This window comes from Trichosurus vulpecula, chromosome 6 (assembly GCF_011100635.1).
Source record: "Trichosurus vulpecula isolate mTriVul1 chromosome 6, mTriVul1.pri, whole genome shotgun sequence".
NCBI classification, from domain to species: Eukaryota; Metazoa; Chordata; class Mammalia; order Diprotodontia; family Phalangeridae; genus Trichosurus; species Trichosurus vulpecula.
In genome coordinates this window covers 184,264,105-184,369,407 of record NC_050578.1, presented here as the reverse complement: position 1 = coordinate 184,369,407, position 105,303 = coordinate 184,264,105, and the positions used below count along the sequence as shown (strand labels likewise).

The following is a 105,303-nucleotide window of genomic DNA, read 5'->3' as shown; positions in this document are numbered from 1 at the left end:
CTTAAGATATGTCAGTATAGTTTTATTTGTCTTCAATCTTAAACAAATGTGTTTAGGTTACAGATACTGAGATAAGACCAAAGACAAAGTATCCAAGTTAACTTTTCATCCTTCAGAGAACTCAAAACAGCAATTTATACTTGGTTCTGAGTTATATATTACATCAATATACTTTGATTTAAGGAGATGGCTCATAATTCCCTCCATATATCTGCTTTTCTCTGTAGGTTTTGAGTACAATTTAAAGAAAACCTCTCTGAAATTCTAAATGTTATATATTGTTAGTATTTAGTGATTGCCTGAACTAATGTTTATGCATATGTTTTGTGTTATGTGTACTTATCACTCATAAATGTTTTGGTTTGTGTGTCTCTGTCAATATGTCCATCTTAGAAAATAAAGACCACAAAAACAAAAATTTTGGTTTTTTCTGAATCTAAGTCCCATTCCACTTAAGAATTTGATAACAGTAATGATGATAATGTAGAAAAGGAAGAGGAAGTAGTAGGAGAAGAAAGAGGATGAGGAGCAGGAAGAGGAAAGAGGAGGAATTTCTAGCTTTTACTGGGCAGTATATGCTCCTCCAGGATTTAGGACAGTCTCTGGCACATAATAGGCACTTAAATGTTTAATGACTGATTATATGTTCACTACACAGCACCTTTCTTTCAAACGTTTCAAGTACCATATGTATACTTATATCACCTTTGTGTGACTCAATGCAGGGTGTGCCTGTGGACAAACCCAATGTTCCATGATGCTTAGGGCCAAGACAGACCCTCATTCATTGGGGAAAAGTCTCTAGAATGCATCTCTCAGAAGGCTGTATGTGAGTCCTACATGCCAATCAACCTTTACTCTGATAGGGAAGAAGCTAATTCAGGTGAAATCAAGAGATTTTGTTTTCATTTGGAACTTGGAATTCCAGGTTTATCACTTATTACACAACCCAAATGAGCTGTGGTGAATCAGATCAACCATATCTTTTAATTCTATCTAAATGAGTCACACATTATCATTTTTGTCATTATCATCATGGTTACCAACAAGTATCTATTGACTATTTATAGACATGGTCAGGGTCTATAAGACTTGGCCCAATCATTCCCCAGTTTGTTTTTTTGTAATATAGAACAAATTTTATTTAACCTGGCCAAAAAGAAAAACCAAAACCTCATAAACATAGAAGGGTTTTAAAGTCCTTTCATTTCCTAGTTTTAAAGAGAAAATTAGGAGCCCAAGAGTTGAATTTAACTTCTAGAATAGCCTTTGCTTTCAGGTGACTGAAGCTGATAATTCATGGCTCTTTGAAGCATCTAATGTTTTTGATAGTCTGTCCACTTAGCAGCTTCTTACCAGATTAATGACCTGATGAATCACAATGACCATCAGTGCGGATATTTATGTATTTGGAAGGAGTACATGGGATGAAGATCTCTATGTTCTCTTTGAGAGCCAAAGGTCAGCTGTCTCCACTGACTTTTTTCTCACCATATTTCTCTATTACTGGTCATGGGGCTTTCTTGGCGGATGTTCTAATCAATCACGAGAATCTTGATCTTAACTTTATAGTCATAACCACATAAGACTCTACTAAGAACTTCCTGTTTATATGTATATATAATAAACCTTAAACTGCACTAAGACTTTGGGGAAAGTGTGCATGTGTGTGTGTGTGTGTGTGTGTGTGAGATAGACAGACAGACAGAAAGATGAAGACAATATGTATGCTATCTGTATGCGTACACCCACAATGTGTGAAGCACTGGGGGAATCAAATCAATGTGCCAGGCATAGTACCAAGCACTGAGGATACAAATAAAATCTAGTCCAGGGGTGGGGAACCTTCGGCCTCAAGGTCACATGTGGCCTTCTAGGTCCTTGAGTGCAGCCTTTTGACTGAGTCCAAGTTTTACAGAACCAATCTGTTTATTAAGGGGATTTGTTCTGTGAAGTTTGGATTCAGTCAAAGGGCCACACTTGAGGACCTAGAGGGCTGCATGTGGCCTCCAGGCCACAGGTTCCATGTCCCTGACATAATCTCTTCCCTCAAGGATTTTATAATCTACTTGGGGAAATGATACAAAAAGATAACCAAACAACATAGTAATTAATACAATAAGTGCCAAATAAGTAGTATAAGTTATAACTACAATATGTTATTAAAAGATGGCTAGGATTCAGGTAAAGATGAAAGGGGGTGGGGGGAGCAGGTGAACGGAAGCAACATTTATTAAATGCTTACTATGTGCGGAACACTTCACTAGCATTTACTAGCTGTGCGTCCCTAGGCAAGTCACTTAACTCTGTTTGCCTCAGTTTCCTCATCTGTAAAATGAAATGGAGAGGAAAATTGCAAACCACTCCAGTATCTTTGCCAAGAAAACCCAGAGTCAGACATACTGAAACGACTAAACAACAAAAGCAGCAATATGTGCTGAGTGCTTTACAAGTATTACCTTATGTGATTCTCACTACAACCCTGTGAGGTAGGTGTTTTTTAATATCCCCATTTTACAGTTGAGGAAACTGAGGCATACAGAAGTTAAGTGATTTGCCAGGGACTCACAGCTAGAAAGTATCTGATGCTGGAGTTGAACTCAGGTTTTCTAGGTTCTAGGCCCAGCACTCCTATCCACCTAGGAGGGGAAAACAGGTATGAGGTGAGGAGGCAGGAAAGTACAAATATTTTTTTGATACTTCAGTGATCACAGATTTAGAGCTAAAAAAGATGTTAGAGGACACCTAACCCCCTTATTTTACACATGAAGAAAGAAGGGTTCATAGTTTGAATGACTCGCCTAAGGTCACATGGGTAGTAAACTCCAAGATTAAAACTATCAGGTCTTTTGATGCAAATTCTGTGCTCTTCCCAGCACACCACATGGCTTTGTCATTACATCAGTGTGGATACTCTCTCCACTAATGCAGATTGCAACTCCTCTGTGACTTGGTAGAGAGTCTTCCAGAGTTGCTGGGGTCAAACATTTCATCTCTCTGCAGCCAACCGGGCAATAAACGTCTCTGACCTTAGTTATATTGATTCTGAGATGGCTTATGTACTGTAAGAAATGGGAGGAGGAGTTTGTTTCCACAGAACTAAGGTGTACTTCCTCCTCCCCCACCCCAGCTTTAGCAGAAACCAGGCCTCAGGGTCCGTCAGGTGAGCATGCTTTTTGAGAAGGCAGTCAGGGGAATTAGAGGGGCCAAACCAGGTTGAACCAGTTCAAGCTTATCTAGGGTCTGGTCTTGGTCAAGAATCCAGGCCTACTGATTTACATAATTTGCATATGTTAAAGAGGGAAAGTAGGGGAAGTAAAAGAATGTAGTTAATCCTAAACTAAGACAAGGAAAATCTAATTAACTTCACTTTTGCTTCTGTATCCTTATTATCCTACCTATATAAACTGTATAACCTAGGAAAACTATGTAAAAAATAAAGATTGTAAACTAACCATAACTCTACCAGGAGTGGAGGGAATGGTTACTCCTGCTCCTGCAGCTGTATCAGTGTGTGTGTTCCAGTGAACACTACACCTGATCTCTCGAGGGGCGTAATAAAATGCCTTCCTCTGCCCACTCTAGTCCTGAGTTCTTTGGGTGAGAATGGGCGAATCACATGGATTTTCCTAAGGTTAAGGAAAGCAATGAGCAGCGGAAGCTTATCTTGGGCTTACTTGCTGATCCTGCCTTGGGGAGTCCTGTGATCCCCACTGCAGTGTTAAGAGGGTGACCCCTTGGGATTTCCCTGGGGAACTCTGAGGGGACATCACTTGGGACTTCTGACCTTGTCTCGGGAGCCTTGTGATCTTACTGCTGTCCTAAGGGGCCATCACTTGGGTCCTCCTTAGGGTCTGACCCGTAGGAGGCCCTGTGATCCCCACAGATTAAGGGGAGCTACCACTTGGTCTTCCTCTGGAAGTCCTGTGGTCTGCACAGCCTTCCCTAGGGATTATCACAGGGTTCTTCCTCAGGACTTTGGCCCTGCCTAGGAAGTCCAGTGATCTCCAAAACCACGTTTCTCACATCTACAAAACACTGGGCCCCTATTTGAAGCCTTTCTGTATTCCCAGGACCTGACACAGCCTATGTTGTACTGACACAGAACCTAGGGTTCTTTACTTAGTCACTTCCACACCTTGATGAGGACCTGGAGTAGATCTTTAATGGAAGAAGATAAATCAGTTTGCTTAGAACAGAAGGATGTGGTGAGGAAGTAGAGGAAGATGAGGATACTGTTGGAGGGTTCTAAATGTCAGAATAAGGAATTCAGACTTCATCTTTAAATAAGGATGATAATATAGTTAAATAAAATAATGATTATATTCATCAGAAATCAGGTCCTTATTAAAATACTGTACTAAGTTCTCCATATGTTATTTGAGGATACATCAAAGATTACATAATTCACAGGGTTTAGAACAATTTACAGACAACAAACAAGTATGGAGTACCATAATCATGTTAGGTCAAGGTTTGAGATGGGTAAAAACGTTCCTGAGGGATACAAAATTTACAAAAATTTGGAAACCATGGAAGAAAAAACGCTTTTGAAGGGCTAAGAAGGAGGACAGACAGGATAAAATTTTTAGAAAAATTGAAATATATGCAGTACTTATTTTTAAGGGTCCAATACAGATCTACTTTTACTTTGTTAATTTTGTATTATAATAATGCATTATGTATAATTTAACTTGCTCATAAAATTATCATGTCTGATATATTAAACTTCAAATGTATCTCATTGCAACAATAAATCACAAGTTTTCTAATTTAATTTTATTTTCAATTTACTCAAAATTTCAATATTGGTTACAAATGAAACTATAAACAGCTGAATTTTAAAGAATCTAACATCTTTCCCCCATTGTTTCCAGTTTGTTGGTAATAGTCAGAAACTTGTGAATGGAGGAAAACATCGACAACTAGAAAATTATTGTATGTGAGGATTCAATGTCCTCCACAGTATCAAGCACGTATAGAAAACATTCATTTCCAAGAAAGACACAAGGTAGGGAGAGGCAAAATCCCTTCACTGGATATAACTTTTGCCACATGAAACTTCTGTTAGATCATCTATATTTGGAGATGCCTGTTTCGGTATTTGGAAATCATATTTTGGGTGATGTTTTCCTCTAAATAATTTGCACTGTGGAAATACTTCCTATGCTAAATGTTGGCCATACCATTTTCTACTGGGGGAAGAAAATTAAAGTGTAGTCTAGTAGTTAGACTATAAACAGTATGCTACAACAGGTCTAATCAGAGACATAACTAGGAATTATTTTCCCTGGGGTAAAAACAGTTTAGGGCGGGGATGGCCAGAGGCAGTGGCAAAGAGTACAATCCAATCATAAGTATTGCTGCACTAGGTGAGGAGGTAGTCTGGCTTTCATCCATCCCTATGGACTCTAGGATGGATAGGGGTAAGGGGATGGGCAAGTAGACCCAGGTTAGAAGGGCATCACGGCAATAGAATGTTAGTGTGGATTGGTAGAAGATTGCAAGGTGAAGTGAGGGGATAGCATTTTTATTCAATTGTTTTCAGTCATGTTCTACTCTTTGTGACCCTATTTGGGGTTTTCTTGGCAAAGATACTAGAGTCTTTTGTCATTTCCTTCTCCAGCTCATTTCACACTTGAGGAAATGGAGGCAAACAAGGTTAAGTGACTTGTCTAGTGTCACACAGTTAGTAAGTGTCTGAGGACAGATTTGAACTCAGGAAGATGAGTCTTCCTGACTCCAGACCCAGTGCTCTATCTACAATGCCACCTAGCTATTGTAACTTCCCAATGTTCATAAAAGTAGTCACTAGCAGAAGCAGAATTCAAGCCCAAATCCACTTACCTCCAATCTAGTGTTCTTTCCACTACAACATATACACAACAATAGAGGAAGCTATTTTAAAGCAGGACATGATTGATCAGTTGCCAAGTGAATGGTCCAGGCAATAAGTTCTATGTGAATTGAAAGGAGGGAGGAATGACAGTGGGCTAAGCTGGTCTGAAAAGTTTTCACAGAGGAGGAAAAATCCCAATTCATTCTTGAAGAATGAATGGCAGTGTCTGCTAAAGGCAAACATTCATCTTACTCTTGCATGCATCACAAGAGAGTTTCAGAAATTATTTGGGGAGAGTAAAGTCTGGGTAGTAATATATGAACACCTTATCTTTAACACTTCATCCATCATTTTAAAAAGTCTGAGACTACTGCTCTAAAACAGCTTTAGAGCCAATAAAAGGCCATTTTTAGAGCCCGTGTGCAATAGGCTTCTCGGCTTTGAATTAAGCGGCTGAAGTTCAACCTGAATAAGGTAGACTGATGCTCATTAGTAAAGTTGCCAGTTCTCTAGGCACTAATTCTATGAGGCTCCATTAGCATTTGTTCCACACTCAAGTTCAGTGGCTTAAAAAAATGGGTAGAGGCAAGTGGACGAATAGAGTCACTGGAGGGTAATTCACTGAAGCACATGAAGCCTTTACTCTCTGCACTGCAAAGATTTAGTACTAAAAAGCTGCAATGAGGTCTCTTGTTCCTAAAATTCATTACTGCAATAAAATACACCACAGCATTTTCATAAGCTATTAAAACAAACATTTAAAAGTAAAGCACATTTGATATCTAGAACGCATACAAGATTATATTTTTCCATGTGTTTGCTAACCAAGAAAATTTAGTCATTTGCAATTGGTCTCCCTGTCACTGAATCAAATTAGCATATGATCTAGAGCCCTAAAACAATACATTATTATTTCTCCAGTCTTATAATTTATAAATTATGTAGGCTTATATAACAACATGAAATACATATTCTCCTTCTCCCAGTTGTTCTGTCACTGTATCAAATGTTGATTTAGTATTAGTCAAAAGATACAGGGTCAGCACCAATTTTCATGTTAGTAAAAGTCAAGTGCACTGGGGTTCATGATATATCTTTGGGGGTAAGAGGTAGTCTGGAGGTGTGGCAAGAACCTAACAGTGAGAGACAAAGAAAGCAGACTAAGAGCATCCAAGAAAAGATGAAGTCCTGGAGAGAGATCAGCTGAAGTGTAGGTAATATAGGTGATGTAAGAAGAGCAATTGTTTTTTGTGAACTTTGGGGGACACCAGTGTGTTGGGTTAAATTATTTCAGTCTTTGAGGAAACGGGAATAAAATCCCTACTTGTTTTATATTTCCATTGATAACAGAAAGGAGACATTAGTTAATGATTATATAGGAATGTGGACAGAATACCCCAAAAGTGGGAACATTCTTGATTAAGGGCTCTTAAATACAGAGAGTGTGGCAATTTGGGGCAGGTGTGGAATTACAGGACAAAGATCACCAACTCCACTCTCACTCTCCTGTATTACTAAAGTATTACTAAATTCTGTCTCTTTGGTGCTAGCTGCCAAGGACATGATGAAAACTAAAAAGTACTTATTAACCTCAACCAAAATATCAAGTGGCTATGGGGGAGCCCCATCTGAGAAGGAAACAGAATAGTGAAAATGTCAGGCTTGACTTGAGGGATTCTTTCTATACTGGCTAAGTGCAACTGTTAGTCTAACTCACAGAAGGGCTAAAAGAGTCCTGGGGCTATGGGCTGGCTTACAAAAACACCATAAGGCTCCCTAGGAGCAGGAAACTTCATAGTAGTTATGACTCAGCCAAGAACCACTGGAATAGAGTAATGTGGTAAGGCCTGTGCTTTAGGAAAATCACTTTAGCAGCTATGTGAAGGATAGCCTGGAGAGGGCAAATGAGCCTGGGAGGGCCAATTAGGAAGTCACTGAAATAGTCTAGGTGTGTGATAATGAAGGACTCTCTTAAGATGATAGCTATGTTACAAGCTCAAACTTATCAGATTGGCTAACATGACAGAAAAGGAAAATGATAGATGCTGGAGGAGATGTGGAAAAGTAGACATTAATGCACTATTAGTGGAGTTGCAAACTGTTCCAACCATTCCAGGGAACAATTTGAACCTATGCTCAAAGGGCTATGAAACCATGCACACCCTTTGACCCAGCAATATTACTACTAGATCCGTATCCCAAAGAGACTGAAGAAAAAGAGAAAGGATATATATATATATACAAAAGATGTTTATACAAGCTATTTTTGTGGTGGCAAAAAATTGGAAATTGGGGAGATGCTTATCAGTTGGGGAATGGCTAAACAAGTTGGGGTATATGATTGTGCTGGAATACTATTGTGCTACAAGAAATGATCACTTTTTTTTTTTCAGAAAAACCTGGGAAGACTTATGTGAACCGATGCAAAATAAAATGAGCAGAACCAGGAGAACATTGTACATAGTAATAGCAATATTGTAACAATGATCAACTGTGAAAGACTTAACTATTCTAATGAAGACAGTGATTCAAGACAAGTCCAAAAAGGCTATGATGAAAAATGCTATTTACCTTCAGAGAAAGAATTGAAGAACTCTGAATGCAGCTTGATGCTCATTTTTTTCACTTTTTCCAGCTTTTTTTTTTTTTTGCAATGTGGCTAATATGGAAATATGCTTTGCATGACTTCACATGTATAATGGCTATCATATTGCTCAATGGGAGGCAGAGGGGCAGGAGAAAAAAGAGATATTTGGAACTCAAAATTTTAAAATGAATGTTAAAAAAAAGAAAAAATAACAATAGCTATGTGAAAAGTAAGGTAACAAATGTGAGAGATATTGTAGACGTAAAAATGTTAAGATTTGGCATGTGAATAAGAGTAAGGAGTTGAAGATGATGTCTGGATTAGAAACTGGGAGATTGCATGAATGGTGGTGGCCTTGAGAGAAATTAAGAAAGTCAGTAGAAAGATGGGGAAATACTTGGGGGCATAATTCTGTATTGGACATGTTGAGTTTGAAATGTCTCCATGACATCCAGCTCCAAATGTCCAATAAATGAGTTGAGACTTTAATGAGAGAATCTTTCTTTAAAACTAGGGTTACCCAGAATTCAGGAGTCTCTGAATCCAGGTACCCAAGTAGGTTCAAGGTTCCAGAAAGTCCAGGAGACTCTTTGCCTTAGGTTAGGAGACAGTGGGGAAGGATGTTTAGAAAGTACTAGAAGGTAAAAGCCCTGGGGCCAAGGCTTCCTTGTACTTGTTCCAAGAAGGAATTTGTTTCTTCCAGGAAACTGACAAATATCATCAAAGTCTTAAGGCCTCAGGCAAAAACTTTAATACAGAGCAGAAGTCCAGGATTTGACTTAGATCAAGGGTTCTTAATCTCTTTGTGCCCTGAACTCCTCTGGCAGGCTGGTGAAGCCTATGAACCCCTTCTCTGAATAATGTATTTATTTCAAAAAATTTATAATTGAAGGAATTTCAATTAAAGTTTAGTGAAAATGAAGAAGAATTTTTTCCTATCAAAGTTTAAGGACCCTTTGAAATCCTTCCACAGGCTCATGGACCCCAGATTAAGAACCTGAAGATGAAATATGTCAAGATAAATATTAACAATATTTCTATTTTGTCCAATTATGAATTTAAATGCTCTCTAAAATGCTTTTTTTTCTTTTTTTTAAACTAGAGCTATGATTTCACCAATACTGAGCCCATACAAAGAAATAACTCTGCAAAAAGCAGATCAGCATATTCTCTGCAACATACAGATGTAGAGATGTTCATGGTAAATGTTGTTATTTTTTATTTTGATTTTACTAAAATAGAGTTTAGCTAGATTTAAGGGTCGAATAACTGCTAACTCCCAGGCTGTGACTTACTGAGAGAAGCTGTGCTCTTCGAGTGAACCATATTTCTATTAGCATGTCAAGCCATTCCGGTGAAGCTTTAAACTGAAGGAGATTAACTGGTACTTCCCAGACCTTGATTTTCTATGGGGTTTTTTCACAAAGGGCACCTCAGGTCTAGCAGAAGGTAGGATCTGGAGGGAAATAGCAACCTTCTGTGTTTGTTTTGGGAGTGGAAACCATATATCCTGGTTCTCTGCCTTCACCAGTCCATCCAACTGAAAGTCCTTTAATCTTCATATTTTTTTAAAGCAAAAAAGTTTTCATCTGTTTTTCTTCTCAGCAGTACTTTCAGACTATGAACTATGGACAGCTAGGGAAAGAAGGTGGAAAATGGAAAAAAAAAAAGGAACCTGGATAATTCAATCAAATAAATGTTTTTGCCTCAAATATCCAGATGAGTGGGGAAATTTGTATATAATAAAGTATGACTTTCCTCTCTGTCTAGAAGAGTGCTTCTCAAAGTGCAGTCCAGGGATGTTTATAATATGACTGTCAATTTTATTTCTGGCATGAATTAATAATTTGTTCATGATATTTAATAAAAACCAGACATTGCCTCACTGGTGTCTCATCAAAGGTAGTGCTGTTTCATCCATTAATTCAAGTGGCAGTTTTTCATGGTCGAAACTGGGACAAATGATCTGAAAGGTCTTTTACCTCACAGTACTCAGACTAGAAAAGTTCAAAAACCATTGCTCTAGGTGGTACAAGTGACATGCCCATCCCAGAACAGAAAACCTTTCCAGAATATCCTCTCTACCGCATACATATCTGTCTATAAAAAAGATTAAATCTCTTAGAGCCAGAAGAAATGCATTCATTTATTCACTCAATAACTCTATTAAATCTAAAAATGTGGTAGTTGCATGGTGGAGATATAAAAGCAATTAAGACTGCCTTTTTGGAGTCATGACACATTATGGCCATGAGTGTTCCCCACATGTGATCTTTTCCATGAGTGTGAGAGAGTGTGTCCCAGATTTATGGAGGAGGGGAATGTTTTATTACTTCTTTCTTTACTATGGTAAAGAATACCTTTTGTTCTGAGCTAATTTTATCCTCTGATGATTATTAAAGGTAAACACATCGATGGGAATTCATGGTTTTGGAGAGGATGTGGACCTACAAAGAACCTTGAACATGGGACAGCTCCAGCTGATGAACCCACTCTGTAAGTTGGGGGTTGGGGGAGGCTGCCCATAGATATTACACATTGCATACCCCTAAATACTACATGCCCTGGGGTAATATATATACCATAACTCTAGTACAAACTGATTAATGCATAATAGTGAGCAAAAAAAGATCACTTCTGATTAACAAAATAGCTTTATGCAAGAGGGGATACTTGAGCTGGCCCTTGAAAGTCAGGCAGGATTTCAAAAAGCAAAGGTGGGGCAAAAGAGGACAGACATAAGGCTTTTGAAAATGTAAGTCAGGTGGTTCAAGAGAGAGTTTAGGCCTGGAAATACAGATTTGGGAATAAGCTACAGTGAAATAACAGTTGAAGCTACAAGAATGAATGAAATTTGTCAATGGAGGGAATTTAGGCAGAGGAAAATAGAGAAAAGGAGAGGAGGGAACAAAGGAAAGGGGGAAAGAGTAAAGGAGAGAGAAGGAAGGCGAAAACCAGAAGGATGAATAGGACTTAGCTACCGGTCACCTATTTCCTCTCTAACCACAGTAAAAAGCCCTGTTGTGATTGGGCAACAGTACTAGCTTTTACCAAAGCAAAGGATTCTGGTTCTTTTTAAACTGTTGTGAGTAGACCTCCTATGGGCAGGTAATACTACTTTGTAATGGTGCTGGGAAGGAAACGATCTTCTTAAATGCCTAAACCCTAAAAACTTTACCCAAGCCTCCTTTATCTCACAGCTATTGGGCATTATTCCTGCTCAACCCTATTTCTTGGCTTTCATTTGGAAATTGCAGATATCTGAACACATAGAAAAGTGAGCTCTATGGCAACCTATTTTGATAAAATCTGCAAGCTATGGAATAAGAGAGGCATAGAAATCTCTAAACAAAACAAACAGGCAATTATTCAGGTAATTGAGGTGTGAATGTGAACAAATTTTTTACCCAAAATGATCCAGGTGAAAGAAATCGGGTAAAAATTTCAGTAAGAGTCAGAAGCAACATCCACAGTACTGATCAGATATCTTGGACTAAGAACACGGTGGTTCTCCAACTATTTTGTCTTAGGGACCCTTTACACTCTCAAAAAATTACTGAGGAAGGGCAGCCCTGGAGTCAGGAGGACATGAGTTCAAATTTGGCCTTAGACACTTGACACACTTACTAGTTGTGTGACCTTGGGCAAATCACTTAACCCCAATTTCCCTGCCCTCCCCCCTCAAAAAAAAAGATTTAAAAAAAATTATTGAGGACCCCTCCCATAAGAACTCTTGTTTACATAGGTTAAATCTAGTGATATTTACCATATTAGAAATTAAAATGTTGTAGTACTATAAAAATCGTTTTGTCCCTGTGGGCCCCCTGAAAGACTCTGGGATCCCTAGGGGTCCCAAAACCACCCTTTGAGAACTGCTGGCCTAATGAATAGAGAGCTGGACTAGAAGTGAGGAAGACATAGTTTCAGATTTTCTCTTTGACAGGAGCAACATGACTCTGGGCAAGTTATTTGATTTCACTAAGCTTCAGTTGTCTCATTGTTAAAATGGGTACAATTCCTATGGAATCTACCTCACAGGGTAGTGATGAAACTCAAATGAAATAATACACATAAAGTGCTGGGTAAATGTTGGCCCTTGTTGCTGATGATACCTGGTAAAAGGTGTAGCCCCCATAAGACATATTTATGTCCCGGAAGAGTGGCTGATGATTGTGTAGGTATTTGATAATGATGATAGATGAATTTTATGGATGTTTAAAAACCTGTTTTAATTTTCGATTTTACTATTTCCTCACAATATATATTAACAGCCCTGAGTATCACCCTTCTTCTCTCCTTCCTTCCTCTTCCCTCCTGGCATTTATTGAAACTGCATAACTTACATAAGATTTACTTCTCAAATCTTTGTACTGACTAATGGCAAGCTTCTGGGATGATTTTTTAAAATAATTATTGTTTTCTGAAAAATTCATGTAATATAGTATGTGACAGATTACCCTAGTCATATATTTTGATTCACAATGACTAGATACAAATATAAGACAGAGAAGACATCGTATATATTACTAATCAGGGAAGAAAAAGACCTCTCTAATCAATGTCTTGCAAAACCATTAACCAAAGTCCTAAATTGTAGCACATATAATTGAAAAATGAAAATGATCCATCTACCCATGACAGGATGATCGCCATTCCATAAAAATTCTTTTAATGCATGTGTGGGAGGAAAGGACCAACTGTACTCTCCTATAATTGGCTCAATAACGGTCTCTAAAACCGAAGGAAAGAACAAAGGTAGCCAACCTGACCAGGGGTAGGGGCCAGAATTTACCAATATCACTGATAAAACAGGATACTCCCTGCCCACTCCCAATTTTAACACCATTTTCATTTCTCATAGTGAATTAGAACTGACATGTTTACAATATCTGTATTCATCTCTATGTAAAATCTATTTTGTTTTACATATGTGAATAAAATCCAAAAAATCCTCAAGATACCTTAGAAATATTCAAGATACTCATACCCCAAACTGCTCTCAACCTGCAAACTATGACGACCTAATCCATGGAAAGAGCTTGAATTCTGTTATGTGGTACCCAGCAACCTTTCTTCCTGTGGACAAACTACTTCTAAATTTTCTTAAGTTAATTGCTCCCCAGGGTTCAAAGTAAGGAAGGGACAGTCAAGTACTACAAGATGTGAGTGAGGCAGGATGCTGAGACATTGACACAATAGGAAAAGATGAAGAGGAAGGCACATCACAGTGACATCTCACTTGAAGATCCAACAGGTAAAAGCTTTAAGATCTAGTAGCAGACTACTATCTACTATTGGAGATGCCTGTCCTACTCATGATAGAATTGACCAAATGTCTATATAAATTTTATTGCGATGCAAATGTTTTCCCTATTGATAATTGGGTAGAGTACCCTTTTTTTGTTTCTAAATTGTCATCTTATTTTCAACCTTTCAAAAGACATGATATAATTTCAATCATAGCATCAGTACAATTTTAATGATGTTTTCCTTAACAATGGCTTCAAGGTCCATGCAGGAAATCTTAAATTTCATGCAACCCTAAGAAATCAGGTTGCCCACCCATGTAAAATACCTTTCTTCCTTCCAGACCCATTACATTGGTTTTTCTTCCCAAAAAAAGTTTTATTGGTTCCCTATGTTTTTTGTTTTTACTTTATTTTCATTCTGAACTTAAACATTAAAGGAAATGGGTACTTTTACACAGATACACACACATACATTATATGTGTGTGTGTGTGTGTATATATGTATACATATACATATATACATATATATATATATATATATATATTAGAACAGGATTTTTAAACTACATTCATTTCATGTTACCACTACCTTATCCCCTGAATTTTTTTTCTGAAATACAGAATAGTGAAGCAAAACTGACCAATAAAGCAACTACTTCATAACAGAGTATGCCACATGCCACACCTGAAGTCCCTCACCTCTCTCCTGAGAGGAGGACAGTTTATTTTATCATTTATTCTCCAGGGCAAGGCTTTTTAACTTGGGGTCCATAAACTTGTCAGGTTTTTTAAAATACTTGTATTTCAATATAATTGGTTTCCTTGGCAATTCTATATATTTGATTTTATGCATTTAAGGGTATTATTCTGGGCTCTCAGCTCTTCTTCCAAGCTTAGTGTCAGGATCTCCTGCTGTAGCCACATCCCTGAGACATGATGGTGAAGGTTGGAATCAACGGATTTGGCCGTATTGGTCACCAGGTAATCAGGGTTGCATTCACCTCAGACAGAGCCATCAATGACCCCTTCATTGACCTCGGCTACATGACTTATATGTTCCAATATGATTCTACCTATGGCAAGTACAAAGACACTGTCAAGGATGAGAAGGGAAAGCTAGTGATCAATGGAAAATCTATTACCATCTTCTAGGAACATGATCCCACCAATATTAAATGGAGAAATGCTAGAGTCAAGTATGCCATAGAGTCCATTGGTATCATTACTACCATGAAAAAGGCCAGGGTTCACTTGAAGGATGGGGCTAAATGGGTTATTATCTCTTCCCCTTCTGCTGATGCCCCTATTCTTGTGATGGAAGTGAATCATGAGAAATACAATAATATTCTTGAGACTGTCAGTAATGCTTCCCATACTACTAATTGCTTATTTGCTCTGTTAAGGTCATTCATGACAGCTTTGGTATTGTGGAAGGAGTCACCACCACAGTCAATGCCATCACTACTACCCAGAAGAGGGTAAATGGCCCCTCTTACAAGTGGTAACATGATGGGCATGGCACTGCCCAAAATATTGTCCCTGCTTCCACTGGTGCTGCCAATAGGCAAAGTCATACCTGAGCTGAATGGGAAGCTCATAGGCATGGCCTTCCATGTTCCTACTCCCAATGTATCTGTTGTGGATCTGACCTGCCACCTGAGAAACCTACCAAATATGATGATATCAAGAAAATGGTGAAGCAAGAACCAGAGGGACCCTTGGGCTACAAAGAGGACCACTTTGTGTCCTGTGACCTTAACAGCATCACCCACTTTTCTACCTTTGAAGCTGGCACTGGTATTGTCCTCAGTGACCATTTTGTCAATCTCACTTCCTGATACATCAATGAAAATAGTTATAGCAACTGTGATCTCATAGTCTACATGGCCTCCAAGAAGTAAAGCAGAAAGCTACGGATCTTCATCCCCAGCCCAAAAGAGGAGTTCCACCACTGGGGAGCCCATATCTCTAATCTATTTCCCTATACTGGGGAATCCCATGTCCCATTCACAGTCCTTGCCTCAAAGTACCCCTGAAGTAGGAGGGAGAAGCATAAAGTCCTATGTTGTGTACCATCAATAAAGTCACCATACTTAGTGGGGGGAATAACAAAATAAAACAAAACCAAAAAAAGAACATCATTCTGAACCGGAGCCCATACGCTACACTAGCCTGCCAAAGGAATCCATGACACAAAAAAGGTTAGGAATATCTACTCTAGAACAACTCTGCTCAGCACAATTAACCCATTACATGGTATTAAACTATTATACTTTGGTTGTGGCAGATTACTCCAACTATACCTTCAAGTACTAGGGAAAGAGAGTTCAAGACTGCATGGTTTACAATTAATGGGAACTTTTGTGCATATTCTAAAGAGGCCTTATCTTAGATGATTATAAGCATGAAGATAAGATTAAAGCTCTAAGTTTGTCTATTTTGGCAATCTGATATCAAAGAAAACAACATGAGGTAAATGCAACCTCACTATGCTCCACAGCCCCAAGGTGCTAGAACAAAAGACTGAACACATTTCTTCTGTTTTAAAAGAATTTAGCAGTCTGCCCCAGTCTGATTCAAGGAAGGTCTGGAAGTTGAGTTGGTTTATGGGCTGATCCAATGTAAGAAAAGCCTCAGCTAATATGACAAAAAAGGAAAATGCTGGATGTTGGAGGAGATATGGGAAAAGTGAGACACTAATGCACTGTTGGTAGAGTTGTGAACTGGTCCAACCATTCTGGAGAGCAATTTGGAGCTATGCCCAAAGGGCTATAAAACTGTGCATACCCTTTGATCCAGCAATACCACTGCAAGGTCTATATCCCAAGGACATCCAAAAGAGGGGAAAAGACCTGTTTGTACAAAAATTTGTGGCAGCTCTTTTCATGGTGGCTAAGAATTGGAAATCAAAGGGATGCCCATCAATTGCAGAATGCCTAAACAAACTGTGGGATATGATTGTAATGGAATATTATTGTGCAATAAGAAATGACAAACAAAATGATTTCAGAAAAACCTGAAAAGACTTACATGCACTGATACATAGTGAAGTGAACAGAACCAGGGGGAACACTGTACAGAGTAACAACAATACTGTTCAATGAGGAATTGTGAATGGTTTAACTATTCTCAGCAATAAAATCCCAAAGGACTAATGATGAAGCGTACCATCTGCCTCCAGAGAAAGAATTGATATTGTTTGAATACAGACTAAAGCAAGCTATTTTTCACTCTCTTTCATTTTTTTCTTTTATTCAAATCTTCTTGTACAAAATGACTAATATGGAAATGTTTTACATAATTGCAACAACAAAAAAAGCCTAGAGATCAAACCATTTTAATGTAAAATACCAAGACCAAATGGGATCTGCGAAGGAGTAGATTCAGACTTATCAAACAATCAGTGATTTAGAGCTGCTGCAAGGGTCTTTTCAAAGCCATCTATTCCAGTCCTCTTATTTTACATACAAGGAACTGATACTTGGAAAGTTTCAGTGACTTGCCCAGGGTCACAAAGATAGTAAGAAGTCAAATCAGAATTTGAATCCAAGTCCTCTGACTCCAAATCTAGCATCCTTTCCATGTACCACACTGTTAGATCTAGATTCTACCTTGTTTCCTTAAGGTTCTCCTCAAGCAGGAGCCATGGAGACAGGAGTAGACTTATGGACCAAGACTGGAGAAGTGGGATCACACTGACCAGCCATTGGGGATTAAAGAATTGGGGACTATTCTTTGGGGAATTTGCCCTATACAATTCAGTGCCTAGTTGGATACTGCTGCATTCCTAGCTTCCATATTTCTCTTGTGCTTGCTGGATAGTAAACAAGAATCACTATTAATAATAATTTTCTACTGCATGTCCAGGACAATCCATCCAAAGAAAATTGGAACTTCTTCTTTACTGGAGTCCAGTCCCATCAATTTGATGCTCATTTTATACAAAGGCCATTGAGCAGAATTAATGTACCCAAACAAATAGAGTTTGTCCTTGTAACTGATTCAGGGTATGACAGGAAACAAAAGGGCTGCCTTAATGGCCTCCTCTGGGAAATTTATTTTCAGAACATTGAGTTATTTTCTCCTGGCCTATGAGACTAGATTAAAATCTTGAAAAAAATAAACTTAGTTGTCTGTTCCCATAGAAATCACTTTTCTATGTAGCTCCATTTAAATTCTCTTGTAGTTGTTTAAGTCAAACAGTGTTATGATCTCAGGGCTATTCAGCTTGTTTCTATTTCCTTATACCTAGGAACCCCCTCTTAGCATGTGTTCCATACTCCCTAAAGGAAAATGGAGTTCAAGAGCTGTAAAGTGCCAAAAATCAGGGGACCCAAGAGCTTTGTGGAATATCACTACTGCCTTGCTTTGTGATATTTCAGACAATTATGCTTGTATTCTCTTTTCCTGTAAAAGATAAAATAAACCAGATCTGGAAGATCCTGGCCTTAGTCTAGCAGGCTTCCCTACTCAGTCAGCCTGAATGCTAGCTACCTCACAGTGGATTTATCCTGCCTATCTGGTATGGACTGATACCCCGTGTACCCAAAGTGGCCTAAATGTAAATCTGGGATCTTCAGTAAATGTCTCATAAGGTATACCTTTACCTGTTGTTAACTGTGGGAATACATAGGTCTTCCTCAAAAAGTCTTACAGTAACATCCTTTGGGAAGCACAGAGCTACAACTAGGTCAAAATACTTATTAGCTATATGACAATGGGCAAATTGCTTAACCTCACTACACCTCAGTTTCCTTGTTTGGAAAATGAGGCTAACAATCATTTCACTCCCAATTTCATAGGGTTGCTGTGAGGCAAATGCTTCCTAAGTTTATGCTGCTATATATAAAGAGGTAAGGATGATGATAAGGTGATGATGAGCATGATCGTGATAAAGATAACATTGGGATGAATGAAGATGTCATCTTAAGTTTTTGAGGGCCTTAATGTACAGAATATAGATAGAGATGCCAGGATTTTGTCTGAGAAGGGACTTTTGACACCGTCTAGTCTAACCTCCTTATTTTACTGATGGATAAACTGAGACACAGAGGAGGAAGGAAGGAAGGAAGGAAGGAAAAGAGGGAGGAAGGAAGGAAACTAGCCTTGATTAAGCATGTACTATATTATGCCAGGCACTGTGCGAAGCACTTTACAAATATTATCTCATTTTATCCTCACAACAACTCTGGGAAGTAGATGATATTACTATCCACATTTTACAGTTGAGGAAACTAAGGCAGACAGAGGTTAAGTGACTTATCCAGTATCACACAGTAAGTATCTGAGGCCAGATATGAACTCCATAGCACTCCCTAGTAGTGAGAAAGGTAAAGTCACTTGCCCTAAGATCATATGGCTACTTAGTGACTTTTCTAAGGTGACACCAGTGATAAGTAGCAGAGCTAAAAGAAGAAATCATAGAAGAGGAAGAAGACAAGGTAAACATACATAGTACCAGGATGCCTTAGAAACAAGATGGCAGGATGAACTTAGGCCCCAGCCCCCAAAATGAGGCTTGGTGGAATCTTCATCACCCACTACCTGGGGGATCTCTGAGGACCCCTTGGGTCAGCTAAACTTCTCTCCATTTCTCCCCTTCTTTGGATTACTGTCAGGGACAGTTTCAGAATAAGGTGGAAGAAAAAGAGGAAGAGATTTGTAGCCAGGGTGATTGCAGAAAGGAACAGGTGGGATAGATTATCCTTACCCCAATCATTTTTGTTTTGGTTCAGGGGTTTTTTTTCCCTTCTCACTTAAACATTGGTTATGCTTTTCATTTTTAAATAAGAATTAAAAATTATTAAATGTACAAAGTTTTATGAACAACTACCTTTTTTTTTGTTTTTGCCAGAAGAAGGCATTTCTGGTTGGACAATGTCAATGGGGAGTAGGATTTAACACACAAAATTCTTCTTTACGTGAAATATTTTGGCCAATTATCTAAATAATAAGCCAAGGAATAGTCACATTTTATTTTTCAAGGTTCTAGAAACCAGTATGTTGTTATAGTTTCACGCACATTGAAAACTATTTAATAACATATAAACTTCTTGTTGCTGTTCGGTTGTTTCACTCACGTGCGACTTCTTGTGACCCCATTTGGGATTTTCTTGGCAAAGATACTGGAGTGGTTTGCCACTTCCTTCTCCAGATCATTTTACAGATGAGGAAACTGAGGTAAACAGGGTTAAGTGACTTACCCGGGATCACATAGCTAGTACACATCTGGGGCCAGGTTTGAACATAGGTTCAAACTCCAGGCCTGGAGCTCTGTTCACTGCGCCACCTACCTGCTAACGTATAAACTAACCTTTCACTAATTAGAAAATCCTAGAAAGAGCAGTAGTCATTAATTCATTCAACGAACATTTTATTAAGTGCCTTCTATACGTAATGAACACAAATGTGCCTCTTTAACCACCAGGTAGACATATCCTATTAGCCAAGAACAGTCATTCAACTCTGAGTCTAGAAGGTCAACATAGATCAACCTGCTTATCACCATTACTGTCCAAGAGTCCAGACTCAGCCAACAGTACTGCCACTCAAAGGCACTCCACCTGGGGCTAAGTTCTATATATGGTTACAACAGTGACAACTCCTTTGAGTCAGACCATTACAGCCTCCTTACTACATCAAGGCTCCCTGCTAACCTTTTGGCAGCGAGGGCCAGTCCAATTAGAAAAGTCCAGAAGATGTAGCCGAAGGCATTCTCTCTTCAGACTATGTAGGCATGTTTCAAAGGCCTTTCTGGACAAAGCAAGGCTTTCTCATAGGCATCTAGGTCAGAAAGTTACAAGCAAGATTTCTGTAATTACTGGCATTTTTTTCTGGGCCACATTTACTAGTCTCATTTCATCATTTACTGCCCTCTGAAAAATGCCTACTTGTTTGTGATGGTTCTCACCATATCCATACTCAAAGTAAATCTTTCACTATCTCTTTTTAGTAAAAGTCAGCACTGAAACTCCCCTCTCGGTGTTCAATGCTTTAGAATAAGATGCTCTGTGTTGTTTATTACAGGGCTTTCTCAAACAAAGAAAATAAGCTTTTACCCTCTAGCATTTCAGACCATATTCTCTCTATGCAGATAATTTTGAAAATCTGGCTACCAAAAGAAAGTACAACTTCTGCCTTTATGATGACTTTTCTTTTTTAAGGGCCTTACTCCCATCCTTTGTGACACATTCAGAACATAAGTCATCTGTGTTCATACTCTTAGCAACACTAAGACTTTGGGAAAATTTTCCAACTCAGTATACAACCATTTGATTTTTTATACAAGTGCAGTTAATTCTCTGTTATGGAGAATCCAAAGAACTACAAAGTTCAAATATCCCAAAATATATGTTGAAAACCTTCTTGTTCTATCACCATGGAAAATTTTGCAACTTCATGAGTTTTATTTCTAATGTTTTGCCATATCTAAAGGCCAAAAGAAGGCTATTTGTGTTAGGAGACAATGAAGTGGGGAGCGTGCCTTTTGGATATATGTTTCAGTAACAAAGTGAGAATAGGAAACATTGAAACTAGGAGACCATGCCTCCATGGGGCTTCCCTTAGTCTTTTCCCCTATACAGTCATCATGGGGCATGGGCTACAGACATAGGGGGCTGGTTGTAGGCTGGTTGCTAGAATTTCCCACACGAGGCATATCAATGCAGAGAGAGCAGTGAACGAAAGGGTAAAATCAGATTCTGCAATCAGATTCAGTTTATTTGAATGATGGGCCAGCTAAGCTCAGCCTCCTGTTTTCTCTTTCTGAAGGAGAATGGCTGTGGGGACATCAGGCAACCTTACAATTTGTCTAATTAGCAGAATCCATTGCTACTTCCTAGGAAGGCGGATCATCAATCAAGAGGAATTTCAGGTCAGCAAAGCAGGGGGGAAAATAAGCCACTTGTTTAGCACAGCTTTGCTAATGAAAGAGGTGTTGGGCCTCGAGTCAAATTCCAATTCTTCAAATGAAATGCCATTTGACGTTGATTCACTGAAAGGATTGTGAGCCCATCAAATTCTCCTGACCTTGATAGGTTTCTCTGAGAAAGCTTAAAGTTGTTTCGCGGGTATTTTCATCTTTGTTTTCTTGCTATTCATTTCTGATAGGGTGGTGATGTAAGTTTCATGCTGCAACACATAATAAACAAGGAATTTCAAAGGAGAAGCAATGTGAAGGATGTCAACAAGGAGATGTAGGATCAAAAGAGATGAGGGGCTGGTCATGTGGAGAGAATAATGAATTAACCAGTAGGGAGGGTGTGTGCTGCCTGGATATTCTCATAGAGGGAATAGGGAGAGGGGCATCAAGAAAGGAAGGCCCTCAGCACTTTGGGCTCAGCCCTCGTGGCAAACTTACAGGAGGATATGGGCAAGAGATGCACAAGATGGGGAGGCATGGGCAAATTGCCTTTAGCATTGCTGAAGGAAATATCCATAGGCATGAGATCGCAGATCCATGGGAGTATTTAAGCAATGTAGATAGCATTTTAGCCTCCTAGTCTAAAAGTCAGAGAGACTCCAGAAACTTCTGATACATCCTACAAATCAGATTAATCTTCTAATGCCCCCCTTCTAAAGCATTAGAAATGCTTCTAATGCCCAAACACTGGGTCTGGAGTCAGGAAGACTTGAGTTCAAATCTGGCCTCAGACATTTCCTAGTTGTGTGACCCTGGGCAAGTCACTTAAACTGTGCCTCAATTTCTTCCACTATAAAATGAAAATAATAATAATAATAGCTGCCTCTTAGGATGATTGTGAGGACAAAATGAGATAATATTTGTAAAACACTGCAAATCTTAAAGCACTATATAAATGCTGTTATTATTATCATCATTGATTTCTATCAAATTAAGTCCAAACTCCTTAGCCTGACATGCAGGGCTCTCTATAATGTGGATTCATCATAACTTTCTAGACTTATCTCACACTATTATGCTTCACTCAAACTGGCCTACTACAAATACATCCCATCTTTTGAACCTTTAACACTTCTGCTCACACAGTTTATTATATCTGTGACCTACTCTCCTCTCCTATGCCATCCCCAACCTTCTGCCTGCTGAAATCCAAGGGTGTTTAATGATTGTATATGAAAGACAGAATTCTCCTACAATGTCTGATACATAGCAAGCTTGCTCTATCTGTCTGTCTTTCTACATATCTACCTTTCTACCTACCTATCTTTCTATTTATCCATCTATCTTTCTATCCATCCATCTACCCATATATCATCTATCATATATATTTTTTTTCTTTCTCTATCTATACATTTATCTATCTGCCTATCTTTCTGTCCATCCATCCATCCCCTACCTCCTTATCCATCCATTTATCTATACATGCATCCATCTGTCCATCTATAAGGGGTATCTAGCGTGGATGCAGAGTGCCAGGGACAGTGTCTCCCCGTCTAGAGAAGCTAAAGAGCCAAGTACCTTGAAGAAACTGTGGAGCACATGTAGAAATCCTGAAACTGGTTCCAGTCCAATAGCCACTTGGTAAATGGGAGAACTCTTTGATTGGCCGTGGAAGCATCCAAAAGCCTTAGCAGATTTCTGCCATGTATGTTCAGTATACTTGGTGACTCCTTTGTTTATAGTACCTTGGGAGAGGCAATGCCACAAGGGGAGGCCCTGAGCCTTCTCCCCTCTTAGGCCATGTGGTCCCCTGGAAAATTTCTTTATTTTGACCTCTCCATTTGTTCTTTTCTGTTTTAGGTGAAGAAGATTAATTTGGAGGTCATCAAGAGAGTAAGCCTCAGGAATCCAGGAACTGGAGTCTGAATATCCCTTTGTAAAAGCTAATTGATGTTAAATGGTTAAATGGAGCTCAAGAGTTAATGATTGGCTCCTCCAAAAAGGACACAGCTGGTGGGAGTTCTAGCAGACAGCAACAGAGAAAGACAGGCAGGATTCTAGGATAACAGAATCCTGAGGCGGTAGATGTAGCTGATCTGGCTCTGGTGTCTGTCTGTCTCTCTCACTCTCTCACTCTCTCTCTCTCTTTCTCTCTCTCTCTCTCTCTCTCTCTCTCTCTCTCTCTCTCTCTCTCTCTCTCTATCTCTCTCTCTCTCTCCCCCTCTCTCTGTCTTTTTCTGTCTTTGTTTCTGTCTGTCTGTCTCTATCTTTCTGTCTCTCTGTCTCTGACTCTCTGTCTCTGTCTGTCTCTGTGTGTCTGTTTCTGTCTCTCTCTTTCTGTCTCTGTCTATCTCTCTGTCTGATTCTGTCTCTGTCTGTCTGTCTCTGTGTGTCTTTCTCTGTTTCTGTCTCTCTGTATCTCTCTGTCTCTTTCTCTGTCTGTCTTTGTCTCTGTCTCTGTGTGCCACTGTTTCTTTCTCTCTATCTTTCTCTGTCTCTGTCTCTCTGTCTGATTCTGTCTCTGTCTGTCTCTGTGTGTCTCTGTTTCTGTCTCTCTGTATCTCTCTGTTTCTCTTTCCGTCTCTCTGTCTCTGTCTGTCTCTCTCCGTCTCTGTGTGTCTCTGTTTCTGTCTCTCTATCTCTCTCTTTCTCTGTGTGTCTCTCTCTGTTTCTGTCTCTCTCTGTGTGTCTCTGTCTCTGTCTCTCTGTCTGATTCTGTCTCTATCTGTCTGTCTGTCTCTCTGACTCTGTGTGTGTCTGTTTCTGTCTCTCTGTCTGTCTCTGTCTCTTTCTCTGTCTTTTTCTGTCTGTCTGTCCATCTGTCTGTCTCTCTGTGTCTCTTTCTGTTTCTGTCTCTCTGTCTCTGTCTGTTTGTCTCTGTCTCTTTCTCTGTCTTTTTCTGTCTGTCTGTCTGTCTCTGCCTCTGTGTGTCTCTGTTTCTGTCTCTCTGTCTCTGTCTGTCTCTGTCTGTCTGTCTCTCTCTCTCTCTCTCTCTCTCTCTCTCTCTCACTCTCTCTCTCTCTCCTGAAGGAAATGTCCAGAGACTAGAGGATAAATACTTCCAGCCAGGCAGGTGGTACTCTAGAATTGAAAAAACGATGAAGAAACCCTGAGTGGTCTCTTGGTCCTTCCCTACCCCCATGACAGGGGCAGGAGGGTAGGGTGTTGTATCAGTTAAAAGGAGAAACAGCTTTCAATTGGCTCTCTTCTGAGTCCCCTCCAGGTGACATCATGTAACTCCAAGACTTCCAGTATGGGGTAGAGGATGGCCTAGCCCTTCCCTGTGCTGGCATCACAGTTACTACTTTCACAATGCACCTGAAGTGGGAGGACTCCACTAGGCAAACTTGCAACTGGACCTATGGATGTTGTTTCTGTTTTGTGTTTCCTCTTCTGAGCAGGTAACCAAGCATCATCCTCAAAGTGGACAAATCCTCGATTGAAGGCAACCTTGTGAATTCAGGAGATCTTGGAGACCCTGTGTGTGAAGCTGACTGGTGAATTTCCTCATTGGTAAAGATGTCCAGCAACAAGAGGAAAAGACCAAGAAAACATGACCTTTGAAGGAGGTGGTGCAAAGCTGAGGTGAATTGTAAAATGCTTCATCAGCAGTTCTACACACTGTTTTATGCTCTGATGAGGTTTAAGTGTCAGCCTCTGTGAACAGATTGTAAAATTAGTAAATTGTAAAATTTATTTTTAAATTGTCAAATATTTAGATTGTAAAATATAAGTAGTAATTATGTGTGTGCAATTGATGGAATAAGAAGAGGCATAAGCCCCATGGGGAGAAATTGCAAAGAAGTAAATTTAGGTTTGATATAAGTAAAAATTTTCCAACAGAGCTGCCCAGTATTGGAATGGGCTGTCCTGAGAGGTGATAGATTGATTACCCCTCCTTAGAGGGCTTTCAAGCAGAAGCTGGACAAACATTTGTCAGGTATGGGCTGGCCTAGATTGCCACTGAGGTCCTTTACAACTCTCAAATTCTGTGATTCTGTGAAGTTAAGTTATGGCATCCTGTTTTAAAGTCATATGTCAATGTGTGCCATGCTATTAATATGTGTTTGGAGTCTTTTATGTTTATCACTTCTTTTGTGTGTAGGAATATAATTTCTGTCCTGTACTTCATTCACAATAGATACTGAGTACCTTTTGTTTTATTCCTTCCTTTGAGGAGAACTAAACATGAGCCAGAAACCTAAGCTCTAAATAATTTTTCTCTTGGGTGCCAAGGTAGGAATTTAACAAGCTAAAAAAAATGAGAAAGGAGAGCCTAGGGCCCCAGGGGTAGAGAACCTGCAGCCTTGAGGGTGTGGCCCTCTAGGTCCTCAAGTGTGACCCTCTGACTGAATCCAAATGTCACAGAACAAATCCCCTTAATAAAAGGATTTGTTTTGTAAAGCTTAGACTCAGTCAAAAGGCCTTACCCAAAGACCTAGAAGGCCACATGTGGCTTTGAGGCTGCAGGTTCCCCACCCCTGGCCTAGGCCTTTTTTATTAGAAGGTGCTCCCCTGATCCCTTGGACTGTACCTCATCTGAACCACACACTCTTGAGTCTAGACCTCAGAAGGGCACCTGAGTGCTGAAAGGAGTTGACCTACAGACCTCATTGTTACAAAAAGAAACTATAAAAAGTTATGAGGGACCATAGCTATAATCTAATCCAACTGCCTTATTTTACAGATGAGGAAACTGAACTCAAGAGAGGAACCTATTCATTGTTCAAAGTCTGGATCAACTGTTACCCCTCCATGGCATTTTCCCTGATCCCTCCCTCTTCTGTGTACATATTTTATTATTTCTTGTGGACAAGAACTAGGTCTTCTTTATTGCATATCTCTTGTAGCATGCGTGGCACAGAGCAACTAAACATAATAATATGATGATAGCCCACATTTCTACAGCCATTTGCAATTTTCAAAGCTCTTACTAAATGCTTGTTGAATAAGTAAATAAATATAAAAATTTATAAAATACAAATTGAGGGTAATTATTTTTTGTGTTCTTTTTTTTAAAAAGGCACAGAATATTAGAATTTAAGGAAACTTAGAAGTCATGTAGTATAGCTCTTGTTTTATAGAGGAGGAAATGAAGACTGAAAGAGGTTCCCTACTCCATTTAAAATGCTACTGGCTTTTCAAAATTTTGACTTAAATGAAACTTTGAGGAAATATTAATACAAGGTACACTAGTGCTATTATAAAGTAATTTCTATAGCAATACTCTGCCTTAGTAATTACTTTTTCCTTAATGTAGCCATATTTAAAACATTTTTTAAAAGCTTATGAAGCTGCAGCTAAAGAAAATACTGAGATAGAAAGGCATTTCTGAGATACTAGCATTCTCAAATAGTGAAGCCAGTATTAGATTTTTCCATGACCCTAAAGTCCACAGACAGACAACAATTAAAAGAAAGTCAGGAAAAATAATAGTCAGGTGCCTCACATCAGATTTAAAGCTCAGAGCTCTTGTATTTTCAAAGATTCAAGTAGTATATCAAATGAATTCCCCCATCCCCCAAAAAACCACATCCTTCAGCATAGCCTAAGAGAGACTGTTATTCCTTTTTCAACGAAAATCCTGAAATGCATTATCATTCATTTCTAACCATGACTGTAAAACCCTAGCTACCCTGGGGCCAGCCTGCTTTTGTTTGTGAAGTATTTCCAACTAAACCTTTGGAAGAAGAGTGATATTGTAGAATCAGGGTCCCTTTAAACTTGCTCAAAGTTAGACATATTTGGCTTTGTCAAATAAATTACAGTATCCCCCTGAATCTAGGTCCTAAAAGATCTTTCAAGCTGAGACCTTGCACAGATTAGATACTCAATAAAAACTTATTGTTTTGATTTGATTTGATTTGGAGGCAACTTGGCATGATTTGGAAAAACATGAGGAAATGTAGGTAAAAAGAATGTGGCAGATTCTGTCTGCTTTTTCTAATTGGGTCGGGGTGGGGCGTAGTTTTGGTACCCATTTTACTTGAGTGTCTGAAGAATCTAAGTCACAGGTGATCATCAGGGCAATAGAGAAATATATGGTGGATGGAAGTGATGAGGGTACAGTCTCTGGGAATCCCCTTAAACCTGATGGAATACTGTCTCCGGGAGACCCCTCCAATTCTCCTTGAATCTTCCCCTAGATCTGGCCTTCCCCTAAAGCCATAAACCTTACATTATCAATAGGCCCAAATCTCTACCTAGCCTTGCCCTTTATTGTCCAGCTACTTCCCACCCTTGATACTGTCAATATCCATGCCTTCAGCTACTTCCCACACTTAATCCCATTCTCTTGGTTCCTGGAGTCTGACCTCATCCCAGTCCCATCAAGCTCCTCCTTAGACGCCTCCTCAAGGCCTTCCCTAAACCCCTCCTCTAGTCATCCCAGACTACTCAAGACCACCCCTCAATTGCTCCCACAATCTTTCTGTATATAAGTGTCATCTTGCCTCCATGAATGCGCTCAGATTCAATCTAGATTGAATCTGGCCCACTTTGTGAAAACAAGCATCACAAAGGATTGGATTTCTTAAGACAAGCCATTATAGCGAATCCTTAATAAACTTTGTCTTTTTCCTTGGCTGAGAAGGCTTGAGTCAAATTCTTTCAGCAGGACCCGACGTGTTGGTATTTTGGGGTCTCAAGCACCCCTAAAAATGTATTATTCCATACCATCATAATTTTTCTTTAACCTCATCAGAAGCAGACTGCAGCATATTGTGTCGGTAGGCAAAATGGCCTTTGTTTTCTTTGAGTGACTCAGTTTACCTCATTGAGCCTTGCTGCGTGCTGGGCCTGCTGCTTCTCTTCCAGGGCAGGAAGCCCAGAGACCCATGCTTGGGAGCAGAGAACTTCCTGTGTGACGATTCATGGGGCTGGCTGAGGGGAGGTGTTAACTCCAGAGCCATGCCCTATTGGGTGTTAGCCTAGTCTATGTGGACGTGAACCTCCCAGGGTCCTAGGGGGAGGGGCCAACTCAAGAACCAATCGGCCCTGGTCATTCAGGCAGTGCTTGATGATGTCAAAAACTCTATAAGAGGGGAGAAGACAGCTTGAAGACCCTCTTTTCAGTTGGAACGGCAGGGGTGGGGAGCATGACTCTGGGCCAGCCCTTGGGCTGAACCTAGATGTTGGTAACTATGAATTGTATTGGGTCTGTCTGTTGATATTTGTAATTTGTTTGTATTTATTCTGAAGTTCAGGGTGCTGGCTTTTTCCCCTGAACTAAATGAATGTTCTGAACTTCAGGGTGCTGGCTTTTTCCCCTGAAGTAGGTGAATGAATCTGTATTTGGTCTGTCTGTTGATGTTTGTAATTTGTTTGTATTTGTTCTGAAGTTCAGAGTGCTGGCTTTTTCCCCTGAACTAACTGAATGCTGCCCGTTTGCTGGATTAAAGTAAGCTTGTCAACCCCTTCACCGTGTTTTCCTTGTTTAAGCAGACAGAAAGAACCTGTGCTTTCCCGGCATGCCAGCGGCCTCCTGGGTGCTGGCTGTGGGTGGATCTTATGCCCCCACAGAAGCTGCTAGCCGGATTGTTAAAACACATATTACCAAGGATAACCTGAACATAAAAAAGCAGCATGAGAGGTATCATTCAGCACATCTATAACTAGATAGAGAATTGGGCTGCTCAGGTAGCAATAGCAAGGGATAACAGATGGACAGACCAAATGCAAGAGTGATAGCCATGGAATAGTGTCAGGAATAGTTGCAAGCAGTACTGTTGGAGGGAATACCCTTATCTATGAAATCAAAGATCCAGTGAAATACTATTGGCTTGATCACTGATAGCAAGCAGAGAAGTAAAGTAGGATCAAAGCAAGGACTTTAGTGCCATTATAATCTCATGTCTAATTCAAATAGTCAGTGTGGTCATTTAACTTGTTTGCTTCAGTTTCTTCATCTGTAAAATGAGGATAGTAATAGCATCTATCTCCCAGGGTTGTTGTGAGAATCAAATGAAATAATAATTATAAAGTGTTTAGCACAGCGCCTGGAACATAGTAAGTGCTATATCAATGTTAGTTATTTATTATTTGAGGTAGGTAGGTGGTACAGTAGATAGAGCACTAGGGTCAGGAAGAGGTGAGTTCAGATGTGGCCTTAGACACTTATTAGCTGTGTGACCCTGGGCAAGTCACTTAACCCTTTTTACTTCAGTTTCCTCATCTGTAAAATGAGCTGGAGAAGGAAATGGCAAACTACTCCAACATCTCCGCCAAGAAAACCCCAAATAGGGTCATGAAGAGTCAGACAAGACTGAAAAAAAGCAAACCAAACCTGAAAATGTATTATGTTAGCTATTCAAACAAAATCACAGAAACAGCTCTGAAAGATGACCTCTGAGAGATGGAGGTCAACACAGCAATTGTTCAGACAACTTGGTAAGCCATCATGGTTTTTGCTACTATATCTTTTACCCAAATAACCTTGAAATTCTGACAATGAAACAATAGTATAGTAATTTCAGACTTCCCTGAATTCCTTCTCAATCCTAAACTGAAACTTTGAATTCCAAGCTAGATAGGGCAGGACTAGAAAAGGGATGGAATAGCCATTGCTATGGAGAAAACAGAGCCTGTAGTGGGAGCTCCCTGGTTGAAGGACCCATAGTAGAAACAGAAGAACTGGACCAAAGGAAACGTTCACCTAACTGCAGACCAAATGACTGTGGCTCAAAATTGAGATTACCTTTATCCTGACTTGACACCTTGTTACTTCCTTGGTACCGAAATGCTTACTGCCAATGGCAACTTTGTGTTTAGGTTTTCATGGGCATCTGTATTTGCAGAACAATTTGCACCATATAATAAGTTTGGGTTTGTTTGCTTTTTAAATAAATGGATGAATCACACTTTGCCAATTGTCTCCAGCAATTGTCCAATTAAACCAACTAACGGCTACATCAGGAGGGAATGAGGTTCAGCACGCAGAATCTGGGACAGCACCAAATGCTATGTGTCACAGTAGGTTATGCTCCACTAAATTTTGACACTAAGTTTCCAAATTGACACAATATGTACATCCTGTCTTGCATTATCCATATCTTCTGTATCCCTGTTTATTGCTACTAGTGTATAACTCAGGCACTTGCCACCCCGGTACCAGACTATCAGGGCCTCTTTCCCATATCCAGTACTGCCCAATTCAATCTATTCTTAGCATCTCTTTCCAAACTGTTTTCTGTGGTTGTCCCTTAACTATGCTACCCCATTCCTCTCAGTGCCATGATGGCTTTCCATTTCTTCTGTCCAAAATTCTTATTCTCTGTTTTAAAACCCTCCTTAGGATACCCTGAACACCACTCATCTTCTATCTTTGCTTCCTTTCTTCACTTGCCTGAGGCTCATTTATCCAAAGTCCCTTTCCTCTGTTGATTTTGCTTCCCTTGACACAGCACTATTTGCCTAGATGACTATCCCTTCCCATTCTACCAAACTTTTTTTCTAGCTTTACTTAAACCATTCACATTCTACTTCTGTGAAGCTTTCATAGTTTGATCAGAAATGAGTTCTTTTCCTTGGCTATTCCTCCTGATCTACACACACATCAAATATGTATTTATCCCTGCCTTCCAGTCCTAAATTATATTTACTCTTGCTTCATATGTCGTGTCAGTGACATATTGCCCATTCATTTGCTGGTTTACTATCTCTGTTGTATTATTCCCACATCTGTATCCTTGGATATATTTAGACCAGCTTTTAGAGGGGAGGTATGATCAGTGTGTTAGGGCAGCCTGGTGGATACAGGACTGGGCCTAAAGTCAGGAAGACTCACCTTCCTGAGTTGAAATCTGACCTCAGACACTTGCTCTGTGACTATGGGCAAGTCACTTAACCCAGCTTACCTTAGTTTTCTCATCTGTAAAATGAGCTGGAGAAGTAAATGGCAAACCATTCCAGTATCTTTGCCGAGAAAACCCGAATGGAATCATGAACAGTTAGGCATGACTGAAACAACTCAACAACAGCAAAAATGAGTAGTATGTTAATCTCCTAGTATATTGCCACAGCATCACTAACTATTCTGAGTGAGAGGGATATAATTTGTGAAGACTTCACAGGGTCAGAATATAGGGGCTACTCTCTTCTCATATTTCTGGAATAAGGAGTGTCTGAAGGAGTAGGAGAGGCTTGGAATTTAACCTTGTAGTAACTTACCTAACTTCTAGAAAGTCAGGGCCTGAAGCTGTAGGTGCCCCTCCCTTCCCGCTTTCTTGGTGCTGGCACAAGAATTTTACCAAATAAGCAGATAGTGGACTACCTGTGAGCTGTTTGTTCTCTGCTCCAGGAAGGTCCCCCTCTCCTTCCTCATTCCTTCTCTTTTACCTTAGCCACATCATCACCACATCAGTAGCTAAATAAGGAGAAATGTCTGGATTGGCTGTGCTTGATTTCCTGGTCCTTTGTCTAGTTTTTCAAGCCAAGATTGTAAGCCCACCTCCCAGCCAATGGAGAGGAGGGATAGTGGTGGGCGGGAATCTTTCGCATTAGGGTATATCTATTGGTGCCCTGCCTTCTGTAGCCTGCCTCCCTCCACTAGTTTGTCCTAGTGGAGGTGATGCCCAAATCTCATGAGATTTGTAAAAAAAATTCACTTTGCTTTTGCCTAGAGATGCCTCTCTCATTGTTTGACCTTTGGTACCACACAATTCCATCCTTAATGAAGGTTTTGAAGGATGGTGATGACCATAGGGAATGAGGAAATGAAGCAGAAGTGGGGCACTGATTGAAGCCTAAAGCAGAAATAACTCAAAAATTCAAGGATCTGTAATGTGGTCACTGTAGGTACTGACCCAGACTGAAACCCCTCTGTAGTAGAAGATGGTCCTTGTGTAGTTGTTATGGCTGATTGTTTTCATAATATTTATAAATTCATAATTCATAAAATCATAATATTCATCACTCTTCAGCCAAACTGGTAATGAGCTGAACCAAGCCTCAGATAAAAGACATAAAGTCCATCACCAAGCCCAAACTCAAATGTCCTTCCAGGCTGGTAGATCTTACATTCTGTTGGCATAGCCTTGGAAAAACCAGGGTCACCTTGTAATGTTAATCAGGGCAGGATTTTTTGCTGTTCTTCTCTTAAATGCCTTTAATGAGTCTGGCCTTTGTTTGAATGGGGCAGGTAAAGTGGGATCTTTTTGTCTTGGAATGTTTCTCAGCACTAAGACAACTGAGAGTCATTAATTTGTATATGATGTGGTGCTGGTGGTTGGAGCTTTCCCACATTTTAAATGCTAAGTTGGACCAAGGTTAGTGTTTCACTTTTGGGGGTACACTCATTGAAAGAATGTGGGTGACAAGACTCTGGGCAAGCTGTTGACCCACCCCCCCCCATCTTTGTAACCCAGACAGATAGATGTTAGTGCTTCTCAGGTAACTACATGTTGCTATGGATAGACTGATTTGTGTTAGTTGATCTGTTTATAATGTATGCTTGTAATTTCTGTTTGTATTTGCCCTGAAGTTTGGGGGGCTGGCTGATCTTTTCCCCCTGAACTAAGTGGATAACATATGTATGTTTGATTAAACTGAGATTATTAACACCTTAAAGTTGCTTTCCTTAGAAAAACAGATCAAAGAACCTGTGTTGGCAGCCCTTCCTGTGTGCTGTTGTTGTTGGTCTTACACAGCCACAGTAGCTGCTAGCCACATTGTTGTTACACACCTTCATGACACAATGAGACATCAGAAGACTTCGGTAGCAGAGGAAGAAATGTAGTTCCCAAAAAAGAAGCTTCCAAGAGAAAAGAGGCTAGTTCTAGATTTTCCTTTTTACTTCAATCCTCCTTGTCCTTTCTACAACCTTTCTCCTTAAAGTACTCCTTTAAAATAAAAAAAAAACATACAGTTATTTAAGCATTTCCTTTTCTGTTATTATGAATTTAACCTTAAACAAATACCACAAAGAAGAATGAAAGACCATGTAATAAAACTATAAACTTCTGTTATGTATCATTTGTTTTAAAAATGTATATATTAAATGTAATAAGTTAGTAACACAATTGTCCTCTTCTGAATTTTTGTTTTCTCTTATGCATTTTATGCTATGTTGATGTTCATTTTCTTTTTTGTCTCTATCATTTTTCACTAGCTCATCATCTCCTCCCACCCACCTCCCAGCCCTCAGTCCTCCCTTATAACAAATAAGTATAGCTGAGCAAAAAAAATCAACACATTGACTATGTCTGAAAATATATGTCTCATCCTGCGCCTCTCATCTGCCACCTCTGTCAAGAGATGGGAGGCAAGTTTCATCATCAGTCTTCCGAAGTCATGACTGATTAGGGACCTACTCCTTCTTAATACCTTTTGACCCCCTCCTTCTTAATACCTTTTTCTCCTGCCTCTGAGACCCAGCTCTGTCCCTAATGTCTTCCTACCTCTCTGATTGCTTCTTGCTAGCATAGTTTAGGTATGGCCATAAACCTACCCACAGAAGCAATGTAGCCTGGTACACAAAGGACTCCTAACTTTCTCTAAAACACCTCACTCAGGCCAACCTGCTCTCACACTGTCAGGTCTGGGGACTTTTTGTTGGGGAGGGTGCAAGCAGCCATGGCCATGGTTACTTAACTATTGTCTCACTATTCTCTCTGGATCCAAGGAGTGATGCCAGTATGGAGAAGCACTTCTACTATTTTCCGCTGCAGCTTCTGAGCCCCCATCGGTGTGCTTTCCATTTAAAGGAAATCAGTAACCATGACACCATTGACATTGGAAACATTTGTTTAACAGGGCAAAAGCAAAAACAATATTTATTTATTAGAAGGCAAAAGCAGGAATGATCATAATATCATAGTCTACCCACAAACTTAGATCCCACTCTCACATCAAAGTACAGTGTCCATGAGGGAAGGTGGGCACACAATTATTGAAACCCGCAGAGAAACACATGAATGGGATAAACATGCTGCTTAAGGCAACTCATAACTCTAGATGGCAGGCTGTGCTGTTCTAGGTCCCACTGGGACAATGTGCCCCACAAAAAGCTGCTTCCCTGCTGGCAGCTCCCCTTCTAGACCTTACTGATCTGCTTTACAGAGCCAATCCTCTTCTACTCCTGAGCCAATGAAGCGCCCCTTAAAAAGGCATTGAGAAAACGATCCCTCTTTTAGCAAAAATTAAACCAACATTGCACTTTTTAGTGTCAAGAAGTTCCTCTAAGCCGAAGAACTGCAACATTATTTAGTGTCACCCTTTGGCCACCGTAGATAAACCTTGCCAGCTTTTTACTCAACAGGATTTTGCTTTTCTCCAATCAACTTCTAGCAAAGCAAAGCCTCTTCTCTGATAAGCACAGGTCATAGCATGTCCCTTGAACTCGTGTTATTTACCAACTACCATAATCTACTTGCGTGTCCTACCAATAGATCAAATTCAGCAAGGTCAGATTTGAACTTACTATCCTCCCTCTTGCTCATAAAATCTATTCTTCCTCCCAATTTCTCTGTTTCTAATGATGATACCACCCTCATCCCTATCAATTCTACTTCCATAAGATCCCTTGCATCTGTTCCATGTTTTCCACTCCCATTGCCAGCTCCCTAGTTCAAGCCTATTCATTACCTATTATCAAGAGGCAATGCGGTATAGTAAAAAGAGCACAGGAATTGCAGGTCAAGAGAGACCTGGGTTGGAATCCTGATTCCTTTGTTTACTAGTTGAGTGTCTATCGGCAAATCATTTGACCTCTCTGAGCTTGTTTCCTTATCTAAAAAATGGGGACAATAATGCTGGTAATCTTTACCTCATTGAACTGCTGTCAGGGTCAAAGATCATGTATACAAAGCAGCTCACAAAACCTAAAGCACTATATAAATGCCAGATATTATTAGACTTCTACAATAGTGCTGGGTTTTTTAAACTGATCTTTCCATCTCCAGTCTCACCCTTTTCCAACCCATCTTTCACACTGATGCCAAAATAGTCTACTCAATGTACAGGTCTAATCATGTGACTTCTTGGTTCAAAAGAAAAACTCAGGCTCACACAGCTAGTAAATGTCTGAAGCCAGATATGAACTCAGGAAGATGAGTTTTCCTGACTTCAGGCCTGTTGATACACTGCACCCCCTAGCTGCCCTAAAGAATAAAATACAAACTCATCCAGGCATTCAAGACTCTCCATTACCTGATTCGAACCCATTTTCTCTGCCTTGTTTTATATTACTCCCCTTTACACCCTCTGTTTCAGTCACCCAAGACTTCTACTTCCATCTGTGTTATCCCCCATCCTTGAAATAGACTCACTCCAAATCTTTGCCCGTTGAAAGTCTTCTCTTCCTTCAAGACCTAGATGAGGTGGCAACTGTTTCATAAAGACTTCTTGATCTCCTTTCTTCCCCCCAAAACTCTTGCGTACCTCTCTTCGACCTCTCTTAAGAAATTAGTTTAGTCTAACTTATAACTATTTGTGCATGTATTTTTTTATTCATTAGATTTTTAAACTCTAATGGCAGGGACTATGTTTTCCATACTTCTCTAAAGGCCATATGCTTCTTTTTAAACATATTCCAAGAGTTTATTGAAAATAGGATTTTAAAAAAAATTTTACATATATATTTGATCATATTAGGAAAATTTTACCTTATAGACAGGAATGAAAATCCTTATTTATTAAAATAAGAATGAACTCAATCAAATTTTTATTTTACAAGCACTGTCAAAGCAGCTTCTTTTATACAGGGTATAGTGCCGGGGAATGAAGACACAAAAACAAAATGACAGAGTCTCTGCCCTCAACAAGCTTATTCCATTATGGGGAAACAAGATGTGCACAAGTAAGGACATGCAAAGTACATCCAAAGTAAGGCCAAAGAAATTGGGGGAATGCAGTCAGGAGAGTACTAAGAATTGGGAGGGTCAAGAAAGGTCATGTGTTGGAGGTAGCCTCTGAATTGAGCCCCCTTAATGGAGGAGGTAGTGAGGTGGGAAATTCTGGTATGTGGAGAGGAGGGAGTGTAGCCTCCACATAGGAGATCACTTACGGGGAACAGCCATAGGCCAGTTTGCCAGGAATGTTGAGTTCCTGGGGAGAGTGATGTGAAGTCAGTCTGGGAAGGCAGTAAGGCTAGACTTAGCAGGGCTGGAAGTGCCAAACAGAGAAGCTTATATTATACCTTAGAGACCACAGGGAAACGATGAAGCCTCTACAACAGTCAGTGACATAGTCAGATGTATGCTTTACAAATATCCATTCGGCAGCTATTGGAGGATAGATAGGACAGGGGAGAGATTGGATGCAAGGAGATAAATTAAGAAGTTATTTTAATAATCTAGGAAATAGTTACCTTGTATTAGGAACTTAGATTTTTGTTGTTGTTCAGTTGTATCTGATTCTTTCTGACTGTGTGGACCATACCATCCATGGAATTTCCTTGGCAAAGAAACTGGCATGGTTTACCATTTCTTTCTCTAGTGGATTAAAGCAAACAGAGATAAAATGATGTGCCCACAGTATAGAGCTAGTAAGTATTTGAGACTGAATTTGAACTCAGGTTTTCCTGATTCCAGGTCCAGTGCTCTATACACTGAGCCACCTAGCTGCCTCCTTGGCAAACAGGGATTAAGTGACTTACTTGCCCAAGGTCACTTGCCTGAGGCTGAATTTGACCTCAGATGTTCCTAAGTTCTTTTCCAGCACTCTATCCACTGAGCTATCTAGCTCCTCCAACTTAGATTTAACAACTTCTAATAGTAAATCATACACAGAAATGAGGTTTAAAGTTCATGAGATAGAAAAGAAATACATAGAAGTAGAATATTTACAACATAAGCGAAGGCTATAACTTGCAGTGAAAGTACTTCTGGAAAGATATGACAGAGCAGTAAAGATACCTTTCCCATTGTATTTGACACAGTATATTGGAGTTTCTAGTTATGTAAGAAAAGCAAAGAATATTCGTAAACTCTCAGAAAAAAATAAGAGCTGGGGAGAGATTAGGAAGAAAGAGGCTCTTCTCAAAGTCATAAAAAATAGAAAAGAAAAAAAAAATCCCAAACATAAAATTATTCTTCCCAAAATAAGCAGCAGCAAGAGAGAGAGAACTCACCTTAACATTTTCTTTTAAAGCTGCAGCTTCCCTTCAGGATATAGATATATTTTTTCAAACTAAAGTATTTGTCATCACCCAATACACAAACCACTAATAAAATAATAATAGTAAGGTAAAGATGCTGCCTAGATGAGAGCTGTAGCCAAGTTCAGTTAAAGCTACCAAACAGTCATGGCCTTGATGGACACTGAGAGAGAAATTCCATTCAATTAAGTTGAACCAATATTTATGAAGTACCTACTATGTGCAGAACACTGTTCTACTTGTTGAGGGGAAAGATTAAGATTATATAAAATGAGGTCCCTATCCTCAAATGATCCAGAACAGGAATATGGCATACGCAAATAATTAAAAAACGAAAGTGCCTAGGAACAGTGGAAAGTACTACATATGGTGGAAGGAAGAAAATATTATTTCCAACTGAAGGTCTCATATAAGGATTCAAAGAGGAGGTGGTATTTGTATTGGACCTTGAAGGATGGGTAGGATTTTCTCAGGAAGATATTGGGAATACCTGACATATAATACATGTTTAATATAAATGTTATTGATTGATTGACTAGGAGGCAGAAGAGTCTAGTATTTCAGTCACAGGAAAAGACTGAGAAAACATATGGAAATGCTAAAGAATAGAATGAATATATATAAGGGACAATGCATAGTTCAGTTTGGTTACCCCAGGAATAAGCTCATCACCTAAAACCTCAACATCATGGAGATTGCTTCAGCTTTGGCACTTTCAACCCCTCTTTTGTACCCTCAGTTGCCTCTGCCCCTCTGATTGGAGGAGGGCTGGAGGGCCAGGCAAAAAAGTTTCTCCCAAAGGCTCCCTTTATGGAGAACTCAGAATTCCAGGGCAGCTAGGCAGCACAGTGGATAGAGCACCAGGCCTGGAGTCAGGAAGACTCCTCTTCCTGGCCTCAGACACTTACTAGCTATGTGACCTCTGGGCAAGCCACTTTACCCTATTTGCCTCAGTTTCCTCATCTATAAAATGAGCTGGAGAAGGAAATGGAAAATCGTGTCAGTATCTTTGCCAAAAATAACTCCAAATGGAGTCACAAAGAATCAGACAAGACTGAAAAACTGAACAAGAGAATCTCCAGTCAACTCTTCATTTCACACCAGCAGCTCTGCTTGGTTTTGACCATAAACATCACCCTCTGACGTTTCTACCCTCACTATTCAGCTTACTTTTGTATTTTGCCTTACTTGAGGGCAGGCATTGCCTTTTTTTTCTTATGTGTATCACCAGTGCTTAACAGAGTACCTAGCACATAGTACAACTTAATGTTTATTGACTACTAACTACAGACTACATACTGTAATATGAGCTTGGAAGATAGGTTGATGCCAAACTGTGTATGGCTTTAAATGCTAGTGTGGACAATGAGCTCTGTAATGACCATACTATTGCTAGAACTTTTTTTCTTTACAAGGCAGCAGGACAATGGGGGTAGATAACAACCACCCAATTAGATGGATTCCTGAAGCTCAGAGCTGCTTGACATACCAGAGATCCTTTTCAAAGTTAAACTCTAGATGAACTTGGAAATGGCTGCAGAGGCCAAACCATCCTTGAATGGCTCAAAGTGACCTTGAGCAGCAGCTGCAGACTTGGGACTTTCCAAACACATTACTCTCTGGCTTATCATATCTACAGATGCCTTTTGCCTCCTGCCCTGGGTCCCCCTCTGAAAGCTTCTAGAAACTACATTGTTTCACCGCTTTCCCACTCTCCTTTGAGCAGATAAGAATACTTTCTATCTCTCTGCTCCATTGTAGGATCTTCTCTCCTTCACTAGTCTTTTTCTCTGAGGACAAATGCATTTAGTTGGTTTATCAGATTCTGTTTCATTTCAGGTCCCTTTATGACCAGGCTTTATGGGCCTGGAGTCATTTGTTAACACTAGGCTCTGTAATTTGAAAAGAATGAGAGTAGCTAATAGGAAAGGTACAAAAAAAAAGATTCATACTATTGTGCTAAAAGAAATGATGAGCAGGCAGATTTCAGAAAAACCTGGAAAGACTTACATGAATTGATGCTGAATGAAGTGACCAGAACAAAGAGGACATTGTATATAGTAACAGCAACACCGTGTGATGATCAACTACAATAAACTTAGCTCTTCTCAGCAATACACTGATCCAAGACAATTCCAAGACTCATGATGGAAAATGCTATCCACATCCAGAGAAAGAACTATAGAGTCTGAATGCAGATAGAAGCATACTATTTTCACTTTTTTTTTTTTGCTGTTTTTTGGTTTTTTTCTTCTTGTGGTTTCCCCCTTTTGTTCTGATTTTTCTTTCACAACGTGACTAATATGGAAATATGCTTAACATGATTGTACATGTATAACCTATATCAAATTGCTTGCTGTCTTAGGGAAGGGAGAAAGGAGGAGAAAATTTTGGAATTCAAAATCTTATAAAAATTAATATTGAAAACTATCTTTACACGTAATTGGAAAAAATAAAATACTATTGAGTTGGGGGGGGGAAAGAATGCAAAAAAAAAATAGATTCCTGTTCAAACCTTTCTCTTTTGCTCTCAACAAGTAATTGCTATAGTAATTTGTCTTTGGCCACAATCTCCCACTGAACCCTAGTCCACCATATGACTGTTTTTGAAGCCAACCACTCCTGGCACCTGCAGTCTGGGATATGAGACCACACACTCCCTAATAAGAATAGTTGGGACTTGTTGGAAGTAACTAGAAGATGAATGGGTAAAGAGTATTTGACCTGACTTTCCCTTACACAAGGAAACACACAGAAGTCAGCTCAACTTCCCTTTTGCCAATCCCCTCCTTACTACTCCAGTCTCGTAAGTTTCTGTGTGTTCTACCGGTCCTAAATCAGCCCAGCTTGCTTTGATCCTGTTCTAAGATTCTGCCTAGGTCTAGCCCTGCACCCAGGAAAAGTGGAAGGAAACTCTTCCATTTCCCAGGACCCAGAACCGAGGTCAGGACGGTAAGTACGTTATTTCAGTTACAATTCACATTAAGTTGCTGTCAAGGAATATGACCCCCATGACGTTGTCTCTAAATTCTGTTACCTTGAACAGCTTACTCTCTGACAGTGTTGTTTTTTATTTTGGGGGTGGGGTGGAGAGCGTTGAATTGATTATTTTACCATAGTTATAGAAGGTGGAAGAAGACTAATTAGGGAGGGGAGGAAGGCTGAAGGGAGGAGAGGCAGAAGGATACAGAGAGCAAGACGAGAGGATCACAGAGACTGAGAGGCAATGGAAAACCCTGTAGATGAAGGGAAGGAAGGGACAGGGCAAGTGGAAATAGTTTTGAAAGGCTAACAAAGCTCTTTCCTTACCAGAGTCCCATTACATAAAGTATTATTATCCCCATTTTACAGGTAAAGAAACTGAGGGACAGAGAAATGAAGTGACTTGCCCCTGTGTCCCTGTCAGAGCCAGGATTTAAACCCAGATCTCCTGACTTAAGGGCAGCTAGATGGCCCAGTGGATAGAGTGCTAGCCCTGGAGTCAATAGGACCTGAGTTCAAATTTGGCCTCAGACACTTATGAGCTGTGTGACCCTGGGTAAGTCATTTAACCTATTTACCTTAGTTACCTCATCTGTAAAATGAGCTGGAGAAGGAAATGGCAAACCACTCCAGCATCTTTGCCAAGAAAACCCTGAATGAGGTCATGGAGAGTCAGACAAAAATAAAATGACTCAACAACTCCAGACTTCAAATCTAGTACTCTTTGCCCCAAAGGAAAGATATACACAGAGGCAAAGGAGAGATCAGGAGAGACATATACTCAGTGGGATTTGATTGACTGTTGGTCATCTTTTTAGTTCCAAGCTGCTGTTTATATGGACTGTGGCCTTTTATTATGTTATGGCTTATAAATAATATACTATGTTCCAGTCCGCTGATTCACCACTGGTCACTGGTCAAAGAGCTCTCTAATCTTTAAACCTCTATATCTTCTTCATATCCCCACAAGAGCATGTAGTACAGGACATCTCACATTAACAGGCACTGGAATACTGGTTAAATAACTGAATTAGTGGAATAAGTACATTAGCCCACCAGTAGGAAAATTGTTGGCAGGGCTGTAGCTGCATTGGTTTATGGTCTAAATTATTAGACTCCAAAATCAGTGTTCTCCCTACTCCCAAGCAACTATGGGATGACCCACGGCAAGGGGTGAATGATCAGCCTATCCAAGGGTAGAAAGATGGGAGACTATCCAACAACCCAACCACCCTGCTATCTACAACTGAGGAATTGGTCTCTAAAACAAACATCCCACTCCCTTTACCTGTTATCTTACAATAATACCCCGGTCTTCCCCTTTGGGCCAACCTCCTGATACTGTGCCGCAGAAGTATCAGAGAAGTGATGACGATGGCCCTGGATTATTTCTACTCAATCAAAAGGAGAATAGCCAAAACTTTCCAAAAGGTAATAAAACAGAAAAATTGTGAGTGACTAGAAAGAGGTGAACATTTCGGGAACAGAAGTGAACAATGATAATGATTCAGCAATTCTCAATTCTTAAAAAAAAAATGGTCATCTTTCATATCATATAGCATATGTACATATTTCAAAAGAACTGTGATTTCATCATTAGAACGAGCATATCCTCCACCAAGAAATTCATGATCATTTAATATCTCACCTTCTGTTGTAAAGCATATGAGGCAGTTATAACCTAACCTCAACCCAGACACCTGCCTCAACATCTGTGCAGGTCTCATTGGGACATAATCCCATTCCTGCCCAATCATATCCACTCCTAGATCTCAGATTACCCTGTGGCACCCCCTCAGTGGATGCTGCCCTCCAGGATAATAGCCAGTAAGAGCCCTGACCCGCCCTTTTTATTTTTGGTAGAACAAGGTCACTCATTAAATCAAATTCTCCTCCCAACTCCTCTTACCCTGGAAAATGATCCCTCTTCCAAACTTCCCTATTTCTATGCAGAACACCACCGTCTTTTCAAGCCACCTAGGTTCACAATCTTGGTGTCATCCCTAGCTCCTCATTTTCATTCACACCACATTTCATCATTTGCCAAGTTTTGTTGTTTCTATCTCTGCAAATACTCAGCCAGCCATCACTCTAAATCAGGCCTTCTACAACTCTCTGAATAGTGTGGGGAACACTGCAGCCTCAAGGCCACATGTGGCTCTCTACATCCTTAAGTGTGGCCCTTTGACTGAATCTAAACTTCACAGAACAAATCCCCTTCATAAAAGGATTTGTTCTTTAAAACTAGGACTCAAAGGGATGCACTTGAGGATCTAGAAGGTTTGAGGCCAAAGGTTCCCCATCCATGGACTGGTTTTCTTGTCTTGTTTCTTTCCTCTCCATTCCATCCTCAACACACCTATCAAGTGATTTTTCTAAGGTTCAAATCTGACTGTGTCACTTCCTTACTCAATAACCTCCTGTGGCTCCCTATTGATTCTAAGGTCAAATACTATTTTGCTTCTATCTCATCCTTTCTCATTTCTATTTTGGGGTAAATTTTATAACATACATAATAACATCCAGTGCTTAGCACAGTGCCTGGCACATAGTAAGTGCTTAATGAATGTTGATTGGTTGGATACAGTAGTATGTGTCAATAACTTACAAACAAGTAAATGCACATTTACTTATTGAAGATATTTTTATCCTCAGTATTGAGGATATAAATATTTACTTATTTACTATCTGAGGATGTTTGCCCAAAACAAGTATTGGTTTTTTCATGCAATCCAAAAAGTTTGGTTACCACTGGTCTAGATGAAAATGTGGGATGTAATGGAAAGAACATTAAGAAAATGTGAATGGGGGGGGGGTGCCCACACTTACTAATTGGTGACTGGGAGAGGCAGGAACCAGAGGGCTCAAATCTGCGTTCTGTGACTATTTATTTGGTCAGGCTTGTTTCATCATCTTAAAACGATGGGTTTGTACTAAAAGACTTACAAAGTTCCTTCCAGGTCTAAATCAGTGATCTTAGGATATCTCTGGTCCTCAGTTTCTTCATCTGTAAAATGCGGCTGGCGGGTTAATGATTTTTGCGCGGCCTGCTTTCATTTGTGCAGAAAGTAGTTTGGAAGGTTTTGGAAAGTACGTTGGAAGCATTACTCAGACCAAGTGAACTCCAATTATGCAGTTTAGGGCCGAAAGTTCCCTACTTCAGCTTCTGGACAACGTGGCATGTGGGCTCCTGGCTCTTTAAATTCCGTGGCTTTCCGCGGGGCTCCGCCCTCCTGGCCCCGCCCCCCCGGGGTGCCGGCTGGAGCCCTCGGGTCTTGCGCCTGCGTGCTGGCGACGGTGGCTGCAGCGGGGCCGGGCTTTTAGGTGGAGGAGGTGGCGCTGCCCAGTGGCGGGAGGAGGGAACCCACCGCAGAGCCGGCCGTGGTCTGGGCGCCGCGATGTCCAGCCGGTACCCGGGCGGTTCTCTCCCCTGAGCCCGTTCGCCTCCAGGTCTCCACGCGCAAGGAGGAGGAGGAGGCGACCATGGCGGAGGCTGGGGAACCGGGGCCGCGGGGAGCCGCTGGGGGCCCCGACGAGGAGGAGGACGAGGAGCGGGAGCCGCTGCTGCCGAGGCCGGGCCGGGCCCCGCCGGGCGGTGCCGTCAGGGTCGTCGGGGACCTCGAGGGAGGAGGGCTCGGCGGCGGCGACGATCCGGGGGACGAGGAGACCGCATCCGAAGGAGACGAGGAGGAAGAGCTGCTCCTGCCCGGGGGAGAGGCCGCCGACCCTGGCCGCCGGGGTCGTGGTCGGAGGGCTAGACGGAGCCCAACCTGCGACCGCCATCGCCTCCTCTCGACAGGTAGTGAGTCTGCCCCGGCCCCCGCAGCATCCCCGCCGCTTCTCCCCGCCAGCCCCGGCTCACCCGGCGTGGGCCTTCTCGGGGCGCCGCCCGCGGCCCACCCAGAGCCCCCGCACGGCTTTGGGGGGACGAGCTGGAGCGTTAGTCCGGTCGCTCTGGCCCCTTCCCCCACCCGCGAGGCCCCCAAAGTCATGGCCAGCGCCTGGTGTCCCGTCATAAGCTTTGTCCATTTGGCCACCCTCGGGGAGAGGCTCAGCCTTCGCATCGTGGTCCGAGGAAGGGGGTGGGGGTGGGGGTGTAACAAAGTTTGTGTTGGTTTGAGATCCCAATGGGGAATTCCAGACGTTGTAAACATTGTCGAGAACGTTGTGTGTGCGTGTGGTTTGACAAAGTTTGCATTCGTTTGAGATTCCTTTGTGCAGTCTCAAACTTTGTAAAAGCGTTGTCAAGAAAGTTGAATGTGCGTCTTTAAAAGTTTGCTTTAGTTTAGTTTCCCCTTATGGAGAATTTCAAACTTTGTAAACATTGTCTAAAAAAAGTTGTGTATGTGTGGTTTAAAAACGTTTGAATTAGTTTGATATCCATATGGAGAATTTCAAACTTTGTAAACATTGTTAAGACAGTTTGTGTGTGTACAGCGTTTTAATTAGTTTGATATCTTTATGGGGAATTTCCAACTTTGTAAGAGTTGGCCAAGAAAGTTTTGTTTGTGTGTGTTTGTGTGTACAAAGTTTGAGTTAGTTTGGCAATCCTTTGGGGAATTTTAGACTTTGTAAGCATTGTCAATAAATGTGTGTGTGGGGGGGAGGGTTAATAAGGTGTAAATTAGTTTGATATTCATATGGAAAATTTCAAAGGCATAGTCAAAAAAGTTTTGTGGGGCGGGGCTTTAGTTTTGAATTAATTTGATATCCTTTTGGAGATTGTTTATTGATTTTTTTTTTAGCAAGTTGTCGATCAGAGTGATGATAGGAGACAGTTATTCATCCCTATGCATAAGAATAACTCCGCTTCGAATCTAAATTAAGTTTCATTGATCTACTCTTCAATGGGTTAGGTGTAACCTCAAGCCCACCAGCATTTCCTAAATTATGTAATGTGGTAGATTGATTAATTAAGGTTTGATGAGGAAAATGTTGATACTAAGGATATTTTCCCTTTCCAGAAAAAGTTAATTGGCAATTGATGTATACCTAAACTACTTAAAGTGTAGTAATCTTTGACAGTGAAGATAGGCTTGATAGCCTCTATTTTGTTTCCAAATTTCCCCAACCTACTTTCGTCTAGTCATCAGTATACCCAGGGTGCTCCCTACTCATAGATGTAAACAATGCACTTTTCTTTAAGTATACTTCAAGCCCTAAGAACAAAATTAGTTTGGAAATACTGTCTAAAGCCGTGTAGGTAATAGACCGCAAAATTGCTGCAAGGAACCTTAGTAATAAACGAGCTTAATGCCATCATCTGTTACAGGTGAAGCACAGAGATAGACATGTGATAAATTTGCTCAGGGTCAAAGAGCTAGTAACTGTCCGAGCTAACATTTGAACCCACATCTTCAGATTCCATCCACTGTCCCCTGCACTATGTCCTGCTGATACATTGTATGTCTTCTCTTTTGTGGGATCACAAATTTAGAGCTGGAGATCATCAGGTCCAAATTCATTTTATACACAGAGAAGCTACCTTAGCACAGCATCTTTCAAGTCTTTGAATTTACAACGAAACATCTTTCTGGTTTGTTTTGAATGTTAAATACTTTTGTAAGTAAAGAAAGTAGATACAAGGGTGAAAGTAAAAATAGATTAAGTGGATCTCCCCTTACTGCTCAGGCTTTCAATTACTCTTGCCTGGATTTTTTTTTGGTGGGGGCAGGGCATTTGGGGTTAAGTGACTTGCCCAAGGTCACACATCTAGTAAATGTGTCAAGTGTCTGAGGCTGGATTTGAACTCCTGACTCCAGGGTTGGTGTTCTACTCATTGTGCCATCTAGCTGCCCCATTGCCTGGATTATTTTAATAGGCTGTCCCAATTGATCTCTCCCCCTCTAGTGTTTACCATCTTTAAGAGTGCTGACTTGGGTTACTAGACTCGAATTTGCAAGTCAGCATAGAACCACAGTTATCTCTATAACAGTGTAAGTCACCTGACCTTTCTAAGCCTCAGTTTCCTCATCTCTGAGATGAGGGGATTAGACTAAATAACCTTTAAAGTCCCTTCCAGTTCTAGATCTGTGATCCTGTAATGTAATTCCCACTGCTGCTGGAGTAATCTTTCTGATGCTAACAGGCCCTAGAACTTCTGCCTGGATGTACTACTGTTACCTCCAATGTTACCTCTCTACCTCTGTTTCTTACCTCTACTCCCCAACCCCTGCCCACTCTTATCCACTCTTCTTCTTAAACTAACTTCTCTCTGTTGGTATTACCATTGTCTTTTTAGTCACCCAGGTTGGAAAAATGAACAATTTTTGGTTTTTTTTCCCTTTCATCCAATCTGCTGCAAAGCCTTATCTAATCTACCTCTTTGGTATCTTTCGTGCTGCCTGTACCACAATCCCTTCCTTCTGCTCAGAGAAGCTATTGCTTGGGCTATCATAATGCTTTCTAACTTGTCTCCCTATCTCCAGATTGTCTTACAACTTTAGCTATAGCAGTGATTTTATGAAACGTTACGCTATTGACAGTAAAGAGTGAAAGATAATGTTGGACTTTTCTGTTTTCAATACATCTTTCATATCACTGCCACAATAATTCTAATGTACAAATCTGACCATACTACTTCTTTCCTCAAAAGCCTCCCCGTTTCCTACTGAATAAAATACAAATTCCATTAAGGTCATTTAGGACCTAGCATAGTTTGGCTCCAGCCTACCTTTCCAGCTTTACCACATACTAATACCTTTTTCTGTGTTCAAGGAAAACCATCTGTTCTCTGATTTTATGGTGTCTTTTCCCATCTCTTCAACTTTGTACATACTCTTCTTCAGGCCTGGAATGAGCACCTCTGCCAATTCAATTCATTGAACACCTTTCTTTAAGACCTTTATTTAATTGTTCCCCTCCTCCATGAAGATTTCCCTAAATCTCAGCTTAAAATGATCTCTCCCTTATCAGATCTCTCCTATTGTTCTATTTGGATCTCTCCTATGGTAACCTGCTTATTATAATTATTTCCACATATCTTATTTTCCGTACTAGAGTGTAAGCTCTCTGATGTACCTTTTTTTAAAAAAAATCTTTGCCATTTTGCACAATTTGTTGCATATATGAGATGCTTAGTAAATATTTGTTAAACTGAATTGGATCTTAGCCTTCATTATTAGAAATATAGTCCTCAGAACAAGAGAGATCATTGTTTTGCTGTACTCTGCCTTGGTCAGATCATATTTAAAGTATTGTATTCACTTTAGAGTGTCACATCTTAAGAGGGACATTGACAAGCCAGACCAGAGCCTGTTTAGGAGAGGTTTCTGTAAGAACTTTTTTCGTAAATGGAAGGGACTCTCCAGTATGGTAGTGAACATGCTACAAATAAGTGTTCAAACAAGTCTGGATAACAACCTGTCAGGGATATCATAGAAAGAATTTTTGCATTTTGTAAGAATAATAACTATTGCCTCTTCACAGAGTGAAAGAGCTAGAAGACTTGAACTAACCAATGTAGCCATTAATAACAATTAATGATAAAAGTAAAACCCCAACTATGCTTTTGGTTAGTATTTTGTTATTTTGAGAGGTAATACTAGTCTAGCAAGAAGCTGAGCTGACAGGATTCAATTCAATTAATATTTAATAAGCACCTCAGATATGCAAGGCACTGAGGAAATAAAGATAGAAGCAAAGCACAGAGCAGAGCCTATGCTGAGAGACTTTTTGGGAAACCCACCATGAGAAGTAATAAGTATAATGCGGAATAGGGAATAAAGGGGCAAAGGAGAGATCTGACAGACTTCTAGGAATGGTTTCATGGAAGAATCAGCTTCTTAGCTGAATCTCAGATGATAAGCTACAGATTTGAAACATTCTTCAGTGGTGGACTTGTTACTTAGTTTGAAATATAGACAGTACCCAACCAACCTAGTACATCCTTTACATAAGATTTGGATTATTAGACAGCTAACTGCTCTCCATGCATTCAGGTAGCCATTCCCTTTCCAGCTGCTGCCATTTGGCATTTCCCAATCCTTGTCATTGTAGCACCACAGCTCTTAAGATACCCTTCTTTAGTTAGCCAACTCTGACTCCAGTGAAAGGCTAGGTTTGCATTTGTAGGGCACAGGGGGTTGCCAAAGGAGAGGAAGAGAAAAGAAAGATGTTTTTTCTTCTCTCCATACAACAACAATTCTTTTAACAATATTCAGACTTCCTCTCTCACAGCTCTTTATCCTCTTTGCTTTGGGCCATTCCTATGTTAAAATGTGTCATATACTCTCTAAGTATTAGTGCTCCTGAACACAGATGAATCTTAATTCAGTTTTTTTGTGTACCCAGTGTTATCTCTAGTCTTTGTCTTTCCCTATAGGTCGTAAGTGAATAAAGAAGGCAAGAAAAGTGGTATAGAGGAGAGCAATATTTGTTAACCCTCTGTTTTTCATTGTTAGCTGTAAAAATTCAATACCTCAAAAGGGTACTAGCTTTTTGCTTATTAACTTCCTGTCCTTGAAACAGTGAGATTGCAGTCTGTTCTTCAGTGAGGTTGGTGAAGAGAGAAACCTTGAAGTAATGGATTTTACAATAGAAAGTAAAGAAGAAAGGCAAGCTCTAAAATCAGGAGATGATAGGGAAACCTCAGAATTTATCTGCATCATTTGCCTCTGTAGGCTTCTAGGTTTGACCTCAGCATATTGCTCTTAGATCATGGCTTAAACAGTACCTTTTCCCCCAGTATTTTTTTTTCACCCTGTCCTGTAAGCTAAGGAACAGACCCTATTCCTTCAAGCCTACTCATGAGATATATTCTTGTCTCTTGGCCAAACAATCCCACTTGAAGTTAGAAGTTAGGGGGTTGTATGGCCAAAACATAGTTATCCCCTCTATAACATCCCCAGCAAATGGTTGTCTAGCCTTTCCCTTTGGTAGCCTATGTGCTTTTGAATCACTCTAATTGTTAATAAATTTTTTTTAATATAAGAAGTTTCCTTTCCTATCACTTCCATTTACATATCCTAGTTTTGCCCTCTGGGGCAAAGGAAAACAAATAAAATAAACATTTTTCTACCTAACAGTCTTTCAAATAGTTTGAGGCAACTATGTGTCCATTCCCTCCCTCACCCTCAATTCTTTTATTCTTCAGGATCGTGTTCCTTCAGTCAGGCCTCATATGACTGTAAAGTGAACTATCACCTCCCTCACTTGGAACACTATGCTTTTATTACTAACTCACTGCATGACCTATCTTAGAAACACTGTTACATGTGTTGTTCTATAGCACTATCAATAAAGTATCAGATGGTCTACCAGGGGTGGGGAACCTGCGATTTGGATTCCATCAAAGAGCCATACTTGAGGATCTAGAGGGCTTCATGTGGCCTCGAGGCTACAGGTTCCCCACCCCTGGCCTAGGCTAAATGTCCTTCTGTGGACTATCACAAGAACCCCGGCACCATATATAACTTTGCTTCTATGTGATCATGTATTCACAGAATTTCAAAGGACCAACTTAAAATGAATTTTTGGAATATAAGTTGTTAAAGTAGGTATTCAAGGTATAATAAACATAAGTGTGTTATCTAGATGGTGAGGAAGACTGATCTGAAAAGTCTGAAATAGTGCTATTTTATTGCTTTTAGGTTTGTATCATCTTGAATTAGGGAAACAGTGTAGATAATATATCTCAGACACTTGAATTAATTATTTGTAACTGACATATTGGCTATGTAGTAGTAGTAACAATAACATAGTTATAATACTTGACATATACATTAATGATACTTTAAAATTTACAGAGTACTTTGCTTTCAATAACCTTGCAAAGGTGAACACTCCATCTTGTGTTCAAGTAAATTCTTCTAAAGTGGCTGAAAAGTTTATTCTTTTAGGAAGATTAAATTTGCACCTGTAATCTTTTAATAGAATTTTCCGAGCATACTTTTTTATAATCAGTAAAGCAAATATCTAGCTTCTTTCACAGACTTTAAAGTGGCAGAGTTCAAATTAATCAAATTTTACCATATTCTGAATTCTCAAAGCTCCAAAAACATTGTTATTCAACATATCTTCCTAACAGAGACGAAAATAATTTGATGATTCATCTCCTGCTTTCTTTTATCCATGTTGCAGCATTCTTCCATCATTTTGAGAATTGACTGAAAATGGTAAAGGACTTCTAATGATTAAGGAAAGTTTAATCAGAAACCATGGTTCATTATTTCATTTTACACTGTCTGAACTTTAGTAGTAAATATAGAAAAATTCAAAGATTAAAATAGTTATTTCTAACACTGTACCATTTTTCTTTGCATCATTGTACTGGTCTGTATTGTTTTAAATCAGATATTACTGTTTCACTTGTACTTTGGAATCTTGGATCACCTCCATTGCTGTCTTTTCTTTATTTTTTTTTTTTGATTAATCATATCTCATGTAGTGTTAACATTTTTAATGCAGTAAATTTTGGAGGTACTTCAGAGATGAACGTATTCTTGGAGGATCCAGAATTTGCTGATACAATACTGAGAGCAGAACAAGCAATAGACTGTGGAGTTCTCCCAGAAAGGATCTCTCAAGGTTCAAGTGGAAGTTATTTTGTTAAGGATCCTAAAGGGGTGAGAATTTTATAGAATAAATATACTTAACATAAATTTTGAAGGAATGTATTCTTTTCCTGTATGAATCTTTTATAAAAATTATGACCACTCAACTCATGCAGAAATAGAACTAATGACTTTATTAAACTTTTAACTTTTGTTAAACTTGTATTCCATCTTCATTTGTTTTACTTACATGTGTTTTTGCAGAGTTGTAATCAAGATGTGCATATTATTTTGTTGTCTGCTTTTTAGTTTGATATAATTTTTCTGACATAAAAGATTTTTAAAGATAAATATTTTGAATATTAGGAGTTCGCTCCTTATTTGGTTACTAAAACCTGTTTAAAATAACTATAGAATTAGTTAGTGTTCCTAGAGATTTTTCCATTAAACTCACGATCACTTTCTGTTCAAAAAGAAAGTCAACCCTCAATAACTGACAACCCTAAATAAAAAATAGATAGCAATTCTTAATAAAATGCTTTTATTTAGGAATATGGTATTTAGTTGGCCGACTTTTGCTAAAAGTCATAAATTTGCTGTTTCATTGCCTAACATTAATATTTCAGTATTTTAAGTCCTGATATTGCTAGGTTGCTAGACATTGTGCCATTAAGTCAGATACAGATAGTAATTGCCTTCAGTAGTTTGAAATATGATTTTAAAAGCTGATGAAATTTTCTGAACTTTTGAAATTTGGTGAAATTGAGTATAGTTATTTCATGGAGAAGCTGTCTCATCTTAGAGATTATGCCAGCCATTTCAGTCACACAGTTTCAGAGCTCAAAGGGAAATTCAGAGGCAAACCAGTATAACTCAGTTGGAATTCAAAGATTCAACAAGCATATGTTAAGTGCTTTCTGTGTGCAAGGTGCTAGAGAGTCAAAGACAAAAGAGAAACAATCCCTTGCCCTCAAGATGCTTATATTCTGCTGGGGGAGGAGAGTACAACAGTTACACAGATAGTGTTTTGAAAAATTTTTGAGGCTATTAATAATATCTTCTACAGTACCCCCAACAAGTAGTCATCCAGTTCTTGCTTGAAGAACCCTAGTGAGGGCTGCTCATTGCCTCCCAAAGCAGCTCAGTTAGATAGCTCAGTTTAGAAGTTTTGCTACTTCTGTCTGGAACAGAGTAGGCACTTAATTAAATATGTTGATAATGATAATACCAAGCCTAAACTTGTTTCTCTACAGCTGCTATGTATTGGTTCTAGTTGTGTTCTCTGGGGCTAACGAGAACAAGTCTAACCTTTAAAAAAAAACAAAAACAAAATATCCATCATTCTTTTATGTTCTTGCAGCTATCATGTCTTCTCTTCTCAGTGGTAAACCTCTTTTGTTTCTTCAACAGAATTCCTTATTGGCATGATCTCTTGACCCTTAATCATTCTGGCCACCCTTCTGCAGCTTGTCCTTACTAAACTGTAGCTCCCATGATGGAATACTGTCAAAGTACTGTAGGACTATCATTTTATTTGCCATGGATATCATTCTCCTAAGAATACTGTACTCTAGATATGGCTTGACTGGGTCAAAGTACTGTAGGACTATATTTTACTTGCCATGGAGATCATTTTCCTAAGATTAGGTTAGAGTTGTTACTCTCTTGGCAGTATCAAAGAGGCAGTCTGTTAAAATATTGTAATATTTATTCAAACAAACCACTGTCTAGTCATATGCCCATTGTCTAGGTTTGTTATTTGAAGTTAACAAAGCAAAAATGAACTCATACGTAGTTCTGATCAAAAAATAAATTTGGCCATCTCATCTCCATCCTAGTTTTCCCCTCCTTAAGTACATAGAACTTTTTCCAAAACCTTTTGATTAATACATAGGCAACCCTTATTTCCACAAAGAACTACTATAGTTTTAAACTAACCTAGTTTAAGAAAATTGGGAGCACTAAATTCTTAAAATTTAAAAATATTGTATTGCTAACTTTTTTAAAGCTCAGATAATAAAGGAGGTAATTTGATTTTCTTGTTCACTTTTCTTGATTTCTTTTTTCATGCTTTGTATCTTCATGTTAATACTAGTTATTATACTTTGATGTACTATAATGCTATTGCAAAGTCAGTGTTTCTTGTCTCAAAAGAAAATACAACCTCCAAGTTTCTGAACATATTATTTGTAAGAAACAAATAGCAATGATTTATTAAGACTTTAGATCATTTGAGCACATGAAGTCTTTAAGCATAAGAACAAGCACTGCTTTGTCAGAAGGAAAGTAAAATATTTATTTTGAATTGGTTTCTAAAACAAAAAATCAATGTAAAGAATGTAATGTTAAGAAAAAATTAATGTAAACTTTGACATGCTACAACAAATCTGAATTTTTATTATTATTATAATAAAAGGTAGCATACTACTGGGGCAAAAAGAGTACTAATCTGGGACGCAGGAGAGCGCTGATTCTACGTTCTTTAACTACATGGAATAAGTCATCTATTTCAGGAAATTTGGAATTCAGCCAAGATCCATTATTTTAAAAATGAGACTTATTAAAAAGTAGAATGCAATTTTATGACTTTTTGTTCAATTGTGTAAAATAATTAAAACCTAATTATGTTACTTTTCTTCTGTAGAAAATTATTGGTGTCTTTAAACCAAAATCTGAAGAGCCTTATGGTCATCTAAATCCAAAATGGACCAAATATTTTCATAAGATCTGCTGCCCTTGCTGTTTTGGCAGAGGTTGCCTTGTACCTAATCAGGGATACCTTTCTGAAGCTGGTGCCTTTCTTGTAGATGAAAAGCTTGGTCTGGGAGTTGTACCTAAAACAAAGGTAAATGATAATTAGCTTAAAGATAATACTTTGTGTTCTATGGAATAAGCCTGCTTAGTTACAATTGCATGAGTATAAAGGTTCCTTATGACAGTGCTTCAAGTTGAGTCCTTTACCAAGTCTTAGAGAGACATTGTGATACAGAGAAAAAGAGCATTGACTTCGTAGTGAGAGGAACTGAGTTCAAATCTTTCCTTTGCCACTTATTCCTCACACGATCTTGGGCTAAATGTCCTAACCACTTAACTTTTCTAGACCTTAGTGTTCTCATTTATTAAATTTGAGTCAGGAGAAGGGGGAGTGTGGAGTTGAACTAGATCATCTCTAAGGGTCCTTCCAGGTTTCTATCAATGCTCCTATGTTCTGTTAGGTGGGAGATGATTGAAGATTAATTGACAGTAGTATAGATAAGAGTATTTAGGAGCTGTTCATGTAAAAGAAAAAGATGGAGAAAGAACTTTAGAATGAAAAGGAACTAGGTGTTGGAAAGTGAGGGTTTAAAGATTTCATGAAAACAAGAATACACTAATGTTCTAATCATATTTCTGTTTTTATTGCTTCTTTTTTAGACCTTTATTTTTTATTTTCAGAATTACATGAAAATAGTGAGGCTTCGTAGTCCATTCCATTCAGGGGGGTTTTTTGCTTTTTTTTTTTTTTTCACTTTACCCTCTCATGGATTTGTGTTTGCTTTTGATATTCTTTAACTGAGACTCCTCATCCAAGCTGACAAAAGCTCCCAATGTCCATGTATTCATATTAAATAAATAACTTCTTTTAGGTTATATTGGGAGACTTTATTGTATGGATGAGTTCTGCCCTGGCATTATAGAATGCTAGGATCAAGAAGGACCTCAGAAGTCATGTAGTTCAACTCATATCCAAATTGCATAATTCTTCTACAACATTACTTCTGGACAGTTATTGAGTTTCTGCTTAAATCCCCTTACTAAAAGTCTCCTTTCTCCTTCCTGAGATAACCCATTCCATTTTTTAAACAGCTTTGTTTCAGGTTTATTATTTCAGACCAAAATCTGCCTTTTTCTAACTTCTATCCATTGGTTCTAACTCTGCTTTCTGGAGTTATAGACTAAATCTATTCATCTTTGATATTGTCCTAACACCACACAAGACTTCTTTTCTCTCCCAATTCTGTATGTGATACGATTTTAGAACAGTTCCTTTAAACATGCTGCAGTTTGTGCTCATAAAATTTGTTGCCCGTGTAGACTGGTTAATAAATATGGAAATAACAAGTCATGACTTTTAAATTGATTTTATAAAATATTTATTGTAAATGTGATTACCCAATAAAAGAAATGAACAAAATAAGAACTACAAATACACATAAAACCATTAATGCCAAGTTTTTATAATTCCTTAAAAGGAAAAAAATGTATATATATACATTTTTCAAGAATATGTGGTTTCATCATTATGGGTTCTCCTCTCGGCAGATCAAATTGAAACCCCTCTAAAACTTAGTAGAACATCTTCAAGAGGTGCTGTGGCTAAAAATTTTATCCTGCAGTAAGCCTGGTAACAAGTCCCTCCAAACTTAACTAGACTGATCTTCCAACAATAGACATATTTCTATCAGTGGACCTATGCTCAAAGCCTGGCTACATAGTTCTTAACAAGTCTTATTATAAAGTTTAACAAAGTAATTAGACCTTACTTGTTATTGTATCTCCTGAGCTTTGTTTATCAGATTTTGTTGTTTTATAATCATCACCAGTGACACTTAATCTCTGCTGTAGAATTTAAAGTGTGCATTTTTAGGTGGTCTGGCTTGTGAGTGAGACATTTAACTACAATGCAATAGACCGTGCAAAATCAAGAGGCAAAAAATATGCTCTAGAAAAAGTACCAAAAGTGGGCAAAAAATTCCATCGAATAGGACTACCTCCCAAGGTAAGTTACTATAAAAATTTTATTTGAAAGAAACCTCAGAAAGTCTAGAATTTTTTTAACAGCAAAAATAGTTATATTTTTAAACTTCTGTTTGGTTGTTTAGCTGTGACATTTTAAAATCTAGTGGTGAGATAGAGAAATACCCCCAAAAATTCACACACAACCATGTTTCACATGGGCATTGAACTTACAACTTTTACATGTTTTTTCCTCCCTTTGTCAGAAAGAGTAACTATTGCTAAATAAAGAAGTTATATTTTTGTATCTCTGATCTCATTATTTAATCTAAAAGTTCTTTACCGAGAGAACTTAAGGAAACTACCAACATTCTGAGTTAACCACAGAAATGTGATGTCTTAGGATAAAAATAGAGAGGAAATGTTTGTCCTCTTAGAGAGCTCTTTAAATTGCTTTGTTTTCTTTTAAAAGTGTTTACTTAAAGCATTTGTTTAATGTTATTGTGGAGAAATGGTTATTCTTAAAATTTTGGTCTTTTTTATGTTTTATTTACCTCTTTTAACTGTAGCCATTAAAATTACAGGTGGGCTCCTTTCAGATGTTTGTTGATGGTTATAAGGAAGCTGATTATTGGCTTAGAAAATTTGAAGCTGATCCTTTACCTGAGAATATTAGAAAACAGCTTCAGTCACAGTTTGAGAGATTAGTTGCTTTGGATTACATCACCAGAAATACAGGTATTGAACTTCTGTCTTCAGTTATAGCCAAAAGGTTATAGCCAATTTAAGGTGTGATGTATGTTGTCTTTTAGGCTTTCTAGGATCTTGAACTGCAAACATTGGGCAGCAGGGTCAAGACCATATCCACTTTATATTTGACAGAAAATCTGTCAAACACAAGCATTTATAAAGCAGCTACTAGGTACTAGGCAATGGGTATACAAATATAAAAGTGAGATAGACCGTGCCCTAAAGGAGCTTACCAGGGGCAAACTCCATATTCACAGACAACAAAGTAATTTGCGGGGACCCTAACAACCGGAGAAGTCAGGAAAGTTCTATTTAAGAAGGAAGCAATTGAGCTTAAGCCCTTAAGGGGGCTTAGGGATTCCAGGAGGAAGATAATGAAGAAAAGAATTCCAGGCATGGGAACAACCTATGCAGGAGATGGAATATTGTATGTAGGGAACAAGTAGGCTAATTTGGCTGGAACACTTGATTGAGTATATGTAATAAAGGGGAGTAATGAGTAACCAGCCTTCAAAAGTATGTTATGAAAAGCTCTAATGCCAAGCAGAGGAATTTGTATCTTATCCTAGAGGCACTAGGATAGTCAGTAGTCAATAAACATTTATTTTAGGCCTACTATTTGCTAGGCACCTTAATAATACTAGGCATACAAAAAAAGGCTTTAGATGGCCCCTACCCTACAGAAGCTCACACTCTAATGGGGGAAGACAACATATAAAAAGGAACTGAAAAGGAAGGAGTACCCAGGGGGAGGTGGAAGAGCCTGTTGAAGTCCTGCAGCTAGAGTGGGAAATGGTCTGAGGAGAGGTGAGTTACAGAGAGTTGATTTCACCTTGCAGAATGATGAGTTTCTGAAGATCATGAAATACAGGAGGTCATCGAGGTGGGAAATGATGACATCACGGGCTCTAAAAAAGCAGAGACACAGGCCTGACCCAGTAGGGCAGAAAGGATTCTGCAATGAAGACAGTCTTTTCAAGGAGAATTTCTTGACCACCTTTGTGGAAATCACAATTCTATTACCTGTTAACAGTTTCCTAGGATATGTTCATATTGAAAATGTCCCTTGAGAAACGTGGATAATTGAGAGTTTACTGAGTGTGTGATATACATATGGCCTTTAAAAGTATGTATTAGTGCGTTACATGACCATGCATAGATAGAATAGCATAAGCTATCAATAAATTCAGCTATTGGTTTTATACATTAATGGAAAGAAACAGTGCCTTGGATTTGCATTATGTAGTTTTGTTTTCAAAAGATTTGTTTTTCCACTTCTGTTTGGTTTAGTCTAAAATTAACATTTCCAGTACCCATTCACACTGACAGCAGTAAAGGCTATTTTCTTTGAGTGATGTTAGATGGCAGGGGGAAGCCAGGCATAAATTTGTAATGTGTTACACATAATCAGTGAAGTTGGTAAGACACAGGTGGATAGCTGAGAGCTGACTTTAGATTTTTCTAAAATAAATTGAAGTTTACACAGAAATGAAATAAAATAACATTTTTGTTTGAAAGACAGGGGAAATGATAATTGGTTAGTTCGATATGAAAAACAGAGTGATGGCAGTGAAAGTTCCGATAAGGTAAGAAAATAAAAGGATATGTCTAATATGTGTTATTGTAATGTCTTAATTTAAAGGAAAGTAACATTTTTTTAATTTCTCTGACCTTGTGACTCCTTGTTTTCCTTTTCTTCCTGTAACCATTTAATGTTTTTCTTCTTTAATTTTTCCTTCTTATCCTTTTTCATCTTTCTTTCACTGTCTTGTTTTTCTTTCCCTTACTTGTTTCCTTGTTTTTTTGTTGTTGATTTTTCTTTCCATTTTGTTTTTTTGTAATAGGCCAAGAAAATGAAACTAGCTAAAATTAATTTGGAAGAGTTTTTGAAATCTCGGGTTGGATAACCGTTCATTTCTACTGATTTTAAGTATAAAAAGGGGGCCTAGTGATTTTGTCACCACATCTGTTTTTTACTACTTCCCCTTTTGGTCTGCTTTTTCCTCTCACTTCCATAGATTAGTGAACAGCATTATGCAAATATTACCATTTATTGCATGGAACTGAATATTTCTTGGAACATGACAAAGTGTCACATAACCTTATTTGTGAATAATGGTGGTTCCTTTTTTACTTGAAGGAATTTTTTTATGACAGACTACATGGAAGTTTAACAATTATTATATATATGTTTGTATATCGTATGCAACCAAAAAATTGGTTATATACAACTAATGGTTCAGTTATGATATCAGTTGACAAGCATTTTTTAATTGCCTACCTTGTGCCAGGCACTCTACTAAGCACTAAGGAAACAAAGGAAAGCAAAAAAAAAAACAAAATAGTTCCTGCTTTCAAGGAACTCAAACTAATGATGTAAACAAGATATATACAGGGCAAATTGGGGATAGTTTCAGAGGGAAGGTGATAATTAAAATTAAGGAGGACTGGGAAAGGCTTCTTGCCAAAGATAGGACTTTAGCTGAAATGTGAAAGAAACTAGGGAAGCAAGGAGGTGGAGATGAATGTCGTGTAAGGAATAGCAAGGAAGCCAGTGTCAAAGTACTATTGACAAGTGTATGACACAGATGAAGTTGGATTTCAGCCAAATATATCAAAGGTATAGAAAAGCTCTCAAGATGACTAAGTTTTTTGGAGGGGAAACCCTTAAACATTTAAGAAAATGTTAAATGAAATATTTTCTAAAACTTTTTTCTAATCTTTATATATTTCTTATTTTACATGTTCAGACATTACTTGATCAAAGGATTTTAAATGGCCACATCCTAAATCATTTTATTGCTCTGTTGCAGATGACTGAGTTTTTAGTGATAATTTGATTTTCGCATTTTTTTATTCTCCCATTTTTAATTGGCTTTATTGAAGTGAGCACTTCATAAAGTCTGGAAGGAACAGTACATTTATCATATTATCCTTTAATGAGAAAACTAATTTTTAAAAAATTATTGTTAAAGCTATGTTTTCTTAGCCCCCATGTTCCATTTTTAGTTTATCTCTCCTGGGATGTACCTCATTATCTTGCCATATTTCACTTGGGTTTTACTTAGTACTCTGCCAATCAGTCTATTATGATAAGCATGTAGGGGAAATGCTCCTATATTTACATCTGCTGGATTCAGGGCTCTTGCTAGACTATGACTTGGACATCTTATAAATAGTTTCAAGAATGTGTCCTGCAGTTCTAAAGGACCCATGATGAAAAATGTTGTCTACCTCCAGAGAGAATACTGACGAACACTGGGTGCAGATTGAAGCATACTTTTTTCACTTTATTTTCCTTAGAGTTTTTTGTGTGTTTTCTTTTGTAATATGCTAATACAGCAATATGTTTTACATGGCTTAGCATGTATGGTGTATCATATTCCTCGTCTTCTTAAGAAGTAGTGGGAAGGAGAGAGAATTTGGAAATCAAAAACTTTTTAAAATAATGTTAAAAATTTTGTGGAATGTAATTGGAAAATATTTAATGAACTGAATAAAAATATGCATATGTTTTTAAATAGACTATATCCTGGTGCTAGATAATGGTATTTTACTATATTTGGAAGCTACCATTCAGAAACTTTATTTGGGAATAAAAAAGGAAAATATTCTTACTGATCAATTTGTACAATGCTTTAGGAAGGTGCAGATTTTTAAAGTATAGTGAATAGGCACTTTGCTTCCTAAGTTAAAGGAATACTAACCTTGATTTTTTTTTCCTACTGTATGTGTTTCAAATATGTGCCCTTTAAAATGTAATAATATTTTGAAAATACTATAAATGTTAAAGATCTCTCTAACTATAAACTAATCTTGTAAAAACCAGTCTTAATTTAATCTATCTCATGGTTTCAATGGTGTTTTAAAAACCTTTCTGGAAAGAGAAAAAACACCTGTTATATTTCTGTCTTGTATTTTAGCTGAGGATTCATTTTGCAAGCCCCTTTTCCCATATATATTCAATAAAGATGCCAGATGTAAAGTAAAAAAAAAACAACTAATGATTCTCAGATTCCGCCTGATTTGATACTAGCTCTTTCCATTCCAGTATGAAGTTGTTAAAACTCACCATATTGTTAAAACACTGTCTGGCAAGTTTATGATAGAATCTTCAAAGCATATCTTTCTTTTTGTAAATTATTTTAAAAGAACCCTACACTGTGTATTTATATATAAAGCTTCTTACCAACAAAACAATTTTCACCCTTAGGAAACAGAGTGGACTACTGGTAAAGAATCTCTTATTAAAATTGCTGCAATAGATAATGGTCTAGCATTTCCTTTTAAACATCCCGATGAATGGAGAGCATGTGAGTATTCTATGGTTCTCCATATTTATATTACCCCCTTCCTTAAAAAGAAAAAAAAAGGTAAGGGAAGCAAGTTTGCCCACATAGCAGTGTAAGAAGGAAATTGTGAATGGAATATAATCCTGCCTAGTCTTTCTACCATGTGCAGAGAAAGGTTTATAAAAGACAAGTAAGAAAAAATGTCCTTATGACAGGACCTATACCCAACCTTTCATCATATCCAGTGCTTTCCAGATGAAAATATCTCTTAAGTTTGGCAGCCAGTCTAGAAGCCTTCGTCATAGCCCTCTCATTCTACTGCATGGCACTGGGAAGTCTCAGACTCTCTGCTAGCATCTTAAAATCTGTATTCTATGTAGCAAAAACTCCCATTCTCCATGTCCCTAAGGCTAGTGCAATAGCTTTAAAATTTGACTCACATAGTAGATAGTAAACTCAGTCAAGTTCATCTTGACTCAGTGAACTTATCACTTATTACTTGTTTGTCCATGTAGTAACTTTAAATTTTGGGTCAATATCTGTATAAAAATGATTAACTTCTGATGATTTGAATTCTAGTTACTATATTTGTAGCTATAAAGGCAAGAGACCTTTTAGAGAAAAGCACTATGTTAGGAACCTTCCTTTGCCCATTACTTCCATTGACATTACTGTGGCCAAACTATGACTTCTTATTCCTCACTCTTTTCCTGGTTTATGTGGTAGAGGTTGGCATTAGCAAACAGATCTGGGAGACTAAAACAAAGTAGAACAAAAGTTTTGGTTTATCACTATGAAGAACTGAACTAAGCCATGTTTGTTTTCAGATTTAATTGTAGTTGATGTGCCTTGCTGATAGAAAAAAAAAGTACCTGCTTACATAAATTTCATTGGTACTACCTACACTTACCAGTGATACCACCTCTTAGCCACTCTCATTTCTGTTTCTCAAATCATGGAGATAATAGTGCAATTGTATGCCTTCCCATAATACATAGTCAGCTTAAATGCCAAAAGTATGGTTGCCTAAAAGACTATTTTATGGAGAACTTACTCAAGGCAAATGTTCACATGGTAGTCAAAAGAAGCAATGCAAGGACACTTCCAAGGTTCTCTGAAGAACTTTGGAATTGATTGTGAGAAATGGGAGACACTGGCACAGGATTGCCCAACATGGCATTCCCACATCAAAGAAGGTGCTGTACTCTATGAGCAAAGCAGAAGTGCAGTAGCTCAGAAGAAACGCAAGATGCACAAATTTAGATATCTTCTCTCCAGATGTTCATATGGACTCTTTGTGCCCGATCTGTAGCAAAGCCTTCCAAGCTTATATTGATCTGATCAGCCATAGTTGGACACACTGTACCTCAACCCCAACATAGTAATGTCATTTTGGTCCTCTTCGAGAAAGAAGGGCAGCCAACCCATCAGAATTTATCTCTGAATACAGATTCTCAATATATAATTTATGAAAATAAAAGATTGCTTAAAGTGATCACTGGTGACATTTCAAGTGGTGGGTAATAAGTGGCTTGGTGCTGGGGTAACCAGCATTGAGGCATTATAAATTGCATTAAGAGATATGACTGAGGCTGGAAAACATATGAATGTTTAGGTTAAGAAACCCTTGACCTTTAAAAACTATTTCTAGTAAGGCACTTAACTTGCCTGCCTAACTTTATTCCAGGATCTCTAGGTCCTAGTATTGGATAGTTTCATATCAAAATACTTCTGTTAAGCAGATATTAAGTACCTTCTTTGTGTCCAGTATTGCCCTCAGCCCTTAGAAATATACGATCAATGTGTGATGGATTTCCTATCCTTATATTCAAGCTTATCATCTAGGCATTTTGTGAAATGAAAGTTTTCTGAAACTTCCTTGTGGACTGAAAATACTTTTATTCCCCCATTAGATCCTTTTCATTGGGCTTGGCTTCCTCAAGCAAAAGTTCCTTTTTCTGAAGAAACTAGAGAATTAATTCTCCCACGTATCTCTGATATGAACTTTGTGCAAGATTTATGTGAAGATCTTTATGAACTTTTTAAGGTAATTAAATCTTGTCTGAAAATTTTCAAGTGCGATATAATGTAAAAAACATTGGTCTGATAATCAAAAGATGTGCATTCATTTCTCATCTCTCCACTCTGCTAGCTGTCTGATCCTGGATAAATTGCTTAACCTCTTTAATCCTCGGTTTCCTCATCTGTAAACTGGGAATAATGACATTTGTCCTACCTGCCTCACAAGGTTGTTCATGATCAAATGAAATAATGTATGTGAAAGCACTTTGAAAACTGAAAACTATAATCTGTCTATACATACACACACACACATATGTGTGTATACATATATACACACACAAATGTGTATATATATCTACATATACACACATATACTTTTAAAAATTACGATTAGTAATCATTGGAATACTAAAGTAGTTTGAGGAGTTGATTTTCATGAATGCACAAAGGCAACAAAAAAAGTATCACGTCACAGGATACATAGAGTAAGAGAAATTCTATTTATAATTCAACAAGCTTCTTCTAATCAGGTCAACATATACTTAGTGATTTTAGTGCTAAGGTGAACATAGGAGAGGATGGCAACAAATATGTTGGAAATATTGTTCAGGGTTGCAAAATACTCAGATGTCTTGTGTCATTTATAGCATAAATATTTCCAGAAGAAAGTTGGAAGGCACTGGTTATGACAAGTGCTTAGTAACATCACAAAATTGCAGTATTTGCTAACTTAATAGGAAATGGGAGAGTCATTTGTAAATAAGCTATATGTAGACTGTTAAACATTTCCTAGTTAGAACAAAAGTCAAAATTAATTTCAAACTAGAAGAGAGGAGAAAGGCTGGAAGGCACCCAGTGGACAATTACAGTGACTTCAGGCTGACTTATTCAGACAAGCTGTTGATGCTGAAAAATGGGGAATGGATAAGGGTGTAGACATCAAAACAAACTATCACTGTTAACAGAAGCGTGTGTGTGTGTGTGTGTGTGTGTGTGTGTGTGTGTGTGTGTATGTGTGTATGTGTGTATGAAGCAGTCATCACAATGTAGAGAACAAAGGAGCCCAGAAATCCCATTAATAAGCAGACATTTGATCCTCTTGCCAGGTGGAGACATCTAGCAGCCAAGCACTGGTTTAGACTATATGAAGTCATTCACAAAATGTTAACAGTGGAAGATGATGAGTAGTTGTGATTTAATCAGACCAATTATATACAGGGAAGATCTGTATTGGTCATCAATTTTGAAAGCATTTTGGGATTAATTTTAAAATATTTGACAGGAAATGATATTAGTATCGATGACTACCAAACCATTTGCCTATTTTTCATCCTAATAAAAACTTTCTAAAAATTATATGCATAAGCTTCAAAGATATCCTTAAGGAAAATGAGAAGAGAATATTTTCAATAGTTTTCTGCAGCCAACCATTCCTTCCCACTCATAATTGACTGAAAATTTTAATGGTTGCAAGATTACACTGTGTTTAATATATGTTGATTTTTAAAAATTTTTTGAGTAAAGAAAAATAGCAATCTTGAAAGAGTCCTCCAGTGTCAGTATACTAAAATAATACAAGATTCTTTGATGTAGTCAAAAAATGGAGAACTTTGTTTAGTAATCCCTGAAAATAAAGTGAGTCATAAGACAGAGTAGTATATGTTTGCTTCTCTCTTGAAGGCCTTCACAGAATCTAAGCAGAAAAAGAATCATACAAATGATGATGTCCTCCAGATACTCCTGTTTGCCGATGATACTATGCCAATGGCCTTAAAACTCACAATGTTATATGATTTTCTCAGTGGAATTTATGACCACTTGAAAGGGATTGGCCTCATAATCCATACAAGAACTACTACATGAATGAGGAATGTCTTTTGCTTAGAATATGACTTGGAACAAGATGGAAAATTCATTTTGAGTTTGTCCATCAATACATATATTTTAATCACTTGATAGATAATGAACTAGACCCAGGATTAAATAGGAGGGGAAAAGTAGAAAAGATTACATTTGAGATATTGCAAATGTTTTTTGAGAATCTCAAGCTGGTCCCTGACACAAAAATACATTTTTTTAATATCATTATTCTTTTAGTGGTGCTCTGACAACAAAACATGAAACATTTACTCCCACTATTCATTTTCCCATGGACCTTTGGAGAATTAAAAGTGAAAGTGACCCAAAGGTCAATGGGACAATGACTAGTGGGTGTAAAGGAGAGTAACATATCACTAATAATGGCTTATGTTCAAAAAAGTCTCCATAAAAGAAGTCCTGTTGTCAGAAAAAAGAAGTAGGTCATTCATGTAGTGAAAGTAATAGTTGTTGAAAAAATGTTTTGAGTACTTTAAAACTTTTTTTTCGCTAAAGTCCTACTCCAGTCTTGTTGCATGAAGATTCTAGGATAATAGTTTTATAGTTGTAAGTGACCTTAGAGGTTATCTGGTCCAACCATTTCATTGTATAAATGAGGAAACTGAGGCACTGATGTCTCTTTTCTTAGTGACTTTACAAGTCAGTGCAAGAGCTGGAAGGGTTAGACTAGCCAACATGGCAGAGCAGGAGGAAGCAATACAGCTTAGCTTTCTTCCTGTTCACCCCCCACAACTACTCTAGCAATGATCTAGGAATGTCAGACTGAGTAGTGATTGGGGAATCTTTGGAGAAACTGTAGCAGGTTATCTTTTCAGCCCAAGACCACATAAACTTGAAAATCTTTCCGGTAAGATCATGGTAAAGTGACACTGAAATGCTAGCTCTAGCAAGAATATTCTCCCAGAAAAAAAGAATTGAGGAAACCAGCATAGGCAAAATTATCACTTATTGCCAAGGAGATGATGATGTACTTGGAAAACCCCAGAGGCACAACTAAAAATTAATTGGAATCAACAAAGTTGTAGGATGTAATGATTTCACATAAATCATTAGCATTTCTGTTTAGTAATAATCCTATTAGAAAGAGAAATTCCATTTAAAATAACTCCAAAATTATACATAAAATACTTGGGGTTTTACCTACCAAGATACACGCAGGTACTATAATAATACCACTACAAAACACTGTTTATGGAAATAGAGGCCTACATAATGGCACAATGTTATTAAGCTCATGGCTAGGCCAAGCTAATATAACAAATAATATTATCTAAATTAACTTGATTTTATGCCATAACAATCAAACTACCAAAGGATTACTTTATTAAATAAGAAAAAATAACAAAATTGATCTGGAGGAACAAAAAAGAGCAAAAATCTCAAGAGAAATGATGGGGGAAAAGTGAGAAGGAAGTGGGCCTAGCATTCCAGATCTCAGAAGTATATTACAAAAACAATAGTAACCAAAACCATTTTGTTCTGGTTAAAGAATAAAGTGGTTGTTTTGTAGAACAGTTTAGGTACTAAACATACAGAGGTAAGGAACCTGGTGTTCACTAAACCCAAGATGCTAGTTACTGAGGTAAGGATTCATTATTTGACAAAAATTTCTGGGAAAACTAGACATCAGTCTGGCAGAAATCAGGTTTATATTCCATACCGTATACTAAGATAAGCTCTGAATGGATGTATGATTAAAAAGACACACCATGAACAAATTAGAAGAACAAAGAAGAAATTACCTTTCAGATCTATGACTAAAAAAGAGTTCATGAACAACAAGGGTTACAGATCATAGAAGATAAAATGGATAATATTTATTACATAAAATTAAAGTTTTTGTTTATGCAAATCCAGGGCATGTAAGATTTAAAGGTAAATGGTTAACTAGAAAAAAGTCTTTGCAGCAAGTTTTACTGACAAAGATCTTATTCCCAAGATATTTAAGGTACTGATTCAAATTTATAAGAATCAGAGACCTTCCCCTATTGATAAACAGTCAAAGAATGTGAACAAGAAGTTCTCAAGTCATGAATTCAAAGCTTTTTATAAACATGTGAAAAAAAATGCACCAAATCACTAAAAATTAGAAAAATGAAAAATTAAAGCAAATCTAAATCCACCTCACATCAGATTGGCAAAATTGACCAAAAAATGAACATGTTAGAGGAGCTGTGGTTAAACAGGCCCGTTGACATATTTGGTACAGCACAGCCATGAATTAGTCCAGCTATTCTGGAAAGCAATTTGGAGTTAAGCCCCAAAAGATACTAAACTCTGCATACCTTTCTGTTAACCCAGAAACTACTACTCATATATTCCAAGGAGATCAAAGAAGAAAGAAAACACCTATAGATACCAGCTTTTGTTGTTGTATCGTTCAGTAGTTTTTCAGTCATGTCCATCTCTTCATGACTCCATTTTTGGGGTTTTCTTGGCAGAGATCCTGGAATGCTTTTCCATTTCCTTCTCCAGCTCATTTTACAGATGAGAAACTGAGACAAACAGGAGTAAGTGCCCAGGGTCACACAACTAGTAACTGAGGCCAAATTTGAACTCATGAAGATGTGTCTTCCTGATTCCAGACTTGGTACTTTAGCCACTGTGCCACCTAGCCATCTCGTTGTAGCTTGATATAGATGATTGGTAATTGAAAAAAATTATTTAAAAAAAGCACATCGAGGGCTTTTTGATACAAAAAGACTTCTGAGTATGTGCTCTGCAGTGGACAATGAGTTTATTGTCTAAGAGTCAGCTTATTTAAGTTCAGTGAGGCCAAATCATGAGAAGGTTAGTCATCAGGTGATGAGTTGCTTTTGTCACAGAAATTCATGAAGATAGTTTACTAAGGTACAGATGTCTTATAATCTACTTACACAGAAATCATGTGTCTTTTAACAAAGACGTTTTAGATTTCTAATAGTTTTATATCCTAAAATCTTGGTATTTTCTGCTCCACTAGTCTCATAATGCTAGCCAAAAAAAATAGTTACTAGTTAAATATCATGAGTATGCTTAGAAATGTTAAATAGAAATAAAACTACAGTACTCCTGTAAAGAAGCTGTTGTTTTCTAAAATTAAATTTTAGCAAAGTTAACTTTGGATAAGTATGATGTTATTTATCAGTGAATTTATGTTTGAATTAAACTCACGCTGCTTTTTGTTTTCAATTATCAAATTTGATCATTTAAGTTTGTGAATTTGAATTAAATTGTACAATTCATTATTACTCATGCTAAGGCAAATAATTTATAGACAAGATCTTGCTGTTAAGAAACTTGTAATGTTTTTTTTTCTTTCTGTCATAAAGACTGATAAAGGATTTGACAAAACCACTTTTGAAAATCAGATGTCTGTAATGAGAGGCCAGGTAGGTCATCTTTTTTGCAATATTTAAATTATTGTATAGAAAAGAAACTATGATGCTTAAATTTATCCAGTTTCAGTTGGGCCCTCACTATTGCATGCCAGTTCTTTTATTCTTCCCTGAATGGAGGCAGGGAAAGGAGGATGGGTCTTCATTTATATGTTTATTTGCATTTTTATTGATATCTTTTTGATTTTATGTTACCCAGATTTCCCTGTTTCCTTTACCCTCCTCCCTCCAAGAGAGCAATCACTTAAAACAAGAATTTTTTAAAGAAAAAGGGGAAAAATTCAGCAAAATCAATAAATTGAGAACATCTGACAAAATTTGCATAACTGTTTGCTCTTTCCCAACTGCCTTTAAATGTGTCCACATTTCCCTCATCCAAAAATTTTCATTTGACCCTATTATCCCTTCAAGCTATCACCACGGTCCTCACACAGACAAAATCCTAGGAAAAAGCTATCTATACTTATTTCCTCCACTTTCTCACTTCCTATTCTTCAACCCCTTGCAGTCTGGCTTCTCACCATTCTACACAACTGAAATTGTCCACTCCAAGATCCAATAATATCTTTTTCTTAATAGTGCCAATTTTAAGTAGATTTCTATTCTCCAGGACAAGAATTGCATTTCTCTATTTATAATATTTACATATTTACAATGCTGATAAAGTACAATATTATTCACTTCTCTCCCTCTGCACACATTCAAGTATTCAGAATGCCTAGAATTTACACAGAAGCTCATCTTTAAACTGCCTCTTCACACAACCTTTGCTACAAATTTGGCTCCTTCAGTTTTTGAAAAGTTGTGGAAAATGTTCTTTTTTTTAGTGCATTTAGTCAGTCTCTTCAGTAGTAGATCCAGCAGATACTTTTAGATGGGCTACTCTATCAATAAGAAGTCTACCACACATACCTATAGTCATGACTCCCACTCTCTGATTCATCTCAAGAATGGTAGGATTGCAGACCTTTTCCAGTTTTTTCTACTGGTGCTCACACTCCTCCTTCTTAACAGTTTGGTTCTTATCAAGTCAATTTATTGCGTTTTATTACATTTGTCAAGGATTGTCTGATTGTCTTTATCATCAATTTTGCCTTGTAGTTTCTCATCCTTCATTGCAGCCTTCTTATGAAAGCATAATATTCAGTTGATTTCTTGGAAGATATCTCTCTCTGCCTTTCTCAGCTTCCTGGACCATGTTTTAATGTGTTCTTTCTTTGAGTAGCCTTTTGTCATTGCTGATGGTGATCTTATTCTCCTTGCTTGTGCTCTTATCTACAGCAGAATGTCATTTGAGATTGTTATTTGCATCAATGTCAGAGGTCACTTCAATCTAAGGAACACCCTAGAGTAGAGGGGGATTCCTATGAACTCAAATTGGCCAAATAGTCTGTTATCCTTTGTCATTGTCATAAACCTGTATAAGCACAGGAAGCTAGTTGTTTGAGTAAGTGGTGAAGGACTTTGTCTGCTTTGTGGGGCATGGTGACATTAAGTTTGATAAGAATTTTCACAACTCTTCAGCAGTTTCCATATCAATGAGAAAAAAAGCATGACATCCAACAGCAGTAAATCTTTGTCAGATTTATCCTCAGATAAGATGGCAGCCTGGATAACAGTATAAGCAATAGCCTCAGTAGGATTATTACTGTTGATTAGCTCTTTACCCCTAGAGAAGTGTTGTAGAAGTTTTTGGAATTTGAGGATAAGAGTAGAATCATGGATCTGTGACTAGGTTTTGGCATCCCTTAAAGCCTTTTCCTTTGGGTTCCTTTGTGCCATAAAGGAGGTCCACATTTAGTTCTTCAGAGTGGGTGCAGGTGATAGGTATAGAAATTGGTACCTTCATTAAAGGAGTTGTTTACAATACTAGAATACAGTCTGCACTTTGCATGTTCACAAGTGAGACTGAGGAGGTGGACAGCCTTCTTGTTCTCAGTCATGTCCTTAGGCTTGTACTCAGCAATAAATAGTTCACCACACAGTTGTCAAAGTCCTCCCCAACCAGAGTATCCTGTACTATGGAACTTGACTTGAAAGATGCCGTCTTCAATGTTGAGGATGGAGATTTGAAAGTACCACCTCCGAGGTCAAAGATCAGTATAGTTTTCTTGGGATCAACCTTCTTGTCCAAGCCATAATCATTCATACTAACATTTAGCTCATCGGTGACTCAGAGCACATTGAGACCATCAGTGATCTGAACTCTGCAGGTGCCTGACCTGGGTTTCAATCTGAGCAGCGGTAGATTGCTGTTTGAGTATAGTTTCCAACTAGCTGGAAAGCTCTTTTGGTTCAGAGTGACAGAATTATAGGCTCCCCTTTGTCTGGAATTCTTGCCCTGGTTATTCTTCCACAGGCAGGGCTAGATGCGTAAAATGAGACCCCACTCTGCTTCTGAGGTCTGAACCACATCACTGCTGCTTGCTTCTGAGCTTTTTGGTCCACTACCCAGGGCCTCCCTGCCAGAGAGTATTGGTAGAGGCACAGGTCTCCTTCTTAGTCTACCCTGGATTTTTTTTAACCTAGAACTGTGGTAGTGGGCTACAAAACTGCCAATTGCCACTTTTCCCTATTACAGTAAGCCAGTAGGGGTCTGTGGGTTCCTTGCTATGAATCTGGAACCTAGTCTTACAAGGGTACACATCTTCTCCCTGAGCTCTGAAGTACTCCATGCATGACATGCTTCTGGTCCAATCCTAAATACTTTCTCCCCATGCTGACTTGCTAAACAATGAATTACTGACTTTTTCTAGGTTTTTGGTCTTATACATTTTCTAGGGCTTGGCTGTATTGATTCCTTTGCTCTGCCATCCTAGCTCCACCTCCTCAAAATATTGTGTATGAGGAATTTGAAGTGGGTCAGTTTGGCTAAAATGTAGAGTTCATTATGGGGATTTGTGTGTAATTAACCTGGAAAGATAAAGTTAGTGCCGGATTTTAAAGGGCTTTAAATACCAAACAGAGGAGTTTGTGTTCTATCTTAGAGAAAATAGAAAACTGCTAAAACTTTTTTGAGTAACACAGGATTTCTTGGTTACATGACCAACAAGCTGGAGGACTGGACATTTTTTCTGATCCTGATGATCTCTCAGAGCTCTCAAAAACAGAAATTATGTTCCACAGATAAAGCAACTTCACCTATCTTTATAGTGTAGGACAACAAGAACTCCAAAAAAGGTAAAACCCCCATGAACCTGTGCTCAGTGCACCTTCTCCCCCATAACCTACCATGCCCTCAGCAACAAAGCTGTCCCAGTCACTCAGACCACGGGCTTACATTAGAATGCATCCCCACACTCTGAAACTCCTCTCCCATCTTTCTAGTGCCACAGAGATCTAAGCTCCAAACTTGAGAAATTTGCTGAGTCCTCCATGGCCAGTGCTGTGTTAGGGTTCTCTGCTGCAACAGAGCTTTTTAGGAGAGTGAAAGAAGAGAAGGAACAGGGCAGGACATCTGTCTCAGCTTGTAATAGAGCTCAACCTCACCCTTTCATGTGCCTTGTACATGCACACACACACCTCCTTGGAAAGTCAAAAGTCCAAATGATTGGATACAATAGTACCAGCATAGAAGTGTTCTGTGTTGCTGGGCCAGAGAACTGAGAAACATAGGGAACAGGACAGGGTACTATGTGTGAGGGACTATGGCACTCTATTAAGCCCGAGGGAGACAGCCCACCACCCAACTAGGGCCAGTTGTGTTTCTCCAGAAAGTCACTTGGGCAGAGACCTAGGCTGGTCAACTATGTATTGTTCGGCATAGGAGAAGGCTGAGACACTTGGAGATCTAACCCTAAGGAAACTACTGTCAGTGGGGAAGGAGTCAGAAGGTGAGCAATAGGGGGAAATAAAGAAAAAAAAAGACTGAAAGTTTCAGGAGGAAGAAAATTCAAAGACTTTGAGCATATAAACCAATAGGGAAGACATTAACAGCAGAAGGAAATATGACCTCCAGATGTAGTAAATAAGTTTAGGCTTCAGTGAATAAATACTTCAGAACAAAGGGACATTATTTAGCACCTTATGAAGCAGAGGACCCTGTGGATTTCAAGGAGACCATAGAACCACAAAAGAATTCCTAAATGGTTTGAAAAAGAAATGGGAATTGTCAGTGCAGAATTTATGGCCTGCATACCAGAAATAATCGGCAAAATAGGAAAACTTGAATCGATGGTGATATGTCTCAGTGAAGAAACAAAAGAGAGAACTGATTGGGTATACAAATTGTTGTTGTTCATCCTTTGTTCTTTTTTTTTTTTTTGGAGGGGGAAAGGCAGGGCAAGCGGGGTTAAGTGACTTGCCCAAGGTAACACAGCTAGTAAGTGTGTCAAGTGACTAAGGCCAGATTTGAACTCAGGTCCTCCTGACTCCAGGGCCGGTGCTCTATTTACTGCGCCACCTGTCTGTCCCCCATCCTTTGTTCTTGAGGAGGATCAGGGACATCAGGAGAGTGATGTCTTGACTTGCAAGTGAATTGGATTTAAGTGAGGCAGAGCTGTGCAAAGTCATAAGACTCACTCTCTCCTCCAGAGCTATCAGACCTAGGTCAGGACTACTGGTGATGGCTCCTGGGTATACAAATATACAGAAGTGAAAGAAGAGAGGCAAAAAACAATAAATTAAAATAAAACATGCTGTCCATAGAAGTCAATCATATTGATCTTGAAAACAGATTGAGAAGAACACAAGTTAAAAAAAAAGACCTGAACACTGTAATAAAAGAAGATAGCCCAGAACTTCTGAGAACAAAAAACAAATCACCAATTGAAAGAATACATAGGTCATCTTCAAGGGCAAAGAAACAAAAAACAAGGTTATAAACTTTAAGACACATAGTGGTTAGATTTTTTTTTTTTGGAGAAATAAAAATTCTGCTAGTGACCAGGAATGACAGTCAGATCTCTAAGAATATCAGTTTGGCACCTTTGTGGAAAATGGGTTAGGTGGAAAATGAAAGGAGATCAAGCAGTAGGCTATTAGAGTTATTTCCACTGTGAAGTGAGAGGTGATAGGAAACTGAACTAGATTGGTAGCAGTGTGAGTGGAGTGAAGGGGATAGATGCAAAAGATGTTGAGGAGGTGATATTGATAAGACATGTCATCTGAATGAATATAGTGCAAGTAAGAACAAGCATGAAGACCTAGGCTTCAAACATGGCTAACTGGAAGAATGGTGGTGTCCTCAACAAAAGTAGGGAATTTAGGAGGTAGAATGAGTTTAGCTGGGGAAAATAAGTTGTTTTGACATGTTAATTTGGAGATAACTATAAGACATCTGATAGAGATGTATAGCAAGTAGTTGAAGATGTGGGACTAGAACTCAGGAGAAAGCTGAGGGCTGGAAATAAAATTTTGATATCGTGTGCGTAGATGGGAGCTGATCAGATCACCAAAAAAAGAATATATAGAAAGAAAATAAAGCCCAAAGGAACTTCAGTATATACCCACACAGAGGGAGTGGGACATGTACTATGACCCTACAAAGGATATTAAGAAAGGGTCATGGACGGGGCAGCTAGGTGGCACAGTGAGTAGAGCACCTGCCTTGGAGTCAGGAGGACCTGAGTTCAAATCCAGCCTCAGACACTTGACACAGTTACTAGCTGTGTGACCTTGGACAAGTCATTTAACCCCATTTGCCTTGCCTTCCCCCCTCAAAAAAAAAAAAGGATCATGGAAATTGAAGTTGATGAACTTGGAAAAGTATATTTGAGGGAACAAGCTGATGATTATTGAAATGCAGGAAGTGACCTAAAGAGGGAGAATATGAGTCAGATATTAAACTAGCTAACTGTCAGGATCTGGATCTGGACAGGTAATATCTGGATGGAATGAACCTGAAAAGAAAGAAGTTACTGAGTGATAGTGGCTAGGGAGAGGATCTGGAAGTGGCAATGAAGAGCAAGAACCATACCTATTCCTTCTTGCCTACAGTGTTGATGGGCAAGAGAGAAGGTAAGAAGGTAACAACCAATACTAGAGTGAACAGGAGTGGGGTATCTTTTTTTTATGTAATTTTTACTTTATTGGCATGGCCCAACCATGAACACTGAATAGTCTCTAGGTCAGGATTGTCCAACCTTAGGTTTTTATTGAAACAATAGACAATATATTTTGATTTGCCATTTTAATGAGAGCTCTGTGATAGCTCAGCTTTGGTTACTGAAGCATTTATGTAAATTTCTGTGCTTGTAGGCAGGCCTGCAGGCTGCATTTTGGACAGCCCTGCTCTAGGTATTTGAATGATTCTTCCTTTTTTCTTTTTTTTTTTTTGCACTTAGGTTGAAAAAAATTTATTACAACATTGTTTCACAAGCTTTTGAGTTTAAATTTTCTCCCCCTTCCCCCTCCCCAAGATGGCATGCAATCTGATATAGGCTCTACATATACATTCATGTTAAACATTTTCACAATAGTCATGTTGTAAAGAAGAATGATAACCAATGGAATGAACCATTAGAAAGAAGATATAAAACGAAACAAAAAAGAGGAAGAGCAAATAATATGCTTCGATCTGCATTCAGACTCCATAATTCTTTCTCTGGTTGTGGATAGCATTTTCCATCATGAACCTTTTGGAGTTGTCTTAGAACCTTGCATTGCTGAGAAGAGCCATGTCTATCAAAGTTAGTCATCGCACAGTGTGGCTGTAACTGTGTGCAATGTTCTCCTAGTTCTGCTCCCCTCATTCAGCATCAGTTCACGTAAGTCTCTCCAGGTTTTTCTGAAGTCCATCTGCTCATCATTTCTTATAGCACTGTTGTATTCCATTATCACAACATGTGTATCTCACAACATGTTCAGCCATTCCCCCATTGATGGGCATCCCCTCAATTTCCCATTCTTTGCCACCACAAAGAGTATTTTTGTATGAGTATTTTTATGTATGAGTATTTTTGTACATATGGGTCCTTTCCCCATTTGTATGATCTCTTTGGGATATAGCCCTAGAAATGGTATGGCTGGGTCAAAGGATATGCACAGCACTTTGATCATAGTTCCAAATTGCCCTCCAGAATGGTTGAATCAGTTCACAACTCCACCAACAATGCATTAGTGTTCTGATTTTCCCACATCTTCTCCAGCATTTGGAATTTCCTGTTTTTAGCCAATCTGATAGGTGTGATGTGGTACCTAAGAGGTGTTTTGATTTGCATTTCTCTAATCAATAGTGATTTAGAGCAGTTTTTCATTTGACTATAGATAAGGGATGGGGTATCTTAAAAGCACTTTTTTTGTTGAATTCTTAAAGAAATGGTCAGTCATCTAGAGTCCAGTAACTTTGCATTGATTCAGTGTGAAAAACTCTTGGGAAACTTTCTTTGGTAAATGTATGAAATAAAGAGTAAAATCTCAATAGTGAAAGTTCTTCAGTGACTGGTAAATTAGGGTCAAGATGTGGCTATAAGTTATCTTGCCATCATATAGAGTGAAATAGGATAAAATTGTAAATAAAAATAATAATAGGAAAAGTGATATTAAATCAGCATTATCTTATGCATCTGCCAGGACCACAATGTTTTTTGCTTAAAATTAAAGATACATGTGTGTCCATATATATTTATATAAATACGTGTATATACATACATAAATCCACACACACACACACACACACACACACATATATATATATACATATATATATATATATGTGCGTGTATGTATATGTGAAGAAATGGTGTATGAGATTGTACCTACATTGGTTATGGTCATAGAGAAATTAGAATAGAAGTAATTCGTCTTAAAGGCTGTGGTCAACTGAGGAAACTATATTTTAGGGAAAGAAAGAGAATAAACATTTATATAAAGCCTACTACATGCTAGGCACTGTGCTTACAAATACTATTTCATGTGATCCCTATATCAGCTTTGTGAGATAGGTGCTCTTGCTATCTCCATTTTATAATATTTTATGTATTGGTTTTTAGTTTTCTCAATTCATGGAGACCTGGAAATTTGGCTAGAGCAGCCTCTTTTATCCAGCATTGATGGGTAAAGTAAAATTCTAGATAAATTAATTTTTCACATAAAGTTAATCCCTTTGAAGTACCTACACTTTATTTTAACCATTTGGGGTCCTAGTTTCTTAAACAGAATTGACTTATTTAATTTTTTCTTGAAGATAGGCTCTTCAGTATGAATATCAGTTTTATTTCTGTTGTGAATGCAATGGTGCTATTGGGATCTATGAGAGATTTCATATACATAGGAATTTTCCTTCTGTAGAACACTCCATATAGATAGATAATATATAGATAGGAGCATTTGTCCAAGCAATAAAAGGTGCCAGACTGCTTATTTCTTGCATTTCTTTTTTATAATTTTTCATTCTCCTCCCAGGTTGTCAGCTTTCACTTTCTGCTACTAATGTGACCATTAATGTAACTTTAATTTTGTCCAACCCTTTTTATTTGCTACTTGCTTTTGTGGGCTGAGAAACCAGATAACCAATCTTTTTAGAACTGATCCTAAATTGAGAATAGTCTCCCAAGGAGGGTTTTGAGTGGCTAAATTTTGGTATATGGATATGACTTCTGCGTTTTCCTTTGGGACTTGTTTACATTTAGAGATAGATGAAATTGCCAAAGTTAAGTGAAATATCACTTTTTTTTAATATCTAAAGAGTAAAATACATAAAATCTACCTCTCATTGGTATGCTTTTCCAACTCCCAGTTGTCTGTTTTATAAGGGATTTTACATTGGGCTCAGAAAAGCGCAGACATATGTTTTGGGAAAAGCATAGGTTAGTGTAATAAAATAACAGTATTTTAATTCGTGGTGATTTATATTCCTACTGGTTATTACATAGGAATATCCTGAATTGAACTGAAGAGGATAGAGTGGAAAAACTGGCCTAAACCGGGGAAAGATGATGCTTGTAGTTTACCCTTTCTAGTACTAATAATTTTAACTTGATTACCGTCAAACTAATGCAGTGATTGTCTATTGAATATCCCTCTTTTTTAAATTGATGATTGGACTCAGGTTTGTAAAGATATGTCACCTTGGACTGCATCTTAAGTTTCTTTGCTCTTCAGAGTACATTCCATTCCCATCTAAAACTTCTGGTTGGTGCAAAACAGTCTTGTTTTATTTGAAGGTCTTTCTCCTTGTCACTTCCAGAATTTGATGTTTGCCATTGGAATTGTTCAATTTAGCCATTTCATATCTTGGAGTTTGCCGCATAGGGTTTTTTTCTGGAGACAGTCTGGACTCTTTGAATTAGCGCTTTTTTGTGTGTGTTCAGAGAAGTTCAAAAGAGTTTTCTTGTATTATTTCTTTCATTATAATGTTCAAAGTTCTTTTTAAATTGTTCCTTTGAAGACCTCTGAACCTTGTTATCTCTGTGCACCTTGACTTTGAGATCAATATGTTTTGCTTATATAGAGATCATCTTTCTTTTAACATTATTGCTTTTTTACAGCTCTTTGTCCACATTGTCCTTCACTTCTGTGTATTTGAATTCTCAGCCAATTGTCTTCTCCTTTGTTTCTTTGATAAGATTTGCCACTGTGGTTTCAGTCAAGTTTTTTTCTGTTCTGCATATTATTTATGATTTGAATGCCATAAATTTACTTTTAGAATTCTTATTTCTATCTTGAACCATTTAAGAACATCCTGTTCTGATTCCATGTTCTCTTGAGAATCCACAGAGTTCTCTGCTTCATTAGGTGTTGATTTACCTTTGTCTTGCTATATTTATTCAAGACATTTGTATTCATTTATCTAATCTGGAGGCCACAATCCCTTCTGTTATTAATATCTTCCCTGTTGATTTATATGTTAGTGCTCAAAGACTTTAACTGAGTTTTTTCCTTCTAAGATTTTTGGCAATTTTAGTAATTTATCCCTGTATTCCTCTCTCACTTTCTGAGTCCTTTCTCCTTCCCCTTGGATTGTGGTACCCTCAGTGGTTGGACCTCAGAGCTGCTCAGCCACCTCCCATTTACTTATCACTGGGTTCAGTTTCTTTCCCAAATGATTTTTTTTTAGGGGGAAAGGGGACAGAATTGGCCGTAGCTGGATGCTAGTCCCTCTTTCCTTTAGGCCTGGTAGAACCCCAAACACACACTGGCATCTTACTCTAATTCCTTCTGAACTGAGCCCTGGCTGAATATTGTTGCAACATAGCACTATCATACCATGCCTCAGGCAAAGCGGGATTCTTACTTTCCAGAGTGCATGGTGAGGAAAGGTGGGGAAAGGTGATTTCTGTTCTGAATTGGTCAGTTTACACATTCTTGCCAAATCATAGTGGCTGGAAGGGAAGGAGACACTAAATGAGCATGTTAGAGATTAGGGATTAGCCTTCTGTGCTTTTAGTTTATTGGACTGTTACCTTGTTAGCGTTCTTTGTTTCTTAAGACTTTGAAAACAGTTGAGATGCTTTATCTCTTACACATTATTCCTATTTTGGAAAGCTTAAGGATCAGAAAAAATGTCTGCTAGAGATTAGTCAATCAATGATAGTTATTAAGCACTTACTATTTGCCAGGCAGTATAGTAGACACTGGAGATATAAAGAACATCAAGAAGAACCCACAGTCCCTGTGGAGTGCACATTTTAATGGATATGATAACATTTAAATATCAAGGTACATAGAAGATAGATACTGCTAAATAGTGGATAGAGCACTGAGCTTGAAGTCAAGAATACTTAAGTTCAAATCATTCCTCATCCATTTTTTTTCTTGCTAACTGTATTTACCTGCCTTAACTTTCTTTTGTTTGATGAGCTTATGGGTCGAATAACCTTCTCAACTCTGATTTCTATGTTGGAGTGCTTCAAATATCTCCTTTTATCTTAAAATCTGTCTTTTACTGATGATTAAACTCAGCTTTGCAAAATACATTAATTTGTAGGTACAAGGCAATAGTCTTGGCTTTTTGAAATATTATTCCTTTTTTTTTCCATTTCTCATAATCTAAGAGTAGACATGGATGATTCAGATGGTATTTTCTTGTTAACTAATGGACTGCAATATTTGTTTCCAAAGTTTGATCACAGCATTTCTTGGTATGTTAATTTTGTGTTTTTCACATTTGACCACCTGAGGAATTTCTTAAATTACACTTTGTATTACTGTGCAAATTTCCCGAAGCATTCAAACTTTATTTCATTATGTTCCTCTGGAAGAATTGTGATGATTCTCAGATTGTCTCTGTACATTGTTTCTTCAAGGTCAGTTGCTTTGCCTTGTAGAGAGGTCTTATGTTTTCATTCAAACTTCTTGTTTTTGGACTTTATTCTGATGACTTTTCTTCTACTGCTGCAGTTTTTTAGTTGAAACTCTTCTGTTCTCCTTTTCAGAGAATCTGCTACTTTGAATAGATTATTTGTTATTTTCACAAATTTTCTACTCTCCTGTTTGTTCATTTCTTCCTTCTGATTTGGCACCTATTTTAATTTCCTTATTGTGCCTCTGAAATATTTTGGAAGTTCATTTTTTAAAAACTGACTTATTTTAAACAAATTTTTTATGTTGAGTTCCAGATTTTCTCCCTCTCTCCAGCCCTTCTCTCCCCCCCCATTGAGAAGGCAAGCAATATGATATGCATTATATATGTGAAGTCATGTGAAACGTTTTTATAATAGCAATGTTACAAAAAATCAAGAAAAATAAAGTTTAAAAAATTTTTTATTTTGCACTCAGAGTTGTTCAGTTCTTTCTCTGGAGATGGAAAGTATTTTTCATCATGGGTCCTTTGGAGTTGTCTTGGATCATTGTCTTGATTAGAATAGCTAAGTCTTTCACAGTTGATCATTAAAATATTATTGTTACTATATACAAAGATGTTCTGGTTTTGCTTACTTTGCATCAGTTCATATAAGTCTTCCTGGGTTTTTCTGTACCCAATCTGTTCATCATTTCTTATAGTACAGTAGTATTCCATCATAATCATATACTAAAACTTTTTTAGCCATTCTCTAATTGATTCTTCACTTTATTTTGGAAGTTCTTGAAGTTGTTCAGTTACCACATAGGGATTTTTTTCATAGTTGAGGGAATATTTTCTCTTTTTCAAAGATTTCTGAGCTATTCATATTATGATATCACTTCCAAAAATGTCATTTTCATGATATCCTCTAGTTTAGATAACTAATTATCTAAAACTTTTTGATTAATCATTTAAATTTAAGGTAAAATGAGATTTGTTGATCCCAGTGATTCCTCTTTTCATAGAAATGACTGCTTGCCAGAATCTTGGATAAAAGAAAATGGAAATTGTATATGGCCAAATAATGGAAAATATTAATTGAAAGATTTTTTTATTGCTTATTATGCCTTTCTATAGATTTTAAACCTTACTCAAGCATTAAAAGATGGGAAGAGTCCTCTTCAGCTAGTACAAATGCCGCGTGTGATTGTGGAACGAAGTCAGAGTGGAAGTCAGGGCCGGATTGTCCATTTGAGTAATTCATTCACACAGACTGTGCATTGTAGGAAGCCTTTCTTTTCTTCCTGGTAGCTGATGTAAGATGAAGCACACTGGACTCTTGCCCTTAATTACGAATGTTATATAAAAGATTTTGTAATAATGTCTGTACACAGCTCCAACTGCCAAAAACTGCCAAAAACCTCAGATAACTTAAATCTTTAAAAAGGTTGCTTTTTGAATGTAATCAAAAGTTTACAGTTTTTGTGTCCAAAAATTGTGGATTCTACGTCAGGGAATAAGCAAGTAACTCATTGTTTATATTGTATTTTTATAGGATAAATGTACTTTATTGTGTTGATGCTACTTTAAAAGAAAATTTTACAGTTTACATATGCTGGAATGACTATTCACTTTGGAATTCAAAATAGAAAATTATATGTCTGTTGTTCAGTTTGACTATGAGAACGTGAGTTTGTGAGATTACTCTTTATATTGCCCTTGCAAATGAAGGGAATATCCCTGTTAAATTTCTTCAGATTCCAAAATGCCTTAGTTTTGAAACTGACCCATATGGGTTTGAATGCAATAGTCAATAGAAAAATGAATTAGAATAGTTATATTGCATTAAAAAAAGCTGCTGTTTCTGAAACTTGAAAAACGTACCTGAAAAACAGTCTTCTTTGTACTAGGGACCAAAAAAATAGTTAAATTTGCTTTAGACATTTGTTCTTTTGTGTGTCTACTTTAAAATTATTTTTGGAGAATTGTTCATATTACTGTTTTCTTTCTCTAAGATCAAAGAAGACTTGGTATAATAAAGGTGCAAAATTCAGTTTGAGAGTGAAAAATGAGGGGTTTATTCATTGGCTAGTGTCAAAATGAGTCTCTAGGTACTTAAGCTTTGAAGTATTTATCACTAAATGTTCATTTATATGTCTTGCCATAGGATCTAAGAACAAGCTGCTTTTATTAATAATGAATTTTTCAAAGTGAAAAATTGTACCCCAAAATATATATGAGATTGCATTTGGGGCCCTACTGTGTACTGAGCCTTTAAAGCAGCTTATTTTTTTTTTAAATTAATTTATGTTATTTGATATTTCAGTTTGTATTCTAATTATAAGTCAGTTTTTTAAATTATCTGAACAACTGATAGAGACAAGTTAAATAGATGATCCTAAAAATCATTTACATTTGTTTCTGAAATGCATTTTTATATTTAACTTGGCTATATCCGACACTGAGAATTTGTAACACTTTGAATTGAATTGAATTGAAATTCAAATTGAATTGAATTAAATTGAATTAAAATAAGCTATGTGAAAATCAGACTTCGCGAGAAAGAGACTCAGCTTTTACCTCCTATACTACTTAGCTCACTGATCTCTTTGCCACTTCATTCTGGGAGTGACCACATTACTATATTACTCAGTTCGCCATCACCAGAACCGTCCTTTCACATTCTTGAGTTTACAGACTTGGTTGCTTGCACAGGCTGAAGGTGGAGGGAGGACTTTAATTGCTTGTTGTATAAAAGAGGTTTTCCTCAGATGTTGAGCCAGAGTAAGACATAGAGAATTCCTTGGCTCTCTAGTTAGGTACCATTTCTGACTTCTGGTTTGTGAGCATATTTTTGAGGCCACTGACCTCACATTACAGAAATGAAGTAGAAACCATTGTCTTCTTGGTATCTCCTGCAAATAATCTGAAAAGAGAATCATCCAATTTAGGATAATATAGAGTTGGTTGTAAAATTTAAAATGTATCCTAATCTGTTTTCTCATGAATAGTAATTAAAATTGGTGTTTCCAAAAGTTGTGACATACAGGGGAAAAAGTACCTGTGTTAAGTGCTATTTTTGAACATTACTCTAGTTTTTCAGTATTTCACGCTTTGCTATGTTGTATTTTTTAATGGAAAACAGAAATTTGCTTCAGTGCTATTATTTTATGATGCTATAAGAGAAGCTAGCACGTCATTAGGATCTCCTATTTAAAATGGCCCAGTTATGCCTTAAAACTGAAGGAAATATGCACAATAAATATTTCTGAATTCTGAATGCAAGTCAGTAGAACAGTGATATTTTATAAGCTTTTCAGAATCTTATTTCTTATGTAAATACTTCATTAAAACTTTTTAAAATGAGTATATTTGAAGTTGCCAAATAGAAGACTTAAAATAATAAAAATCATTGTCTCAAAGACCAAATTTGTCTTGTGTCTATTGAATAATTAAAATGTATGTTTGCACATTACTGTAGATTACAATATAAATGGAGCAATATTTACTTTTTTGTGTGTAACTTAGTATTAAAGTTAAATCCTGAATTATGTGGGGGCATATGTTCCTTAGAGACATGTAACTAAATCTCTGTTAATCTCCAAATCATCTTCCTCAGGCATTTAATTTTTTAAGACTTTAGAGTTGAAGAACAGTTGCCACTATGCATTGGTAGAGATTTCCTCACCAGGGATTCCTACACACCATTAATTCTCAAACTTTTTGGTCTCAGGCCCCCTTTTAAAAATTATTGAGGACTCTCCAAAGAACTGGTGTTTATGAGCACTATATCTATTGTTATTCACTGTGTTAGAAATGAAAATGTCTCCATATTATTACAGAAATAGCTTGGATTTTACCAATCCCCTAAAAGGGAAGGGCCATACTTTCCGCTACAAAATGTTGCCTTTCTGATGCTACTTACTAATTGTTACAAGATGTAATCAAAATAGTTCTTAGAGGCAAATTCATGTTACGGAATATCTGCATTAATAATAGAAAAAGATACTGAAGTAAATCAAGTCTATATTTGAGAATTCTAGATCCACTGTCATAGAGCTAGCTAGTGTTGGAATCAGGAATGCAAACTGAGTTCTCTGGCTCCAGTACCAGTATGCTTTCCATTATGCCATGCTCCCTCATGCCACCTCATCAAGAAAAGAGCAGAGTCAATATGACAGCGTAGAGAAAGCAGTTAAGTTCTCCCAACATTCTCCTCCAAAGAACATTAAAATAAAGACTCAAATTGAATTTTGTAACAACAGAGCCAAGAAAAGGGTAGGACAAGAAATTTTTTCTAACCCAAAACAGCTTAGGAGATTGGAGAGGCCTGTGACACTGGGGTGGGTGACTGCCTGGAGCCCACATGGCACCAAAATCAGCTGTGGGCCTTGGAGGCAGCAACAGCAGTAGTTGCAGTTTTGAGAGTTCTCAAGACAGAGATGGTAAAGGATCCAACAACTGGTCAGAAAAAAATTACAAGAGACCCCCTGTGTTAGGACAGGGTGCTGTTTGGAAACTTCATGACCTTTACTAGCTTTCTGGTCATTTTTCAAGCTGAGAGAAGCTCTTGCAGTAATGAAGGAGCAAAGACCCTAAGGAGCAGTACTTCCTTTGCAGTCACAAGGGATCAGGGATCCTTAGGAGTAGTGTTGATTTTGGTCCCAAGAGAGTAAGGGCCCTTCCTGAGTAGGGACCAGAGTGTAGACCAGGAGAGCAGTGACCACACCTTTCCTCATCACACCATCATGGAAGTACCAAAAACTTCCAAACCCTCAGAAGTAGATCTGAAAACAGCAATTCAGAAAAAGCCTGAAATTTGAAAGTGCCCCTCCCCATCCTCCCCACTCTGTGAATGGAACCAAGAAATAGACTGGAAAAATAAGCAAGCAACAACAAGAAGAACCTGACCATAAAAAGCTGCTGTGGTAACGGGAAATCAAATCATCAATTCAGAAGACAACAATGTCCAAACAGCTACAAACAAAGGCTCAAAGGTGGGGGGGGGAGGGGAGGTGAATTGTGTGCGAACCCAACAAGAATTTTTGGAAGAGCTAAAAAAGTTATTAAAATTAAGAGTAGTAGAGGAAAATGGGGAGGGGAATAAGAGCAATGCAAGAAAATTAGGAAAAGGCAATTAATAGATTGGCAGAAGACAAAAAATACTGAAAAAATAACACTTAAATACCAGAATTGGACAAATGGAAAAAGAGGTACAAAACTTAATGGATAAAAATAAATTCACTGAAGAAAATAATTCCATAAAAAGTAAAATTAGGCAAGTGGAGGTTTATAATGACTCCATGAGACATCAAAAAATAAAAGTCAAAAGAATGAAAAGGTAAAAGAAAATATGAAATAATATCTTTTTGGAAAAATGACAGAAAACAGATTGAGGAGAAGTAATTTAAGGGTTATTGGACTGTCTGAAAGTCATGGTCAAAGAAAGATCCTAGACATTGTATTTCAAGAAATTATAAAGGAAAACTGCCCTGATATCCTAGAACTAAAGGGTAAAATAGAAATTCAAAGAGTCCACCAATCACTGCCTAAAAGGGATCCCAAAATGAAAGGTCAGAATATTTCAAGCAGCCAAAAGGATTTGAATATCATTTAGCCACAGTCAGGATTTAGCAACTACCATTTAAAAGAGCAGAGGACTTGGAATATGATACTCCAGAAGGCAAAGGAGTTAGGATTACAAATGAGAGTCATCTACCCAATAAAACCGAGTATAATCCCTCAGGTGGAAAAATTAATATTTAATGAAATAGAGGACTTTCAAGCATTACTGATGAGAAGACCAGAGATGAGTAGAAAATTTGGCTTTCAAAAACAAGGCTCAAAAGAAGCCTTAAAAGGTAAATACAGAGAAATTGGGGACCCAAAAAGGTTAAACTGTTTACATGGGAAGATGATACATGTAACTCTTAAGAACTCTATTGTTATCAGGCCAATTGGAGGGAACCTACATAGGGAGCATGGGAATGAGTCAATTTTGTTAGGAAAAATAGACCTAGTTAAATGAGATAAGCTGGAAAACTGTACATCTTGCTGAAAGGTACCATAGACAAGTAATATCAATACTAAACATCTATTGACAAAATGACATAGCATACAAATTCTTAAAATGAAAAGTCAAATGACTTACAAGAGGAAATAATAAAACTATACTAATAGAGGAATCTCAATTCTCCCCTCTCAGAGTTAGATAAGTCTAAGCGTAAATAAGTAAGAAAGAAGTTGGGAAGATGAATAGAATTTTAGAAAAGTTGGATAGGGTAGACTTCTGGAGAAAACTGAATATAGAAAGGAGTATGTCTTTTTTCTCAGCTGTACATGGCACTTTCACAAAAATTAACCACATATTAGGACATAAAAAGCTAACAAATGCAGAAAAGCAGAAACATTAATTGCACCCTTTTCAAACCAAAATGCAAAAAAAAAAAAAAGACATTCAATAAAGGGCTGTGGAAACATAGATTAAAAATTAATTGGGAACTAAATAATCCTAAAGAATGAGTGGGTCAAAGAACAAATCACAGAAACAGTTTCTTTAAGAATAATGATGACAGTGAGACAACATAATTTCTGAGATGAAGAAAAACCAGTACTTAGGAGAAAATGAATACATCAATAAAAGAAAAGAGTAGATCAATGCATTGGCATGCAACTAAAACCAGAAAACACATTAAAAATTCCCAATTAAACACTAAAATGGAAGTCTTTAAAATCAAAGGAGAGATTAATAAAATTGAAAATTAAAGTTATTGAACTAATAAAATTAGAGCTGGTTTTATGAAAAAAACCACCAGATAAACCATTGGTTATTTTTATTTAAAAGAAAACCAGTATAAATTGCCAGTATAGAAAATGAAAAGGGTTAATGCACCACCAGTAGAGATAAAATTAAATCAATTATTAGATTTTGCCCAAATATATGTCAGTAAAATGGGCAATCTAAGTGAAATGGATGAATATTTACAACAATGTAAATTTGCCCAGATCAACAGAAGAGAAAATAACCCTATCTTAGAAAAAAAAAATTGAGTAAGCCATAAATGAGCTCCCTAAGAAAAAATCCTCAGGATCAGATGAATTTGCAAGGGAATTTTACCAAACGTTTAAGGAGCAATTAATCCCAGTACTATATAAAATATTTGAAAAAATAGATGAAGGAATCCTACCAAATTCCTTTTATGACACAAATATGGTTTTCATACATGAACCAGAAGGAGCAAAAAACAAAGAAAAAAACAACAAGCCAATTTCCCCCATGAATATCAGTACAAAAGTTTAAAAAAAAATACTAGCAAGGAGACTACAGCAATACATCATATCCCAAAGATCATACATGATGACCAGGTGGGATTTATACCAGGAATTCAGGGCTGGTTCAATATTAGGAAGACTATAAGCATCATTTACCATATCAATAAGGAAAACAACAAAAATCCTATAATTATATCAATAAATACAGAAAATTTTTGACAAATTACACCTATTCAAATTTAAAACATTAGAAAGCATATGAATAAATGGAGCCTTTCTTAAAATGATGAGTAACATAACGATATATAATTATTATATATTATAACATATTATATGTTACTTGATACTATAATAAGTAAAACCAAGAGCAAGTATTATCTGTAATGGGGATAAACTAGAAGACTTCCCAGTAAGAATAGGGTGAAGCAAGGATGTCCATTAGTGTAATTATTTTTCAATGTTGTATTAGAGGTGCTAGTTATAATAATAAGACAAGAAAAAGAAATTGAAGGAATAAAAATAGGTAGAGACGAAACTATCACTCTGCATATGATACGATGCTATACTTAGAGAAGCAATTAAAAAACTAGTTGAAACAATTAACAGCTTTAGCAGAGTTGCAGAATATAAACCCATATAAATCATCAGCCTTTATACTACCAACAAAACTCAGAAGGAAGAGCTAGGAAGAAATTTCATTTAAAATAACTGCAGATAGTCTAAAATACTTAGAAGTCTACCTGCCAAGACAAAACCAGGGATTATGTAAATGCAAGTACAAAATAATTTTCACGTAAATAAAGACAAATCTAAACAATTGGAGAAATACTAATTGCTCATAGGAAGACCAAGACAATATAATAAAAATGAGAATTCCACTTAATTTACTTATTTAGTGTCATATGGATCAAACTACCAAAAAGTTAATTGGTAGAGGTAGAAAAAAAATCATAATTCATCTGGAAGAACAAAAGGTTGAGAATATCAAGGGAATCAATTAAAAAATGTGAAGGCAGCTTAGCAGTACCAGATTTCAAACTATGTTACAAAGTGGTAATCATCTTAATTTATTACTGGCTAAGAATAAAGTGGTGGATCAGAGGAATAGATTAGGGACACAATACATAGTATTATATGACCATAGTAATCTAATGTTTGATAAACCCAAAGATCCAAGCTTTGGGGGCAATAACTCACCATTAAAAATTGCTGGGAGAACTGGAAAACAGTTTGGCAGAAACTAAGTGTAGCCCAACATCTCACACCATATACCAGAATAAGTTCAAAATGGGTAAATGATTTAGACATAAAGGATGATACCATAAGCAAATTAGGGGAGCATAAAAAAATCTTTTCAGAGCTATGGCTAATGGAAAAGTTTATGACCAAACGAGATAGAGAGGATCATAGGAAGTAAAACGGATAATTTTGATTACTAGAAATTAAAAATGTTTTGCACAAATGAAACCAATGCAGCCAAAATTAGAAGAAACTGAGGAGAAGGGATGAAATTTGTAGCAAGTTTCTCTGATAAAGTCCTCATTTCTCAAATCTAATTTATAATCATAAATTTATAGCTAAATTTATAAAAATAAGATCTATTCCCCAATTGACAAATGGTCAAAGGATATGAGCAGGCAGTTCTCAGAAGAAATCAAAGTTAACAAGTCATATGAAAAAAATGTTCTAAATCACTATTGTTTAGAAAAATGCAAATAAAAATAACTCTAATGTACCACCTCAGACCTATCATATTGGCTAACATGACAGAAAAGGAAATAATGAATGCTGGAGGGGATGTAGAGAAATAGGTTACACCAATGAACCAAATGGAGTTGTGAACTGGTCCATTCTGGAGAACAATTTGGAACTATGCCCAAAGGGCTATAAATAAAACTGTGCATACCCTTTGGCCCTTGAATGAAAATCATTCAAAGAGGTGCGGGTAGCCAAGAGATGGTTGCTCATAAACCACATTCTTATCTGGGCTAGGCAAGCAAAATATTAAAAACAATAGTAAAACTAAAATAGTGTGATCACAGGACTGGACTAGACTAAGCAAGTAGAGGAGATATTTATGAGTCTGATGACAGAGACAAAAGAAAGTGCAGCTACTGAGATTATCAATTTTTTAAAAACATTAACCACTTAACTACAATAGGCACAGTGCTAAGCACTGAAGATTCAAAGCGAGAATGAAATAGTCCCTGACTTCAAGGAGCTTACAGTCTAATAGAAGAAACAACATATACATATGTGTGCAAATATATACAAAATTATTACCAGGTTATCAATACCAGAGAGAAAAAAACATTAGCAACTGGAAAGATCAAATAAGGCTCCATATAGAAGATGGTTCTTGAACTGAGTTTTAAAGGATATTAGAGACTTTAGAAGGTCAGCGTAATACGGGAATGCATTTCAGGCTTGAGGGACAGGCTATGGAAAAGCATAGAGATAGGAGATAGACTACAAAAATAATTCTGGGGAAGTGAGGAGAGAGTGACAAGATCAAGCAATATGAATTTGAACTGGGATTCAAACTTAGTAATTGTAGCCTTGAATGTTAATGTAATGATCTCATCCACACAATGGAAGATGATTAGGAAGAAAAAAAAACCAATTTGCTGCATGCTTTCTTCAAGAAACACTTGAAAGAATGATTTATATAGAGTTAAATGACAGTTTGGTGTAGAATTATTTTTGCTTTAAATGAATCCTGCTGGAGTGGCAATCAAGTTTAGACAAGAGAACAATCAAGATAGATACTATCAAGAAAGACAAATATTGAAACTATGTTGTGCATAAAAGCACTATAATAATAAAATTTGTCAATATTAAATATATTACTCCAAATGACATAGCATCTAAGTATTTAAAGGATTAAAAAAAACCTATATAGCAAAACTAATTATAGATTACTTCAACATACCTTTATATCAGATATTTATAAATATTCAGCTTATTTCAACATATATTTCAGATAAAGCTAAGAAAGTTAAACAAAAAATTATAAAAATTAAGTAGATTCTAGAAAAAAAGCAGACTTGCTAAATCTTTGATGATGATAATTTAATTGGAGTATTTAAGGAATATATTTTATTTTTTAGCTTGATAGCTCCTTTATAAAAATTGATCATATGCTGGGGCATAAGGCAAATTCTAGCAAGTACAGAAAGGTAGCAATGTTAACTGGATGCTTTACATATCATAATGCAATAAAAGTTATCAGTGAGGGAAAAAATGAACAAAATAAAAATATTTAAGTGGAGACTTAAATAATGTTAGCTAAATAATAAGTCAAAGAATAAATCATAAATGATTATATTAAAGAAAATAATAGTGACACAATATTCCTGAATTTAAGGTATGTAACTAAAACAGTCCTTCAAGGTGAATTCATAGTTCAGAAATTGTCACATTAATAAAAGAGAGAAATCGAAGGAATTATGCATGCAACTAAAAGCATCAAAATAACTATCACAAAGCACAAAAGTAAAAATTCTGAAAAATCAGAGATAAAATTAAAAACAAAGAGTATCAAACTTAAAAAAGCATGGCTTTTAAAAAGGTCAATGTAAATGAGAAACCATTAGTTAATTTTATTTTTTAAGCAAATCTATATTGCTAAGATAAAAGAGAAGGCAGAATCCCCCCCAAATGGAGAGAAAATAAGGAAAGTTAGCAGAGACTACTATACTCAAGTATATGCCAACAAAACTGGGAGAGGGAGAGAAATAAAATGGATGAATATGAAATAATCATATTGACAAAATAGGAAATAGAGAATCTAAACAAAGTCAGAAAAAGAAATCAAGCTAGAATAAGTAAATTATATCAACCATTTAAAGAACAAATAAATCCTATGCATCATAAGTGATTTGCAAAAATAGAAAAAGGAAATCTTTACAAATTCCTGGGAAACCACATGGTTCCATTAGTCAAACCATGGGTGGATAAAGCAGAGAAATTAATCAAGTAAGTTTTTGTCAATTGTCTAGTACTGAGGATGCAAAGATAAAAATAATGCAGTACCAGTCTTCAAGAATTTTACATTCTATCACAGAAAATAATATATACCCAAATAGGTATATGTAAAATGTATACAACATATATACAAGGTAATAGGGTAAAGCGAGAAGCATTAGCAGCTAAGGAGATCATGAAAAATCTCGTGCAGAAATTATAACTTGAGCTGAGCTTTGAAGATAACTAGGGATTCTAAGAAATGAAGGTGAATGCATTCCAGGCATGGGAGAAACCCTGCACAGAGGCACAGAAATGAAAAATGGACTGCTGTGTATAAGGAGTGGCAAAATGTCTAATATGGCTATATCAAAGAATATGGGAAGGGAACGATTTTGGAAAGATAGATGGAAGCCAGGTTATGAAGGACTTTAAGTGGCTAACAGGACAGTGTGTATTTGGCTGCAAGTGTAATAAAGATTTTATTGAGTAGAATAGTGACATGATTAAGCTTGTTCTTTGGAAAATTCACTTTGGCAGTTGTTCCCACCTTCTGCAGGAAGCATTTCCCAACCCCTCTTAAATCTGGTGCCTTCCCTCTCAGTTATTTTCTATTTATTCTGCATACAGTTTCCCTGATGTTATTATTAATTCAGGCTCTCATCACCTCTCCCCTAGACTACTGCAATGGCCTAATTGTTCTCTATGTCTCAAGCTTCAACTCTGTCCACTGGTTTAATCAATCAATAAACATTTATTAAGTGTGGCTATGTGCTAGGCATTGTGCTAAGCTGGGGATACTGGAGATACAAAAAGAAGGAAAAGACAGGAGCTTACAGTCTAATGCTGGAGACAGAAAACAAAAAAGCCCCCTAATGAATCTCCCTACCTCATCTTTCCTCTGTCCAATCCATCTTCCAAACAGCTAACAAAATGATTTTCCTAAAGCATAGACCACATCATGTCACTGTTATATTCAATGAGCTCACCTCTTACCTAACCACCCCTTCTTGGTCTCCTTTATTGGCTCCTCATCCAGATCCCGTCCCCTAATGTTGGGTGTTTCCCAAGGCTCTGTCTTGGACCCTCTAGAGAAGAGGAAAAAAATCTATTTTGATGCTCTTGTCAGCTACCACTGGTCTAATTATGATCTCTATGTATATAACTCCCAAATCTATATGTCTAGCCTAGTTTCTGCCCTGAGCTTAAGTACCATAGTTGCCTATTGGACATTTCAAACTGAATGTTTCTGTATTTCAAACTCGACATTTCCAAAACAGAACTCATTATTGTTCCCTCCAAACATACCCACCGTCCAAACCTCCCTGTTTCTGTTGAAGGAGCCACTATTTTTTTTAGATTAGATAAGATGAATCTAAAGTGGACCCTGTCAGCATTGTTTTGTGATTTCCTCTAGCTTCGTTCAGCTTTAGAGAATAGCAGTGATGAAGACAAATGGTGGGAGTAAGCCAGGGTTGGAGTTTGGCAAAAATTATAGGGATTAGGGTAAAGAGACAAGAGTCTCAAAGTATATTGTAAAATTGAGTTGGTTCACCAAAATCAAGATAGAGAAGGAATAATAATACTCTATTTCAAGGTGTAGCAGCAAGCACCCTAGCATACCCAGGATGGCTTGCTAGCACAGGTTCTTTAATCTGTTTTTCTAGAAAAGACTGCTCAAAAAGGAGTTAGCAATCCTATTTTTAATTACATTCACTAGTTTCAGGCCATCCTGGGTATGCTAGGGTGCTTGCTGTTACACAAAGGTAATGAGAATAGAGCTCACGATAAACATGAAAAACTGAATAAAGAGTTATAAAGTATAGGGAAAGGTGGAATGATAAAAGACTATGATCTGAAAAAGGAATTTCAGAGTTCATGAACATGGAAGTGGAACAATTGAAGGTAATGGCAAGGTGAAGGGTGTGACCATTTCCCTGTGTAGCTAAGTGGAGTGGAGGATTAAGTCATGGGAACTAAGCAGATTGAGGCAATGGTGATGCAATATAGGAGCTAATTAGTTTCTAGTAAGCAGGAAAATGTAACTTAAACAATTTTGAGATTCTATTTTGCATCCATCAAATTGACAAAGATAGTAAAATATGATAAAATTTAAAGTTGGCATGAATGTGAAGAAAGAAAGGCATTCTCTTACACTGTTGGTGTTGTGAACTGTTGAAATAGTTTCTGGAGAATAATCTGGCGATACACAGTGAGATTAACAATACTGATCAAGGTCTTTGATCACATTATTAGGACTATAGCTTAAGGATTTTTTAAAAAGGTAATTAAGGATCCACTTTGTATGGGATGGAAAAATCAAATAATTGGAGAGACATCTTTAGGAGAAGCAAAGTGAATTAATTTTACAAACCTCAGGAGATTTGGGCATCACCTCCACTAGGAAACTAGTGGAGGGAGGCAAAGTACAAAGGAAATGCAGCAATAGATATACTTTTAATGCAAAGATTCCCGCCCACCTCTATCCCTTCTCACCATTGACTGGGAGGTGGGCTTACAATCTAGGTGTGCAAATACAGAGCTAATACATACATACTTTCCTTATTTGGCTACTAATGTGGCAATAATATGGCTAAAGAGAAGGAATGAGGAAGGAGAGGGGGACCTTCCTGGAGCAGAGAACAAACAGCTCACAGGTAGTCCATTACCTCCCTATTTGGTAAAGTTCTTGTGCTAGCATGGAGAGAGGGGGAAGGGAGGGACCTACTGCTTCAGGCCCTGACTTTCCAAAAGTTAGCTAAGTCATTACAAGGTTAAATTCCAAGCCTCTCCTACTCCCTCAGATATTCCTCATTCCAGAAATATGAGAAGAGAGTAACCCCTATATTCTTATCCTGTGAAGTCTTCATAAATTATATCCTTCTCACTCAACTTCACTTAAATACTTCAAAAATCTGTTATCTCCTTCACGTGTATTTCTTCCACCAAACCAAATCTCAGCTCCTCTGTGATTTGTAGGTGGTCTTCAAGAGTTGCTATTAGACTGTGAGTTCCTTGAGAGAAGGGGCTTTTGTTTCTTTTGCTTTTCTTTGTATCCCTAACACTTAGCACAGTGTCTGTCACATAGCAAGCATCTAATAAATGCTTGTTAGACTGACAATAACAAAAAATCACTCAGCTAATGACTTCTTTTTAAAAAATATTTATTTTTAGTTTTCAGCATTCACTTTTATAAGATTTGGAGTTCTAAATTTTCTCCCCTCACCTGCTTCTCCCCCTTCCCAAGACAGCATGCAATCTGATATACGCTAAACATGTACAATCATATTAAATGCATTTCTACATTAGTCATGTTGTAAAGAAGAACTAGCATCAAAGGGGAAAACCCCAAGATAGAAGAAACAACAACAAAAAAAGAGAAAACAGTATGTTTCATTCTACATTCAGACTCCATAGTTCTTTCTCTGGATGTGGATAGCATTTTCCACTATGAGTCTTTTGGAATTGTCTTAAAGCCTTACATTGCTGAGAAAAGGTAAGTCTATCAGAGTTGGTCATCTCACGTTTCTGTAACTGTGTACAATGTTCTCTTGGTTCTGCTCACTTCACTCAGCATCAGTTTGTATAAATCTTTCCAGGTTTTTCTGGTCTTCCTGCTCATAATTTTTTTCTGGAACAATAGTATTCCATTACATTCACATACCACAACTTGTTCAGCCATTCTTCAATTGTTGGGCATCCTCCCAATTTACAGTTCTTGGCCACCACAAAAAGAGCTGCTATAAATATTTTTGTACATGTAGGTCCTTTTCCCATTTCTGTGATCTCTTTGGGATATAGACCTAGAAATGGTATTGCTGGATCAAAGGGTATGTACAGGTTTATAGCCCTTTGGGCATAGTTCCAAATTGTTCTCCAGAATGGTTGGATCAGTTCACAGCTCCACCAACAATGCATTAGTGTTCCAATTTTCCCACGTCTTCTCCAACATTTATCATTTTCCTGTTTTATCATGTTAGCCAATCTGATAAGTGTGATGTGGTACCTCAGAGTTGTTTTGATTTGCATTTCTCTAATCAATATTGATTTAGAGCATTTTTTCACAAGTATAGATAGCTTTAATTTCTTCCCCTGAAAACTGCCTGTTCATATCCTTTAACTATTTATCAATTGGGGAATGACTTGTATTATAAATTTGACACAGTTTCCTATGTATTTCAGAAATGAGGCCTTTATCAGAGACACTGGCTATAAAAATTGTTTCCCAGCTTTTTGCTTTCCTTCTAATCTTGGTTGCATTGGCTTTTGTTTGTGGAAAAACTTTTTAAATTAATGTAATCAAAATTATCCATTTTGCATTTCTATCTCTTGTTTGGTCATAAATTCTTCCATTCTCCATAGATTTGACAGGTAAACTGTTCCTTGCTCTCCTAATTTGCTTATAGTATCACCCTTTATATCTAAATTCTGTATGCATTTTGACCTTCTCTTGGTATAGATGTTGGTCTATACCTCAGCTAACAACTTCTAATGCGAATGAATCTCACCTACAATCCATGTATCAAATGGGAGGATAATGGCTGAATAAATTATACTATAGCAATGTAATGGAATATTATTATGCATAGAAATGGAAAATATGAGGAATAAAAAGAGACATGGGGAAATGTGAAGTGATGTAGAGTGAAGAAAGCAAAATGTGTGACTGACCAAAAGCTACGTAAACCATAATAGCAGACATAACAATAATATGACATAACAAAAGTACATGAACTTTTTATTTGAGCATCACAGTGGACAAGTGAAATAAGTTCTATTGATATCTCCATTTTGCACATGGGAAGACTCAGAAAGGTTAAATGATGTGTCCAAAGTCACACAGCTAGCACATGTCAGAGGTGGGACTTGAACCCAGGTCTTGTCTTATTTAAAGCCCAGTGCTTTCTACTATACCACACTGTCTCCTGCTAATAAAAAAAGAAAGAAAAAAGAGAGACAATGTAAAAGTTTGGAGTTTATGGTTTTATGGTTGATTGTATTGCCTGTTTCTGTTCACTTATTTGTTCATTTTTTTGTTGAAATTGTTCAATCTATCATAAAAAATTACTTAAATCTAGAAAAAGCAGGTAAAGTAGCCTGCAGATAAGGGTTGTGTACGTCTCCTCTCCTGAGGTCTTTGTACTATCTAGCAGCAATGCTTACACAGTTCCTATATGACTCTAAAGCTTATGAAACTTTTAGTGGTCTTAAGAAATTAGCTGAGAAGGCTGTTTTTGCCTTTCCCGTGGAGAAGATAACAACACTCAGGAAAAAAAAAGTAAACATCTATGGTAGATTATATAGCTGCTTCAACTGGTTTAACAAGATTCATTGATGTTTACAATTTAATTTCAACCAGGAAGGAAAAGGCTCTTGTTCATTGCAGGTACATTTATTGAGTGGCAGATTCTGGAACAGTACACTATTAGAAAGCTGTTAGGCACTGCAATTGTTTTCTTTAAATTGCCATACTTAAAAGTGAATCACTAATTGCATTTAGCTAATATATTAGTTGCAACTGCATTTGGTGAGAGTCTATATATAACATAAATTTAGCTTTAATGTTTTATTGATGCCTTTTGTTATTTTTAATGTCATTGTCACTTTCTCAAACCCTCTCATAGCAAAGAGAAACAGTTAAGCCAAACGAATCAATGCATCAACCTAATAGAATGTACAACATTCTGAATTCCATAGAATAAAATTCAACAAATGACTCAATGAACAGATTTAAGTACTTTGAGATCTTGTGATCAAAGCTAGGGATGCAAAGACAAAAACAAAAAACACACACACACACACACACAACAATAACAAACCAACAGTCCTTACCTTCCAAGAACTTACATTCTACTGAGGAAGTAGCAAAAGAGGGTACTACATAGCAGGTATACAAATAAGTAAGTGGCCCATGGCCAAGGTCCCCCCCCCTCCAAAGACTCTGGGCTCAGATGGACCTGGGTATGAACCTGGGATCTGACCATAAAAGGTCATTATCTCTCTGTAATAGGGGAATGGCCAATAAGGACCCAGTCCTTAGAACTTACACAACATCCACCTAGGAAGGGGAAAGAGAAAGAGAAGGGTATAAGTATAGAGTCCCTATATATGTATGTGTATATATATATATATATATATATATATATATATATATATACTTTACAATAAGCATTTATACAGAGCTACACATGGGTGAATGATAAATCATTATAGAAGATCTTCCATATTGTAGTGTAAGCCCGGCTTTTCTTCCTTCCCCCATCCCCCAGCTCCTGCAAGATCTTTAGACTTTCCGGCTTAGAATAAAGAATCAGACATTAACCTCTCAGACATTCCTCTCTGGCTGATGGAATACAAAGAATGGAATACACTAGGAGACAGGCCCGAACAAAGAATAGGTAATTCTTAAGACAAAGGAAATTCAGAAACTGCTTCTTGAGGACCTAGCCAGTTCTCAAAAACAAAATGATTGACAAGATCTTCCCCTCCCAAGGGGAGTGGCTACCCCTTCTGGAGGGGAACATCTGGGACTGTTAGCAGTAGGCCCTCCTTGTTCAGGAAGCTATAAAAGTCCCCGAGTGGAACAAGTGAGTGGGATCTCACTATGGAGAGGAAGCTTCCTGGAATCAATTTCCCTCTTGGACCTTGATCGAGCTGGGCTGTGTAAACTGGGACCCCCCTCAGCTTTGAGAGGATCAAGTGCTGGAGTTCCCCTGAGAGGTGATGAATCTATATTATTTGTGTCTTTGTCTTTGTTGTGTTAATTGTGTTTATTAGAGTATTTCCCCTGTCTTTCAATAAAAACCATGTTCTCCCAGGAGTGTGCTTTATTGCCAGCGAGAATCCGAATCTGAACCTAACTTAGCTTAATCGAACAATGGGGTATATAGTGTGTTCAAGAAGGACTAACAGCTCTTGTGTGAGGGCTTGCAAAGCCCTTTTCAGGGTTGCTCATCCACCTTTGGTATCTCTTACCTGTGGCTCCAAGAAACTAGTGTGCACAGCAGCCACCCCAATAAACTACCTTGGCAGATGGGCTAAACCAGGTTGAGCGTATCTGAAGGATCTTAAACTTGTCAGTATTTTAGAGGGGTGTCTACCTAAAGTTCATGAAGATTTCTGTCAGCAAAATGGATAGATGAGAACAATTTGTTCCAATGGCCTGAAGCTGGTTGAAGCAGGCACTGTGAAGGCTTGGTCATATGTTAAAGACACCAAGGTCATCCACTGCATTCTGAACCATAATATTTACTTCCCACATAGTTGTTGTGAACATCATATAAGAAGGCAGCAGCTAGGTGGCACATCTGATAAAGCTCCTGACCTGGAGTTAGAAAGCCATGAGTTCACATCCTGCCTCAGTCACTTACTCATCCACCCATTCCTCTGGGAGAAGTCTTCATAGCCATGAAGGTGGCTGAAGCGTGTTCTTAGAGCTTGGTCAAACACTGAAGACACCAAAATAATCCACTGCATCTCAGTCTATTGGCAGTCATCCTGACTTTTGTCTTGCTACTGGATTTTGATGACTCTGGAAGAGACAGTGAGGCTGATGACTTTGTGCAACTCTACTTTACTTAAATCCAATTCACTGTCAAAACATCACCCCATAATGTCACTGGTCCTCTTCCAAAATGAAGGACAGACAACAACATATAGGCATATATATATATATATATGTATGTATATATATATGTGTGTGTGTGTGTGTGTGTGTGTGCGTGTGTGTGTGTGTGCGTGTGTATACATACATATATACATATGTATGTTTTTATATCATGCTTTATAAACATCTCATTTGATCCTTACAACACCCCTGCAAGACAGTTGCTGTTGTTATTTGAGCATCACAGTAGACCAAAATGTTTCCAACTCATTTTCATCCAAGAATAGTCCATCCTCCCTGCCTCTCAGTTGCTAATCATCTTGGCAGTAGACCCATTCACTGAGGAGCAGCAGAAAAGTCCCTATATCCTCTCTGCAAGGTGCAGGGGATACACTTTTACCTCTCTAGGGGTTGCCCTTCATACGAAGGTCCACACCCTTTCATCTCATAAGGTTGATTGGCTGGGACTCCAAAAATGAATCAGAGGATCCTCGGATGAGGAGCTTACAAGTATAATACAAGGTAAATTGAGGAAAGAGAGATTATCAACCATTGGGGAGGGGAGCAGTCAGAAAAGGGTTTTCATAGGAGGTATGGCCTGAGCTGAGTCTTAAAAAAGATTCTAAGATGCAGAGATGAGGAGAGAATGCATTCCAAGCACGGGAAGTGGTTGATGGGACCACAGGGAGACAGCAGATGGAGTGTCAAGTTGGGGGAACAGCTGGAACATATTCCACCTGTGGTAAAAAAACAAAAGTATGAGATGATTTTACACATCTTAATATTTTGAATTTATAGCTGGAAGTGCTCATTTATCATGATTGTATCTTTCTAATGCATTCAGGGGCAAGTCTTATTACCCCTATATTATGGCAAAAACACCTGAGTCACAGGAATATCATTAAGGCTGGATTACCTAGAAATTCAGGGCAGATCCCATAATGTGGTGCTGTAGAGAGCATACAGAACCTGGTTGAAAAAGAGTCTGGATAGCTAGGTTCTTTTCTCAGCTCTGCCATTTACCAGCTGTGTGATTTTGAGCAATTCCCTTAATGTCTTAATGCCTCGGTTTCCTAACCTTTAAAATGATTTGAACTCTCCAGGTTTAATATTTTATGACCCAAGACCAATTTTATCACTGGTTTTTTTTCTTCCATTTTTTTTTACTATTTTAAAAATATTTAAATTGTCAGTTCTATTAGAATTCATGCAATGAGATCCGAATCCAAACCTGTTTTCCCCCACAATACTGTTTCAAATTATTCCTGCAGTTTTTTATTTTAAATCTGTATTTCAATTTTTCTTCAGTGAACAAAAAATTGATTTTCTTTCCCTCCCACTTCCTTCATTGAAAAAGAAAAGCAAAACCCTTGTAACAAATATGCATCATCAAGCAAAACAAATTCTCACATTGTCAATGTCCAGAGGTGTCCCAAAAGGCATAGGATAGTTTTAAGCTCTAATATGACTTTTAGGATATCCTATGTATCTTATTCTATACCCTGAGTTCATCATTTCTTTTTCAGGAAGAGAATACAATCGATATAGTGTACCAACAAACATTTGACAGTTTTCCATTGTATGCTTGAGGGTAAATGACCATACCCCAAGAGTGTTAATGGATTGCTATATAACTTAGAGTGACTTTTGACCTTACCTGGTCAAAAGGAGTCCAAGACCCCACAGCCCTGTTCCTGAACAATTTGTTTTATTCTTGACCACATTCCTCAGCCCAGCTGGACCATGATGCTGTTCTAGAGCTCCTCTACTTCCAGAACTTTACTTTTCCTTGGCCAATTTTTCCTGGTTCTATTAGCTTGCTTTCTGTTACTTGGTTTGGTTCTTCCCTACCCTTAAATCAAATGCCTCGGTCTCTCTTGACCCTGAACTCAGCCAGACACCTACTTTTCCATTCTTTTCCTTTCCTAGGGAAAAATGCCTGATGGTAAAGTTTTTCCTTGGTTCCCTTAGTTATTAGCTATGTGTGATGGCTTGCTAGCCTGAGACCACTGTTATTTTCTGTCAAGGTCCCTGTTGCTCTCTGCAGGCTTTTGGACTTGCAGCTGGCCCAGGCAATTTACTGCATTTCATTGTAAATCACTCACTGACAAAGGGACTCAAAACTATGTCATATAAGGAACTGAGAATGTTTCTCTTGGAGAAGAGAAGGCATGTTGGGATATGCTTTACTGCAGTCTTTGAAGAGTAGCCTCATGTTAGAAGAATTAGACAATCTGACCAGCCGTGGAGGATAGCTAGAACCAGCGAGTAGAAGTTTCAGGGGAGCTGATTTAGGCTCAGTGGGCATGAGATGGGCTATCTCGTAAAGTACTGAGCTCCCATACAACCCAACCCAATGCAATAAACATTTAATAAGTGTTTAATATATAGGAAGAATGCTGGGGATAGAGACAAAAAGTGAAAAACAGTCCCTCCCTTGAGGAGCTTACATAATATACTGAGGGATACAACACATTAACCGAGGAGTGTACGCAGGTTAATTGGAGGAGGGAGAGAACGCTAACAGGGGTAATGGGAAAGCTTTCTTATAGGAGACATCACAGGAGTTGAGCCCATCCCTAATAGGTGTTCAAATGAGTCTGAATTACTCATGGCTTGTCAAGGGTGTTGTGGAGGGGATTCCTACATCACGTTGAGGGCTGTACTTTAATGACCTGTGAGGTTCCTTCCAACACTAAAATCCTGTCATTTGGGCCAGGTTAAACTAAACTTGTTGCCTTAGTGTTTACCATCTGATTAAGAAAAAAAAAACCACAAGGGAGATAGATAATTTCTGTATCTGCTCAGCTAGACAGTTGGCCATAGATCAAAGATTTGGAGCTAAATAAGACCTTACAGATTGTCCAGTCCAGAACTCTAATTTTACAGATGTAAATATATGACTCTTTAGGGCAAGGGTGGAGAGGCTTTTGGGGGGACTAAAGGTTCCTGCCTGTATTCAAGGTGCCCTTAAAACTGGACCAAGACCTTTGGGACATTGAATCCCCATCAACTGAGGGATAGCTACAGCAGATGGAGTGTCAAGTTGGGGGAAGAGCTGGGACATGTTCCACTGAATGACATGAGTTTATATAGTTTAATATCTTGAACTATAGAAAGGAACTAATTTACATTTATATTTCTTCCTTACAGACCTATATTAAATTCACCTGATTTTTAAATTAATAACTGAAAAATTCTCTGTTATATAGTTAATAGCTACCATTTATATTGCACTTTAAGGTTCTCAAAGCACTTTACAAATATTGTCTCATTTTATCCTCACAACTCTGAGGCAGGTGCTATTATCCTTACTGTATGCAAATGAGGAAAGTGAGGCAGACTAGGGTTAAGTGACTTGCCCAGGATCAAACAGCCAGAAAGTATCTAAAGTCAAATTTGAACTCAGTTCTGCCTGACTCCAAAGCCAGGGCTCTATCCACTGTGCCACCTAGCTACCTAATAAGGGATGACTTTCTGGGGAAGTTTGGCAGAAGCATACAAGGGGAGAGTTAGGCAATGAAAAATATATAGCAGCAAAATTTTATTTTGAAAAGACAGAGGATTTTAATTTTTTAAGTAAGTATAATAACTATGGAAAAATATACAGTGGAAAGATTACAAGTCACAGCTTTTCTGAGACAATTTTGTAAAATGGTGACAATATTATATGTAGCATTGATGTCATAAAGTTATAAGTATCAAATGAGTTAATAGTGGTCATGTGTATAACACTACAAAATAAATGCATAAATCAATGTATAAAATAAAATGCTATAGAAATAATTGTCATTATTATTATCAGTTAAAAAAGGGAGAAGAGGAGAAATGGTGAAAAGAGAATATAAGAAAGAGAAATCATATTGATACTCCACCAAAAACCTAATTTCTCACTCACTCAATCTACTCCATTCCAGCACTTAATGTGCCTCCTATCTCACCGTGTGCTCCATTTACAGTTTTACAAACTCCACAATTCCCTTATCTGTTTATAATCATTTATCCTTCTAGCTTTTCGTATACCTTTTGGCCCCTAGCTCCCTGCCCCCTTTTATTTTATGTGATTTGTTCCTCCACACTTGTCTTCCTGGCTTATAGTATTCAGGATTGTATCTGTTACCATTGCTCTTTGAAATATTGATTAGCTGCTTAACCTTTGCTCACAGCCTTCCATCTGCTGTAACCTTCACACCATAGTTCTGAGGCTTCATTCTGAGTGAGAAAACCAGAACATCTGACTAGAGGCGAAATCTTCTCTGTGCTGTATCAGCAAGGATCAAAGGAATATTAACCTGAAGCTAGATGAAATCTAGCTGAGGGTCACATGGAGGGTCTTCCCATTGTTTTAGGGCTCCACTTTTACATCCTATTGGAGAGAACACTCCACAATTCTCTGCCTCTTTAGAAAGGATGTTTCCCGAGATAGGAATCTTGCTTTCAAGGGCTTTTGGTTTCAGCTCCAACTGCATTCCCTGTAGTGAAAGAAGAAAGGAAAGTCCGGCCCCTGCCACTGTAGTGCATGGCAGGAGATATGTTTGTGATGATTTCACAGTACACCATAGCCGGAGATCACTGAATTAGAACAGGATGAGTGGAATTAATGAACACATCATGTTTGATAAGGTTGGTTTTGGAACTTAGAGAAACTACTCAGGGGTCCTTGTTTACAGCAGCAGTGGCTTCCTTCAAGGTCATAGTTAAATCTTTTATCATCTTGACTTTCATCATCTTTTATCATCTTGGCTTTTTCCTTCTACTATGTGAAAACAGCATATTAAAGTCCGGAAAAATATTTTCAAATGCTTTGAGATTAAAGATTCATACTTCATTACAAACTTTTGTGAGTCTATAAGGAAGCCCTTGTTCCATGAGAAAAAAAAATAAATTGCTTTAATGGAAGTTAGCTAACCCAATGCAGCTGTTGAGAAAACATGGGAAAACCTTCCCTTTAATCTCCTGGGAAAGAGACAAACCAGCGAAGGTATTTCTGGAGATTTAAAAAGACACTGCATAAGGTTTGGGCTTGGAATTGGGTTATCTAAATGTTAATCCTGGTTTTGTTACTGATTGCCTTGGGCTAGTCTTTTAGGTGAATGTCATTAACTTGGAAGGGAATTAGCCCTTCTCTCCAGTCCAAATCAGTATTGGTTTAGAGGTGCTATTATAACATTTGCTACAAGTGTCAAGGAAACAATTGCAATTTAGGCAAATACAGTCTTGAGGTATGATGGGTTTTATCTGAGTGCTCCTTGGTCATGAATAACTTCTTTCTGCTGCATAAAAAGAAAACTCACTTTGACTTCTGAGGCATAGCATTCAATTCAACTAATATTTTATTCGGCTGGCAAGGCACTTTGCAAGGTCCTAGGTCTGCAAAGGTGATTAAGGCATAGTCCCTTCCCACAAGTAGTTTACTTTCCAAAGGGAGAGATTAGAAGGGACAGAAATACCTATAATAGAAAATTGGCATGTAAATTCTCAAGAGAAATATAGACAATGAACTATGACCATATTAGGAGGAAGAGATTGTTTTTGCATGGGGGCTCTGAAGAAGGTATCATGCAGGTAATGGCACTTGTGGTAGACAGTGAAGGCTAAAAAGGAATCCAACAGACAGTGGGGTTGGGGGGGAGAGACAAAACTCTTATGGAGGTTGGCATGAGGAAAGGCATTAAAGTGGAAGAGGAACAGATTTGGAATTACAGTAATTAACTCAAGAGAAATAGTACACTCTCAAAAATGAAATTCTGAGGGCAACAGAAATGATTCTGAGGAAGGAAGGAAACATTTATTAAGTACCGACTATGTGCCAAGCACTATACTATGTACTTTACAAATATGATCTCATTTGATCCTCACAGCAACCCTGGGAGGTAGATGCTATTATTTTCCCCATTTTACAATTAAGGAAACTGAGGTAGACAGAGTTTAAGTGACTTGCCCAGAGTCAGTGTAATATGGAAGTAAGGACAAGTGTCTGAGGATGAATTAATACATAAGAGGAACCAGTTGGGCAAGCATAGTGTCAGGACCAGTAGAAACTTGGAATGAGCTGAGGCTGATGATAAATGCTAAGAAAAAAAAAAGATTTTTAAAAAGCAACATTTGAGCAAGAAGAAGATAAAAGAAGATAAAAGAAGAAGGTAAAAAAATCTGATGTTCATGATGAATGGAGACGTAATGAAGAAAGGAGAAAAAACAAAACTAATCAATTTGTATGAAGAAGTTTCACAAGGGGAAACTGAAAACAATAATGGTTAATGGGGAATGGAAAACCTAAACAACAGAGGTAATAGAAAGATGGGATCTTGTTTCTTTTAATGAGTTCAAGTCCCCAGTTCTGGACAAATTACATCAGGAGTTCTTAACTTTTTGTGTCATGGACCCTTTAGGCAGTATAGTGAAAGATGCCTATGGACCCCTTCTCAGAATCATGTTTTTAAGTGCATAAAATACATAGAATTACAAAAGAAAGCAATTATATTGAAATAGAGTTATCAAGAAATTTTTCCTATCCAAGTTCACAGACTACCTACAATGTCTCTACCCCTTTGGGGGTCTGGGGACTCTGGTTATAAACTCCTGAATTACATACTGAAAGAATTTCCAGGCATGATTGTTGAGCTGTTAGTGATGATCTTTTAAAAATCTTGGAGAAGGGTAGTTTTTAAGGAGGGAAAGGATGTAGATTATCCATAATATAGGCCATTGAGCTTGACTTTAGGTCCTGTCAAATTGCATTAATAGAATGCATTAATAAAGGATTGGTTTGTAAGCACTTAAAAAGGAAAACAGCATTTGCCATTAGCTAATGTGGGCTCATAGTTGTTACAGAGTAGCCTCATTTTCTTTTTTTTTCTTTTTTTTCTCATTTTCTTTTTTGACAAAGTTATTAGATAGGCATATCAAGTATAAGCCATAGGCATAACACAACTGGATTTCAGCAAGGTGTTCAATAAAGTCTCTTGTGATATGGAAAGATGTAGGCTAGCTTGTAATTTTAGCATGGTGACATACATTTGGAAATATTTGAATAACAAGACTAAAGAATGGTGATTGAAGGAGTGGTGTCACCCTAGACTCTAAGGTTATAACTCTAATTATTATTATTACTAGAGAATTTCCTATAAGACCTAGCATTTATAAACTTTATTTT

General features: G+C 37.7%; 1 protein-coding gene and 1 long non-coding RNA gene across 3 annotated transcripts in view; both read left to right on the top strand.

The window, feature by feature from the left end:
• LOC118853107 overlaps positions 1–26,478 on the top strand; it is a 54,034-nt gene extending 27,556 nt beyond the window's left edge. Inside the window, exons 2-7 of one of the 2 annotated variants that reach the window (XR_005010663.1) lie at positions 9,529–9,627; positions 10,829–10,922; positions 21,446–21,548; positions 23,397–23,429; positions 24,938–25,121; positions 26,224–26,478. This is a non-coding gene — a long non-coding RNA (uncharacterized LOC118853107). The remainder of the gene's footprint in view (positions 1–9,528; positions 9,628–10,828; positions 10,923–21,445; positions 21,549–23,396; positions 23,430–24,937; positions 25,122–26,223) is intronic. The other variant, XR_005010664.1, reaches the window with a different exon arrangement.
• Positions 26,479–43,919: 17,441 nt separating this feature from the next.
• Positions 43,920–82,723, top strand: PI4K2B (phosphatidylinositol 4-kinase type 2 beta). Its single transcript, XM_036763707.1, has 10 exons — positions 43,920–44,410; positions 51,019–51,176; positions 53,749–53,949; positions 55,732–55,863; positions 56,405–56,558; positions 58,089–58,156; positions 60,784–60,883; positions 62,776–62,909; positions 68,074–68,133; positions 80,441–82,723. The coding sequence occupies exons 1-10, from the start codon at positions 44,095–44,097 to the stop codon at positions 80,612–80,614; spliced, it is 1,497 nt and encodes a 498-aa protein (XP_036619602.1). The 5' UTR covers positions 43,920–44,094; the 3' UTR covers positions 80,615–82,723.
• The last annotated feature ends 22,580 nt before the right edge of the window (positions 82,724–105,303 follow it).

What these genes read in the sequence shown, in the direction of transcription:
- PI4K2B (XM_036763707.1), top strand. Translation starts at nt 44,095, where the DNA reads ATGGCGGAGGCTGGGGAACCGGGGCCGCGGGGAGCCGCTGGGGGCCCC. An exon ending in CCATCGCCTCCTCTCGACAG is followed by an intron (nt 44,411 to 51,018) that starts GTAGTGAGTCTG and finishes TTTTTAATGCAG; the next exon opens with TAAATTTTGGAGGTACTTCA. An exon ending in ATCTTTATGAACTTTTTAAG is followed by an intron (nt 62,910 to 68,073) that starts GTAATTAAATCT and finishes TCTGTCATAAAG; the next exon opens with ACTGATAAAGGATTTGACAA.